The sequence below is a fragment of the Solanum dulcamara genome, chromosome 11, assembly GCF_947179165.1.
Source record: "Solanum dulcamara chromosome 11, daSolDulc1.2, whole genome shotgun sequence".
In the NCBI taxonomy this organism is placed as follows: Eukaryota; Viridiplantae; Streptophyta; class Magnoliopsida; order Solanales; family Solanaceae; genus Solanum; species Solanum dulcamara.
Window position 1 is genome coordinate 40,033,294 of NC_077247.1, and position 112,936 is coordinate 40,146,229.

The window sequence follows — 112,936 nt, forward strand, 5'->3', positions numbered from 1 at the left end:
TTGTAACTTTTTCAAAAAATTGTGACCTCTCCGATAAGGCACAATAAACACATGTTCATACTACCATTTATTGTCTATAAATAGAGGGTTTTCTCATTTCTAACAACGAATTTTCTCAACTTTTTCTTCTACACAAAAAAATTCTAGTGAACCTTACTATTGTTGAGTGGTTCGTTGACACCGTAGTTTTAAAATCGTTCTATCGTGGGAGAATATATTCCATTAACCTCGAGTGCTTGAGAGTAATAATTTTTCTAAGGACATATTGTGCATTCAGTGGGCTCGATTTTCTTCTTTGAGAAAAAATTTTTCTATATTATTTCTGATTTGTTTTAAATTCTATTTTCTTTACTGGTTTTAAATGTTTTGTTTTGAAAATATTTTTAAACTTTGTTGTTTCTTACCAAATTCTCCAAAATTATTATTCTAAAATATCTTAATAATACTAATTACTAACAAGACGTTTTCCATCCAAACAACTCTGATAACTAAATTGAAAAGCATAATCCTACAAATATTCTTGTATTTTATTTGTTCCGACTTTGTTATCAATTAATCATAAAAATTATCATATAACTAAAAGAACAGTTCATTATAATTCATAAAGCATGACTTGTTTAATCGTCCAAGTTGGACTTAGTCTATTTTGAGTTTTTGACCCTCTTTTTTTTTTTACCCTATTTAAAAATTGAATTGATATGTAGTCTAGATTGACCCTAGAGAAATTTTAATATTTTCAAAAAGATATTAGTTTTAGTTTTTTTGACATATTATATATAGCCATAGTAAATTAAAAATATCATTACATAAAATAACATATTATGAAGGAATTAATTAAAATTTTGAGTAAATTAAGTTATGATTCACTTTTTAGCTTTATTCATTTCGATCTAAATAACTTTTTGACGAGTCATTTACTAACTCAACTCAATTCAACTCATTTTGACCGGCGTTAAGGTTGAGTTTTTGGCTCGAGATTTGATGTCCAATACGTGATGTTTAAAGAAGGGTTTAAAACCATGTGATGCGTAATTTAAAGCAAAGGGAAAAGAGTATAGAAAGAGCAAATTGTGAACTTTTTTGCATGCAAATTTGTTGACCGGCAAAACGTTGCAGGCTTTTAGTAAAGTTGAAGTTGGTTCATTTGCATGTTCATATTCAAGGCCACATACAATGGCGTTTAAGATTTTTTAAGTGTTAGTTTTTTAAAAGGATATCTAGTTTTTTGAAAGTTATTTTCAACCAAACACATTGCAACAAATCCAAATTCTCAACACAAATATTCAAGTATTATATACTCATTGATAGGCAAATTACAAAGACAACACTTAAACTATTGAATTACAATGGAAAATGCTGAATTAACAAATAACAAAGAATAGAGATTAGAATGAGAATGAAAAAATTAGACTCCAGAAAAAATGAGAGGAACAAAAGTTTCTTAATGACAATATGCATAATTTTCCAAAACGGCAGATGACAACCATTTAAACTCTACTCAACCTGGATCCCAAGTGGTGGCGAAGCTAGGATTTTGATTAAGCGGGTTTAAAATTTTAAAAAATAGACATATGAATAAGCCGAAGGGGTTCGACATCTACTAAAAATACATAAAAAATTATTTTAATCATGTATAAATAATATAATTTCCCGCTGAAGGGGATTCGCCTTATCCCGTAAATACAAGGAAAAATTACCCTTTTACACATATTATAATATCATATTTACTTGTATTCCCTATTATATCAAAAAATATCCAAAATCCCTCTCTTTCCTTTAACTCTCTCTCCCTCACTGATACATCACTCTTCCTCCCTAAATCCTCGCTTAAATTCACTCTTCTTCATCAGTTTTTAAGATTTTGAATTTCTGAGTACATCTGTTACTCAATTTCAAGGTTCTAACTAAGGTATATTTAAGTTTTTCCTTATCTGGAATCTCACTTCATCCTCATTCAATCTGATTTCTCCTAAAATTTGTATCGTTTGATTTCTTCTGTAAATCTTTAAAAAATCTTCTAAAATTGGTATCCTTTGTTTTCTTCTGTAAATTTGAGACCTTCATGTCTACCATCTTATCACGACCCAATTCCTTAGGTCATGATGGCACCTACTATAACCCTCTAGTAGGTAAGCCAATCCGTCAACCCGGAACTTTAAGTAATGGGTTTGAAGGCAGAAATTAAATAAGAGTATCGCATTATAAAAGTAAACAGAATGAATAAGCGAAAGTAAACCAAAATATGTTTTAAACAACTAAAGATCCCTCCCAGAACCTGGAAGTCACAAGTACAAAGCTGCTAAAAAATGAAATACGAGTACAAGTATCGAAAGTGGATCGAAAATATATATAACAACTGGCTAGTCTCAGAAGGAAAAAGACGGGCCATCCATGATGAAGGAGACAGGAATGATCCAAAAACGCCAAGTACTCACTCTAGTCTCCGAAGTTGACTGCAACAGGCTCGATCTATCCACGTCGATAGCTGGTGCTCGGTCTTGCATCACGAAAGTAGATGCAGAGTGTAGTATGAGTACCAAGACAATAGGTACCCAGTAGGCATCATAGGCCGACTGAGCAGAAAAGGTAAAAATAATATGAAACAGAGGAATAACCTAAATAGGAGTCAACATAAGCATAAAAGGGGGAAATAGTACTACCTATGAGAACTACAGCTAACTATACCCAACTGGGCCCCCATAAGCCCAGCGGGACACTCGTGCGCAAGTTAAATAAAAACCCGAACGAACCCCCATAAGCCCGCCGAGTACACAGAATAGCTACAACTACCAAGGCTAGGAACCAAGAATCTGAGATGTTAGGAGCTGAAGTACTATATCATTTCCACACCCAAAATCTCTAAGAGTCAATCAATCTAGTGGTGACTTAGGGGTCGAGGCCGGGACTGAGACCCAGATGCTCACCCGAATATTCAAAGTGGCCAAGACCGGAACTGGGTACCCGGATGCTTGCCATAATACATAAGTGCGATCGAGGCAGAGACTGGGTACCCGGATGCTCGCCGTATTACATCGGTATAGTAGAGGCCTAGACTGGTACCAAGATGCTCGCTGTAACATATCGATATGATCGAGGCTAGGACTGGATACCCGGATGCTCGTCATACTAGCAAGTCGACGGAGGCCAGGGCTGGATACCCGAATGCTCCCCGATAATTCAAAATGGAGGCCGGTACTGGGTACCCAGATGCTCATAGATATTTTATCCTATGGTGCCGAATATTCTCCTTTCCAACTAAACAATAATAGTACCAAGAATTTCCTTCCCAATGAGTCAACCAATATGCCGCCAAAACTAAAATCGGAGCCAAAGTCAACGATCACGAAATTTAGTATTGCCGACACATCATGAAAGTCACAATTATACCGAGTTAGGGATGATGGTATTTTTAAGAGCAAGAGTAATGCCTAGTTAAGGCCAAACTGCCAGGCACTAGCCCGCTACACTATTCTACAAGGATCTAAGTCTACTGGAGCGATGCCGGGACATCTAAAGCAAGTTTAAATCCTATACTAAGGCCAACATACCCCACCGTATCAACAACATGCTCATTCAACTCTCCTTATAATACTAACAAATAACGACAAGATACATATGCTTCTAAATATCCGAAAACCCAATAATATTCCTAAAGCATGATTTCTAACACCTAAGATATACAATCAAACTACCCAACCCAAATTCCAACTACTTTAACATGCTTTCACACATTCTAGCTCAATCTAAAGAAAGGTAAACCGTAGCCTACCTGTAGGCTAAACACGCGACTCCAAATCACTATGTTAGAGCTTTTTTCTTCCGAACTACCTCAAAATGTTTCCAAGCTGTCAAAAATAGAAACACGATGTCAATACGGTCATTTAGATACTAATTTCATAATTTTTGGAGACGGACCAATTTTGGGGTCGAAAACGGGAATTGTGGGACCCACATATGAAATTCCGGATTTGACCCCCAAAACACGTTCTAAACGTCACCCCAAGCTCACAAATTAGATTTATAACACAATTCGGGGTGGAAAATTACGTAAGACGATCAAAAATCAATTCCCACATGTTCAAACTAAGAAAATGATATAAGGCAGCCTCTTTACACGTTGATTTCTCAAAATTGAAAATCTTTCAATCAAAACAAATTACACCATGACGTTCCTTGCGAAAACCCCCACAATCTAGCCTTAAGAATCACTCAAAAAGGAGTTATATTGACCAAGATACACTCTTCCAAAATTCCACAAAATTTCATTTCGAAAATAACTAAATCAGTAACTTAAAATGCATTTTTACCTCAAACGAAGCTTCTTCTAGCATTTCTGAGATTACCACGAGATTCCTCATGAAATTCTCTTGAATTTAGACTCTTGAATCACCAAAATCAGGTTTATATAGATCAAGAAACAATTACTCAAAGTTCTTCAAAAACCCAATCCAAAAATGGACACAGCTGCAATTAAAATCGCGATTCTTACCTGAATCGAATGCTCCAAATCAGTTTTCAATCTCTCCAATGCGTTTTCCACAAAAAACTCACAATTTTGCCTTTTGAATCACCCAATTTGGAGTCCTAATGTTCAAGTTATGGAATTATAAAGTTGGAGAGAAACCCAAAATAATTGCACAATCTGTTGTAATTTTTCTGCAGATTTTCTGATTTTTGGAAAATCCAAAAATCTCCGATGTGTGCTCGGAATTCGTTCGGAATCCGATAAAAATAAATCAAATATGTTACCCCACTAAATTCAACGTTCTGGACTCAATGGAGTATTTAAAATTCCCATACGATATCATTTTAATAAAAAGTGGGTCCCACATCCAAGTGTCATTTTCCACAACGGGCCTCGATATTAGCTCGAGAGCCTCAGGAAGCGAACAAAAGGTCGCTCCTGATCAAAATAGACATTCTGGAACTAACCGCGCTGTCAGAATTTTCATTCGAGCGCGTTTTCCAAGAATGTTGACCAAAGTCAACCATAAGCTAAATTTCAAAGTCAAAAGCGTCAAATGGCCCCAAACTCGTATCGATTGCCTCTATAGTCATTCCAATAGTGCTACCAGCCTAATTTGGTCATTCCGAAGCTCATGGAACTATCAGAATTTGATTTGAAGATTTCGTTGACCCAAAATTCAAAAAGTCACAACTAAACCAACTTAGGCCTTCAAAATACCAAAACGGACTTGGGACCTCTAAAAATTCAACCAATACTTCTTCTAGACCAAAAACCATCTCCAGAATCAAACAGAGTTGACAGAATTTCATTCTGAGCATCGGAACTCCAAAAGTTGATCAAAGTCAAACCTTGGCTTAAAGTCCTCAAATTCTAAACTCAAGGCCTCAAATCTTCGTTACAACTCCAAATCTGATTCCGTGAAGTCTCATAAGTCTATTTTGACATTTCAAAGCTGCTGGAATCGACGAAATTCCATTCCGAGATCCGTAGCTCCAATTGACCCCAAATACCACTTTTTAATACTTAAAGCTTATGAAAACTCAAAGTTTCCAAGGACTTAACTTTTAATGGGATTTTCTAAAAATCAATACCCAGTAATAATTAGAAACGACTCGGGTCATCTAAAGGGAAGGGGTAAAATGGTCATTTTACAAACATTTCAAAAAATGACCTTTAGGGTCATTACAACATCCACTACTAAAAGAACTTTCGTCCGCGAAAGTAAGGACAAGAGTATACCTGGAGGGTCAAATAAGCTGGAGAACTGCTCCCGCATCTCCTACTCGGTCTCCCATGTAGCCTCCTCAATCGGACGATGGCGCCACTGGACCTTAATCACAAGGATAGACTTAGAACGAAGTTGGCGAACATCTCTGGCTAGAATAGCAATTGGCTCCTCAACAAAACTCAGGCGATCATCCAACTCAACAGAGTCATACTTAAGCACATTAGACTCATCTGGAATGTACTGGCGCAGCATAGAAATGTGAAAAACAGGGTGTATAGCTGAAAATGCTGGTGGCAAAGCCAACTCATAAGAAACCTCTCCAACTCTCCTCAGAATCTCAAACGGCCCGATATACCTAGGGCTAAGCTTACCCCGCCTGCCGAATCGCATCACGCCCTTCAAGGGTGATACCCGTAAGAACACTCGATCTCCCATCTCGAAGTGCAAGGGCCGAGTTCTGCGATCAGCATAACTCTGGTGCCCACTCTGAGCTGTCCTCAACCTCTCCTGAATAACCCGAACTCTGGCTATGGCATCCCAAAGTAAATCGGTACTGTGTGGCCTAGGTTCTGAAGACTCAAACCAACTAATCGGAGTACGACAACGCCTACCATATAAAGCTTCAAACGGGGCCATCTGAATACTAGAGTGGTAGCTGTTGTTGTACGCAAACTCTGCCAAAGATAAGTACTGCTCCCAATGACCCTTGAACTCTAATACACAAGCTCGCAACATATCCTCTAAAACCTGAATAGTATGCTCTGACTGACCATCGGCTTGTGGATGAAATGTCGTACTAAGATCAACCCGGATGCCCAATTCTCTCTGAAAGGCCCTCCAAAAAGTGGAAGTAAATTGAGACCCCCTATCTGATATAATGGATATCGGTACCCTCTGTAGACGGACCACCTCCTGAATATATATTCGAGCTAGACGATCTGCAGTAAAAGTGGACCGTACTAGCAAGAAATGCGCTGACTTGGTCAATCGATCAACGATGACCCAAATACCATACCTCTGGATGATCGAGGCAATCCCATCACAAAGTCCATGGTAATTCGTTCCCATTTCCTCTCGGGAATGGGTAATCTCTGAAAGACTCCACCAGGCCTCTGATGCTCCGCCTTAACCTGCTGGCAACTTAAACAATGGGATACATACTCCGCTATATCTTTCTTCATACCTCTCCACCAGTAATGTTGTCTCAAATCCCGATATATCTTCGCGGTGCCCGGATGGATAGAATATTTAGAATCGTGGGCCTCATGAAAGATCAACTGAATCAAATCTCCAACTCTGGGAACACAAAGGCGATCATCGAACTGTAGTATGCCATCTGAATCTATAGAAGCCTGGCCACCCTCGCCTCGCAATACTAACTCTCGAAGCTTTACCAATTCTCCATCCTCAAACTGTCGGCCACGAATCTGGTCTAGTAGAGATAATTGAGCTCCCATAAAAGCCAAAATTGGTCCGGAATCTGAGATTTCCAACCTGATCATCCAATTAGCCAAATACTGGATGTCCAAGGCTAGGGGTCGCTTCGCAGCAGACAAGTAAGATAAACTACCGATACTCTCCGTCTTCTGGCTCAAGGCGTCTGCTACTACATTCACCTTCCCCGGGTGGTAAAGAACAGAGATGTCATAATCGGCCAGTAGCTCAATCCAACGCCGCTGTCTAGAATTAAGATCTTTTTGACTCATAATGTATTGTAAGCTGCGGTGATCTGTATATATCTCGCAATGGACTTCATATAAGTAGTGCCTCCACATCTTGAGCGCGAAAACTACCACTGCCAGTTCTAAGTCATGGGTGGGGTAGTTGCGCTCGTGCACTCTCAATTGTCTGGAAGCATAAGAAATAACCCGGCCACGCTACATCAGTACACACCCAAGACCTACACCAAAAGCATCACAATATACCAAAAAGATCTCTCCCTTAACTGGTAGAGTTAGAACAGGAGCTGTGGTAAGCAACTCCTTAAGCTTTCGAAAGCTCAACTCACACTCCTCGGACCACACAAAGGGAACATCTTGGCGGGTCAAACGGGTCAATGAGGCTGCAATGGTAGAGAAACCCTCAATGAATCGTCTATAATACCCAGCTAATCCAATGAAACTCCAAATCTCCGTAACAGATGTGAGCCTAGCCTAATCACGAATAACCTCAATCTTCGTCGGATCCACTCTGATACCCTCTCTAGACACCATATATCCCAAAAATACCACAGACTCCAACCAAAACTCGCATTTTGAGAATTTAGCCTAAAGCTGCTGATCTCTCAAAGTCTGGAGCACAACCCTCAAGTGGTGCTCGTGCTCCTTCCTACTCCGCGAGTATACCAGTATGTCATCGATGAATACAATCACGAAGGAGTCAAGATAAGGTCTAAATACTCGAGTCATAAGGTCCATAAAAGCTGCAGGGGCATTAGTAAGCCTAAAAGACATCACAAGAAACTCATAGTGGTCATAGCGAGTCCGAAAAGCAGTCTTAGGAATGTCGGATGCTCTAATCCGCAACTGATGGTAGCCAGACCTCAAGTAAATCTTAGAAAATACGATCGCACCCTGAAGCTGATCAAATAGATCAATGACACGGGGCATGGGGTAATGATTTTTCACCGTCACCTTGTTCAACTGCTTGTAATCAACACACATCCGCATAGTCCCTTCTTTCTTCTTAACAAATAAGACAGGCGCACCCCATGGTGACACACTCAGGCGAATAAATCCCTTACCTAGAAAATCCTCAAGTTGCACGCTGAGCTCCTTGAGCTCTGCAGGGGCCATATGATAAGGTGGTATAGAAATAGGCTTAGTTCCCGGCTCCAAATCTATGGCAAAGTCAATATCTCTCTCTAGGGGTAGACCAGGTAGGTCAGTAGGGAAGACATCAGTATACTCCCTAACCACAGGAACTGAATCAATAGTAGGGGCCTCGCTGGACACATCACGAACATAAGCTAAGTACGCTAAGCACCTGGATGCAACTAGACATCGGGACCGCATAAAGGATATGATCTCAGTCGGTGAGCAACTATAAATACCCTGCCACAAGACCAGGGAAATACCAGGCATGGCTAATGTAATGGTCTTGGCATAACAGTCTAAAATCGCATGATGAGGGGATAGTCAATCCATGCCTAGAATAACATCGAAGTCCAGCATATCAAGTAAAATAAGATTTGCCTGAGTCTCATGCCCCTGAATAGTCACCGCACAGGATCTACTAACCTGATCCACTACTAAAGAATCCCCTACCGAGGTCGAAACATGTAACGGGACCTCAAGTGACTCATAAGGAATACCTAATCGTAGAGAAAAATATATAGACACATAGGAATACGTGGAACCTGGATCAAATAAAGCTGAAGCAGTCTGCTGACAAATAAGGATAGTACATATGATAACATCATCTGATGCCTCAGCCTCTGCCCTCACCGGAGCAGAATAGAAGTGGCCCTATCGGCCTCCCCCACAAACATTCACCCTACCACCTGACCTGCCTCCTCGGGAACCTCCCAGAATACCCTGCTGACCATCGCCATGGCCGTGACCCCGATCTATACCTCCTGGTGGAGGTGGTGCTACTACCAACGGTCTAGCCTGGCCGGAATACTCCCTAGCCCAATTCTCCAGTGAGCCACAATCAAAATATCCTAAAGCTGAGCGACTCGTGATAACTCGTCTGCGGTAGGAAAAAAGCGGACCTAATCCCCTCGAGCTCTGCCCTGTGATGGAACTTCCCAAACGGGGTTGACTACCCTCAACTACTGGCAGGGCGGCCTGAATCGGCTGGCTGGACTGACCCTGCTGGTACCTATCCTGCTGAAATCGCTGGCGGGGCCTGTCATAACTATCATGGCCTCTAGAATGGGACCCACTAAAGCTACCCTAATGCTTGGGTCTCTTATCGCTACCCCCTTGGTCTTGGCGATGAATAATTTTGATCGTGCGGGCATGATCCACCACATCCAGAAAAGAGTGGCCCGCAAAAACTAGGTGTTCAGTCCCCAACCTCAGGTAAAGTCTCAATCCGCGCACAAAACATCGTACCTGCTCCTCCTCAGTGGGTAGAATCATAGTGGCATATCGGGAAAGCTGATGAAATTTAGCCTCATACTCTGCAATCGTCATGTGACCTTGCTCTAACTGAGTAAACTGATCCCGAAGTTAGTCCCGAACACTCCTATGGATGTATCGAGCCAAGTAAGCCTCTGAGAACTGGGCCCATGTCAATGGTGGTGACCCAGCTGGTCTGGACTGCAAATAAGAGCGCCACCACTATCTGGCTGCCCTTCTGAACTGGTGAGCAGTGAAGTCGGCACCTCTAGACTTCTCAAGACCCAAGGAATGAAGTTGCTCTTGACAGGTAGTCAAGAACTCCATGGCATCCTCGCTAGTGGCTCTAGAAAATATCAGAGGCGATAGCCTCTGAAATACCCCTAACATCTTTTGATCCTGTAATGACATCATACCCCCTAGGACTGCTGGCGGGGGTGCAACAACTAGTGGAGGCAGTTGAACCTCAGGTGTCAGCTGAACGGGCGAATCTCACGGTGCTGGTATGCCCGATACTGGGGTCGGGGCTTGAGGTACAACTCCAATAGCTGTGAGGAGCTGCACAATCGCTGCCTGTAGTGCTGGGGTCATAACTGGTGCAGTTGGAGGCTGTGCTGGTGGTGGTGGTCCCTCTGGCTGAGTAGGAATAAGAGCGTCCTGATGCTCCTCTACTAGCTCCGGCCCTATCTCCGGGTTGGGAGCTGGTGCTTCTCCCCTACCTATCCCACAAGGACGACCTCTAGGGATGCCAGGCCTTGGTTGGTGTGTTATCACGACCAGCGGTACCGCGCGTACGAACCATTCTTGCGAAAGACTGGAACACATTAGATTTCACAAAATCAATAAGACACAACACTGCACAAAATGATACAACATAGAGAATGTTCCTAATGACATTATGTATCCTCCCAAAGATAAGTTACGGACGAATCCGTACCCACCCTCTAGTAGGTAAGCCAATCCGTCAACCCGGAACTTTAAGTAATGGGTTTGAAGGCAGAAATTAAATAAGAGTATCGCATTATAAAAGTAAACAGAATGAATAAGCGAAAGTAAACCAAAATATGTTTTAAACAACTAAAGATCCCTCCCAGAACCTGGAAGTCACAAGTACAAAGCTGCTAAAAAATGAAATACGAGTACAAGTATCGAAAGTGGATCGAAAATATATATAACAACTGGCTAGTCTCAGAAGGAAAAAGACGGGCCATCCATGATGAAGGAGACAGGAATGATCCAAAAACGCCAAGTACTCACTCTAGTCTCCGAAGTTGACTGCAACAGGCTCGATCTATCCACGTCGATAGCTGGTGCTCGGTCTTGCATCATGAAAGTAGATGCAGAGTGTAGTATGAGTACCAAGACAATAGGTACCCAGTAGGCATCATAGGCCGACTGAGCAGAAAAGGTAAAAATAATATGAAACAGAGGAATAGCCTAAATAGGAGTCAACATAAGCATAAAAGGGGAAAATAATACTACCTATGAGAACTACAGCTAACTATACCCAACTGGGCCCCCATAAGCCCAGCGGGACACTCGTGCGCAAGTTAAATAAAAACCCGAACGAACCCCCATAAGCCCGCCGAGTACACAGAATAGCAACAACTACCAAGGCTAGGAACCAAGAATCTGAGATGTTAGAAGTTGAAGTACTATATCATTTCCAAACCCAAAATCTCTAAGAGTCAATCAATCTAGTGGTGACTTAGGGGTCAAGGCCGGGACTGGGACCCAAATGCTCACCCGAATATTCAAAGTGGCCAAGGCCGGAACTGGGTACCCGGATGCTTGCCATAATACATAAGTGCGATCGAGGCAGGGACTGGATACCCGGATGCTTGTCGTATTACATCGGTGCGGTCGAGGCCTGGACTGGTACCAGGATGCTCGCTGTAACACATCGATATGATCGAGGCCAGGACTAGATACCCGGATGCTCGTCATACTAGCAAGTCGACGGAGGCCGGGGCTGGATACCCCGGATGCTCCCCGATAATTCAGAATAGAGGTCGGTACTGAGTTCCCGGATGCTCACAGATATTTTATCCTATGGTGCCGAATATTCTCCTTTCCAACTAAACAATAATAGTATCGGGAATTTCCTTCCCAATGAGTCAACCAATATGCCGCCAAAACTAAAACCGGAGCCAAAGTCAATAATCGCGAAATTTAGTGTTGCCGATGCATCATGAAAGTCACGATTATACCGAGTTAGGGATGACTGTATTTTTAAGAGCAAGAGTAACGCCTAGTTAAGGCCAAACTGCCAGGAACTAGCCCGCTACACCATTCTACAAGGATCTAAGTCTACTGGAGCGATGCCGGGACATCTAAAGCAAGTTTATATCCGATACTAAGGCCAACATACCCCACTGTATCAACAACATGCTCATTCAACTCTTCTTATAATACTAACAAATAACAACAAGATACATATGCTTCTAAATATCCGAAAACCCGATAATATTCCTAAAGCATGATTTCTAACACCTAAGATATACAATCAAACTACCCAACCCAAATTCCAACTATTTTAACATGCTTTCACACATTCTAGCTCAATCTAAAGAAAGGTAAACCGTAGCCTACCTGTAGGCTAAACACGCGACTCCAAATCACTGTGTTAGAGCTTTTTCCTGCCGAACTACCTCAAAATGTTTCCAAGCTGTCAAAAATAGAACCACGATGTCAATACGGTCATTTAGATACTAATTTCATTCCGTAAATGACTAAATTAGTAATTTAAAATGCATTTTTACCTCGAACGAAGCTTCTTCTAGCGTTTCTGAGATTACCACGAGATGCCTCACGAAATTCTCTTGAATTTGGACCCTTGAATCACCAAAATCCGGTTTATATAGATCAAGAAACAATTACTCAAAGTTCTTCAAAAACTCAATCCGAAAATGGACACAGCTGCAATTAAAATCGCGATTTTTATCTGAATCGAATGCTCCAAATCAGTTTTCAATCTCTCCAATGCGTTCTCCACGAAAAACTCACAATTTTGCCTTTTGAATCACCCAATTTGGAGTTCTAATGCTCAAGTTATGGAGTTATAAAGTTGGAGAGAAACCCAAAATAATTGCACAATCTGCTGTAATTTTGCTGCAGATTTTCTGATTTTTGGAAAATCCAAAAATCTCCGATGTGTGCTCGGAATTCGTTCGGAATCCGATAAAAATAAATCAAATATGTTACCCCACTAAATTCAATGTTCTGGACTCAATGGAGCATTCAAAATTCCCATACAATATCATTTTAATAAAAAGTGGGTCGCACAACCAAGTGACATTTTCCACAACGGGCCTCGATATTAGGTCGGGAGCCTCAGAAAGCGAACGAAAGGTCGCTCCTGATCAAAATCGACATTCCGGAACTAATCGCGCTGTCAGAATTTTCATTCGAGTGTGTTTTTCAAGAATGTTGACCAAAGTCAACCATAGGCTAAGTTTCAAAGTCTAAAGCGTCAAATGGCCCCAAACTCGTATCGATTGCCTCGATAGTCATTCCAGCAGTGCTACCAGCCTTATTTGGTCATTCCGGAGCTGATGGAACCATCAGAATTTGATTTCGAGATTTTGTTGACCCAAAATTTGAAAAGTCGCAACTAAACCAACTTAGGTCTTCAAAATATCAAAACGGACTCGGGACCTCTAAAAATTCAACCAACACTTCTTCTTCATCATCAGTTTTTGAGATTTTAAATTTCTGAGTACATCCTATACTCAATTTCAAGGTTCTAACTAAGGTATATTTAAGTTTTTCCTTATCTGGAATCTCACTTCATTCTCATTCAATCTGATTTCTCCTAAAATTTGTATCGTTTGATTTCTTCTGTAAATCTTTAAAAAATCTTCTAAAATTGGTATCCTTTGCTTTCTTCTATAAATTTGAGACCTTCATGTCTACCATCTTTAGTGAGGTACATGCATTGAAGATTATTCGTTTATGCACCAATTCATTATACATAACATCTAAGATACATTCTATATTTGTGACCTTGATACATTATAATTTGATTCATAAAGTAGATGTATCAGGTGCTATATTTATGTATCAGGTTATAAATGCATCAAGATATAATGCATCTGATACATCTACTTTATGTATCAAATGAAAATGTATCAAGCTATAACCTTTCTGATACATATAAATGTATGTATCAGAAATTCATTTATCAGTCTTTACAGCTCCTGAAAACTTTACCTTATGTATCAAATTATAATGTATCAAGAATTACATCTCATGATACATCTGCATTTATGTATCAGATTCTACTACTTCAGATAATATTGTTTTTCTATTAGTTTCTCATTTATCAAGGATTAATGTTTCTGATACATCATGTTTATGTACCAGAATTATAAATAGTTGATATGCATTAACTATTCTACAGCTAAAGATGATATATCAGATACATAACTAATGTATCAGCAAAACTGAAAAAAAATTAAAATCGACTTTGGTTTGAATTGATGCTCTGTTTTTTGGCTTGAATCTTCATGTAGACAACCGTTGCTTTTTTAAACCAATTAATCTCATTAATTAGATCAGTAATTGATTTAAAAAACCAATCATACCTTATATTAAGATACTATCCATAAATAAATGATCTGCATTAACTATTCTACGGCTAAAATAATGTAGTTGAATTTAGGAGGAATTGCATAAGAGTATACTTATTTTTTCATCTGTGTAATCGTTATTTTAAGTTTTTATTTTGTGTAGCTTATGAAACAATGGAGTTCATATGTTTTTTTTAAGATTGCTAGTCCTGACAATTATTTGATGCATTTTTACATTGCATAAACAGCCCAAAAAAAGCTACATTTAGTACATTACTCTAGTCTTTAATTAGCCGACCTGGCTAAAAGTATTAACATTCCTTGGTGGTAATAAGCATTTAATTAGGGGATAATTAGTGTGATTACTCAATGTAAGATGGACTCTCTTTTCTTGACATAGAAAAAGAGGAGATAACCTTTCGTTTTCTTAATATGAAATTGAAGATCGAGAAAAGTGAGTTATAAGGGCTATTTCAATTTTTTTTTTCTTTTTTTGGTATATGAATTGAAGCTTGAAGATGAAGAAAGTGAGGTTCTTTTTGTAGGTATGAAATTATTAAAGATTAAATTTCATTAGAATTCACTTTTTCTAGGTGTAAAATTAAAGCTTGAATCATCCGTATATCTACGTGTATCATTGTGTATAACAACCTAGATACAATATGATATATATATATATATATATATAATGTATAATAATGTATAAGAGTGTATATATAATGTCTATGTGATATATAATAATATTGCATAAAAGTATATGAGCACCACATATAGAGATATAGAGATAATTTAAAAAAATCCCAACCATGAGTTTGTTGTATTCCACTTAATTCTACTATATTAGAAGAGTCAGTTATTCACGGTATTAACATGGCTACTTCATGTCATTTAATTTATTTGTAAGGGTAGTTTTGTCCCGTAAATTTAGAATTGAAAGCCACTACATTAACCTGATTATTGTCCCGTTCAAAGTGCTAATTATTATCAACCAAGTAAAATGGTTGTCCACTTAAAATGGTGGATAGTCCATTTACTTTTTAAGTGGATAAATTGCCACTAATATTTTCCTCCACTTGTAAATATGGCTATAAATATAGCCTTAAACTTCAATGTAAAAATACACAAAACATATAAAAGAAGAGAATTACTATTACTCTCTCTATATTACTACTCTCTCTATTAATACTTTCTATATTACTCTCTTGTTCTTCTTCCTTTACAAAATTATCAAGTAAGTTAATTTATAACACGTTATCAGCACGAAGCTCTAATTTTTCAGAAAATTAACTTCTATATCAGGTATATCTACTAAAGAAATTTAATTTTTAAGTTATCTTTGTTACTTTCAAATTAATTTTCATCATGTCAAACTTGTCAAAATTGGAATTTGTGGCACTTCATATTTCTGGTAAAAATTATTTGTCATGGGTACTTGATGCTGAAATTCACCTTACCGCTAAGGGTTTTGGTGATGCTATAATTGAAGGAAATACAGCATCAAGTCAGGATAAAGCAAAGGCTATGATTTTCCTTCGTCATCATCTAGATGAAAGCCTAAAAATGGAATACTTGACAGTGAAAGATCCACTTGAATTGTGGAAAGACTTAAAAGGGAGGTATGACCACCTCAGGGCAACGGTTTTGCCAAGGGCTCGTTATGAGTGGATGCACTTACGGTTTCAAGATTTTAAAACCGTAATTGAGTATAATTCTGCTGTATTTAGAATAACTTCCCAATTAAAATTATGTGGGGAAAATATAAATGATGAGGACATGTTAGAAAAGACACTAACTACTTTTCATGCCTCTAATGTAATATTACAGCAGCAATACCGTGAAAAGAGTTTTAAAAAATACTCTGAATTGATATCATGCCTTCTGGTGGCTGAACAACATAATGCCCTTTTAATGAAAAATCATGAAGCCCGTCCCACTGGAACTGCTCCGTTACCGGAGGCAAATATGGTAAAAGCACATGGCCAGTCTGAAAGAAGACATAATAAATATCAAGGTCACAATAATGTGCGTGGGCGTGGCAATGGCAGAGGACGATATAATAATCGTCGTGGTGGTGGTCAACATAAAAGGGAGAACAATATCAGTTCTCAAAATGGCCCTTCAAAAAGTAACTGTCATCGTTGTGGCATGAAAGGCCACTGGAAAAATGAATGTCGGACGCCTGAGCATTTTGTAAGACTTTATCAAAATTCTTTTAAAAGAAAGGCAAATAGAGGTGGTGCCTCTTCTTCTAATGCTCGGATAGAGTCACACTTGGCGTTCGAAAATAATGTTGAGGCAAGGCCTTTGAATAATGATAATATTGAAACAAATCTGACCTTAAGGGATGATGATTTTAATGACCTCAATGATATTACTCATTTGGAGGTTGAAGATTTTTTTAAGGATCTTAATTGATGTTTAATTTCATGTTTTTCAATATGTTATCATGTACTTCGAATTATTGTGTTTTTACGTTTATGTATTTGAAGAAAAAAAATAATAATCAAGGTCACATTTTTATGATAATTGTATATTGTTTATTAAATTGTGCTATTTTACAATGTTATAATTAATTACTATTAGTGTGCTATTATTTAATCTTAATATCATATTGTTACTAAAAATAATATTCGCCTTATTTAATGTCATTATACTAACTGTTTATTCTTGTTAATGTTTTAGACATTAATAATATATAATGATTGTATTATTTTTGTCAATAAACAAATTATCTATACATGATGAATATTATATTAATGTTTTATAATATATTTATTTTTAATACTTGTGTATAATATTTATTTAAGGTTAATAAGTATATAATTCCATAAACTAAATTATTGTAACATTCATCATAATTGAATCATATAATTTTTTTAAATTCTAAATTACCATAATTTAACTTTTAAAAAAAATGGACTTATGTTTTTCTAGCAAAATTGTTATTTATTTTATTTCTTACAATGCATTTTTATTTTATGAAGATAAATAAATTTATCAGTCTTCAATTGGATTCAAGATGAATAATGGAGATATGTGCATTTTGGATAGTGCCACAACTCATACGATATTAAAAGAAAAGAAATATTTTTGTCATTTGATTATGAAAAAAGCCTATGTCAATACAATATCTGGTAGTACAAAATTAATTGAAGGCTCTGGAAAAGCAGCCTTATTACTATCTGGAGGAACGATATTGGTAATTGATAATGCATTATATTGTAGTAAGTCTCAAAGAAACTTGTTAAGTTTCAAGGTTATTCGCCAAAATGGCTATCATATTGAGACTGCAAATGAAGGAAATGTTGAATACCTTTATATTACTACAATAAATATGGAGAAGAAAATTGTGCACGAAAAATTATCTGCACTTTCTTCTGGATTGTACCATACAAATATTGGTACTGTTGAATCACATGCCATTGTAAACAAAAGGTTTACTGATTCTAATGATTTTATCATTTGGCATGACCGGTTGGGCCATCCCGGTTATAATATGATGCGCAGAATTATTAAGAATTCACATGGACACACTTTGAAGAATCAGAAAATTCTTCAATCTAAGGAATTCTCTTGTGTTGCTTGTTCCCAAGGAAAACTGATTATCAAACCATCAGCAACTAAGGTTGGGATTGAATCCCCTGCGTTTCTGGAACGTATACAGGGTGATATATGTGGGCCAATTCACCCTTCATGTGGACCATTTAAATATTATATGGTCTTGATAGATGCATCTACAAGATGGTCACATGTGTGCTTATTATCAACTCGCAACATGGCTTTTGCGAGATTGTTAGCTCAAATTATAAGGTTAAGAGCACAATTTCCAGATTATGCAATAAAGACAATTCGTCTTGATAATGCTGGTGAATTCACATCTCAATCATTTAATGATTATTGTATGTCGATTGGAATAAAAGTTGAGCATCCGGTCGCTCATGTACATACTCAAAATGGTCTAGCAGAATCATTGATTAAACGCCTCCAATGGATAGCTAGACCATTGCTAATGAGGACAAAACTTCCTATTTCAGTATGGGGGCATGCTATTTTGCATGCAGCAGCACTTGTGCGCGTAAGGCCAACAAATTATCATGAATTTTCCCCATTACAGTTGGCATTTGGAAGGGAGCCAAATATATCCCATCTTAGAATATTTGGATGTGCGGTATATGTCCCAATTGCTCCACCGCACCGCACAAAGATGGGTCCCCAAAGAAGGTTGGGAATATATGTTGGGTATGAATCTCCTTCTATTATAAAATATCTGGAACCTATGACTGGAGATTTATTTATGGCAAGATTCGCTGATTGTCATTTTGATGAATCAGTATACCCAACATTAGGGGGAGAACATAAGCAGTTGAAAAATGAGATAGATTGGAATTCATTGTCACTATCTCATTTAGATCCTCGAACAAATCAATGTGAGCAAGAAATTCAAAAGATGATTTATTTGCAGAATATTGCAAATCAACTGCCGGATGCATTTACTAACCTTCCACGGGTTACTAAATCGCATATCCCAGCTGCTAATGCTCAAGTTCGAGTTGATGTCCTGGTAGGACAACTTATTCAGGCAAATGAGTCTAGACCACGCTTAAAACGTGGAAGACCATTTGGTTCCAAAGATAAAAATCCTCGAAAAAGGAAAGGAATAAATTATCAAGATGATCATAATTTGGAGGCGAGTGCTCAAGAAGAGCTTAGAGACACAACAAATGGTGATACCACTGAGGAGGTCCAAGTACCTGAAAATAATGAGAATGAAGAAATCTCAATAAGTTATGTCTCGACAGGAAAACGGTGGAACCGAAATGATATTGTGGTCGATAATATTTTTGCTTATAATGTTGCCATTGAAATAATGCAACAAGATAAGGATCTTGAACCAAAATCTGTCGATGAATGCAGACAGAGAAATGATTGGCCAAGATGGAAAGATGCAATTCAAGCAGAGTTAACTTCACTTGAAAAACGTGAAGTTTTCGGATCAATAGTTCGAACACCTGAAGGTGTCAAGCCAGTAGGGCACAAATGGGTTTTTGTGCGTAAACGAAATGAAAAGGGTGAAGTCGTAAGATATAAAGCACGACTTGTAGCCCAAGGTTTTTCGCAAAGACCTGGCATTGACTATATGGAAACATATTCTCCTGTGGTGGATGCAATTACTTTCAGGTATCTAATGAATTTGGCAGTTCATGAAAAGCTTGAAATGCACTTAATGGATGTGGTCACTGCCTATTTATATGGCTCATTGGACCACGACATTTTTATGAAAATTCCCGAAGGGTTCAAAGTGCCTGAAGCATACAAGGATTCTCGAGAAAATTGTTCAATAAAGCTTCAGAAATCCTTGTACGGGTTGAAACAATCAGGGCGAATGTGGTACAATCGTCTTAGCGAATATTTGCTAAAAGAAGGATATAAAAATGATCCAATTTGCCCTTGTGTCTTTATGAGAAGGTCTAAATCTGAATTTGTCATAATAGCAGTATATGTTGATGATTTGAATATTATTGGAACTCCGGAAGAACTTTCAAAGGCAGTAAAATGCCTGAAAAAGGAGTTTGAAATGAAAGACTTTGGAAAGACAAAATTTTGTCTTGGTCTACAAATTGAACATTTTATAAATGGGATATTTGTCCATCAGTCAACATATACTGAAAATATTTTAAAGAGATTTTATATGGATAAAGCACACCAATTGAGTACTCCAATGGTTGTGAGATCTCTTGATATTAATACAGATCCGTTTCGGCCTTATGAAAATGATGAAGAACTTATTGGTGCTGAAATACCATACCTTAGTGCAATTGGTGCATTAATGTATCTTGCCAACAATTCTAGACCAGATATAGCTTTCTCAGTAAACTTGTTAGCAAGATTTAGTTCTTCACCAACACGCAGACACTGGAATGAAATTAAGCATATATTCAGATACCTTCGAGGTACCATTGATATGGGATTGTTTTACTCAAATGATTTCATGTCACAATTGATCGGTTATGCAGATGCGGGATATTTATCTGATCCCCATAAAGGTCGATCGCAAACAAGCTATTTATTTACATGTGGTGGTACAGCTATATCATGGCGTTCAACAAAGCAAACTATGGTTGCCACTTCCTCAAATCATGCAGAGATAATAGCCATTCATGAAGCAAGTCGAGAATGTGTTTGGTTAAGATCAATAACTGAACACATTCAAGAAACATGTGGTCTTTCTTTGACAAAAGACGCTCCAACAATATTGTATGAAGACAATGCTGCATGTATAGCTCAACTGAATGGAGGATACATCAAAGGAGACAGAACAAAATATATTTCACCAAAATTCTTTTTCACTCATGATCTTCAAAAGAAGGGTGAAATAGATGTCCAACAAATTCGTTCAAGTGACAATTTGGCGGATATGTTCACCAAAGCATTGCCAACTTCAACCTTTGAGAAAATGAGATACAAAATTGAAATGCGTCGTCTTCGAGATATTAAGTGATATTTTCATCAGGGGGAGCAAAATACGTGCTGTACTCTTTTTCCCTTAGTCAAGGTTTTGTCCCACTGGGTTTTCCTGATAAGGTTTTTAATGAGGCAGCACTCAAGGCGTATTATCAGATATGTGTACTCTTTTTCCTTCATTAGGCTTTTTCCCACTGGGTTTTTCCTAATAAGGTTTTAACGAGGCACATTTCTCGTGGACATCCAAGGGGGAGTATTATCAACCAAGTAAAATGGTTGTCCACTTAAAATGGTGGATAGTCCATTTACTTTTTAAGTGGTAAATTGTCACTAATATTTTCCTCCACTTGTAAATATGGCTATAAATATAGCCTTAAACTTCAATGTAAAAATACACAAAACATATAAAAGAAGAGAATTACTATTACTCTCTCTATATTACTACTCTCTCTATTAATACTTTCTATATTACTCTCTTGTTCTTCTTCCTTTACAAAATTGTCAAGTAAGTTAATTTATAACACTAATCATGTATTCAATGAAACATTTGTAATTATTCCCTCTGTTCACATTCAGCCTTGACATATTCATTAAAAAAAATTGATATAATTATTTTATCATACTATTCCTAATAATTGATGTTTAGTATTAAATCTTAGAAAATAATTTGAAAAATAAGTAATTAATGTTAAAGGTAAAACATTTTCTTTTCTTGTACTTATTTCATTGCCCTTTTTCCTCTCTAGCAGTTCTTTCATTCATCTGTCGGTATGATTTTCTCGCTTTCTCAATGTATTTTTTTTACGGAAAAGGGCCAAAATTATCCCTGAACTTTGAAAAATAGTTTATTTATGCCCTTCGTTCTACTTTAGGGCCAATTATACCCCTACCGTTATACTTTGGGCCAAATATGCCCTTGAGATTAAATCTGTGTTTATCTATTTTTTAAAATCAATTTTTTTTATTTTATTTTAAATTTGTTTTTAAAATCTGTTTTTTATATGTTTTTTAAATCCATTTTTAAATCTATTTTTAAATCTGCTTTTAAAATTATTTTTTAAAAAAATCTGTGAATGCAAATTTATTTTAAAAACAAATTTAAAATAAAATAAAATAAACATATTTTAAAAAATACATTAAAAAGCAGATTTAAAATTTTTTATTTTAAATTTGTTTTTAAAATCTGTTTTATATGTTTTTTAAACCCATTTTTAATCTATTTTTAAATCTGCTTTTTAAATAATTTTTTTTAAAATTTGTGAATGCAAATTTATTTTAAAAACAAATTTAAAATAAAATAAAATAAACATATTGTAAAAAATACATTAAAAAACAGATTTTAAAAAAATAAATTAAAAAGCAGATTTAAAAATAGATAAAAAAACGAAATAGATTTTTTTAAAAAAAATATGTTAAAATATGGTTTTAAAAACAGATTTAAAAAAAATTAAAAAAAACATATTTAAAAGGGGAAATAAGTTGACCACTGAGAAACTGACACGTGGCATTCTGTTATACTCAAGGGCATATTTGGCCCAAAGTATAACGGTAGGGATATAATTGGCCCTAAAATAAAACGAAGGGCATAAATAAACTATTTTTCAAAGTTCAAGGGTAATTTTGGCCCTTTTCTTTTTTTTATCACTCGATTTCTTTTTGTCAATTATAACTTGCAATTAAATATCAGAAAACAGCTACAAACCAACAAATCTATGTAAATGACAGAAGTTAGGTCCTGATTACATTGCAATTATATATCTCATCACACATTCCCTGCTCCTTTCATGTCAAGGAAGAAGTCTTAACTCAAAAATGCATATAGATAAATATTAGGTCCGTCCACGCACGGACATTATCCATCTAGTACAGAGATAAAAAGAAGACAGCAGCTTTATTAGGGAACACATAGGTTTGGTCAATTTGATGGTTAGTAAGTTGAAACTTTAATCCATAGGCCATTTGGTGCTTCAACTCTGGGAAATTTCATCAGTTTATTTCCTCCCACCTCTTCCCATCTGTGCACCATAACATTAATAGTGTTATAATTCAAATAAGAATTTCAAATTTTTATAATATACTTGTGAAGCATGTATGTATACATTGTATATTACCTGTATCTCGTTACGAAGTAATGAAAAAATGTAGAAATTTCTGCGATACCTAGTTCCTTTCCAGGACAAAGTCTGGTACCTCCCCCAAACATCAAGAACGAACTTTGGTACTCCAAGCTCTTTTCCTATCGTATATAATGTAGTGCTCAATATTATTTATGTATAAACTACTTTTCCTACATAGTATATATGTTTATTGTGTGCGGAAACGTATAAAATAATTTAAAATTATGATTAAGGACGAATGAATTGCCTCCGTAATTATAATTAAGAACTAATTATTACTAACCAGCCATCTCCATGGGTTAAAGGAATACGGATCGGGATAAATAAGTGGATCATAATTAAGCTCTCTTGTATACACATATATCCTCCATCCTTTGGGAATCATGTATCCTGCAAAACAAGGAAATGAAGGCTTAATTAAAAAACTTATTCATGAACTATGCCAAACAAATTTGTCCTTACTGGATGGGTTGGGTTATGACTCGATTTTTAGCTCATTTCAGCCAATCCACTTCAACCAAGTAACATTTAAGTGGGTCAATGACTCACTCACTTATTTACTCAATCATTTTAACATTCTTAATTTGAGCTCAACCCACCCATTTGACATCACTTAAACAATTATCAAGATAACAATATAATTAGAATTTTTAATTGTATCATTTAAGTTTATATTCTAGTGGTCATAAGAGGTTATTTTCCTTGGAAATTTGTCTGAGATTGATAGACTTACCATTTAATTCCATATCCTGTGTGGTTTTCCTAAGCACGCCATTTACAATTGTTGCTAACCTGGAGGTCTCAAATATCACCTGCACCACCAAAAAAATAAAAAAAAATTAATAGATTTCAATTTGCTAACATGCATTAATTTCACAAACAATTTTATGTAAAATGTGATACTTACGGCCCTTGTAAATCTCATAGCCTTATAATCATTGTAATCAATAGGATCCTCCGGACTTAATTTCTTTTCTCTGATTGCCAAATGTTCTTTCTACAAAATTGCAACAACAATAACGTATTCAGTGGAGTTCCACACAACGGGGTCTGAGAGGATAGAATTTACGCAGACTAACTTACATTTTACCTCAGAGGTAAGGTAGAGAGGTTGTTTCTGATAAATCAATTTAAATAAGATGATTAATTAACCAAGCAATGTCTATTAATTATTAAATACTTACTCTAAGTTGTTCCAGAGCTGTTGGATGATCATGAAGATACTTGACTGCCATCATAGAAGTAGTGGAGACAGTTTCAAATCCAGAGTACAATATTGTTATTATTTGATCAATTATCTCTTCATCTGTTAATTTGTATCTATTTTTTGATTCTTCATTCATCATGAAACCAAGCATGTCTTGTTGAATTTCCTTGCTAGCTCTTCTATCTTCTATTATTTTCCTTAGTAATTTGACAATGTTTTTCCGCGCCTGGAGGGACATATTCATATTGTAATTAAAATTTGTTACATATATTATCAGTGTATATAAATTAAATAGCGTCCATTATTTACCTGGAATCCACGATGATAGTTTGTGGTGGGAAAGTTGATAGGCAAAGAAATAGTCCCCAGTACAAGATTGAAGAATTCAGCCTTTAATTCTTGAGCTATTATTGTGCAAGATGCAAACCCACCAATTTGTTTCAATGATGAGAAAAATGCCATCTGCAAGAGAACAATTTGTTAACACTTTATAAGATTTAGGGTGTTTTTGGTACGAAAGAAATGACTTTTTATATAATTTGGTAAGAAAGAGAAAATATAATCTCAAAAGTGTTTATATAAAATAGAGAGCAAACCACCCTGCTGAAGTGGGGCATACGAGTGATTGGGTATTTTGGAAGATGGAGAGGAATAAATGTCTATTATGGAACTTGTTTTTCCATTTTCATCAGGAAAGTCAGTTTTTTTTTTTAAGAAACTTATTTTGCTAAAAAAAATACGTTATTATTAGATTTGTGAGCTCACCTCTTTGGTCTTTTGTTGAATATCAACGACATTGTAATTATCCCAATTGCTCAAATGGGATCTCATGAATTCATCAATTTTGGGCAAAACATGGTCTTTGATCATTGTGGGGCTAATTAGAGATAAAAGTGCTCCTCTCAGGTGCTTGTGAGCAGCACCATGAACAGCTGCAATATTGCATTTTCCTAAAATGTCTAACATGGACTGTGGGTAGCCTGGGATTAGTCCCTTTGCTTCATTATTCAAAATATATCCATTTAACTCTGCATCCATTGAAACAATAGTAGGGCTACCAAGTATTTGGGATTTGAAGAAATTTCCATACCTATTACAAGAAAAGAAAAAAAAAACATCACTAATTAAGTAAGAATTTCAATATTAGAAATAGGAAAAACACTAGTAAATACACAGAGAGTTTGAATTAAAGTTATTGAATTTAACTGAACCAGTAATCAATGTTATACATTTGGCACTGCATGAACACCATGAGAAAAAATGTGAAAGATATGATGAATTCATCACAATATGCTTACAAATTTGTGTCACAATTTACTTACAAACTTGTGACGGAAATGATGAGTACGTTGTTATAATCTAGCACAAATTTATAATGAAAATAAGAATTTCGTAATAAAATTGTGGCTGACGTATTGATCTTGTCACAAATTTGGATAGAGTTGTGATTCCATCACATTATTTTTAACAAGACAAACTTTAATTAAAAATAATTTAATTTTGTAACGGAATATTCTATCGCACTAATTAGCAACAGAATTGTGATGGATCTTTCCGTCACAAATTTGACAAAACAAATCTCACGTCGAAAAACAATGAAACTTGTAGTGTAAGTGGTTATTGGTTAGTATAAAAAGGTGAAAGGACAACCTTTTGGAGCTATGATTTTATAATTAAATTTTTAATGATTTAATTATTATTTAATACGAAATAATTGATAAATAAGTATTTATTATTAATAAACTATTAAATATTTTTGGAAAAATTATTATTTATATGTTTTTAAAAAATAAAATTTTGTGACAAATTTATCTATTCATGGCGAGTAATTTTAAATATAATCTATTTCTAAAAGAAGGTTCAAAAATACACATTTCAATTAATTGAACGTTATATATTGAGTCATTTACTCGGATTAATATTCTCTTATCATTTTTTAAAACTCAAAACAAAACAATATTGTTCTTCTTTTGTTTTGAGATTAGTTTTAATTTACTGTTTGTTTTTTCTTTTTTTCTTTCTTTTGCTTGCTCTGCTTTTGTTTTGAAGTTAGTTTTCATTTACTGTTTTTTTCTTCTTTTTCTTTTTTTGCCTGCTCTTCTTTTGTTTTGAGGTTAGTTTTTTATTTTTTTTATTTTTTTGCCATTATTTTGCTTTTCACAATAACTTTCTTTGTCGTACTTCTGCTACATCATTAAACTGAAGTTTTTTTGTTTCTTTTACTTCCTCCTAAATCTTATTTATAGATTTTCTTTATTTATTTATTTATTTATTTTTGTAATGAGATTTTATCTACATATATTTGTAATCATATCAAATTTTTTGGTCAATTCACAAACAACGAATGTGATTTTCGTTAGTTTATATGACACTGTTGAGTTTCATAATATTTTTCTTTATTTTTAAATTGTTGGATTGTATTTGACCAAATCGAGTGCGTAAGTTTAATTAGGCATTTATCATATCATCATTCATAAATATATTTTAAAAATATTTTTTAAAGACCCCCCAAAAAATGTAAGAAGTAAAATAGAAAAAGGGGGGAAAAAAGACCGGAAGAAAGATTAAAATGGTTATATGAGTTTTTATTTACTGTTTTTTTTTCTTTTCTTCATTTGTATGGATAATTTATATGAGTGAATTGCAATTCAATCTATTTTAGCTCAATCTTTTATCAATCCCCTCAAATTTGATTAAATTTATCCATTTGCCACTCCAACTGAAGAACAAGAATCTATCACAAATCTGTGACAAAATTAAATTTGTGATAAAATTGTTATAGATTCTTTTTTTTTTCTTGTAGTGAAAGCATCACCAAAAACTCTAGTCTTAATACTAGTGAATAAAACATTTAATGGAGGAGTCAGAAACTTTAAAAGAAATTTTGAAAAACATGTTAAAGTCTACAAAAAAAGATTAGACATATACATAAAAAAAAATATTCTCTATGTTATCATAGAAAATTCAATTAATCCCCCTTCATTCATTGCAACTCAACTCTTGAAGAAATGTGAAAGAGTGGAAAAAAATATGTTACCTGATTCTTTGATTTTTCATGAAGCTTGGACCTTGTTTTAGAAATTGTCTAGTCTCACCAAAAATTGGCCAACCCATAATTCCAGGAGGCAAACTTTTCTTGTTGTACAAAATGTCAATCCATCTAAATAAAGCAATACTCAACATGCACAATCCAAAAATCACAATAAAAACAATTAAGAAGAAGGCCATTGATGCTCCTAATAATTAAGAAATTCAAAACCACCTTACACACAAAGGCTAATTGATAGTCTAGACTGTTTCTGATTCTAACTTTTTAAGTCACAATAACTTGCTAAGCATGTGATAAGCTTATATTGACTCACAACTAATATATTAAATTCTATTTATAGAAAAAATAAAATTATAATAAATGCATTGAATTCTCATTATACATTTATAAATAAGTCTCAAATCAAATAAATTTGTAATCTTATAAGATTGCATGCAGTTTGATAAGTTTGCACAAAAGATTTGATTTTTCTATAAATAGAACAAATTAATTTTCATTTTTACAAAAATAGAATTAATAATAAATACATTGTATTATGGACACTCATTAGTCATTATACAGTCTTCTATAGGGTATGTGCAAAAATCAAATCGACCAATAAACCAAACTGGAAAAAAAAATGTTATTAGTTATTGTTATTGGGTTATTGGATTAATGTGTTTTTAATGGTTTTATAAAAAAAATTATCGGGTTATTGGTTCGATATTGATTTTTACCCAATAACCCAATAAGACAATAGTAATTTACTACTTTACCCCTAACTATATACTCCCTGTATTCCATATTAACTGGATTTCTAGAGTTTTTTTCATTATTCAAAATAGTTGAATTGTTTAAAGTTCAAGAGAAATGTTTAAAACTTTTTCCATGTTTACCTTTTCCATTAATAAAGTTTTGTAATTTTCTAGGAGTTAAACTACATTACTTACAAAGTTATACTCCAATAAAGGACTATTTGTATTTATGATAGTCGGGGATGGTTATAACAATGTATGATTCTCGTGAATAGTTGAAAGAATTCAAGTCATAAGAGACAATCCCCCAAAAGAGCACAATAACAAGAGATTCATGCAGGAAATTGAAAGAACACACCAATGTATAATCTCGAAGGAATATTTAAAAAATAATACAACGATAGGTGTCCTCACCGATGGTTGAGAGGACACGAAACGTATTGGTGCAAATAAGCAAAAGACACTCCCCAACTGAAGATGTCAACTAGCACTGGACTTAAGTGACGTCACTCTGACTTTGTCTAAATCTTTAAATTATTTTATATATCATATCTACAAGAACTACGCATACCTGATTCTCATCTCGATGAGATACGTAGGCTGCTCTTCTTGGATTCAGTATTTCCTTTTTCAATAAAAAAAATTAAAAAAATAGAAAATAAATAAAATAATAAATTGTGTACATATTTTAAGAGTCACATCTTCTTAATTGGGACGAGTACAGTTAGGAGCATGCAAAATATTTGGTATGATGAAAATGATTGGCTTTGTGGTAAACCATAGCTTCTGTTGATATCTTTCATTTGTACTTTTGTGATGCTTGAAAATTCTCTTGCGGGCATTCAAGGTAAGAATAAAAACCAACCTCATGGCTTCATGTGCATTGTGTGGTGAGTTTTAGATTACAATTCAATTGCATCGCACTGTTGATCTATAACTTGGCATGATATGTTTGTTGAGGCAAAATCTTGAGTTATGTTTGGTTTGAGAAAGGATTCTAGGCCTTTTTGACCCGATTGTGCCTTTCAAAGCCTTCCAAATAATATTAATATTTAGTTTTCCCACTTTGAGCCTAAAGCCTTTTCTTTGGATAACCACATCTTAGCCTTTTCCCTTCTGAGTGCTTACATGCACTATCCCTCTCTTGACCCAACCTCTTTGAGCACACCAAAGACGTGCAAATTATAGAAGAAGATCCAATTTTGAAATTGTCAAAGGCAAAATACGTAAAGTCTCCAAAGTCAAGAAAGCAAAGACGACTTTTTCAAAAAAAACACTCCTACAAGGTCGATGTAAGATAAAAAAGGAAACTATTCCAACAAAAAATGAGAAACCTCAAAAAGAAGAAGCGAAAAGAGAAAAGCTCTAACAAATAAGGACTCGAAGAAGTCAAGACAAAAGAAAGAGGTGAAAAGAGGAAAAACTCTATCAAATAAGGATTCGAAGAAGTCGATACAAAAGAAAGAGGATCAGACATCAAAGGCGTATCAATCATCAAAAGCACATATTCAGTGTGACACTTAAGGAGGAATTACGTCACTTTTATCATAAATAAATATGCTACCTGCTCCCAAACCCACATTGCAACCCAATGACAAGCCCTACATGATCTCATTCCAAATATTCTCATATTAGTAGAGACTTACATGCAGGCCAAGCATATGGTATCACAGTTATGCATTGAACATTCTTGAGAGTGTGTGTCACGCCCCGAGAGGGTACCCTAGACGTGGCTGGCACTCGAAAACTATTTCTGGCCTTCAAGCAAACCACTTGATCTAATCACACTTTCATTCAGTTACACTCTATTAGCGGAAGACTCAAATCATAAGAATACTATTCATAATAACGCCAAAGGCCAACCACATCTCCATTCAACAACTAAAAAAAAAACTAGTCACAACGAAACAATTCAGCATCATTCACACTCTAGTCTATGAAGCCTCTATCAACAATATAAGAGGTGCCAATGACATATTTATAGCTACCACAAATCAAAATAAAGGAAAACTAACTCAAAGCTGAAAAGATAACTGCGGTATCCTCCGAAAACAAGGAGGACTCACCAACTAGCTGGAAGTGAATAGATCTTCAACGATGCGCATGTTGATGATCTCTAGTACCTGTCTCTGCATCATGAAATGATGCAGGCCAAATGGCGTCAGTACGTGGAATGTACGAGTATGTAAAATGGTCGAATGAAACATACATCAAGGTGGGATCAAATAAACTCAGAATCTTAACTTAGAAGAAGGTACAACTCAATCAAGATGTTCTGAGTCTAAACAAAATATAATTTAGACAGGACCAATCACATACAATCCAGCCCAATCCATCCCAATCCGACTCAGAGTATTATCAAGACCTGTATGGAGTTTATCTTATCCGACAACCATCACTTAGGAAATAAATGATAAAGTTAGCTTTTTCTATATTATTAGAATATATCAAAGTGGAAGTATTATATGAATATACTAATAGGAATATAACTTTTTCTTAAATATAATTTAATTTCATGATGCTAATGGAATTCCATTGAGGCATCAACTCACAAAAATTGGATTCATGCTAACTAAAAGGTTAATCAAATATTGTCCCCATCTTATTTCTAGCAATTTGGATCTGTGAATGTGTTAAAGTAATGAAAACATCCTAACCAATATTTTAGTATTCTTTCTATGTTCCATCATTTGGTAATTGAATTAAACTGTAACGTACCAACGGATTTCAAGTTACTGTAAGTTAATTATCTATTGTTAATATAACAAAAATATGTTTAACAACTCATATCAATCAACTCTTAGACATAACAAAATATGTATAACAACTCATATCAATCAACTCTTACACATAACAAAATATGTATAACAATTCATATCAATCAACTCTTAGACATAACAAAATATGTATAACAACTCATATCAATCATGAAACATTTATCAATTTCTCAACTTATCAATATCAACATAACAAAATCAAGTTAATAGATGTATGAACTCATTAGGACATAAATCTATCAAAAAAATCCAATTCTTATGAAAATTCAATCTCAAAGAAGATGTAGGGCACATGGTGAATTTAATCCATGTTTTTAGTAGCCTTACATACCTTAGTGTAGATTTTGAAGAAACCTTGATGTTAGGTCTTCAAAGGGAAACTTGAAACCTTGAGTTTGAGAGGATTTTATTGGAGATAATTTGAGAGAGAAGGGGATGAAGATTTGGGTTGTTTGGAGAGGAAAAAGACTGAAATTATGATCCAAAATGCGTCCAGTTATGTATATAGATATTAGGTAATTTTACCAAAATATCCCTACAAAATCTGGAAAATCGGCCAAAATTCATTGCAGGTCTTCTCTGTTCGATCAAGCATAACCTTTGACTCCGAACTTGGAAAAATACAATCTTGGTGGAGTTGGGAAGAAGACTCAAAGACCTTTAATTTGATAGGTTATGGGATACCCAGTTCGTTATATTTTAGGAGATATGGTCATTTGAAGTTGACCCTTATACTAACTCATTCGGAAACTTAGTCGAAATAAATTCTTTGGACTTGGCTTGATTTTTTTGGGATCCCTTATGACCCTAAATCACATCTAATATATTTTAAATACTTATGAATCAATCATATATCATATATACAATTTGAAGCCTTCGAGTTCGATCTTATACGTATATGAAGAATGGTCCGAATCTTAGTGGGGAAAAAAATTGGGGTGTTATAGTGTGAGTGCACTTTGAAAAATGTCCTCAAATCAAACACTTTAAATATATGTGAAATAGGACTTTCTTTATTGTGAATGAAATTGAAACATGAGGATTGGTATAATTCTAAACCTTTGTTTGAAGAAAGATGAAAAAATCTTATTGACACTTAAGTATATTTGAGGTACTACTTGAAGCTATAGGAATTACCTTGAAGTCAATCTCAGTTATAAGAAAGGAAATGAGAAATATTTTTGTGCAATCCTAACTGTTGGCACCAATGGTAGTCAAAATTTTACTATCTCTTTACATTCTCTAAAAAAATTGCATTTGTCCTTTAAAATTGGATGGTTTGCTAAATAATGTGACATTAGGCTAATTCTATCGGTGTGAGATGCCTATTTTACTTCATTAGATCATCCATATCAAAAGGGTGGCATATCTCGTGTTTGTAAGCTGAAAACATTGCAAGGAAAATATTTTTCTATTTCATTATGCTCATATTACACATGTGTCTATTGATGGTCTTATCTCAGATTTTGTAGTATTCATCACCAACAGGATATGTAGGCGCCACAATGGCTCGGTCATGTTCCCCATCAAATTTTCATTTCTCCCTTACAATGAAAACTGGGACAGAATTTTTGAGAAGATCTCAAAAATTCACAAGAAGATACTATCTCCAGCAAGTCAAGATTGGAGATCATGTTAATATATGCAATTGGAACAGAATTTTTGAGAAGATCTCAAAAATTTCACAAGATTATCAAAATCCTTTTTCAGCAGCTTGACACTTTTCAAGAGATCTAACTGGGATAAAATTTTTGAGGAAGATCTCAAAAATTTCGTCAAGAATTGTCAGAAGTTCGAAGTCAACTTCAAGTGATCTCCAACATTGCTAGAATGGAGCGAACATAAATTCAAGATGCGAGCCACAGAGGCCTCGTATAAATTTTTATCAAAGACATGAGTCCCAACGAACACAAATTATTCAAAACAAAAAAGAGAACATGTCAAATCATCCAATAGGATGACATTTGCATTTTCATTTGCCAAAAGGGTCATTGCATATTTATTTGCCAAGAGGGTCATTAGATATTCATTTGCCAAGAGTGACATTGCATTTTCATTTGCCAAGAGAGCCATTGCATTCTCATTTGTCAAGAGGGTCATTGCATATTCATTTGCTAAGAGGGTCATTGCATATTCATTTGCCAAGAGGGCCATCGAATTTTCATTTGTCAAGAGGGCCATTGCACATTCATTTGCCAAGAGAGACATTGCATATTTATTTTCCAAGAGGGTCATTGCATATTTATTTGCCAAGAGGGCCATTGCATATTTATTTACCAAGAGGGCATTGAATATTCATTTGCCAAGAGGTTCATTGCATATTCATTTGCCAAGAGGCCCATTGCATATTTATTTGCCAAGAGAGCCATTGCATATTCATTTGCCAAGAGGGTCATTGCATATTTATTTGCCAAGAGGGTCATTGCATATTTATTTGTCAAGAGGGCTATTGCATATTTATTTATCAAAAGGGCTATTGCATTTTCATTTGCCAAGAGGGCCATTGCATTTTCATTTGCCAAGAGAGGGCCATTGCATATTCATTTGCCAAGAGGGCCATTCCATTTTCATTTGCCAAGAGGGTCATTCCATTTTCATTTGCCAAGAGGGCTATTGCATATTCATTGCTAAGAGGGCCATTGTATTTTCATTTGCCAAGAGGACCATTAAATTTTCATTTGCCAAGAGGGCTATTGCATATTCATTTGCCAAGAGGGCCATTACATTTTCATTTGTCAAGAGGGCCATTGCATTTTTATTTGCCAAGAGGGCCATTGCATATTCATTAGCCAAGAGGGCCATTGCATATTTATTTGCCAAGAAGGCCATTGCATTTTCATTTGTCAAGACCGATATTTCATATTCATTTGCCAAGAGAGTCATTGCATATTCATTTGTCAAGAGGGTCATTGCATATTCATTTGCCAAGAGGGTCATTGCATATTTATTTGGCAAGAGGGCCATTCATTTTCAATTGCCAAGAGGGCCATTGCATATTCATTTGCCAAGAGGGTCATTGCATAGTTTTTTGTCAAGAGGGTCATTGCATTTTTATTTTCCAAGAGAGCCATTGCATATTCATTTGTCAAGAGGGCCATTGCATATTCATTTGCCAAGAGGGCCATTGCATTTTCATTTGCCAAGAGGGCCATTGCATTTTCATTTGTCAAGAGGGCCATTGCATAATCATTTACCAAGAGAGCCATTGCATTTACATTTGTCAAGAGAGTCATGCATCATTTAAATCATCCAAGAGAATGACATTACATATTATTGCCAAGAGAGACATTTTATTTTCATTACATTGCCAAGAGTGTCATTGCATATGATGTCACATACAAGGACTACTTGTATTTATGATTTCACATTTAATCATATTTATGAGGTTGATTAAACAAAAGGGTAATAGAGGAAAATATAGTTCAAATTGGAAATTCAGTTGATATGAAATAATGAGAGTATTAAATATTAATATCAATATCTTATTAGTTACTACATTTACCCTTTAGCATTCAATTCGCATAATTGTCCTAGTTTTTTTATTTTTGTTGCACTTGTAGAGTTCTTTTCATGTTAGTCACTATTGTCTCTATTTTATGAGCATTCTGTAAAGTTATATTATTGTCTTGTCGAGCCAAATTATTGAAGTCATATAATTATTTTATGAGTATTTTCTTATTGGTTAAATCAAAAATAGTATTGTTAAAGACCAAAATCCATAAATCGAAAACTGATAAAAAATATTCTATTGATTTGTTATTGATTTAGCATATTTCAAAATTAAAAACCGATAAACCGAACGAATAATACATAAAACCGAACCGAAACATGTGATTGACACCCCTAATCTTCAAAATAAGTCTGCAATCGCATAAACTTGTAAGTTATAATTGGATATGATTGCAATTTGATTAGTTTGCGATTGGATAAATTTGCAACTGGATAGCCTTGCACAACAATTTTGATTCGGGGTCAGAGACATAATTAAAAGAAGAGATCTAATCACAATGATCGTCTAGCACTAAATAATATTTTTCATCACCGGACATAAAAAAAAAAAGACAAAAGACATAAAAGCGGTGCAAAAGAGAAATTTAGAATGTAAATGCTACCAATACGAAGAAAAAGGGTATTAGGGCACGTGTTTGTCGTACCTCAAGGCATCTGATTGAGCTTTATTAAGCCTTCCTAAAGAAGAGAGAAAAAATATTGAAACAAATTTTATTTTTTGAAGATAATATTAATGGCTTTATGCATTTGAATGTAGCAAATTTTTTTGTACTATCAAAAATAATTATTGTGATCGATATTAAATATGTTGAAACTAAAATATTTTAATTCGTGTTGCTTGTCTCAGCTAATATAGTCATGAACATAAAAAAAAAGTGTTTTAGGAATTTGAGAAAGCTAACGGCTGCATAAAAATAAAAGCTCTTTTATTTAAAATCTCGCCAATTAGTGATTCAAAAATATAAGATTTGGATACATTAATTTTTTAGGCAAAAAAAATTTTGACTTAGGATTACTAAGTGTTATTTTCCTAAAAATTTAGTCGGATGGCCAGTTTTGAATATTTAGCCACTGTTTGAAAAAATAACAACAAAATAGTAATACTTTAATGCAAAAATAAGATTTGGACAAAAATGACCCTACTTAATATGAAAAAACTTATAAAAGTTTGAATCTATGAATCGTTCTTTAATTTAAATTTTTTAAAGATTAAACTTCCTGAATCGTTCAGAGTTTGCAACTGTAATAAATTTTTGAACTACATGAATCATTTGTTGATTTTGAACTTATAATAATTTGAACCTCATGAATTCTTCATGATTTTTAAATTCTAACAAATTTTTAAACTCCATAAATTATTACATAGGTTCCGCTAGTTAATCCTACAAATTTCAGAAGCAGTTCTTAGAGTTATCTAGTGTTTTAATTGCGGATATTTTTATTCAAAACTTTTTTTGTGTCAAAAAATAATTAAATGTGAATAACTTTTAAAATAATAGCCAATATGTAATAGTAAATGTTAAAAATATATTTCCCACTTCTCCGGTTCTTTTTCTTGTTCACGGGACAAAGGTCATGCACCAGCCCAATGAATTTGGACCTAGTTCACTATCCAACGAATAGTGAACAAGTATAGGAGTTTTAGAGATATACGAAAGAACTATACAAATTTCATAGTGTTAAAAGTTAATTATATTTTTTTGTATTCTTTTTCATATTAGAAAAATCCTTTAAATTTGGTGGAATTTGGGTACAGCCCAAAACGTCATGATACATCGTGTAAAGTGATGTATTCAACCGATACATCGCGAAAGTCATCACGAAAAGTAATGTATCCGACGTCCCGCCAACCGATACATCGTGGAAAGTGATTTATCTGAGAATAGGAGAGAGTAGGGATTTTGTAACTTTTTCAAATGATAGAAAATTTTAGAGAATATGGTAAAATAAGTTATGTATTTAAATAATTTTTTCAAAATAAATTCATATTTTGTCATAATCAATAACATTATTTTACTTTCAAAAAATAAAAATAATAACTTTACAAAACATCGACAACCTCTAACAAATCCAACAAATTAGGAATTTCGTCTTCTCTTTTACACAAATCCTAAACATTGTTGTCCCCATCCCACCACCCACTTCTCCGGTGTCGACCATCGTTGCTTTGCCAAAAAATCATCAGAGTTCCACAAAAAAATCAAATGACTCTTCCGTTGTGTTTTCCTTAATTTGAGTTTTTTTCTTTTTCGTGAGAGTTGTTTTCCATCACTTCCACAGCAATCTCCATGTACACTTGTATATCATTATATGTCAATATATACACTTGACATATAGCGATATATATTGACACACAAGACATACACATAACGTACAATGGTATATAGACTTGTAACCAACATGGGTTGTGGTGCAGTGGTGGGACTGTTTCACCCTTAACCAGAGGTCACAGGTTTGAGCCCTGCGAATGGAAAAAATTATATTGGGAGAGCCACTCCAAATGGGTCTTGCAGTGCGTGATCCGAATTTAATCGGAGTTCCAAGGACTCTTTACACCGAGTGGAAAATAAAATAAAAAAAGACATATAGACTTGTATACTGTTGTATAGATTCTTGTATGTCATGTGTATATCACTGTATCAACAATGGGATGCATAGAATATACAGTAACATGCACCAAACATACAATGAGATAAAGATTTGTTAAGAGCGGCATTTGCACTGTTTTCATTATTCTTAGTTCTCAAATTGTTCACCACCTCTAACACAGCTTGCATGTTACAAAGAAGTGGCTGGACAAGAAACATAGATGTGTTTTTCCAGTGGCTATCAGCTCTAACATAATCTGGCGATATACCTGCAGGTGCTTTAGAAGGCAAAATATCGTTAACAAATTGCTCTGATGTCGCGTGTAATCTTCTTTAAACATGGGCGGGGGAGGGGGGGGGGGGGTGTTCTGTTGAGATGTTATACTCAATTCTCAAGGAATCCTTGCTTCAAGATTCAGAAAGGCCAATGACATAAACACATTATCTTCCTCTTTTTGTTATATACCATCAACCAGTTGGTAAGAAACAACCTCAAATATCTCATCAACTAATTAATAATTTCAAATGGTACCACCTGACATATTTCTTTTCTTTCTGAAGCAAATTCTGTTAGATTTTGATGTATCTATCTTATTAATTGTATATCTCCTGGAAGTTGTGAACCAATTTACATATGATGATCATACAGACTAATTCTCTAAGAAAAATGTGGACTTTGCAGTTCTTTCCTTGTGCAGGTGAAGTTTTTCAGTTTCAAAGAAGTTTTACATTTAATTTTCTTGCTTGTTTTGTTTCACTTTGTTTATTTCAAGCAAATATTTGTGATTTGCAGCTTGATTTGTTGTCAGTTTCAATTATGAATTCTTCTGGGGTTAACTTTCACAGAATGTACTTTGTTAGACTGTTGGGTATGCCCATAGCGCCTCACCTGACCTCCTCCATCAGTCCGTTCTGTTCGCATTTACCGTCTTAACAAGAATATTATTTTATTCAAAGCCTTTGGGCTTGGATCCTGACAAGATTATTATTTTTCAGTCCTAAACAAGTTGGGGCGTCTGCCATTTTGCTCTTGAGAGGTAGGTTCCTCGAGTTTATTACTCATTGCTTTCTCTATAGGCAAATGGAGGAATTAGAAACACGGCAAATCAATTGACTCAGAATTGATAAATCTTGCTCACTATTAATCCCATAATTATCCGAATCTGATATTCACAGAAAAACACAAGCCAGACTAGGCTCAGTTCATCTAACAAACAGGTAACTCCAAATCTATGTTTACTTTCAACTACAAGCATTTTTTCATTTACTATCCTTTTCCTCATTTCTGGTGCTGATTTCGATACTCTATTTGTTAAAACTTTTCTATAACTAGTAACTCTCACACTCTAAATTGTCATGTCAAAACCTCATACTTTGTTTGAAATATAATTGTTTGTGAGCAACAAATATTTTGATCCTTTTGAAGTTTCATGGGAAAATACTATTGGATCCAAAGGGCGGATATAGAGTATTGGCATCAAATTCATCTGAATCCAATACTTACTATGTAAAACATAAATTTAAGTATTAAATACTCATAAAAAATTTGGGAGGAAAAAAAAAAAGAGGTTATTTTGATTGGAGTTCCTCTCAGACAAATGCCTCGTTTTGTCTTCATACTTTTTAAAAGAATGGATATCAGACTCGTCATCTGGTTGTTCATCACTGAGGAACTCCGAAATCACCACAAAAGAGAGAACGACAAAATCAAAAGTACTAAAAAAAAAAAAGTGAAACGTAGAAAGAAAATATGACAAAATAATGCAATAATCAAATAACGAAAAACACAGCATAATATAGACTAGAAGTAAAAATTGGATCCTAAATAATGCGATAATCGAATCAAGAAAATATAATATAGACTAGAAGTAAAAATCCGATCCTAAATAATGCAATAATCGAATCACGAAAGTATAATATAGACTAGAAGTAAAAATTCGATCCTAAATAATGCAATAATCAAATCACGAAAGTATAATATAGAGTAGAGGTAACAATTGGATACTCGGCAGGTGTAGTAGATGAAAGATGCAACAATAGCTTACTAATGAGTGTACTTATAGGCCGTGCGAGGTTTAGCTTTAGGGTTTCGACAACCAAAAGGGCTTCAAAAATTCATCTGGGCCGGGATTGAGTAGCTGAACTCCCAACTTGTGGCCCTTTCTGATTCAACTTGGAGGAAATTTGAGAAAAATGACAAATAGGTCCCTTATGTTTCATGGTAGGTTCCAAAAATAGTTCTTTTAAGTATATGTATTTAGTTTTAGTCCTTTTATGTTTATCACAAATTAACAAAAAGTTTCTTTTAAGTATGCACTTAAAAGTTTTGATCCTTTAAATTTGTGAAAAATTAAACATTTTTAATCACTGTAAAATATTTATCAAACTCCATATGTTAATTTTACGATACTAAAAAGGAAAGAAATAGTTATAAACGTCAAGAATTCACGTCAAATTCTAAATTATACAAAAAAAAATCTACACAAACTTTAGAAATAGCATAAACTATAAATGTTCGCTAGTAAAAATAAGAGAAAAAATCACACGCAAATCGAGGGACACTATTGGAAAGCCAATGATTATTTTTAATTTTATTTTATGAAAATCAATGAATGGATCTGTCTGTTATTTTCATACAAAAATGTGCAAGAACTATGTTTGTCTTTTTATTTTTTAAAAAAGAAGATAGAGGGATATGAAAATCAACAAAGGGATGTCAACTTTTAAAGTGGAAACTGCGGTTGAAAAGTATGAATAAAAATATTAAAATAATTTATTTTACAATGGGTTCTCAATAAAAATCAATAGTAATGTATTTTACCAAGCCAATGTACTCTCGATTTTTTATAGAAGCACGAGTAGTTGCCTTTTTTTAATAGTGCGTACCTCTAAACGTGAGTTTTCGACCCGCTTAAATTATTTTAAACTGGAATATATACACCTTACAATGCAACACCCATGTATTCTGAAATTTCAATTCAAAATTCTTAGTTCATATATCAATTCTGATGTTTTCTAAGCAAAATTCAAGCTATCAAATTATAAATACTTTATTTGCTTAAATTTTATCGATTATTCTCTTTACTATACTGAATATAACAGCTGATAATAACGGCAGACTCTGCGCAAATTTACAGAGAGAATGAACCTGCTTGAACAAATGCAACTGTATTGCAAGGAATCCTTTTTAAAAAAAATATAATTGGTGATCAATAAGAGAACTAAAGAATATCATATAATTAACTCTATTTGTTTCTGAATAGTCTTTATTCTCATACAACCCTGAGATCACTATGAACTTAAGAAATCTACATAACAAAAATGAATTTACCACAGTAGAAAAACATTTGATACAACTGCTGAATGAAAATTATGGCACCATTTCCACCAGCCCTTCAAACAGCATACAGAGGAAATTAAAATTCATCTTGAACAAGCATATACCCAAATCCATAAGGATGGTCAGCATTACTCTGCTCTGACATACGACTCTCCAATCAGTTTCCTCGGCTGTGCAAGTGAATCAACCCAAATATAACATACTGAGACAGGCATTTAGCGTTTAGCCAATGAGAGGTTTCTAGACAAATGCAAAGAAGAATGCTGTAGAGAGCATCAGTGTCACAACTAGCTTTAGCGAAGAAACCTTCCATACGGTACCAGCATTAGGCATATACGGATATGAATCAGGTTGTGGCATGACACAGTTATCACCATTGAAATAAACTCTGCGTGGAAAAGCCCACCCCTTCTCAAAAGTGAAAGTCGATGAATCCTTGCGGAATAGTAGCTCGGACTGGACATTTCCTAATGGACCAGCTTGCATGAGCAGATCATTGTAGAATTTCATACCCCAGAGCATAGCGGTGTCATCTGTAAAAATTCCAAGGGATTAGCCATATCCTTCAATCTCTCAATTGATAGAGAAATCATAGTTTTCCAACCAAACGTATGAAATCAAATTATTTAAAGTATAGCAAAGATACTGCTGGAAATCCATTGAATGTATTTTACACTAAAAGTAGTAGCAACTAGATCACAGATGAAATGGCAGCAACTGCTCATGAGAGATTTAATTAGAACAATAGATAGAAAGCTTACTTATTGCTCCATAAGGAGTTAATGACTTGTAATGAAAACTGAATAGCTGAGTGAGATTGTCAAAGTTGGGATGCTGGACAACTAAGTTCCATTGCGTATAGTTCATATTGTAATTGAAGTTAGTTATAGTGACCTTCACCCTCCAATACTCCTTATAGTTGAGTTTCACATGCCAGTGAATTCTAATAGGACACATATGACTCGTGCACTGTACCAAAGGAGAATAGTTGTTTTTTCCAAGGCCTGAAACAACTGAAGCTAGGTGTGGTTCGTCTTGACTGCAAGAAGCAAAGGAAGAAGGATCAGGAAGTAAATAACCAAAGTTTTTAAAACAGAAACTGCGGCAAAAATTGAAAGAAAAAAAGACATGTTTTGCAGGACTTACTCTACACAATGTCCATGCTGAGTGCCATTCTTCTGGCAGCCACAAGTGCATGTTGGGCACGGTACAATGGTGTCATTGTAGAAGGATGACAGGGAGACGCAGCATGTAGGAGTTTTTTGAGCTAGGAACTGTGAGTATGTACATGTGACATTCCAAGTCACTGTCATCAACAACATAAATAGTTAGAAACTAATGCCCGTGAATTATAAAAACCTTAATGACAGATAGTGTAGTTAAGGTGTTTGCGAAAATAAAGCAAATTCTTTGCAAGGAAAATAATAGCCTTTAAAGAGGAAGGTATTCTAGAATTCTCAACAACTGGACTTAGATGAATCATTGACCATAAGAATGACGAGTGCATGCATTTGAGCCAAGTAACTTACTCATGGCCTGTGTTACTCGTCTCCCATCAGTACTAACGAACTTAGTGGGTTTAACAATTTTAGCGGGGCCACAAGTATAACCAGGCCCTGGTGCCTTTAAGGTGAAGTTCTTAGGAACTCTAACTGTTTTATTCGTTGTTCCCGCAGAACCAACACTGACTTGGAATGAGCTAACAGCAGTTTCAGGATCTTGTCCCCATGAGTTGATCACTCCTCCCTTGCAGCAATTTGAAATCTGCTGATTGTAAGGAGTTCCGGGCAACAAATCAACAACAGTTGGATCCTTCTTGCAGCAATGGGGAATGTTTCCTTTAAATTTAGAACAATCTCCTTGCTCTGTTGTTTGAGCTCCCATCATGCCCCATATCACCTCCTTCTTTGCCCATGTCCATCCTAGTGTCCATCCTGGTGCTTGAATATGCCTATATTGCTGGAAGTTGAACATAGTCACAACAGCCTGTCCATTGGCAATCAAAATGATCAGAAATTTCCAATTTGTTGGTACTTATAAAGAGTATAAAAGAGAAAGAGTTATATGCAGACTAGACACTAAAGTGCTATGTTCGGTAGGCTGAAGCCAAGAGCACTTTTGATAATAGTTAGCTCCATCCAGAAAAGTAGAAAACTGTTGCTAAAGAACAAAACTTTTTTGTATGCACTAATTTTACATGCAATAACACTTGAAACAACTAATGAATGGAAAGGCAATTGTCAAACAAACTCAAAAAACTGCAGGGCAATAGATGCAAACTGGTTTAAGTCCACATTAGTTTTGACAGAAAAAGTAGGACGGGGAGAGGGAGGAGAGAGATTACTACTTACAACATATCCATCAGGTGTCCAGTTGATGACATCCCATTTAATTGTGATGTTCCCATTAGGATCAAGCGCATCGAAGGCATCTAAAAGAAAATCAGAAATGGAAATGTTAAAATTGTAAAAAGCGAACATGCACAGAAAAACAGATCTTTAAGGAGTTAAATCCCTTTTGACTGGGTTTACAGTTCTAAATGCTTTCCCTAGGCTCATATTCAACCAGCCATCAGAATTGACATATTTATACAAGTACCCAGCCAAACTTAAACGATCTTCTTGGATCTCGTCTTTAGAAGAATGCAGAAGCATTGGATTCTTATTATTCATGACACCATTGTGATCAGACAATTCAATTATCATAGCACATTGACTTAAGAAAACAGTAAGCTTCCTGTATAATCGTGAAGCATAAACGGGATTGATCTGACATCCTTTTCAGTGAGTTTTATCACTATCCACAAGTGTATCTTTATAGGAAGGATCAATCAGTAGAAACATTAAAGATCTAACTTTTAAGTTCAATTGTCCCTGCAAAATCCCAAATCAAGTTTAATTTTTCCTGCAAAATCCTAAATCAAGAAGCTCCTGTAGATTTTGATTAGCTAGAAGCAGATCAATCTTTTGGTCCAGCATGATTTCAGTTCATCAAATCCAACAACAGAAATATGATGTAATTTAACACATAGAAATCAAATCTTTATGCTTAAAATCATAGGAAAACATTCTAATACTCCAAGAAAAGCCATCAAGAAATTTCACCATTACCAAATACTTCAAATTCAAGCAAGCAAATCAAGAACTAACAAACACCCACATCCCAATTTCACAAAAAAATGAAAACTTGATTACAGAAAGAGGGTATAGTCATGAGCAAACCTGTTGATGAAAAGCTGAAGCATGACAACAAGAAGACTAATAATATGGTAGATCTGAAGAACTCCATAGTCCTCTTTGTAGCTGCTGCAGATTTTCTTGAGGTTTTTCTAGCTAATCTTTGTTCAAGATCTGCAAAAATGCTACTGAAAATGAAAGTAAAAAAAGGGGAGAAAAATCTTGGCGGTGAGTGGCAGCTGGAAGTGAGCTCACATGGCAAGTTAGTCTATTGAAGCTAAAGTGGACATTAATAAAGTCTTTTAAGACAATAACCACCTACTGACTACTGCAATAAAATTAAGATTAGAAAGAAAAAAAAAATTATAAAATGCAAACCAAGAGTCTTCTTGAATTGTTAAATGTTAAATTTAGCACTTCCCCTCCCCCCCCCCCCCCCCCCCCCGGGAATCTCTATTTGTCTTCGCAGCCAAGCACTCATATACTCCTTCGGTCGCTTTTGTTGTTATATTTGAAGTTGGCATATTTTTTTTAAAAAATTAATATAATTATTTTATCACATATTTTTATTAATCAATGTTTAATAGTATTAATCTTTAAAAAGTAAGTTGAGAAAATAAGTAATTAACGTTAAGAATAAAATATGAAAAAAAATGTTTTTTGTATGTTAAAAATAACAAATAAAAATAAAAATTTATTTTTAAAATAGTGGACAAGTAAAAATTAACTACGAAAATAGCAGAAAGAATGCATTTAATTTGTTCTCTAAAAATTGAAGAATCGCTCATCTTTTTCAATTCGTGATTGTGGCTGGTAATTTGCTAGCAAATACTAGGAATTAAAAACATACAAGGACTTTTTAACCGTAACAAAGAAATTAAAATAAACTACTTAATACATATATATATAAATTAGTAACAATTAAATATACAAAACATCTTTAGACTGATGCAAGAATGATGAGGTAGCTAGTAAATACTTGAATACAAACATTTGAATGCAGAGTTTAATTTTTACACCGTTTGTAGATAACTAACTGTTTGCGATAACTTGGCCATGCATAAAGTAAATAATTTAAATTAGGTACACTGATAATGTATAAGTTCTTTCATATAAGTAAAGATGATACAAGTAACAATAAGTCTAACGTTGTATTTTTTTAAAAAATTAAGTGAAAAGTTGTTATAATCAATTAAATTATGTTAATAATATAGAATTTATTTATAATAACAGTATGTTGGTGAAATTATAAGATTACAAATTACAATTGAAAAATAAAATGAAGAAATTAACTTCACTTCTTGGCTGAGGCGCGGATATCTCGCTCTCTTTAAGGAGATTCAAGCCCACTGCAGTAAATCGTTTCACTGGTCCAGCAGTAGTCCTCTTGACTTGTCCCCTCCAGGATACAACAGTCTTATCACAAAAATGTAACTCAACAAACTCTGGACAAGAGTTGAGTTTAAAGCTCTACACAAAGAACACCTCCCTTCAACTAATAAGAACTCTCTTTTTTATATAAACTTAACTCTCTCAATTTTTTCTTCTCATATCTTTTTTTCAAAACAAAGAAGACCTCTCTATTTATAGGAGAGAAAATCATATAAAGATGAAAAATTAATAGAATGTCATCATTATCATCATTTAGTGTACCATTATGATTTAGTGCACCATTATAATTTAGTGCACCACTTATTAGTGATAATTAGATTAAAAATACATAATAATATGATTTAGTGCACCACTTATTAGTGATAATTAGATTAAAAATACATAATGGAATGATTTAGTCTTGCACTAAATAAAGATGATAATGAAAGACATTTTTATGCACTAAAGAAAGAATAATAAAGATGACATTAAATGTCATCAATGGACAATTGCTAAAATTGCAATTTAATAAAATGTTAAAATGTTCACACACTAACAATCCCCACTCATTTTAATATTGTATAAGAGAGTTTATCAGCTGAAGGAAGATTACTATACATAATGAAGGTGTGCTCTGCATTGAACCTCCACTTAGTGAAACAATAACGTTTACTCCAGAGTCGTAGTGGTCTCAGACTTGAACTATGACTGCTTAAGGGACATAAAATATTACTGCTCACACATAGTAATCAAGGTATTGTCACGAGCTTTATAAGCCAGCACATTACGGCCTTGTGCTATCCCGGTTTTATGAGTGCTTTTGAGAATAAGCTTAATTCTCATAGGAAGCGGCCTACTTCCATACTCACATAGGTGAAATCTATCAAGAGTGCTCCTGTAAATTTAACACTCCACCCATACGGGCTACAGATTTTCATTAAGAGTTATTTAAACTCAACCTCCTCAATTCACTACAGGAAACAATGCACTCACATCATAGGAAGGGAATAAAAATAGTGCATTTTTTTTCCACAACAAGTCATCATATGATTCGTTTTTCCCATTGAACCTGGTTATAGGATCTCTAGTCTCCAAGTTGGGTTTCCTCATATATGACTCATGGATTTATAGGCTTCAATCCCATCCCCCTCGATGTGCTCCAGATCTTTTCTCTTGTTAAGGCCTTAGTAAGAGGATCTGCAAGATTTTCACAAGATTTGACATAATCAACATTAATGGTACCACTTGTCAAATATGATCTTACATTACTCTGTTTCCTCCTTATAGGTCTGGATTTACCGTTGTAATAACGATTTTGAACTCTACCAATTGCTGCAGTGCTATCACAATGAATTAAAATTGGAGGAATTGGTTTTTCAAAATAAGGTATTTGAAATAATAAATTTCTTAACTAATTCGCTTCCTCACTAGCTGAAACTAAAGCAATTAGTTCAGCCTCCATGGTAGAGTCAGCAATTATAGTTTGTTTTTTTGATTTCCAACAAACAGCACCACCACCCAATGTAAAAATGTAACCAGTGGTAGAACAGGAATCACCTGCTAGAGTGTTCCAATCTGCATCAGAAAAGCCTTCAAGTACAGCAGGATATTTTTTATAGAACAAACCACAAGTTTTTGTTCCAATTAAATATCTCATAACTCTTGTTATAGCATGCCAATGTTCATTACCTGCCTTGCTAGTAAACCTGCTAAGTACTCCTACTGCATATGCAATATCAGGCCTAGTGCAATCAGTCACATATCTCAAACTTCCAATTACGCTAGCATATTCCTTTTGATTTATCACATCAATTTCACTTTGAACAGGAAACAAGTGTACACTTGAATCAAAAGGAGTTAAAACATGCTTGCAATCAAGAAAGTGATATTTTTTTAAAATTTTCTCAACATAATGTGACTGGTCAAGGAAAATTCCATCACATATTCTAGTAATTTTTATTCCTAGAATAAAATTTGCCTCACCAAAATCTTTCATATCAAAATGGCTTCTAAGAATGTTCTTAGTATCATCAATAACATTCATATTCGAGCCAAAGATCAATAAATCATCAACATATAGGCAAATAATAACATGTGTATTATTCCAAGACTTATGATATATGCACTTATCACACTCATTTGTTTTAAAATCATTTTCAATCATGCAGGAATCAAACTTTTCATGCCATTGCTTTGGTGCCTGTTTCAAGCCATATAGGGATTTAGTAAGTTTACATACTTTGCTTTCTTGGCCTGCTTCAACAAAATCTTCAGGTTGTTCCATATAAATTTCTTCATTAAGTTCTCCATTTAAAAAAGCAGTTTTTACATCCATTTGATGAATATGCAAATCAAAAATTGCAGCCATAGTAATTAAAAGTCTAATGGATGTAATTCTTGTAACCGGAGAAAAAGTATCAAAAAACTCTAGGCCTTCTAGTTGCTTAAACCCTTTAGCAACTAGTCTAGCCTTATATTTATCGATTGATCCATCTGGTTTTAACTTTTTTCGTAAGACCCATTTGCAACCAATTGTTTTACAACCTGGTGGTAAATCAACTAACTTCCAAGTTTTATTAGAAATTAGTGATTCCATTTCATCATTTACAGCCTCTTTCCAAAAAATAGAATCATACGAAGATAAAGCTTCTTGTAAAGTGAAAGGGTCATCTCCAACATTAAAAACATAAAAATCAGGCCCAAAATCTTTTTCTACTCTAGCTCTTTTACTTCTTCTTAACTCAAAATCATCAATTTCTTTATTTTTTAAAATGGAAGAAGAAGAACTAGGTAGTGATAAAATATTTTGTTCAATTCTTTGACCCCCACTATTTTTAGATTCAAAAGGAAATTTATTTTCATGAAAAATAGCATCACCTGATTCTATTACAATATTATCTTCAAGATTAAAAAATCTATAGGCTGTACTATTTGAAGCATAACCAAGAAAAGCACAAGTAGTAACTTTCTTACCCAATTTTGTAACTTTGGGATCCATTAGCCTCACAAAGGCTAGACAACCCCAAACTCTTAGATATTCCAAATTTGACTTATGACCTTTCCACAACTCAAAAGGTGTTAGTTTAGTCTTTTTATGAGTCACTCGATTTAACACATAACACGCAGTCAAAATAGCTTCACCCCAAAAATTCAAAGGTGCATTTGACTCAATAAGCATGGCATTAGTCAATTCAACCAAAGTTCTATTTTTCCTTTCCGCTACACCATTAGATGAAGGTGAATAAGGAGGAGTAGTTTCATGAATTATTCCCAATGATCTAACAAAAGAATTAAACTCATTTGACTCATATTCACGGCCTCTATCACTTCTAATTTTTTTTATTTTCTTCCCAAACTGATTTTCAACCTCATGGAGAAAAAATTTAAAATTTTCAAAAGCATCACTTTTATTTTTCATTAAGTAAACATATGTAAACTTAGAAAAATCATCAATGAAAGTGATAAAATATCTATTTCCTCCACGAGTTAAAATTCCTCCAAGTTCACAAATATCAGTGTGAACTAATTCTAATAAATCAGTTTTTCTTTCAACTTTAAAATGAGGCCTTTTAGTGATTTTTGCTTTACTACAAGCTTCACACTTTTCAAAATTCTTTTTAATCACTGTGATTAATCCTAAATTACTCATGATTCCAACATAACGATCATTAATATGACACAAACGAGCATGCCAAAAAATTAGTAGAAGAAAGCATGTAAACAGAAGTAGAAATTTTATTCATTTCAACATTCAGTTTAAACATCTCATCACAAGCATACCCCTATCCCACAAAAATACCTTTTTTCACAATTACATATTGATCAGATTCAATAATTTATTTAAAGCCTGCTTTATTAAGAAGAAAACTAGACATTAAGTTTTTTCTCATGGAAGGAGTATAAAATACATCTTTCAAAGTTAATATCCTTCCAGAGGTAAAACACAATTCGACATCTCCCATTTCAAGCACTTGAGTAGTATGAGAATCACCGAGCATGATGGTTTTGGGCTCTCCAAAAGGAGTATATTTTTTAAACCAATCTTTGTCATAACAGACATGACGGTTTGCACCAGAATCAGCCCACCATCCATCAACATTCTCAACCATGTTTATGTCTGTAATCATTGCCACAAAAGGCTCTTCGGTAACGTTTGCCTGAGGTATAGGACCACGTTTCCGGTATCTGCAAAATCGAGCAATATGCCCACTCTTGCCACAGACAAAGCACGGACCTTTATCATAAACTTGTTGATTTTGTGCTTGGCTATTTTCACCATTATTTTTCTTGGGAAGTCTACCATTATTTTTCTTGAACTTTTTCTTCTTAGGCTTCAAAGATGTATTTTTGTTAGATTCAGGAGTAACATATTTTGAAGTAACTAAATTTACCTTCGTTGTGATGTTGCTCTCTTCATTTTGTAAAAGTGCATCTTGGCCCCTTGCCTCCTCTTCCATGCGGATTTTCATGATCAAAGTCTCAAGAGAGGTTTCCTTTTGTTTGTGGCGCATAGTTTTTTGAAACTCCTTCCATGAAGGTGGAAGTTTGTCTATTATGCCACAAACAATAAGGTTGTCTCCAATTTTGACTTCCTTGGACCTGAGCTCTCCAACGATCATTATAAAATCTTGAGCTTGGTCTATCACTGATTTATCATCCACTATTTGGAAACGAAAAAATCGACTAGCAGCATATTTTTTCGCTCCAGCTTTTTCGGTATCATATTTACTCTGCAATGCTTTCCATATTTTCTTTGCACTAGAGTAAGTTCTATCATAATAATCATAAAAATTATCAGATAGACAATTCAGAATATAATATCGACACTTGTAGGAATCATTATTGTACTTTTCCACTTTCTCTTGATGAGAAATAAGTTCATCATTATCCATGGAGAGGATGTCAACTTTATTAGGATTTTTTTGAGTTAACACATATGAAACATTGAGAAGACTTAAGTAGAAAAGTACTTTACCCTTCCATCTTTTGAAATGATTACCATTAAACCGAAATGGTTTGTTTAGATCTCCCATCTTGATATCCGCGGATTTTTCAATTGTAGCCATATTGAATCTCCTTAAAATTGTTGGTCAAATTATAAGATTACAAATTACAATTGAAAAATAAAATGAAGAAATTAACTTCACTTCTTGGCTGAGGCGCGGATATCTCGCTCTCTTTAAGGAGATTCAAGCCCACTGCAGTAAATCGTTTCACTGGTCCAGCAGTAGTCCTCTTGACTTGTCCCCTCCAGGATACAACAGCCTTATTACAAAAATGTAACTCAACAAACTCTGGACAAGAGTTGAGTTTAAAGCTCTACACAAAGAACACCTCCCTTCAACTAATAAGAACTCTCTTTTTTATATAAACTTAACTCTCTCAATTTTTTCTTGTCTTATACTTTTTTCAAAACAAAAAAGACCTATCTATTTATAAGAGAGAAAATCATATAAAGATGAAAAATTAATAGAATGTCATCATTATCATCATTTAGTGTACCATTATGATTTAGTGCACCATTATAATTTAGTGCACCACTTATTAGTGATAATTAGATTAAAAATACATAATAATATGATTTAGTGCACCACTTATTAGTGATAATTAGATTAAAAATACATAATGGAATGATTTAGTCTTGCACTAAATAAAGATGATAATGAAAGACATTTTTATGCACTAAAGAAAGAATAATAAAGATGACATTAAATGTCATCAATGGACAATTGCTAAAATTGTAATTTAATAAAATATTAAAATGTTCACACACTAACACAGTATATATAATTCAATTTATCTGTCATAATATACTAAACTATCTTAATGATATACAAATATTTTACAAATCAGTAGGTTAAGTTAATTTAGATTATTATAATACTCATTAATGTATTAATTTATCTCTCAACAGCTGCCGACAGTGGGGAAAGAGAAAGACAATCCAACTAACCAAAGATGTGTGTGTCTGTCATTCTATTTTGTTTTGTGTTATAACAAGTTTGTGGAATAACATGGATTGCGGTATAGTTATGTGATTATTTTATTTTTAATTAAAGATCTCGAGTTTAAGTTCTTGGTATGAAGAAAATTCCGTGAAAACGTTACTCTTAAATAAGTCATATATTACACGATTTAAATTTAATCGAAACTTTAATTATGAACTCCGGATGAAAAATTCAAAAAAATAAAAGTTGTGGACTAAAGAAAACCAGACCTACTACTAGAATTTGTGAATTGCGAGTGTCGGTGAGAGCACAAATGCCACGCAATAATGCACAGACAAGCAAATTATAGAGTCCTCCTCAAGTTTCATCAATTAAAGTACTTCCTCACGTTAAAAATAATATTTAATATGAATATTTTTATTCTAATATTTATATTAATTGATATTTAATATTAAATTTTAGAAATATAATCATACTAAGAGTAAAACTGAAATAAAAATATTTTGTTTTGATATATCTATTTTGAAATAGGGGACGTAAAAGTGAATTGAGGGAGTAATTGCTAGTACTAATAAAGTAAATTCTTCTCACCAACAAAGGTTCTGATAGATTGGTAAGTACTCCTTCATTATTAATTAAGAGGTTTTGGATTCGAGCTCCTTTAGATTTGAAGTAGCCTTTGTTAGGAAGCACTTTACTCCCCAATGTGAAATTTTTCGGCGTGAATCCGAATTTAGTTAGGCTCCATTTGGGTACCAGACACCAAATAGAAAAAAAAAAGTAAACTCCCCTTGTCCATTTTTATTTATTCAATATTAATTTTGCACACCCCTTATTCAAAATATAACCATATTAAAAGTAAAACCGAAAAAAATAATTATTATTTTCTTGATATATCTATTTTGAAATAATGGACGTAAAAGTGAACTCAGGGAGTAATTGTTGGTACTGATAAAGTAAACGAAAAAGGGTTAAATATACTCTTGTATTATTGGAAATGGTTTAAATATATCATTCGTTATACTTTGGGGCTAAATATATCCCTCCTATTGTACTTTCGGTTCAAATATACCCCTCTTATTATACTTTGGTACAAATTCGCTCTTAATTTCAATGAAATAACACTTGAAAAGCTCAAAATTAAATAATTCATTCTCAATTTTAAATATCCGATTTTTGGGGGGAATAAATAAAATTTTCAAGTACTAATTTGAGTTTTTTTTCTTAGAAATGACAATACAAAATGCATTGCATAATTTTAAGTACTAATACATGAAATTTCTAAATACTAATTTGAGTCTTCTTTTTCTCACAAAATGATAAGACAAAAAATGTTGCATTTTCCTCGATCCGGACTTACTACCGCTATCGATCCGGCTTTGCTTGCGCGTTTTGCACTTCTGATTGGTTCCAACCATCTCCAATCTTAATGAATGGACATTTTTTGTCTTATCATTCTGTAAGAAAAAAAAGACTCAAATTAGTATTTAGAAATTTCATGTATTAGTATTGTATCATCATTTCTAAGAAAAAAACTCAAATTAGTACTTGAAAATTTTATTTATTCCTAAAAAAATAGATATTTTAAATTGTGAATGAGTTATTTAATTTTGAGCTTTTCAAGTGTTCTTTCGTTAAAATTAAGGGCGGATTTATACCAAAGTATGATGAGAGGAGTATATTTGAACCGAAAGTATAACAAGAGGGTATATTTAGCCCTAAAGTATAATGAGGGGTACATTCAAACTAGTGTCAATAGTACAAGGATATTTTTGACCATTTTCCGTAAAGTAAACTCCCCTTGTCCTGTTTTATTTACTTAATATTAATTTTGCAGACTACTTAATAAGTAATAATATTATTTTTTAAATATAATAATTTCATTGTTCTAGAAAATGATTATAGTTAGAAATTAAACGATAAATTATTTCTTAATTTTTTAAATTAAATAAATAAAAAATAAATATTTATTTTAAAATAATGAATAATAAAAATGAACGAAAAGAGTATAATTTTAGAAAATCATTGTGCAAGAAAAGTTCATTTTATCTTTTCTTTCGGTAAGGCAAAAGAATATTCCCATCCTTCAAGTATGTGTTCTTCACCCACATAAAAATATATATTTTTATGAGAAATAATTTATTTTCTAATATTTAGCAATGGAGTAAATTATATATTTCAAAAACATTTATATATAATTTATTTATAAGGATAGAGATCAAGGTGAGGAGTGGGAAGAAGACAATTAGTTATTGAACTTATTTTCTCTATTTTTACCATAAATATTTTCCTTGAATTTTTAAAAAATTAGTTAAATATTCTCAGTGCCAAATACTTGGTTATTCCCATTTTATGCTTAGACGAAGTGCATCAATTTATTATCTCTTTATTTATATAAATCTTGATTTTTCTCGAAATAAAAAGACACGAAGTTGCATATTTTTTGTATTATCTTTTGCATAGTTTTTAAATTTTTACATTTTTCATAACTTTTAAATATGTAAACATTTTTCTAGAGACTATTTTTTATATTAATACTCACTCCGTTAAACAATGCGTGTTCACTATTGACTTTGAACAATTCTGAAGAAACTATAAATAGAAGAGTAATTTTATCATTACACCTTTTAAATATAATAAATACTATATCTTTAAAAATATAATAGAGAAATGACTATTAACTAATGATAAGGACAAATTAAAAACTAAATTAAAATTATCTCTTGATTTCATAAATTGATAATTATCTTTCGATTTTACCAAAAATTATCAACCCTGTCCATGGTTTAACGGGCCACCACAAAGGAAGCCCATTAATTGTTTGGACTTAATGGGTAGATAGCGGCCCATGACATCTGAGACAATGATTGTAAAAGGAAATGAAGGAAAAATTATTTAAATACACAACTTATTTTATCATATTTTTTAAAATTTCTATTCTTTTCTATTGTTTGATACATCACTGTACGTGATGCATCAGTTGGATACATCACTTTACGTGATGTATGGGAAGTCGGATACATCACTTTATGTGATGTATCGATTGGATACATCACGTGTATCAGGTACGTCATATAAATGTCGGATACATCACCTTACGTGATTATCAAGACGTACGTGATGTATCCGAAAGTGACTAAAAAGAAGAAATTTCGGGTAATTTTTAAAAGAGTAGGGATAGAGTGTAATTGAGAAAAATCACTATGGGATTTAGGTAAAATTTAAAAAATGAAGGACTAGTTTCAAATATATAGTTAAAAATCATGGAAAATATACATTGATTATACAATATAACTTGTCAAAATTCATAGAAAGTATACACTAATTATACTATATAGCTTACCTATACATGAGCTATATTATGATACACTCAAAAATTTAAAATATAAATTAACTATACATGAAATATACACTAACTATACATGAAGTATACACTGACTATTCAATTTCGATCAACTCAAAATCACTTCTAAATAGTTCCAAATTTTAGATATGAAATTATCTCAACGTTTCGAGTCTTTTGATATATAATTAGTTTGAAACAATTTATATTTTTGGTACATCAATTTTTTTTTAAAAAAGATAAGAAGCAGACAATGATGACGAAGAAGAAGAAGGAGGCAGAGGAGGAAGGAAGAAAAATGGGGAAAAAGTCATTAATGGCAAAATTGAAAAGAAGAAAAAGCGCGGTCTGGTCAATGTTCAATTCAGTTATTATTTTTTTCAGAATAAAGTGACCAACGGGCCCTTTTTTATAATTCCCCCCCCCCCTCCAAAAAAAAAAATGGCCAAAATGTTTTTTCGCTATATGGCTGAGTATGCAGATAATCTCTTAAATCTGTCAATAATTTTTATTTACATTTGAACTATAATATATTTTGACGTAGCACTTAAACACATAATAAATTATTCTGTTAGATAATTTCTACTCAATTTTTTTGGAAAAATTGTTGCACGTGTTTTCAAGCATTAAATTAATCACATAAATTATATATGTCACATTCTTTAATTATACATGTAGCTTCAATAAGCCATAAAATTTCCACGTATATTTCAATTAACGTTGATGTGCACAATTAAAAAGATGAGGTTATTTTATGTGATTAACTTATCTATTAAATGAATGCTTGAGGACACGTCCAAAAACTGTTCTAAAATATGAGTCCAATAAAAATCGTGTATCATGTGCTCAGTTGCTCAATTAAAACATAACATAATTGAAATGTCTAATTAAAATTTACTAACAAGTTTAAATAGCTATCAATGCATTTAGCTTAATTATATATTTGGAGAAATTATGTCCTCCGTTTACTTTTTTGACATAAAATTATCCTTGACAATGAAGCAAATATGTCCTTCAGATATTGAAAATAGAGCAATTATATTCTTCGTTTGCTTTTTGTCACAATAATGCACTTTCATTAGCCAAGCAAAGCATATATGTTCTCTTCACTAATTAACGTTCAATATTTTTTTGTATGCTCCAAATCAATATTAGCCATATATAGCTGCATAATGAAGAACATAGGTTATATTTGGAAGACACAACCCAACACAGGTTCTAATTTTGAATCCTTAAATCTTGTTTTTTCGTCCAATATTAGCACTAGGGTAGTAGCTAGAGCGTATCGTTTTGTAGGCACACTGATTTCAAATATTTTTCATTTTATTTGAAATTTGTTGAGTTGGTGTTGAAGATTGATTTGTTTTATTATAATTTTGGCAAAAAATATTTGAAATACTTTTCATACATGAATGTAATTAAATACGAACTTTCAAAGTGAAAAATGTGTTACAAAACAGATTATTGGTTGTTTTCCAATTTTGAAGCATTACTTCAAGTTGAATTTGAAATTTTCATGGCCAATACTCTGAGTTACAAATAGAGTGGAAAACTATTTCAAAAAAAGAAAGAAAGAATAATTCTCATGGTCGAATAGGTCTTTAAATTTCAAATATGATAGTATATCTGTGTTAACTCTTAATTTTTCTTGCCTTCTTGTTTTTATATACTTTTGAATTACTTTCTGACAAATGGGGACAGGTCTAATAATCCGTATATGAGTTTGGTCGAATCTAATAAGTTTTGTTCAAACAATATCTTTGTGTTAATAAATTCACTAAATATGTACAAATACATACTTTAGAACCTAGTTACTGTCACTTAAAATCGTCATTGTAAAATTCAGAATCCATAAAATTGAAATTCTAATTTTGCTTATACGCACGGGCAATAATTCTCGTGTTTTTACTTCATTTTCATTGCCTTTTTTCTTTGTTCTCGAAACGATTTTATACTATTCTATATTACATTAAAGTCCATATGAAAGAATACTGCCCGAATAAGATTTTTGTGGTCTCTATTAACTTAGCCAATACGATCTTAGTTGTTATCTTTTGCCTTTAATTGTGAAAGCTCACTAAACTCCATGTTACATCATTGTTACAGTGTACCACATTAATTAAAAAGAACCAAGTGTATTACTTTTATATAATTTTGAATAATTCTCGACAGATGAATTATATATTTTGAATTAGAGTTATAGTTAATGTCAATTTGTTTAACACTTGAAAAAAGACAGAAGGACCTACTTTATTTAGTTTTTAAAAGAGGACATAGACTATATTCTTTTAGACTAGCTCACTAGGAAGGGAGAAGTACTCAAAAGAGACCAAGGATAAAATTAGAGAAGGGGAACTGAAGAGAGAAAGAAACAAATACTCCATTCTTCGTTTCAATTTATATGACATCTGTCAGATCTTAAAATTCAAACAAGTCATTTTTTAGCATAATTTTTTCAATATGCAACATAATTTGGGACAAAGGAAAGATTAGAAAAAAAAATGACCATATCAAAATCTTGCCATTTTGGAAGTGTACATACATTTACATAGCTTTAATTTATTTTGTAATCATCCAAGTACATCAGAAATCAAGAAAGTGGCTGTAGTTTAGTCCCAGCAGCCACACCACACACTTTTCTTTTTTGGCCACTATAAGAAAAGGTAAAAGAGAAAAAAAACTGGTAACAGAAATCAACAATATTTCACTTAAACTTCATTGGTGAATACTCTTGAGCATATATACACCAACGAATCAAATGTGGCTTCGGTCGCATCTATCGTATTTTTTACATTGCCGTCCCACAGACTTCTTTTCCCCTATGCAATTCCCGTAGATCTCCTCGTGGCAGATCGGTGGCGGCTGAAGACTATTGTAAGGGAAGTTATTTCCACGAGTTGCAAGACTAACCTGCCAATTAATACCATCCATTTCTCCGGTGCCGTTCCACAGCCTATCAACGTTCACCGAAGAAGCAGAGAGCAAAATCCCCGCTGTCATCACCACGGACAGGCAAAACAAAGTGCAGCTCCTCATCTTACAAATCTCACACTATTATTGCCTTTTTCCTATGGCTGTGAGTCATGAATATTATCAAGGTCTTCACAAAGGGGTCTTTTTTGTATTGTTGGGGGAGGGGTCCCACCTAATAATGCATTATTAGTGGAGAAGATACAAACTTTCTACCGGTTCATCCTTTTTGTCCCTTTTTGCGTTTTATATAACTAGTAGTCAAGTAGTGTTTCAAAATGTATTTATCGCGTTAATTAATAATAAATATATAAAAATAAATTATTATATTTATATTATATTATTAAGTATAAAATTTTATAGGTATTTGTTATGAATATTTTCATTCAGAAGATATGAGATGTCAATCTTCTCAATGTTGATGAATGAGCAGATCGACGTCTAAGCAAAATCGTAGCCACTATAACAACTTAGTGTTGAGTTTAATTGATAGGTTGAATGGAAATGAAGGAAAAATAAGTGGAGGAAAAAATGATTTGTTCTCTCTTGTTTTATGAAATAAGCATTTGTCTCACATAGGTGGTGGAAAGAAAAAGTTTCCTACTTAAAAGTAGAAGCACACCTTCATGTTGCTAAAGGGTCAAAAAGAGGGTCTCCTCTCTTACATAATTTTTCCAGACACTGTTCTTATTTTGAGTTTCTGTTCTGATTCTGTCTTTTATTTTAGAATTTATTGTTGTTGTTTCATCATTTGTTTTCAATACAGTTTACTAATACTTAGAAGCACATATAATATTTGCAACAACAACAATAACATACGTATATGTATAACTTATACATAATTTACTGTTGGTATTTTTGTGGAATAGAAGGTTGTTTTCGATTGATAATAATCAAATGAAAGGATTACCGGGAAAAAAAACTTACCAAAATTCATACGTGTTTGAGTTGAGTATATGCTGCAAAAACAAAAGCAATAAATTAGATTTGGTCTACACAAAAACAAGAACCCTTGATTATTATATCATGAAATCAGAGAGAAAAATAATAATTTTTCAATTGCGGTTTAAAAAATTTACATGAAATTTTATAAGTAAGTTTGACATGGGCTGAAACTAAATCTACCTCAGTTTTACTATCCTAGCCAAGTCAAAATTCCTAAACAAAGAAGAAGTTGAAGAATTCTAAACCTAAATGACAATTCAAGAAGATATAAATATTTATCATGAGATATAAATTAAAATTTCTTACATTTTCTAAATAAAAAAAGAAAGATTTAAATGTTAGGACTATTAATATAGTTTAAAAAGATATAAGAAGTATAATTTTAATCAATTTTTAAGTACTAAATATTAGGAGTAGAAAATTATTGCCATTTTAAAAGATTTTTTTGGCTATATTTGTTTTGACGTTCTTCTTTTTTTTTAACCTTTTTTTGCTGGCCTATTCTTTTGTACCTTTGCGGCAATTTAAAAAAAAAATCTTTATTACCTATTATTTTGGAAAAATTTTGACTGTTTCTTTTTTAAATCTAAATCTATTTTAGTTGGAAAAAAATTCTTTGTATAGAAATTTAACCATGATAAGAAAATCTTTTTTATTTAATTATATGCTCCTTCTAGCAACTTAGATGAGATAATCACATATTTCAATATTGAAAACATATAAAAGTTACAAATTCAAGTTTCAATTCCACTTCTTATCAAAATAAATTAGCATGTGAAAAGACGCAAGTAATAAAAATATAATCAACTAAATAAAAGTAGTTCTCCTTGACAACTGAGATGGTCCACACTTCAACTATTACTGTGACATAGTTCATTTGAAAAGTCTGCAAAGACTGCTAACAAGCAATGTCAATGCTGGTCCTACCCATCTCCAATTCTCCAAGTGAACCCAAAAGCAAGTCTGGCCAATAGCAAAACTAGACCACCTTCCTGATTTTAACAAGGTGAAAACGATAGGGGCGGCTTCATCTCCACAAATAAAATATAATATATTTCTTAGTTATGTTCCACCGATGCCTAAAAAATTGAACTGCTCGACATTGAAATAATGGAATCAACTGGAAATTATAATTGAACACTGTCATCTCATGAAATTACAACTGTAAACTTGCCAGGAAAAGAAAGCAAATACAGCTTTAACAAACTCAAAAGAAAATTTGGCGCAGCGAGAATAATGTCAAAATTTCTGCTTGAAAGAAATGGCTCTATATATGGGCACTAATTAATCCCGTCTCCAAAATTTTAAAGTAGATCATTTCCGCAAATAACTAACAAAAACAACCTTCAGCGGATCGCTAATCCTTGCATTGTTTGTGTGCTATCTTCAATTATCTTGTTAGCATGAATTTTACTAATAACCCCTGAAATATTTCCCTGCAAACAGTTTATACTCATCAACATTAATCATATACGGATAGCACAATAATCATTATAAATAAGAATGGGAGGTTAAGGACATCTAACAAGATGATGTAGGAGGCTAACAGAAATATGCTGCATCACTGTTTAAATCCCAATTAAAAAATTTCTTTTATTAACCCAAGGCATAGAAGAAATTTTTTAATTGTGTGTCTAGAGGCTCCAGCAGAGCAGCAGCAATAATTATGTCAACTAGCCACACCCGCTCTCAGAACCCAAATTGACTTTAAGAAGAATGTGACTTACTCTCCAGGTCACAAGCTTTGCTCGAAGCAATTGCCACTGATTTGGCCCAAATACACGCTCTGTACATCGGCTGCACAACATCCATACAAAGGAAAAGAAAAAAGTTGTGAATAACGAACAATAAAAGCTTAACTCACCAGAGGTAAATTCTACAACCAAAGCAGAGGCAGTGATTATAAAGGATGGCCACCATAAGAAGCACACCTAACAATTATTACTTGGTTCATTTGATCTATCTTGCAGATGAGTAACTTAGCTGAAATCGCCTTAACAACCCACGATTCCACATCAATATCATTAATCTGCAAAGAGCAAAAGACCAATGGAACGACCAAACTGTGGAGCACGAATACAAACTACAAGACAGAGACAATAAATGTACCTTCAATGTGTCTTTGATGATGGAATAAGGAATTTGACCGGTTTCCGTCATGCCAAGATCTACCAAGGTCAATAATCTCATTTTTTCTACACAATCTTCATGGAGAAGTCCTGCATATTAACTAGAAGAATAAGGCCAAGGACAGCATCTCAAAACTCAAAGGGTTCACCCATAAAATACACCAAAGCTCCATTTAGCAGAAAAGCAAGTACTAACCATAGGTTTTTAAAAATTCTAAATTTGACTTTTGGAAATTCAAGTAATCATCTAGCCTCCCAGTGAGAAAGATCTTCAGAAGCTGATATGCTAGAGCATATTTAGCATCTTTCTCCAATTGGACTATAGCAGGCATGTATAGCAAGCCACCCTGCCATATTAAAAGCCAAGAGTAAATATGGCAAGAAAGAACTGCAGATTTGGTACGTCACTCTCCTCAATTATTTCCTTGTTTATTAATTTTGATAGGTCTTAGATATGATCATGTTAGTGGACTACTCCATAACATTGTTCGCCAAGAACTTTGATACAGGCTTTTATTAGCTCCTAATAGCTGAGACTTAGCAAAATTCAAAGTAATTTACCCAGAATAGTAAAAATCAAACCACATCATGTATGATGTTGGTTGCTTAGATCCAGATAGTGCTACCTAGTATATCACTCAGATCAACAGTGACGAGGGAGACAATCATGCCGTACAATACTAGAGCCTATTTTCTTTTTGGATAACCGTAGTGTCCGGGGCCAGCTCTTATGCACTTCGACTAATTCCACAAGATACATATCACATCCCAAATACAAGAGTCTATATTGATGCACCTAAATCATTACATGCTAGCAATAGAATGTATCCAATGCACCAAAAAATACAAGATACCAACATAGCATGGGAAAAGAAAGCATTGAGCAATTCGGAATCTAAAATAAAGACAGCAGATAGTTTATATTAGAAAAGGGTCTCCTTTCTACCCAAGCAATTCAACTTCAGAATTCTGTTGAACATAGATATACCTGAAACATGTCAGGTGCCTTGACAAAGGCAATAATTGCGTGGAGAGCTTCTTCCTTTGCCTCATTCATGGCCTGAGCATCTTCATCCGAGAAAGTTTCCAAATACTTTATAAGAAACTTGAAAGACTCTTTTGCAGAGCTGCAAATACGAATAGGAGTCAGAGAAGAATACGAAAATTGTAAGTGCAGGTTGCCCCAGAAAATAAAAGTCCTTCACTATTACCTCTTGGTTTCCTTCAGAATGTTTGAGATCTTAAGGAAGAGCTCCCGCTGATCTTTGACTCCACGATTCCACTCTTTCAAGAAGCTATCTATCTTTTTGAAAGATGGCAAGATATGTTCAGCGACCTTTCCATTTATGGCCAAATTAAGGGCCTTCATGTACACAAAGAAACGGCTATAAGGATTCTCCAACAGGTTGTAGAGATTGAACAAGCTGAAAAGAGAGGAGGAACAAAACCCAATGTGACACCAGAAACATAAACTCCCAGTATTAAAGTGATTAATTTCAAGACATGATACATTTTTAAGCGCAATGCAGGCTTATCACTTGGTAGTTGAGAGAGTTTAGTGGATATGAGCTCTGCCATCTCATGTACTTGGTCCAAACTCTCAGGTTTCTTGACAAGGTTGCAGATTATTGTGAAAATGCACTCGAGATCTGAGGTAGAAACCAATTAAAGCAGATTACATAACTCAGAAAACAAACAAAATGCAGAAAACCTAACATGTGAAAGGATGGTTTCAATGTGCCAGACAATCAGAGATTGCTTCACATTGATGAAGAAAGAAGAGCTGCCTCTAAACCATTTGCTTAAAAATAGAAGTCAATAGAAATAGTTGCTTCTCGTGGGTTCTATCCATCACATTCTCCCGTATGTGCTAGATAATAACTAATTTGACTCAAGAATTTATTAAAATATCATGCACACTTGTCTTCTAGAAATTTATGTATAATTATATGAAGAAATTTCTGGATTATATATTTTGTTGTTCTTAGTGACAATGGTGTTGGGCGAGCTTGTCTGCACATTGACTAATCCAACTGCAGCTTGTTACATCACACAAGCACGCGTATCGTGTAAAGGCACCCACTAAGATTGGAATAAATAGGCTCACACTGAGTGAAGTAGCGGAGATTTTCGCTTCGGATCTCCAGGCTGTTACTCCTAAGCCATAACCAGGGGCGGACCCACGTGCAAGTGAGGGGGTTCATCCGAACCCCCTTCGTTAAAAAATTACACTGTATATATAAGATAAATTTTTTAATTTATGTGTATATATTTAACATTGAACCCCCTGAGCATAAGCCAAAGGACTAGCTCAGTGGCAAATGAGGTTCAATATTTCGCCTTAGTTTGTCTCAGCTCGCGGCTTCGAATCCTAATAAGCACATTTTTTTATCTGATTTGCGTGTTTAATTTTTTTTGAACCCTCTTCATAAAATTCCTGGTTCCGCCACTGGCCATAACCACTCAGCCATTCCCTTGGAGTCTATTCTGGATCATATCAATCAACTGAAATGTGAATTTTACCTTTCTCGGAAGCTTTAGAAAATATCAAATCCGCAGAAGTGACCATCAATGAAGCCAAATCTAGCCATCTTCCTTTAATTATGCATTCCTGTGTCTCGGCGCACAGCCTATTCACATGAGGCTCTGCAACCTAAGGACATGTTAAATCCATTCAGAACAAATACAAATACTACAGCCACAGTATTACAGTCTAAAATTAACTCACAGAATCTGTCCTTAAGAAATTCCATACAGCAATTTACTAAACTACCCGCATTTCAAATCCAGATAGTTTAAAACGCCAGTTTTTTTGAAATAGGTAATAAAACTAGATTACACAGCGTGATTAGTTAAAAGAGAATCCTGTCAAAGCTAAATAATTTGTAAACATGCAATAAATAGGTAAATAAAAATCGACGCATACACACACAGAGTTCGAGTAGTAGATGATTGTCGAGCAGGATATAAATTACCTCTTGGCCAGCGTCAGCCCATGACATCTGAGCGGTGAACAGAACGACGGAAAGCGACGGATCTTCCTCCGAAGTCGGAACGACGGTGGTCATTTTCCCTCTGGGTTTCCGTCGATAGCAAATTCGAAACTCCGAGAAAGTGAACGAGGAAGGGAGATGCCGCGGGGGTGGGGGAGTAAACCCTGGCTTGATGAAGTGGACTGCAGTGAGATAGAGGGGTATTCACGTGTTAATTTTGATTTATTATTCCAGCAGATATGTCTTTTGTTAATATTTTTAGGTCATATTATTTCACTAAACTTAATTGACTCGTTTATATTTGAATATACATTTAAACATTAAAATACACATTAAAGTTTAAATGTTAAATATGAATATATTTGAATACAATATAATTAAGATTATTCATTTTTCTCAACAGCTAAATGAATAAAAAATGTTTGCATTAGAAAATTAATCAACAAAATATTTATAAAATTATACAATGATTGGCAATAGTAATGACTATTATAATTGTGGATTATGATTTGAGATAATATTTACTAATAATCGAGTGTGTGATAGCTAATGATGATCATAGTGGTTAGTGATAGAAGTTGATGGAGATTGATTATTATTATAAATGATAGTAATAATTAACAATACTGATAAATAATAATAGTGATTAGCAAAATATAACGAATTTTAAAAGAAATCATGTTGGTGAATTTGTGATCCGCAATTCACAAATGTGATTGCATCTCATTGCAACTTCTCAATAGAAGCTTGGTAAGAGATTGATAATTTGCGGTGGATGATGCGGCCGTATGTTCCGACGCATTACTTAGACATAATGTTTATTAAAATTAATGGTTTGTGGTGCGATATGAGGTTTGCATGAGCGCATGGGGTCGCATTACTGATAATTTAACCGCATGAATTCATTGGGTATGCTATTGTTGTTGTTTTTCAAATGATGTATAGTCCAATCCTTAGTCTGAAGGTACGAAGTGTTACATCCAAAACGTAAGTTGAGAGAAATGAGATCGGTAATAGAATTATGCCTTAGGGCAAAGTTCTCTAAAAAAGTTTTGCCCTGCTAATCAGATAATAAAAATTGTATGCACGCGACAAGCACTATATGAGATGTTTAGCTTTGCGAAATTAGGTCATAGTTAAAAGTACTTTGACTCATAATTTTTTTATTACATGAGCAATAGGAATAAAAATTGAACATCAAAGGACAACAAACAAAGGGAAAACTACACAACATAGCAGACATGTGTTGTGTATTTAGGTATATAGCTAGTTATAAGAAAAATTATCATTCGCCACTATATTATTTAATTTGTAGCAAATTCATTGTTTATGTGCAATATATGTATAATACGACGAAACTCTTGCTATCTCAATTTCACTTTATTTCTTCCATTTCGTTTCTATCTCCTTTATACTAAAATCAATTCAAAACGTGTATTTTCTTTACAAATCGAACCTCGTTCTTAATGTAAATCTCCAACAAATTCAGAATCCGCTCTGATCGGGTAACTTCCTTTGGGGTTTGTACTTTTTGAGTTAATTTTGTTATTTATTAGTTTCGTATTTGTATTTTTTTGGTATTAATTCCTATTTATTTTGTATTTGGGTCAATCAATTTTTTTCAATTCGGATTTAGCAAAAGGAACTCCTAAAACTCATATTTTATTATTATTATTATTATTATTATTATTATTATTATTATTATTATTATTATTATTATTTATTAATTAATTTATTTATTTATTTTACATTTGTATCATTTAATTTCTCTAATTTCAATTAGAGTTAACTAAAAGGAACACATCGATTTTTGTACAAAGAATAAAGTGTAGCTGAAGATTTGAAGTAACAACAACAATAACATATCCAATAAAATTCCACAAGTAGGATTTGAGGAGGGTATGATGTACGCAAATCTTACCACTACCTCATGGAGATAAAGAGACAGTTTCCAAAAGACCCTTTGCTCAAAAGTCGCAAACTCAAGTAAGAGAGAAAAATAATATATATAGGTAACAAAAAAATTGTGTGTTTTTTGGTGCTCGTATATAATGCCGCTAAAAGATTTTGGTATTTATCCTCTATTTCTCTTTTATTGTATTCACTGTATTTATATTTTATCTCAAGTTTCAATATATATTTGTATTCATACTATTATTCTATTGACTAACATGCTTTGTGGTGCAGTGGTGGATTGTTTCATTCTTAATCAGATGTCTCGAATTTGAGTCTGGGAGATGGAGAAAATTATGTTGGGAGCGCCACCACTGAATGGGCTTGCAGTGCGCGATTTGAATTTAGTCAGTGCTTCAATGTGGACTCCGCACACCAAGTGGAAAATCAAAAAAAATCTATTGAATGAGCTATTTCCATCTGGTGGCTCTAGTGGATCCTGTGGTCCAGTGGGTGGCAAGGTTGTTGGTTGGTAGGGGGGTGGTCATTCTCTGGATTATCCTTTTTCTAATTGGCTTGGTTAATGTGTTATACTTTTGTTATGAACTTTTATTTATTTGATAAGATTGTATAAATAATTGAAGAATTTTGATAGTATTCACAACTTATGATTTATTTTATGTTTATAGCAAAAAATACAACTTAAAATTCAAATCGCATATTTGCGTTCTTAATATATTGTACTTGATTGAAATGATCCTTAATATATAACAAGTCACGCTTCACAAATCACTCAAATGAACACCTTTTTGAGGATAGTAAATTTTGTTAGAGAAAGGAGAGACAAATGTGTTAGATTTCACATAGTTTTGTCTTTGGAGCTAACAAAGAAGAAAATAATGTTAGATTTTCTTAGCCACATGGGGCCTACAATTAAAATTAATTTTTTTATTTAAATTTGTTAGTTTTAGGATAAAAGATCAAAATGAAAATATTTTGTTATACATTAAGGCCCATATGCCACGACCCAACCCTGTAGGCCGTGACGTGTGTCCGAACTGGGCACTCGCGTATATCCCTGCTATCTGTAAGTAAATATGTCCCCTATTTACGTTATAGCATATCAACAGGCAGGATAACATATAAGCCGGCGAGGCTTATCATAGGCACCACTGTACATACGTGCATATACAAACCATACACAAACCACATACATGTCCACAGACCTCTAAGAGTAAGAACAGTAACATATGGCGGGACAGGGCCCCCGCCGTACCCGTGAAAAAATAAATATATATATCGAGGGTTAATACCAAAACTAGGCTCCGACACAATAGAGCGCTTCTGAAATGCTGAGTGGAATTTCTACGCTGACGGATCCCCAAAGTGTGTATCTGTATCTGCGGGCATGAATGCAACCCCCTCGAGAAAGGGAGGGTCAGTACGACATATGTACTGAGTATGTAAAGCATAGACATCATAAGGAAATTACAATTGGCGTAGGGATGCAGGGGGCAAGTATAACATTTAACCATTTACTGTACTCGCATCGTATAAAAAAAAGTCATACATATTACCATCACGTACTGTGCCCGGCCCATTTTGGGGACTCGGTGTACCATCTACATCATTCTGTCATCATATTCACATATATATTATTAGCGCTGTGGAACGTACAGCCCGATCCGTGTATATAGTAATCAGGTTTGGTTTCCCCCCTTTAGATGTTTTGAAATTTATTGATAATTGTCATAAAGAGTTTGATGAGTTGAGGAAGTTTGATAATGTGATATTTGGGTTGTTGATGGATAAGTATAGGGAGAAAGGGTACTTGTTTGAAGCTACTACTGTTGTTTTTGCTCATACTAAAGAACTTGATTGTGTTCCTAGTTTGTTGTATTGTAATCGTTTGTTGACGGATTTGTTGAAAGGTAGTAACTTTAAATTGTTTTGGTGAGTTTGTGATGCAATGCGTGAAGCAAATGTTATGTTCAATGCCCTTATGTATACCAGTATGGTGGATGCTCATTGTAGTGAAGGGAATGTTAGTGATGCCAAGAAAGTATTTACTGAGATGAAAGAGATGGCATTTGTTCATATATGTTTGCCTAAAAGTTTTTGATGAAAGGGTGAAGTACCAAATACACTTCAACAATTATAAAGCCCTTAAACAGTTGGGCATTTGTATTTTGCACCAAATTTTTATATTTTGTATTCCTATGTATTTGTATTGAAAGATAAGTACCAAAATATGTATTTTGAATCTTTTGTATTTTATACCAATATGCATTTGTATTCATATGCTTTTGAATTAAATGGTAAGTATCAAATACATTCCGCATCAACAGTTAGAACTTCTGTGTTCACTTGTATTTGGATTCAACTATTAGATAATTCATATGCATTTTGTATTCAGATTTAAACCAATATAATATAATTGAAGAAGAACATAGTAAATCTAATGATTTTGCATTTTGTATTTGAATTTGCTCGGATCTTCGATTTTGAATTTGATTTTGTAACAGCCACTTAAAAGTTCAATTTGTAACATGAAGATTTTTAGGGAGTGCTTTAGCTAATTTATCGTAACAGAAAAGATTTGTTCCATGTTTTAAGCAAATTAGTTAATTTGTATTTGTATCTTTTTTATGAAAAACTTACCTAATATACCATATTTAGAAAATATTTACTATTTATAGTTATATATTTTTAATACATCTATATTGCATGTATAATTAACTTTTAATACATAATGCAATTGTTTTACCAAAATAAGCCTAATATGTTTTAAGATACTTATAATACAAATATATTGCATGTGAAATTACTTTTATACATAGTAAAATAGATCTATGCTAAATGCATAATTCGCTTTTAATACATGATGCAATTTTTTTTTATCAAAAACAAGTATAATACATTTTAATACATATATATTACATATCACTTTTAATACATAATACATTTGCTATAGATGATAAATATTTTCTAAATATGGTATATCTAGGTAACAAATAAAAAATATTTTTAAAAACAATAAATATTTTATAGAAGGAACTCAAAAAGGTAATTACCCCTCTCATTGAAAAATACAATAGATACAACGTTTAGGAAACCCAAAATTTAATTATGCATTATAAATATTGCAACTATAGCTAAGAATCCCTAATTAAGGCCTAATGTTAGCTGTTTCTAAAATTTTCCCAAAATTAAAAGTATGGATTACACAAATTCCATAGTGTTAAGAGTTAATTACATTCTATTCCTACTCTTTTTCAAATTATAAAAATTCCTTAAATTTAGTGGAGTTCGAATACAACCCAAAACGTCATGATACACCACGTAAAGTGATGTATCCTACCGATATATCGCGTAAAGTGATGTATCCAACACCCGATTCATCACGTAAAGTTATGTACCCGACTGATAAATCGCGAAAAGTGATGTATCCGAGAATATGAGAGAATAGAGATTTTTGTAATTTATTCAAATGATATTTTTTTTTTAGAGAATATGGTAAAATAAGTTGTTTATTTATGTAATTTTTCAAAATTAAAATCACCTCGAAACCAAAAACTTTATAAATATATTCCACTTTTTAAGTAGATTTCAAATATGGGCCTGAAAACATACCATTGACAAAGAGCCCAGAATCCCAGCCCAGATATTTTCTAGCAGTTAGGACTTGGGGCGCACGACAAATGGATATTCCTAACTTGGACCCAAAATTCCGAATCCAGCCCGCGAATTTAAAAAGACTACAGAGTCGATCGAATGACCACCACTTCCCATCGGCGGCGACCTTCCGCGATCTCCTTCTCCGACGAAATTTTTGCGATCTCCGACGAAATGTTTGTATGTTCCTCTGTTTTCTATGCTCTCTATCTATCTCAACCTTCTCTAGTCTTCCACATAAATGTTACCAACAAACCCTATTTTCTATTTTCACATGATTTGTAATCGTAGAATAGGAATTTTATGGTTTGAAATGCTTTCTGTCTGCTTCTGCTGTACTAAGAAAGTCTCAAAATTTGATCTTTGTAGTTCTTTGTTTTGCTTGCAAGTTAATTTGCATTCTTATTTGCTTTCGTGTGACAAACTTGTGGCCTTTTATTGATCCACTCTGAAGTATTACTACTCAATTTTATGAATGTTTGAATTTATACTTCTAACTTTATCCCATTTTGTGTCTATATATGACGTGTTTAAATTGTTGGTCTGGAACTTAAAAATCTGCAGTTTGGGTAAATTGGAAAGCAAGGTAAATGTTCCTCCAAAGCCTCAACTTCAAGACACAACAAAATTAGTCATCGAATAATCATGCCTCAATTCCATTTATGTCATAAATTATGGGAAATTATTAATTTAGACAATTCTGTAAAATTTAAAATTTAACCGGACAGAACTCTGTGATAGGGTAAAAAAGAGTAGTTTTGATTATTTTAATTGCCTACATTAAATGGCTAAGAATAGAAATCTGTCAAATCATTAGAAGTTTGCATATGTTGGAGAAGGGTAGAGAGTCAGGCCCATTATCTGCTTAGTTTCGAACCTTGCACCATTGACCTTGATTATAAAAAAAAATTAAAAGTTAGTAAATGTCCATTTAGTAAGACGGAAATAGACCTCAGACTTTACAATAAGAAAAGTTGCTTGTCCCATAACTAATATACCAGTATATGTATCACCTGGTTGAATATACTGGACTGATTCAGATATTAGGGCATTTAAAAGTAATGATTTCAATAACTTAAATTATATATGGTTGGTAATAATTCCCTATGTCCAAATTTTATGATACTCTTTCCATCTTGTGAGGTCCCTGAATGTATGCCATTCCATTGGCATACCATTGTCACAACCATCAAGTACTGAAATTCAAAAATATTATGTGATGTTTACTCCATCAACCTATTTTTTTTGACCAATACTTTAATATTTTTCCATTATCACTACAACAAAAACAACAATAACATACCCAGTGAAATCCCACAAGTGAGGTCTGGAGAGGGTAGAATGTACGCAGACCTTACCACTACCTCATGGAGGTAGAGAGATTGTTTTCGAAAGACCCTCAGTTCAAGTGCAACAAATCTCTATAGAAAGAAGGAGACAATGAAGAGAATGTAGCAAATAACAAGGAAATGGTGCAAAAGTCTACTAGAGAGGAGACAAAACAACAATAAAATCATGTGATAATCGAAACACCATAAAACATACTAGGATAGATTATTAAAAAACAATAACAAACAATGATAAAATTAAACAAACAATAACTACAATAATACAACTAATACCATCGCAAACACCAACCACCCTAAGCAAGACAACATTACACTACCTATTAACCTTCTACCCTAATACGTGCCTTCCACACTCCCCTATCTAGGCGTATATCCTTGGTAACTTGAAGTTGCGTCATATCCTGCCGTATCACTTCTCCCCAATACTTTTTCGGCCTACCTCTGCCTCTTCTCATGCTCTCTATAACCAACCTCTCGCACCTCTTCACGTGTCCACTGGCACTAATATAATAGATAGACAAGCCAGCCTTTTCATATTTAAGTGATCGAGATCAGTTTGTATTTAAGTGATCAAGATCAGATGATGTTCCCGACGGAGGCAAAAACACTAGGTGATTCTTCATCTGTCTAGGCCTCGGTGGAGTTACCCCGTACCCAGTGGAACTAGACAAGGTGCGTGGGCAAGCTAGTAAGGACACCACAGTTATTAAAAAAATAGATCAACTGATCTTAGATACCACTTAAATCTGGCTGATCAAAATGGGCGCTTAAGATAATAGTTCATGAAATTAGTGCACAAAGAGTTACAATTCCCTTTTTCTCAAGCTCAAGGTCAAATATATGCAGCCGTGCAGGGTTTACTGTTTGTTAATTTTCCATTCCAAAATTTACATCTCTCCTTTTTTTTTTAAATAATTGTTTTCTTCATAACTCGTGGTTTGTGGATCTGGATAATTTTTAAAATCTAATTAATCAATTGCTGTCATTGTTAATCCACCTTATGGATAGAACAGTGCTTGAGTTAAAGTTGGAGGTCCTTACATAACTGACAAACTCTGTCTTGTTGTTGTAAGTGATCCATCAGGTGCCCTCCTTTAAAGTTCTGCGTATCTAAATGGACGCACTTTCAACTGAAGATTCTATTATGAAGAGTACAGAATTGATATCCAAGAAGAAAAGAAAAAGGGCGAGGCAGAGGGCTAACAGAAAGGTAAGACAGCAAAGGTTGGGTCAAATGCTGAAAAATGTGGCGGCTCCTAAAAGTGAAGAAAGTTCCGTTGAAGATGCTGCTAATTTAGAGAATTATGAAGCTCAATTGCTTCCTCTAGGACATCTGGAAATACAAACAGAATCGACCACAACTCTTTTGGAAAAGAGTCCTGTTAAGAAAAAAAGAAGAAAGAAAAGAAGTGGGATGAAGGCGTTGAACAAAAAAGTTGACCTTTGTAGCATGGATCAGAACAATGTTCCCTCAAATCCAAGTATGCTGGATAGTAAGCATGGAGAAGTAGAAAATGGTCTACTCAATCCAAATATTTCCATTGAAGACGTGGCTAGTTTAGAGAGTTCTGATGCACAATTGCTTCCTCTAGGACATCTAGATATACAAACAGAAGCGACCACAACTCTTTTGGAAAAGAGTCCTGTTAAGAAAAAGAGAAGGAAGAAAAGAAGTGTGATGAAGGCGTTGAAAAATTCAGAGTTAATCATGCAAGTTCATTCAGCTCCTATAAGCCCAGGTGATTTCTGCATGACAAGGGGACTTCGTTTGAAGAGAAAACTTCTCATCCTTGATGTTAATGGGCTACTTGCTGATGTAGTCAATCCACCGCCAAAAGATTGTAAGCCCAACGCATGTTTCGCAAGACGGGCAAGTGAGAATGAATGATTTAGTTTTGATTTAATTGCTTAAATAACCTTTTGAGTTTCATTCACATGATAAAGAAACATATGGTTCTTATACAAAAATACTTGTCACTTTGTTTGCAGTATTTAAGAGACCCTACTGTAATGATTTTCTGAAATTTTGCTTTGAGAGATTTGACGTGGGCATCTGGTCTTCTAGATCCAAGTAATCCTTGATTTTGAATTGCTTCTTGAGTTTGTCACTTGGATCTTTTATGTTTACCCCAGTTAATGATTTAAGTTCCTTTAATGCATTTTATGGTTTAATTTTGCATAAACATTTAGTGGAATATATGTTTGTGCAGGAAGATCATTGTTAAAGTGGTTGATTATTTATTGGGAAACACGAAGAACAAGTTGTTATTTTGTTGGGTAAGCTTTCTTCCTTCCAAAAATAGTTCCATATCGCTCCTTCTAGTTGGACCCTTAAATTCGTCTTCCAGACAGCAGAAAAGTGACAAAAATAAAAGCAAAGAAAAAGGAGTATGACTCCCCATCATTATTTCTTTGCTTGGGGAAAGATTCAATTTCCTTTGTGGTCTTTTGGCTATGATCTACGCTGATGCTTAAGGAACTCTTGTGCTCTGCCTGATTGTCAGGTCTCTGATAGATCATTGTGATTTTACAATTCCTTCCCGAGCATGAGACTAATATTACCAAATGCATGAACACATGGGCTGTTTTTCCCCTTTTGGATTTAGGGTTTAGAATATATTACCAACTGCATGAACACATTGGTTGTTTTCGTCTCTTGGAATGTAAAGGGATGAAAAGTTATATTTGACTTCTTTCTTGTAACTATTCTGGCCCTAGTTCATTTATATTGTTTGTCTTTGCATTTTATCCGTTATGTTGCTTGACCATGCCCTTGAGGACTGCGAATTGTGATAGAAACCACCTTTGTTGTAAGGTGGGAGAGGAGGTAACTGGTGAATTTTTACCTCCTTGTGTTTCCCCACCAGAACTTTCTTAACCAAAGGGTAGTTCATTTTTTTCCTCTCTCTCAGCCCAACCATTAGTAAAATGGAAAGGAAAAGAAAAAGAATAATGAGCCAGCAGTCACAGCATGACACTTCTATGTGACCATTGATTTGTGGATGTGTGTGTGTTTATAGATAGTTTGGTTTTTCATTTATTGTTGGGCACTTCTCTCTTAGAGGAATAATCAGTTTCTATTTACTAAATATCGCAGGATATGTCGCATAGTACTCAGACAATGTTCAAGACACTTGAGAACAAGCATAAGCCCTTGGTTTGCAAGGAGCTGAGCAAGGTGTGGGACAGATATGATCCCAATCTACCCTGGGAAAGAGGTGATTATGATGAATCAAATACTTTACTATTGGATGATTCTCCTTACAAGGCCTTGCTAAATCCGGTAAGCTTTACACCACCCTCTTTTTGGTTCCAAGACTACCCCTAAAGGGGATTCTGACTTGGTATTTCTTTTCGTGATTGTAACTACATTATGCACGACCTTGTTCCTCAGGTGCACACTGCAATATTTCCTCATTCTTACAACTTCAAGGCCGAGAATGATAATTCACTAGGTGAGACCCTTTTGTCTGGTACATTTGTATACTATTGTTTCCCCTTCTTTTTTAAAAAAAATAAATTTTAAGCCATCACCCAAGTTGTGATCCTTGAGGTGTTGTGGGGAAGCGGGCTTGACACCTACCCTGTAAATTAATTGGCAAAAGAATACAAATAGAAAAAAAAAAAAAGAGGAAGGGGGGGGGGGGATATTTCTATGTACATGAGACTCTATACAGTCTTTGCTAAAAAGATGTAGTAAGGAGGAATTTTATACATCCTGTTCTTGCTAATCTATCGTACCCTGAATTCAGTGAGCTTACAAAAAATTTAGCTTTGTCATACCTCAGTCTAAACCTTGGGCGTTTGATCTTGTCTAACTGAAAAGGGCCCTTAATGTCTTTGTGTAGACTTTGGAAGGTATAGTAGTATGCTCTGCTTCCCATGATTGTGGCTCTCTTAGCAATAGGTCTGCCACAAGATTGGCTTCTCTAAAGCAGTGAGTTATTTGCACTTCAGCTTGGTCCAGAATCTGATTTGTGGAGTTTATAACCTGCTTCAACTTGAGTTTTTTTGAATTGCATGTTGTCAGCATGCTGGTCACTATTTCCGAGTCCAGTTCCAACCAAATATTGTTCTATACCTGCTTTACATACCAGTTGATCCCCTCCTTGGCTACAAAAGCTTCTGCAAAGTTGTTGCTGCTACATTGTAAAGAAAGAGATAAAGAAAGAGAGAAAGCCATAATTAGAGCACCATTATAGTTCCTAATTGCTCCTCCAATACCTGCTTTGCCTGTGGCCTGAAAGAAGCTACCATCTGTATTAATTTTAACACAGCCAGGACTTGGTTGACATAACAGCCTTCCAATTCACAGTTGCGACTTTTCCACTTCCTCACAGATTCTAGGCCAAGGCCAAGTTAACTTGTATTTGGGATAGGCGTTGTTCGTAGCTGCGTGAATGATCCAGTTGATCTGGATCGTCATATTGGTGAAATTCAACTTCTTGTCTCCAAATTTGATAGCACACCAATTCCTCCAAATCTCCCAACAAATTATAATTGGGGTAATCAGCAGCAATGTTGTTTTCCTTTTCATGTTTAATGTGGCCCCTTTTAGTGGTTATTAGAACTGATTCCGACCATCTGACTAGTGTGAACTGCAGTGGGCTTAGACACTCTTGCCGCTTGATTTCTTTCCTTGCTTAATGATGTTAGATGTGATGCATATGAGAAACATGCAAAGTTAGATTAACATACACGGACTATGCAAGCAGCAATCTGCTAGTGGTGATTGATTGACCCACTATTAAGCAGGGGCGGCTTAATGGAATATGTGGCAATTTTTTATTTTTCATATTTTGTTCTTTTCACTTCAAATAAAGGGGCATATTTTGCTTCCCACTCTTAAAGCTTCATGGACATTTTCTGCGCTTTTTGCGTTAAAAAATACTGATGATTATTGAATCAAGCTTTTCTTGGAAATTTCTAATTTATGTTGGTATAAAATGAACCATGTTATAGGCCCTGGAGGTGATTTGCGAATATATTTGGAAGAAATATTAAAAGCCGAACATGTACAGAAATATGTAGAGCAACATCCATTTGGTCAGCAGCCAATTGATCAGACAAGCTCAGACTGGAACTTCTACTCTGATGTTCTTTGTAGTCTGCTTGGTCCGCGGACAATTGATCTGACAAGCTCAGAAGAGTTATTAAAATCTTAAATTCTTGGTCTGCACTTGTATAAATTACATGTGATAGTGACTTGCTGCTAACATGTTGGGATGATCTCGTTTGTGGAGCTGAGATTGGTTTCACACTTTTGGGAATTTAAAGCAGATGACTGGTCTGAGCTGTGTAACAATCACCACCAATGTGGACTGCTGCAGCTAGAATTTTTTTGAGCTATAGGCGGTCTTATCCGTAAGAGGGTCTTCATTAATTGTTTCGACATGTTATCTTGCAACATTATCCAGTTAATGTTGTTGATTTATTTCCTCTCCCTCTTTATTTTTCTTGGGGAACATTGCTTTTTGTAGCCTAGACTATTGTTCCGCCTGTTGATTTTGTAGTATTATATGCTTATTCTCGTGATAATACTCTCCCTTTGTCTATATGTGGCAATGGTGATTTTGTAGCTTCGGATGGGAGAATGAATGCATTTTTTTTTTTGCAAGAAAATAAAGTTCTTGCTCATGTTACTGTAGCTAGTTTTATAGATTAGAAGCAGCTCTGATACAAGTTTCATGAAAGGAAATAGAGGCTAGCATAACCAGCAAACTCAGCTTTATACATTCTTACTCTATTATTCACATATATTCATAATCTGCGTGGAGGTTATCACTAGCATAACACAACTGCTAGCATCTGTCTTTAACTTCAAAAAGAAAGTGCATTTAGAACACTGGAAAGGCTTTAATGACTCAACTGATGCTATCTATGTTTGTAGCAACAGGTATTATCACCTACTTACAAAACTAGTGGTTATTGTTATAGTCAATGCTCCATGGACAAGAAGTAGAATTGAACACACAAAGTCACAAGAACATTTTGGATTTGAATTGTTGGGGATACCAAGCCTGGGTAGTAGTGCAAAGCCTAGGCGACACTCGAGAGCCCAGGTAGCAAGCTACCATAGTGAACTCTACCCCGAATCGACGATCCAAATATAGATATTAAACTGATAAAGAACAGATACGATCTTAGCAAAAGGCCGAGAAAAGTTTACTTTACAAAGTTCTCAGCCCAGGGCTTTATTTGCAGCTGGTTTTCGTACTTCCTAATGCGCCAGCGATGTGAGAAGTATTTTTTTTTCACTCCAACTAATTAGAATGAATATTTTCTTGAGCTTATACAAAAAATTAAAGATTTTGAAATTTACGTGAAACTACATAATAAATCATCTGATTTTGCAAATACCTTTTTACTAAATTAAAAAAAATAATCACATTACAAATGAAGTTGTCTCCGTGTGACTGTTAAACTATTAATATTTGCATTAGGTAGATTGTCTACGTTATACTCCAAAGGAGTACGATCCTTATCCGATATCTCAAACTCAAGTACTAGGCTACAAATAAATAGTGGCGGAGCCAGGAAATTTATTAAGGGGTGTCAAAATATAAAGTAAAAAAATAAATGATGCTAGCAAGGGTAGAGAACACACAACTTCAAGCAAATTTTGCAACTCCTTAACCACTACACTAAATCTTCAACTTGTGTTAAGAGGTGTCAATACTTATATATATATTTATTAAACCAAATTTTGACCTATATATACAGTGTAATTTTCCTACGAAGGGGTGTCGCTTGACAGGTAAGTAGCTCCGCCCATGGCTACAATTAATTTGACTAGACTCCATTTGGGGCCAGCCAATGGAATGTATGCAAGTGGTCCTGTTTCTTACATACACAGGTAAACAGAATATAAGATTTTCAAATTAAATCCCTAACTATCTTTTATACCACTTCCACTTTTTGTTCTTCTTAATTACTATATCTCATTTTCATGGACCACAAACTATCTTTTCATTTGTTGCCACTTTGAGATTAAAGTCTAACATTACTCCTTCAAGGTGTATTTTGTTACTCCCAAGCAAAATTCCAAATTGCTACAAATCTATCACACATCTTTTAGAGACTCCATCAAGCTAGCCTTATGCCAATTTGTTATATCTATAGCTTGAGATTAACCATATTGCAATGTGAAATGAGCAAATATAAAGCTTTTTCATGACCCTTTTATTGTTCCCACCCTGTGTTCAGTATTTGCATTGGGTTCGATCAAATTTGAATTTGCACCGAAAAGTTAACAAAGGTGATTACGTATCCAAAAGGCCACGTTAACCCCAGATCTCTAATTAAAAATGAAGAGTACTTATCAGCCCCTTCACCACAATCCTTGGTGGTGTAATGATCGACCTGGTTTGGTTATATGTAAATAGTATCTTAAGAAGCAAAAAAGAAAAAAATGCAATGTGCAAATAATAAAAGGATGCCAATTGCCAAAAGATATTGCCACGTATATATATGTAGAGTACTATAAATTACCACCCAATAATTAACATTAGCTTATCAACCTTGTGTGCAATGTACACATACATACATTACAAGAAATGATCACAACTTGGTAGTTTAATTTCCGATCATTATTTAGCCTATGGTTTCATAATATAGGAAACAAATGTTGCTTATATCATACATATACCTTCTTCTTTTTTTTTCTAATTAAAATTCATCAATGAGATTAATTGGAGTAAACTGGAACTCCATACCCTTGTTGGTCTTCTTTTGTATCAAATATTTTAACAAATTATTGTGGATTGAAAAAATATTGTGGTAATCCTGCAGGTGGATACACAAGAACTTGTGAACTTGATGGTATATTATACATTGTTGAAGGCAAAGGCCGGCATAGCATTGAAGTTTTGAATTTCTTCGAGTTGTGGTATTGATAATCCATGATGACTTCCCAAATGAAGCAGAGACACTACGAGAAAAAAAGGCTTATTAGTGATCAAGATTTAGTGATGGGTTAAAAAACTGGATATCAACCCTAAGAACATACTTAATTACAAGAACAAGAATTAATTATTTTTTGTTCCCTAATTCTCGTTGTCAATAAATTAATATGAAAGATCCCATGTCAAGAGAGACTTATAGGCAAAAATCTTTATAATACAACAACAACGTACCTAGTGAAATCCCAGTAAGTGGGGTATGGGGAGGGTAGAGTGTGCGCAGACCTTACCACTACCTCGAGAAGGAAGAGAGGTTGTTTTCGAAAGACCCTCGACTCAAGTGCCTCAAACCCAAGTAAAAGAAGAAGAAGAAACAATAAAGAAAGCATAACAATTAATAAGAAAGACAAATGTGAAGTCTATAATAAAAAAACAACAATAATAACAGCAAAATAGTGTGATAATAGAGACGTACAATACACAACAAAATATGGTAATCCTCCACTAACCTTCATCCCTACTAACCTTTTACCTTAATACGTGTCCTCCACTCCTTCTTATCTAGGGTCATGTCCTCGGTAATATGGAGCTGTGCCAAATTTTATCCAAGCACCTCTCCCCAATATTTTTTCAGCCTATCTCTACCCCTCCGATTTCCCCCTACAACCAGCCTCTCATACCTCCTTACTGGGGCATCAACGCACCTCCTTTGCACATGTCCAAACCATCTCAGTCTCGCTTCCCTCATCTTGTCCGATTACCCCTACACCTTTTTATAATAACGACACCATTTGTCTTAACATATAATATAAATAACATGAAAGATCGATTTTATAGGGAAAAAAAGCATGGTTGTTAGGATAAAATGTTGGTCACAGAGAGGTGGTACAACATTAATATTGAAAATACCTGATTGAGAGGAGTAATTATTCTGATAAAGGCCAAAATTGAAGCTGTTGCTATTTCCCTTAAGAAGATTAGTTAGGTCAAGATTTCGAGAATCTAGTTTCACTTTATCTTCATCAGACACCACCATCTTCTCCTCGTCCTTCCTTGCATTAGTAGGACTCTTGAGCTTCAACAACTCGGTTAGAGGCAACCCGGTCCCTCCTATTGAAGGCATTTGAAGTGGAGATAATTCGTCGATTTCATGCTTAGCTTCATTAAGCAACCAATCAACAACTTTGCTTGGTTGATCAAGCCCTAATTTGTCTTGAAGATCATATAGTTGAAGGGCTGTGGGAACGGAGAGCCTAACTCTCCGATCCCTCAGCCCTTTCAACGTAAGAACTTTAGTATGGCGATCTTTCCCTCTAAATGCTCGTGGCACACGAACGATCCTTGGATCTTTAAATCTTGTCCATGATGTTGAATTTGGCCTTTTTGGAATCTTAGTAACGTTATCATTTGGATCTACTTCTCTAGTATTCATCTTTTGTGTATCATTCCTAATAAAATGTCTTTTTTGCAATTTTCTGTTTGATGGCCCAAAGAAGTATTAGTGTGAATTTAAGAAGAGTATACACATATACGTGCAATAAGATCTAACTTCTCTGCTGTTCATAATTAAAAGTAAGCCCTAAGTTTGAAATTAAAAAGTGGATAAGGTAATGAAAATTAATCACAAGCATTATAAGGACTTAAAGATAGAAATTAAATTGATCAAAGAAATGATAATACAAGGTAAATGGAAGAAACCTATAGTTCTTTTTTGCTTATCGAAAATAATGAGTAATAATTAATATCTGCTTATATAAAACGTAGGTATATGAAAGAAACATGGATATTATAAACTAATTTGCCCTAGCAATAGCAGATATATATAGAGAATATATGAAAGAAATGGAAAAAACCATGAGCCAGAGTATATATATAATTAATGAAGATTTTAAAGAGTTTTAATATAGTACGCAACATTTTTATTTTTTTAGAGAATATAAGTAATGAAGAATGTTCAATTTGAGAGAAGAAGATGCTTCAGTCCAACCGACCATGCTCTAATAGCAATAAGCATACCAAAACAATGGTTAATAGTGCGAGTGTGTGACACGTGTCCTTCACATCTCATTAGCTTTACGATATAAAATTATGTGTATTTGAAAATTTGTAATCGCAAACGTACATTTATTAATTTATAATAAAGAAAATATAAATATATGCGATATATCAATGTAACGCTTTAGAATATTTCGATATCTTAATTATGAACTATGATTTGCTTGTAAATTGGTATAACAATTGTGAAAATTTTGATAATTTTTAAAACTTGTGGATTTCATATTTATTAAGAAAAAAAAATACAACTTAAGAAATTCAAATTACATGTTCAAACAAAACTTCAACTTTCATATTAATCTAATTTCAAATTATACTTTAATATCACATCTCCAAACGGGTGAAGAACTGAAATGAATGGTCTTCACCCTTTGCTGAAAAGAGTAAAAATGTAATCCTGATGTCCTTAGCTACAATAAGGGGAAGGAGAAGAAGTTGATTATTTAACCCTTAATTAATTAATGAGAGGGACCAAACTGATATATCATCCCACCCCTTACATATATATTTGATACATAATTATATAATATTTAATTATTTATACAATATCAATATATTATTTATGTTGAGTTTTAAAGATGTAAATGAAAAATAAAAGGTTGTGACCTTTACGAAAGGTTGTGCCTTTTCTAAAGGATTGTGACCGTTCCGAAAGGTTGTGCCTTTTCTAAAGGGTTGTAACCGTTCCGAAATGTTATGACTTACTGAAAAGTTGTGACTTTTTTGAAAAATTACGACTTTTCTGAAAGGTTGTGACTTTTATGAAGGGTTGTGACTTTTTCGATAAGCCACAATAAACACTCGTTCACACTATCCTTTATTGTCTATAAATAAAGAATTTTCCTTTTATTTTTAAAACATCAAATTTCTCTCTCTTCTGCATATATTTTCTTACAAACAAAGTAGAGTCTTTGTGATTTTGTTGCTGACTTTTGAGTTTGCTGAAATTATTGAAGTTTGAGGTACCGCTAATTCTTTAATAGTTTATCTGTTCTATCTTGACAGAAAATAATCCGTAACCTCAGGTACATTGAAGGGATTAAATTCTTTAAGGACATATAGTGAATTCTCTAGATTCAAATACTGTTTTTATTGTTCTTTTTATTATTTCTGATTTGATAACTTTATTACAGAAATAACAATATATACATATAATCATTTTTGTTAAAATTCTTTCTTTTATCGCTTGTACATTTATAAGAAGCCCGTTATATTTTTTACACTGCATATAGTGGTTAAAGTAGATTCTATATTATCACAGATTGGAATATATTGATCGATAAGGTAAAAAGTGTTCACAAAATCAGTATATATAGGTAAGGTTCCCATTATTAAATATTCTTCCGGCAGTCCCACAGTCCACAGCCGCAATTCCCACCGACCCATGACTAAAAAGAAACATTCTTTCGTAAATTTTATAATGTTAAATAATTAATAACTTGTTTTGTTTTTTTTAAATTACAATTTTTTTAAAAAATTTATTAATTTCAAATACATCAATAAACCTCCAGATATATCATCAGATATTCTAATACATAAAAGAGGAATGAATGGAATAAAGAGGTATTAAAGAGGGAATAAGATATCTGAATACATAGGAGAAGAATGTATCCGAAAGAGAGGAATGTATCAGCGAAAAGGGAGTGACGTATTAGAGAGGGAATTTTTGAAATACTTTTAAATTGTAAAATTTTTTAGAAATTATGATAAAATAAGATGTGTATTTAGATAATTTTTCATAAAATAATATAGAGCTATAAGAAAATCTTTTATCTTAGACTTTTTCATCTCTTTTCTTTCAATGATATTTATGCGCATTTATCAGATGATGGTTAGTGAATTCCGTGTACAAATTCTCCTTTTTCATTTCCCTTTATTTCTTCTGAAGTTAGTTTACTTCTTGTTCAAACATCTACTTCACCCTTTTCATGTCAGTAGAGAAAAGAAGAAAAGAATTCTTGGCCCAAAACACAACGTAGAGATTTGATCTGCACGCCAAAGCATATATAGGAAGGTTGTGCCTAATTGAAGTGGTGGGACTTTGGGAATGTTAAAAGGTACGGAATGATAAAGACGACTACTACGTATTTATAAGATTTAAGCACGACGTGTTCCTACCCGAGCATAAATAGATAAATGAATAAGCACGACGAGTTCATAAGGGTTATTCATAATTACATTTCTACAACGTAAAGGAATTCCCACCAAAGAAGGATCACAAGTTATTTACATGCATCTTGAATAGCAGGAGATAATATCTCATGTCGTCATTCAACAAAGGATATTTCTCTTACAAAGACACTTTTCTTTGTTTTATAACTCAAAAGTCACTCAACTATTGGTATTTCACCTTCAAAGTCACCCAATCAATATAAATTATTTTTTTGTTAAATAAATTTGCTGACATGGAGTTTTAGAGTCACCTGGACACAGATCCTTTCTCTTTGGTACAACTTCCTTTGCGTGTTCTCGGTGAGGTCCTTTCTTCTGCTTCCGAGGACACTCCTTCGGGAGCAGGGGCGAAACCATGATTTCAACTTTATGGGTTTTGGAATCTAAACGATGACTTCAAGTATTATTAATTGAGTTCTAAACTTAATATTTGTACATATTTAATTAATTTCTCTACATAAATATACTATTTGAGCAAAAATTACTGGATTCTGAACCAGTATCCGGGCGCCTAGCTCCACCCTTGTTATCCTTGACAACTCCTCTCTTCCCTAGATCCTTCCACCAAATGTCCTTTTCTACAAGCGCCATGCACTCTAGACAAATTTTTATTTTTTGAGAAGGACGCTCTAGCCAATTTTACCCAATACAACTTTACTAGCTAGGTGCAGTTGTAATGTGATTCAAGTTTCTTGCCTATAATCCCCCTCCATTCTTTCTTAAATAACCTTTTCGAACTTTACCAAATGAAAGTTTTTTTTTTCTCCCTTGCCTTTTCTTTCTTAAATAATCTTTTCGAACCTTACCAAATGAAAGGTTTTTTTCTCCCTTGCCTTCTCATAGAGAGCCCCTCCTAATTTCAACTCTGCAACCAAGAATCTTTGTCAGTCATTGAATGCTTAGAACTTCATTGACTGCGTATAGAAACTTTTTTGGTAAATTATATGCAATACAAAAGCAGCCGGAAAAAAACAACAGAATGAGTCTCAGATACTTCAGTTATGTCTCCACTGCATCTCAAAAAATTAATGTGTCATCAGCAATTCAGTATAAAAAATGTGTGACATGTCTTCTTGATCGCCGTCTATGTCCAAACTCTTATATCATCACTCCATCACCAAAACAGTTTACAAGGAGTCCAAACCTTGCCTGGTCTCAATTCTTTTCAGGCATTTGTTGACAATTGAAACAGCATTAATTAGTGATTTGTAATTAGCAGTTTTCTAATGATTTCCCATAGGTTGGTCTCCACTTAACAATAAAGTATATGCTTCTCTCAAGGATAATGTTCTGAAATCCCTCAATTCTTCTATACCACATATCTTTGGTGTCAAAGCAATAAAGGAAGCATTGAAGCCCTTTTGGAAGTCTTGAACAGAACAAAAATGAAAATGACTTGCAGCATTACGTATATATCCTATGACAATTTGCCAACATTTTCTCGGAAAAAGGCCATGGTGAAACATTAAGTAACCTTAATTCCTTCATAACGCTTAGTAATATTACCTACCTCCTCCTCCAGGAATGGTCCATGCAGCCAATCCCTTTCTTTTTCAATGAAGACATACATATTCTCATATATAAAAGAGAGTCTCAAGAGTTCCCTGTAAAGATTCTAGTAAAATTTCAATTCCATTTTGATTTCTTCTAGATCCTTTATCACTTTGCAGTTTTAGCTAGCTAGTTGATGTTATCAAATTCTGTTAGATTTGTCATCTTTGAAAATTATGGTGTTGTCGTCTTTTTAAGCAACCATAGACAGATAAATTTTCACCTTCATGTTCTTTCCTCATCTCTGGTAGCTTCCTTGAAATCCTTTGATCAGTAGTTTTCTGTGCAAACTCTTCATCCTCTTTAAGATCTGATTTATACTGTTAATTTTCTCCATAATCTGGTACTTCATTCTATTCTGCGAAAAATATTCAAGTTCCATTCTCTTCTTCTCAAGTTTTAACTTTTGAGCCAATAAGAAGCTTGGTTGCCTTCTACTTCAAAAACAAGGATCCTTCCTTTTAACTTTGGTGAAACCATCTACCACTAACTACATGTTTTTGAATTTAAAGTAGCTGCCTTTTTCCCACTGTCCAAATGAGATCACAGTAGATTTGTCATCTGTGGAAATTTTAAGCAAGATGTTTCTGGTTAAGTTCAAAAATTGTATGTATAGACGGATTGGTTGATACTTCTTAAAACATCATCTCATTCAGTAGAGTATAGGAAGCCATCAATTCTAGATGTTACAACAAAGTCTTAACTCCTTTAATGTAAAGTTCTCACCGTGAATGAAATATATACAATGACTTTGTCTTGTATACCGAATACTATTTTAGATATAGGAAATTGTAGTGTTGGTCTTCTTTCTTCCTAGAATTTGGTCATATAAAAACTTCCTCTGTGACCCATGGGAATCCCCAAAGTTCCCTCACTGCTAGAAGTTCAAACCACAGTCCTCCCTTTCCCAGATTGCACATACGTAAGCAAACAAACAGTAAACAATTGTGATATGACTCATTATGTTAACTGGTAAATAATGGTTACTAAGTTACAGATTTTGCAAGTACACATCATCTACCTTAGAGTCAAAATCATAATGTGAAAGAGTAAAACCACGGAGTACAATCTAACTAGGGTGCCGCTTAAGCTCCTAACACTATTTACCCCAACGGTAAAATTTTGACTTCAAGGGCTACCTTAGGATAACCAGGAAAAATCCAACATCACGAGCCAACCGTAGATGTTTTGATGGAATCTCAACCCCAACACATATTTTGTAAGCTAGATGTCTAGTTAGTCTTTTCAGTTGGAACTTTCTAACCCCTGTAAATTGCCCAGAGAAGTTTTTGGAATTTTTTATCTTCCTAGTTATAGCATAGTCTTTTATTTTTTGTTTATGGAGCTAGCAAAATTAAATCCCCCTCTTTTGTACTATGTTCTATTTGCATTTTCTTGATGCCTTAGTTCATTAAAAAAGATAAGGTACCCCTTGAAGGCTATGTAATACATAAAAAAAAATTGGGATATATTCTGCTATCTCAATTGCTCTAAAAGCATCCCTTTTTCACTAGAATTGCATTCGTGGACGTCTAACATTTTTAGCTTTTGTACTCTTCAGTGTAATGTTTGTACAATTTTATATGATAGACTTTCTCTATAACAGTTTACCAAATTCTTTCTTTGAAGTATTTCATTTGCAATTTATTTTTTATGATTTGCACCGGGTGTCCGAGTCTCTTAGAGAGCCGACTAATCCCGAGGGTGCACAGGCCCTCGGCAAGGATTTTCCCGCAAGTGCACCCCGATTAATTCAGGTTTTTACCCAGTCCGATGGCCCTCATAAATTGTTTGCACCCAGTGGGTTTCGAACTTGAGACCTTGAAAGGGAGAAAACCCCAAGGCTCAAGTCAATTGCCACCAGGCCAATCCCTGAGGGTTATCTCATTTGCAATTTAAAGATTAAATCCGAAACAGATTATATTCCTTAAATTGGTGAACTCATGCTTCATCCTTCAACGAAGGATATGATAGAGAACCTAGCTTTTTTTATCCTATCACAATATCAATCAATATCATGTATCTGTCTCCACTCCTTATTCAAAGCTAACCATGCATTGACTAATCGCTCTAACAAGAAGTTCTAACTTCATGAAATGAAAACACAGATTGAAAACCAACGCCTAATCATTTCATTGTGCATTTGGCATGGCAAGACTCGTTTGTTTTTCCGGAATTTTTCCCGTATTTAGTTACTCCCCTAAACTTCCATCACATATGAGCAGATGTCATTTTCCTTTATATCTATATACCAACTCCTATATATTGCACATTACTTGCTTCAATCAACCAGTTATACATTGCTATATATCCACTCTTAATATCAAAATTATCACCAAAACGTCATCCTCATATATACCTTATTCTACAACTTGTAGGATTACTATATATCACCCACTTTTATATGCAACCAGCCACTGTTCTCCCACTGAATATACTTTCATGAAGAATATTTTTCCAAAGAAAGCATACCTAACAGAATAAATCGATAATTGCACTAGAACTAATACTCCCTCCACCCAGTTAAGTGTTTTAATTTGGTTGGATATGAAGTTTAAGAAATAAAAAGGAGAACATATGTATAATCCTTCTTTTAAATCTTGTAGTATTAAACTTGCTAGTTAGAATGTTGAAATTGAAAAACTCAATATAAATATATATAAAAAGAGACACTCTTTCTCTTTTTGAGACAGATAAAAAAAGAAAAGTAAAACATTAAAGTTAAGACAGAGAGTTACACCTTGTTTGGATGGTTGTTACTCGTTGTATTATATTGTTAATTTAAATATTATATTTATTTTGATTATTACTTAAATTTTATTATATCATTTCATTTAAATATATAGTTAGATAACGATAAAAAGTTTCATTTTGTGTAACGACCAATTTGGTGTTATCATATGGTGATCTTCATATCTTCTTATGATTTTGTCCTTACTTATTATTTAATAATCCAATTTTATTTTTTAACATATCTTTTTATAATAGCTCTACTCGTATCGTGCTTTTCTTATAGTTTTATCATTCAAATTATAAATATATATATAATGACATAGAACATACAATTTATTCAAACGTTATCCTAATACAACACAATACAATATTATCAATACAATATAATATAATATGGTATGATATATGAAACAAAAAGTTAACAACCATCCAAACAAAGTGTTGCCAAAAGCTCGAAAATTAGAGAGGAAAAATAAGCAATATCGGATATAGGTACCTTCATTTCTGGTATCCACCACCAATAACATTATAATCTTCTTCAACTTTAGCAGTCAAGTACGGCTTCGGAAAATCATTAACATCAAATGTCTTCTCCTTCATCATTTTCTCAACATCAGCTTTTTTAAGAACAGTTCGCCTTATAGGAGGACGATTACGCCGCTGATCACGAGAGAAGTACTTGATATCGTATACGGTATCGGGATTTGACGAAGGGATTATAGCTTGAGCTTGTGCTGTAGCAGGGGAGAAAACTCTGTACTCTGTAGCTTTTGGTAAGGCGGATACATATTCTGGACTCGATTGTGGTCCTGTTATCTCCCATGGCTTTTTCAAGTACCGTTTTAGAGTTTGGATCAGTGATTTTCCTGCCGACGCCATTGTTACAAGTTTTTTTTTTTTTTTTGTGATTCGATTCTCTGCGAATTGCGATTTTGTATTGGGGAGGAGCAAAGGTAGGTGTGCAGTTCTAGAAATGGAAGTTCTTTCTAGAATTCTCTTCTTTTTTTAAAAAAAAAAGGAAAAGAAAAAGAAAAAGAAAAAAGAAATTCGTATTAATAGAAATTTACGGGTGTTTATGAATGAAAATTTCAAATTCTAACTAATAATTGGAAATGCCTACATATTCAAATATATTTATTTGTTTTTATGAGTAAAGTAATTCATATTTTATATTCACTCTATTTTAATTTGTTTATCTTACATTTATTTTTTAGTCACTTTATAAAAAGAATATCTCTTTTCTTTATTTGATCATTTTTTAATTTTACTTTCCACATAATATGTTTGCAAAAAAATTAAAGATATTTTAATATATTCTACTTATTTTTAATTTAAGACTATAAAATTTATTAGACTTATTTACTTTTTTAAACTCTGTCTCAAATCTAAATAAGACAGACTATTGAAACGGAGAAAGTATTTGCCTGTATTTATAAAAGTCTATTCTTTTTTAATTTTTTTATTCAATAATAACAACATAATTAATGTAATCTTATTAATGGAGTATGATAAAGATAATATGTACGGAAGCCTTATCATCACATGGCGGTAGAAAAGTTATTTCGATGAATACATGAGGGAAGAAAACCATGATAAAATATCAAATAAGGCATGACAAAACACACTACTACACACTACTACAAATTGAGTCAAAACCGACAGAAAGGATCAATTTTCTTAAGGAAAATCAACAGAGTAAGTCGTTTTTTAAGAAATATACATAAAAATATAGCTATTTGGAATTAAATCCGAGTATTTTCTATGGCTTTGGATAATCTACTACTCGACCATCCATACTTTTTAATTAAATATTTTCATCATTTTTATTTATACTCTTCAATTATAAATTTACACTTTAAAAATTAATAGTCCCACAATTTTTGTAAAAAATGAAGAGACTGCATCGATTTTCTTTAAAAACATATTTTTAAAAAAATTGTATTTTTTGCGCAAAAAAAACGTCCATCGATCAGTCTTCTATTAAAAAAACAAAAAGATGGACTAGATAATCTTTTCCTTGCTTTTTTAGATTGATCTTGTCCGACAATTTTTTATCCCTTGATTTTTGCATTGTTTTTAATAGTGGCATTCTTAAAAAAAATAATAATCATATCAAAATAATACGATAATCAAAGTAAAAATAAATAGTAACTGAAATCGAAGAAACAAGAAACTACAAAAGTAATACTACGATTATTAGTATAGAAGAATAAGTGATACAACACAAATTACATACCAATCTTCTATCGTAATATGTTTCCTCCACAATCTTCTATCTAAGACCATGTCTTTGGTAAGCTGAAGTTGTATAATCATGTTTTGTTTAATTATCTCTTTTCAATACTTTTTCATCATATCTCTACCTCTCCTGAAACCATTTATAGCCAACCACTTACACCTCTGCACTAGGATATTTGTGCATCTCATTTTTACATGTTCGAAACCACTTAATCTCATATCCCGTATTTTATCCTCCACCAAGTCCACTTGCATCTTATCTGATATCTTAATTTTTAGTCTTATCTTTCTTACTATGTCTATTCATCTATCTCGATATCCTCCTTCCATAATTTTTATTTTTTGAACGTGAGAGTTTGATTGGCCTTTAAATTTTGGTGGCACCTTCTTGTCACGCAAGACTTTGGATGCTATCCTCCATTTCATTCATCCTATACCAATACAATCTCCCCATTACCTTGGATAATAGAACCAAGATATTTAAAACTTTATTTATTTCAAATACCCCCTGAACTATGACCGAAATTTCAGTCACACCTTAATTTAACTAAGGTCCTATTACCTCCCCCCCTTTGACTCTTTTTTTTTGCATTTTCGTGCACCTTTTGTGTTGGCGTTACACCTTCAACCAAGTAAGTTGGTTGTGTTTGTACACACTCACCGTCACGTCAGTAATTATTTTTATTTTTAAAATAAAATAAATTTTATTTTTTTAAGTTTTTAGTTCTTTTTAAATCTTTTTATTTTCTTTATCTTGTACTTAAATTAAGTTAATACACATACTTTTTATTTTAATAAAAAAATCTTGTATGTAAACTTTTTAAAATTGTTTTTTACCTTCATTCATTATATTTTCTCTTTTATTTTTCTATTAATTTTATTTACTCTTGTTATTTTCTTTGTCTTTCTTTTTTGATCCAATTTTAAATTTAATTCCAAATGCTTGTATTACAAATTATTTAATTTCGAATGGCTATCAAAATAATTTTAAAAAATCAAATAAAACATAAAAAAATTAAAACGCTAAAATTAAAGAATACTTTTTTAATTTTTTTTTTAAAGAATCCACATAATGTTTTAAAAATAATTAAAAGTGAAAAGATAAGAAATTAATGAAAGAAAAAAATTAAAAAATTTAAAGTGAGGAAGAAATTAAAATAAATATTTTGCATAGAAACAAATGATAATAATTAAATATATATGTAGGTTTTAATATCAATAATTATTTATACTAACTAATTATAAAGTTACCAATTAAAAAAAGACATGTGTCCAATTTTTTCAACCATCACTTGCCTTCAAGAGATTGTGCACACTCTCTGTGCCGCATCAGCTTTTAGGATGTATTTATTCTATTTTAAAATAATTCAGGGAAATAATAAGACCCTAATAAAGTTAAAGCGTGTCTCAGAAATTTCGATCATAATTGAGAATGATATTTATGCATTATCCCTTCAACCGAAAAATAGCTAAAAATGTACATTTTTTTCTTAAATTATTATCACCAGTTGCTCTAAAACAAAGAAGAATCATCCCATATTGCTCTTGAACTATTTGAAATAGCACAACTTTTTTCTTTCATTTAAAGTTGGGTCAAGTGTTTATGGAATGAATTTGACTGTTTTAAATGACAAAGTTTACCTAATGTAATTTTATATAAACCGTAATTATTTGTATTATTTTTTTAACTAAATATTTTTTCTACTACTTCCTTTTAAAACTATTATACCAGCGGATCTCTATTGAAACTTTTGATAACTTAAAGTTGCGGTAAGTAATATAACATATCAAGATATAATAATATAACATACCAAGATATAAATGAAGTTTATTATATCATTCTTAGAGCTAGTAAAATAAATTCATTATTAATGCAAAAAAATAATTTTTAAATATTCATATAAGAAAAGATGCGCGCATGATATATTATATAAAGAAGATAAGAAGTGTTTACACTACTTATTTTCTTATATGCTATTTTATATGTCTTGCACATTCACCCCCAACCCAACCTCCCAAAAAAAAAATACAAAAGAACGAAAGGCAAAACTATCCTATTTTGAATAGTTCAAGGACAAAATTGACTTATTTTTCTTATTTTGAAATAATTGTTAGTCAGAAAAAAGTATTTTTTGAGCTTAAAAACATAACATAAAATATTATTGAGTCAAAAATATAATATAAAATATAATTGGCCTATTTTGAGTAATTCAGAAGTATATTTAATTCTTTCTCCCTTTAAGATATATACATCAAATGTTTTTATATATTCAAATAAACACCTTTAACAATGTAAACGGTTTTAGCATTCTTAATGTAATTAGCTCATTATAGCGTAATACTATTTAGTAAAATGATAGTAATATAGTATGGTTGTAGATTTAATGCATAAAGTATAAAAATGATAGATAGCGATGGTGGACATCATAGAATATATTTTATGAGATTAATGTTTGCATAGATATAATACACGAATACAATGATTAGTATTATACATAAAGGCATGCTTTGTTAGGTGTATAAAACAAAATAATCATGGTATAAAATGTACATTGTTTATCCAATGTTTTGTAGAAATTATCAATTTCAATAAAATTAATATATGTTTAGTTTATACTACAATTTCGTAGGAGTATTAATTTATACTAAGATTAATGTGGTCTAAGTAATACCACAACTTTTTTTTTCTTTTGGTAGAAAAGATAAATTTATATTAAGTGTTCATCAATAACGTATTCAAAATTCTATAAAACTACCCATGAAGGTCTACTTAAATCATTATATAATTTATATTAAATAAAAGTTTAAGTTATACATTGTATATTCAAGTTTTAATACATGTTCGAATAAAATAAATCCTAATATTATACTTTACTAAATCACTAAGACTCGCATGTATATTCAAGTTTTACTTAAATCATTATATAATTTATATTAAATAAAAGTTTAAGTTATACATTGTATATTCAAGTTTTAATACATGTTCGAATAAAATAAATCCTAATATTATACTTTACTAAATCACTAAGACTCGCATTATTAATCTCTACGTTATAATGCCTTCTTAGCTTGTTCTGAGACAGATGATTCAGAATTGTAATAACGGGATTATCTTTGTCATTTTAAATTTTTAATCCATGTATAACTGAAAGAGTGAAAAAAAAGAGTTGAGGGGTTAAGTTGTATGAACTAAGAAATATGAGGGAGTTAGTTGCAATTGAAATAGGGGTAGTCTGTACTTATGGAATCAAGCCCCTTAGCCGTTCCCGAGCTCCCGTCAGTTCGCAGGTAGCTTTCCCTCAAAATATTCTTTCCTTCTTTCTCTTCCTAAACCAAAGTATCAAACAAATCCCTCCACTCTCTCTCACGAAGGTACTGATTACTGAATCTCTCCGCTGTCATCTTCTACAACTTCCATTTCAGGTACTTCATATTCGCTTTTTTAGTTAATGATCTGTTTAATTATTGTAACTGTTTGAGTTGGTCACTTGTTTTTCGACATTAACTTCAATAATTCATACAAACAACTGTTTTTTTGTTATTTTTTTCTTTTTTTTTAATAATGTATTTGCACTGCTAACGTTCTCCCTGATCAACAATTATTTGTAAATATGATGAATGTTCCTAAGTTTCTATTTTGGAAATGTCCATTGATTGAATGCTTTGGTTTCTGGTTTGGATGAAGGGCTTTATGTGATGAAAATTGAGAACAGATCTGTGGTTGTGTGCTATGTATCTCACTTTATAGTTCTACTAGTTATTAGAGTTGCATTTGTGAATGAAACCTAAACCTGTTCTGTCCCAAAAAAATGTTTTGAATTTGTTAGGGTTTTTCTAGTCGAAAAATGTTGTGAATTTGTTAGGGTTTTTCTAATCACAGCTAGTGGTTTAACCCGGGTCGGCTCAAGCAGATAAGTGACCTAATGGAGGTGGAGTACTATAGTTTAATTGTACAAAAACAAGGGTGATATCCAAAACTGTAATAAATACATGGGTATCAATTTGCTAAGTCACACTATGAAGTTTTGGGAAAGAGTGGTGGAGATGAGGGTGAGGAAATGAGTGTCTATTTTTGAGAATCAATTTGGATTCATGCTAGAACGGTCGACTATTGAAGCCATCCACCTTATGCGGAGATTGATGGAGAAGTATTGGGAAAGGAAGATGGATCTTTATATGGTGTTCATTGACCTTGAAAAAGCTTATGACAAAGTCCCGAGGGATGTTCTCTGGAGGTGTTTGGAGGCTAAAAGTGTTCCGATGGTGTATATTAGGGCGATATAGGACATATACTATGGAGCTGAGACTCGGGTTAGAACGGTGGGAGGAGACTCAGAGCACTTTCTAGTGAGATGGGGCTACATCAGGGATCAGTTCTTAATCCTTTCCTATTCGCCTTCTTGATGTATGAGTTGACGCGGTCTATTCAGGAGGAGGTTCCTTGATGTATGTTATTTGTAGACGACATAATATTGGTTGATGAGACACAGGACAAAGTTAATGTAGGTTGGAGGCTTAGAGACAGACTCCGGAGTCCAAAGAGTTCAGGTTGAGCAAGACCAAAATAGAGTATTTGGAGTGCAAATTCGGTGGTGTGGTAGATGAAGCAGACAAGTTGAGCAGGACCAAAACAAAGTATTTGGAGTGCAAATTCAATGGTTTGGTAGATGAAGCAGACGCGGAAGTGAGGCTTGCCACACAACCTATTTCGAAGAGAGAAAGTTTTATGTATCTTGGGTCCGTACTCTAGGGTAGTGGGGACGTCGACAGTGACGTCACACATCGCATTGGAGTGGAATTGATAAAATGAAGGCTTGCTTCTGGAGTCCTATGCGATAAGAAAGTACCACCCAAACTTAAAGGAAGTTTTACAAAGTGGCAGTTAGACTGTCCCTGTTGTATAGGGTGGAGTGCGGACCAATCAAGAACTCTCATGTTCAAAAATGCATGTTGTGGAGATGAGGATGTTGTGATGGATGTGTGCTCATACTAGGAGCGACAAGATTAGGAATAAGGTTATTCGGGAGAAGTTAGGAGTGGTCTCTGTGGCAGACAAAATGAGGAAAGTGAGACTGAGATGGTTTAGACATGTGCAAAGAAGGTGTGACGCTCTAATGAGGAGGTGCGAGAGGCTGGTTGTAGGGGGAAATCAGAGGGATAGAGGTAGGCCGAAGAAGTATTGGGGAGAGGTGATTAGACAAGATTTGATGCAGCTTCATATTATCTAGGACATGACCCTAAATAGGAAGGTGTGAAGAATGCGTATTAGGGTAGAAGGTTAGTAGGGGCGAAGGATTAGTGGAGGATCTGCATATTTTATTGTGTATCGTGTTTCTATTACACACTATTTTGCTGTTATTGTTATTTCTTTATTGTAGACAAATGTAGACCTTACATTTACCTTTTTTATTAATTGCTATGATGTCTTCATTGTTTCTTGTTCTTCTTTTTACTTGGGTTTGAGGCACTTCAGCTGAGGGTCTTTCGAAAATAACCTATCTATCTCCTCGAGGTAGTGGTAAGGTCTGCATACACTTTACCCTCCTCAAATCTCTCTTAGTGGGATTTCACTAGGTATGTTGTTGTTGTTGTTAATTTCTTCTAATAATACTTTATCAATTGACTGTATAGCCAACCCATTTAATCTTTCTTAAGACATTGTTAATCTTAGCTAAGATGTTATCAATTTTAATTTTTAATTTTTTTCCTGCTAAGGCAACAGTTACAAGGACTGTTAACATTGTTCTATAAGCATCATAAGCATTTAAGAAAGAATCAAATCTTTTTATTTGATTCATTATATTGATTTGAGTATTTTCTTCTACTTGTACTATTTTTCTCAACACTTTTAATTCAGAAATGTGTGTAGACATCAATATCAAAACAACTATTATATTTCAAGGTTAAATCAATGTTCTTTCAAATTCTCGTCATCTAATGATCTCAATTTTACTACTTAATAGAAAACCAAAAATATTATCTTATGCTTCAAATTGTTCAAATCTATTTTGAAGTGAAAAAATGGTTTGGTCAAGAATAATCAACTCTAAAATTTTTGACCAAATTATAGTACTGTATAATTTTTTATATTTTTGTTCAAAACTTAATACTATAATTTCTCTTCGTTTATACAGATTTTTTTTATAATTTCTCTTCTTGACACATTTTTTTTTACTTTCTACTAAAAGTACTCTTCAAAAGGAAATCTATAAGCCTATTATTAAAAAATGCACCCCCCACCAATAGAGGGTCTAAAGAACAAGAACTGCTCATTAGTCTTGATCATTTACTAGAACTGCTCTTTTGTTATATTGGTCGTTTTGTAAGTTACTAATGGAGGATGCACTTGTGTCAATATTTGTTATTTAGGGCTTAATATATAGTATATTATGGGTGTGTTCAATACAGAGGAAAATAAATGAACAAAAAAATCCTTCAAATATTCAAAACTTTGCAACTTTCATCCTTTATTTTGACTCTGTTAAGAAACTATCCATGTGCAAGTCACATACACCAAAAAGCTCCCATTAAAATTGCTCTTAAAAGGAACGTTCACCCTTCCCCACTACTCCAACGAAAGATTTTCCTTCCATGCATAGACCTTCCTCACATATCTCCATTACTTTATTCAGAGGTTGCCACTTCAAGTTTCTCAACTCTTAAGCTAATACTAATAAACTCTCTCCTCATGAAACTCCAAGCCGTTCTCATAATTTTTAGTATTTCATAAGTAGTTCTTTCACCCCATACTTATTGGCTAGGGCCTAGGAGGAATTGAATGAATATAGAGAGGCTCCATGGTGTATGCTCTTTGCAGATGACATAGTGTTAATTGATGAGATACGTGATGGGGTTAATCCTGGAGTCTAAAGGGTTCATGTTGAGTAGGACTAAGACAAATTACTTGGAGTGCAAGTTTAGTGACGTAACTCACGTTGTAGATATGGAAGTAATTAAGGTTTGGAACATAAGTCATCCTCAAGAAAGAAAGTTTCAAGTATCTAGGGTCCATATGCAATGAAATGGGATGATTGGTGGTGATATTACACATCGCATTGGAGAGGGGTGGATGAAATGAAAGCTCGCATCTGGTGTTTTGTGTGATAAAAATGTGCCACCAAGTCTTAAAGGTATGTTTTATATAGTGGTGATCCGACTAACTATGTTGTATGGATGGAGTATGGATCGATCAAGAACTCGCATATTCAGAAGATGAGAGTAGTGGTATTAAGGATGTTGAGATGAGTGTGTGGTACACTAGGAGTGATATGATCATGAATGAAGCTATTTGGGACAAGGTGGAAGTGACCTCCAGGTGGACAAGATGAGGGAGGTGGGACTGAGATGGTTCGAACATGTGAAGAGAAGATGCACAAATGCCCCAGTGAGGAGTGAGAGGCTGGCTACAACTAGACCGAAGAAGTCTTGGGGAGCGGTGATTAGCCAGTACATGACTCACCTGCAGTTACCGAGGACATGACCCTATTAGAGTAGAAGGTTAGTAGATTAATAGGTTAACTTCTATTTTTAGTAGTATTATTAGTAATTTCTTATTATCATATTCTTTGATGTTACCATTACATGATGTTGCATTTGCTTCAGTTATCTTTTTTTTTTGTGTGTGTTGCTACTATTGCACTTTTTCATTGTTACCATATTTGCTTTGCATACTTATTTTTTTAATATGCTTTACTGGAGCTGAGGGTCTATCTTAAACAACCTCTTTATGTCTATCTTAAACAACCTCTCTATGTTCACAAACTATGGGTAAGACTGCGTACACATCACCCTCTCCAGACCTCACTTGTGAGTTTACACTGAGTATGTTGTTGTTGTATAAAGGTTGGATTAATTTTGAAACATGGAATAACTTTATTTTGCATCTATTATCTATATATTTCGTTGTCTTAGATATTAAAGTTTTTATGGACAGCTATCAATATGGATTGATAATTACAGTACTCCATTAAGAACTACGTACATATTTGTTTCTCCATTGAAATATTGTCTATGCACTCTTGGTAATTGTTCATAAGTGTACACGCCTTCAAAGCGCCAAAAAACTCTTGTGGGTGAGAAACAAGAGACCGCCTTCTAACTAAAGCCCTAAAAGAGAGAAGACAATATGTGACTTGGGAGAAGCTATGGCAGAAGAAGAGTGAGAGAAGACTATGTGATGGGGTTGATGATCATTTCTAAAGACTAAAAATTTTCAATGATAAAGCTCGAAGAATTTTTTTTGCTTGGTCTTGTAGAAAATGGAGTGAAGCTGCAAAAATCCATTTTGAATATTGGTTTGGGCCTATTGATGTAATAATGTGATTTGCACATGGGTGATTTCGTTAGTTTTCTAATAGTGTCAACCAAAAAGATGAAAGTTGATAAGTATTAAATACTTCAAGGATGTATTTTGTTAATTATGATAGTTAAGGATGTACCTAAAGTTTTGAGTATAGTTGGAGGATGTTTTTGGCCAAAAACTCCAACATATTCATTCCTTCTCTCCAAAACCAAAGTAACAAATAAATCCTTCACTCACTCACTAGGGTACTGATTACTGAATCTCTTTGCTCTCTCCGCCGTCATCTTCTACAACATCCATTTCGGGTACTTCATCTTCACTTTTTTCCCCCAACAGTTAATGATCTGCTTAATTAATGTAACTGTTTGAGTTGCTCAGTTACTTTTCTCTATTCGGATTGGCGTGAACTTCAATAAATTCCTAGAAACAACTTTTTTTCTTTTTTAATATGCATTTGCACCGCCGCATTCCTCATGATCAACAGTTTTGTAATTATGATAAATGATCCCAAGTTTCTACTTCGGAAATGTTGATTGATTGAATGCTATTTTTTAAATGTTTTTATGTTGTTTTTCTGAAGTGTTTGGTTTCTGGTTTGGATGAGGGGCTTTGTATGATGAAAATTGAGAACAGATCTGTGGTTGCGTGTTATATATCTCACTTGTAATTATTACTTGTTCTCAAATTTAGTTCCACTAGTCATTTGAGTTGCATTTGTGAAATGAAACCTAAACCTGCTCCCTCCGGATAAAATGTTGTGAATTTGTTAGGGGTTTTCTAGCCACCGCTGGTGCTTTAACTAGGGGCAGCTCAAGCAGATGAGTGACCTAAAGCGAAAGTTCAATTGAGGTCTAATTTTTTTTAAAAAACCATAACATATATGGTATATTTTATTTGAAGTCTATTTTTCTAGGTTTTTGAGATGCAAAGTTGTTAATAATTTTTTATAATTGATTTTTTCTAATAATTCTTTATTAATTGATTGTATAACCAAGCCATTTGATCTTTCTTGAGACATTATTGATCTTTGATAAGATTTTATCAATTCTAATTTTGAAAAACCTCTTTCCGCTGAGGCAATGTTTACAAGGACTTTTAACATTGTTCTATAAGCAATATAAGCATTAAAGATTGATTCTTTTTTTTTTACAAAGGTCATTAAAGATTGATTCTTCCCATCTATCCTACCCTTGGTTGACATAGTTTCCTAGTAGCTGTTGCTGGTGGGAGGTGTTAGGTATCCCGTGGAGTTATTCGAGGTGTGCGAAAGCTGACCCGGATACCGCGGTCATAAAATAAAATAAAATATATATATATATATATATATATAAGCATTTAAGAAAGAATCAAATCTTTCCATTTGATTCATTATATCTATTAGAGTATTATCTTCTACTTGTACTGTTTTTCCTTTAACACTATTAATTCAGAAAATGAGTGTAGACGTCAACATAACAAGGACCATTGTGTTTCAAGGAACATTCTAGGTTAAATCATTGTTCATTCAAATTCTCGTCATCTAATGATCTCAATTTTTATTACTAAATAGAAAACCAAAAATATTATCTTATGCTTCAAATTGTTCAAATCTATTTTGAAATAAAAAATGGTTTGGTCAAGAGTAATCAACTCCAAATTTTTTGAAACCCCACCCCACCCCACCCACTAAAAAAAATGGGGACTAAAGAACAAGGCTTACTAGCTTTACCTTGGAGCCGGTCCTGACTTTACCCATTAGTCTTGTTCATCTCCCAGAACTGGTCTTTTGTTATTTTGGTCGACTTGTAAGTCACTAATGAAGGATGCACTTGTGTCAATATTTGTTATTTAGGGCTTAATATATATGTATATTATGGGTGTGTTTGTTACGGAGGAAAATGAAAAATGTTTGCCAATTGTCCCATATTAATTTTTTCATAATTTTTGGAAAATATTTTCTTTAGGAACACAAGTTCCTTAGAAATGAGGAGAATGACTTCCCTAGTGGAAGTAGGGAAAACATGTCCCACAAGTGGCATTCCACATTGATTGTCCTCCTCACTCCAACACACTGCACCTTCAGTCCCACCCCTGTAGCCCCCATCCCCATAACCCTACCTCACTCCCACCTCCATAGTATTTGTCTAGATTATATACAAATATTTTTAGGATAATATTTTTTGCTTATGTGCCGAACACAAAAACATAAGTAAGAAACCCACTTATTTTCCTGGAAACATTTTGCTTTATACTGAGGATACCCTATATTTTGATTAGTGATCTTAATAAGGCTATATTAGGACTTAACCTTTTCTTTTGCAAGTACGTGGCTTTTGCCAACTACTGGAGACTACCAAATGAAAATCCTCAATATGTAGGTTGTACAAAGATTAATTTTGTATACCTTGTTTGTGGTATCCTAGCATCTAGCATCATAGTCATACAACTGACAAAGGTATCCTGGGGAGGTTTCATGTTTGATTTCCATACCCATAGCAATGTTGCCCATATGTTCAGATTCTGACCATCTTCAGTTTCCTTTTTCCTTTGCTCCATGGAGTAACATGTATTCTTGTACTTTCTGTTTGAACTATACTGATATTTGCAGCTGATGTCTTTTTCTTGCACAAATAATGACAACATGGACGTTTCTTAGTGATAATCATCTTGTTGAATTTCTACAGAATGGCCATGCAAACCGTAGCTCCACCTTCTGCACAAGTCGTTGGAAATGCTTTTGTTGAGCAGTATTATCAAATTCAGCATCACTCCCCAGAGTCAGTGTACCGATTCTACCAGGATTCGAGTGTCTTAAGTCGCCCAGATGCTAATGGCGTGATGACATCAGTGACAACAATGAAAGTGAGTATAAGTACTATTGATTTGTTTACTTTTATGATATGTAATGTGTTGGAAGGTTTTTTGCAAGCGGAAATATCAACTAAGTCTAATGATCTGTCATTGATCCCAAAGACAAAAACTCTAGAAGTTATTGACGACCAAGTTTTTGACTTCTGATTTCTGTTATTTCTGTTATTATTTATTACTTTCTATGCTTTGATTACTCTATTTTATCTGTGACGCTTTCATTATTTATTTATTCGTTATTTGTTATTTGTATTTATTTATTTGTATTTATTTGTTATCTATTCGTTATTTGTTTGTTGTTTTTCTCATAAAACTTTTAATTTCCTATTCTTATCTAACATTTTTTATGCGTTTATGCTTTTACTGAGCCGAGGGTCTTCAGGAAACAGCCGTCCTACCTTGGTAGGAGTAAGGTCTGCGTACATTCTAACCCCAGACCCCATGTTGTGGGATTTCACTGGGTTGTTGTTGTTGGTGTGCTGAGGAAAAGACAAATGGTATTTGGAGGAATAGACAAGACATGCTTTTCATTTTGATGAAGTGTAGAACAGGGTATCTTTCCATTGAGCCACGGAGACAATCCAAATCTTAGTTAGTGTCCGTTATTTATTGAGACGTGGTCTGCTTGTTTCGTTAACCGATCCCAAGGAGTACCATCAGCCCCCGAAAGTGCTTCCTTTATCGCACAAAAGAAAAAAGATGTTTATCTTTTTTGTATGCCTCCTTTACCTATTGAAGATTCTGTTAACATTGCAGATAACACTCTGAAGTCTGACATCTTTCACACTGCGGGTCTATTTCTTCGTCCCAGATTCTTCATGATAGATTCCATTTTCCTCCTAAAAATAACAGCAGGCTTAACCAAAAAAAAAAACAATTTTTAAGATGTTTGCAGAAGTCATGATTGTGAAGAGTTAGTGGTTGATGTTGGAGATCTGTTCTTGGAGATCCATGCAATATGCTTTTGGCAACCAACAAGCAAATATAAACAATCAGCAAAGAAATAAGAGTAGTTTAAATTGTTATCCAACTAGTCATAGATTATAGTTTTGTTTTTCACTTGGAAGCACAATGTGTGATCTGGTATTATATTTTCCTCCCTATTCAAATGAGCTTTAAAACCAGTTTCCATTTCCAAAAGTAGATTCTGCAAAATCCATACTCCATCACTATGTGAGAGACAAGTAAAAATCCTACATCTTGTGGGAGATATGATTTTAAGAAAAAAAATATGGTTTTAAGAACTGGCACTGTGCAGTGCACAGTAAGAAGAGTCTATTAATGTGTTTGCTGGATTTGCTTGGTATTCATTTCATTTCTTTCTCAATTTTTTTTCCCCATATACTGGTTCTTGACAAAGAGCCCTTTTGAATATTTCTTCCACTTACCCTAGATCTCCTCCAGTAATAGCAGCAATACAGATATTTGAAAGACCGGACACTTTTGGCCCCTGAAATTCAGCTGTGGTTACTGAAGCTGATATGTAGATTTTAGATTTTGATGCTTAACTGCATGCTCCTGAGTCTTCTATTCTTCTATTCTTTTCCCTTGACTTGAGGTGGATACTTTTGTCATACCAGCAAAAAATTTACTAATTTTGTGGTGTTGATTGGAAAGGTTGAAAGCTTGTGGTTATTCCCATTTTTTTTTTAATTTGGGAAACTCTGAGTGATTGTTGGTTTGTTGTCAACAGATAGCTTTCTTCTGTATGTGAAAATAGATAGCACCAATTGTTTACCTAGCAGCATAAAAGAAGATAATACCAATTGTTTTCCTAAAGCATCTTTTACTTCCTTTTTGAGAAAATTGAAATGGGTACCTGACATTGTAGGTATACTTGTTCAAAATGGGCACTTAGTTGATGTTGTAAAGGAGATGTGCTTACTAACACCAAAAAATACTTTTGATTTGACAAAGTCATGGAGCATTTGGTTCATGAACTTGAAAGTGAGGTTGAAGACTTGAAGTAACAACTTGATGGGGTCCTAGAAAGCAGTGTAGAGTTGGTCTCTAAATTAATTTTAGGTTGCGCTTTCAGAACATATTTGTGGTTGGTAGTATTGGAAAAGTTGGTTTTGAGAACTGGCCCTCAATGCCTTTGGTATAATGGCAAAGGTAGTACAACATGGAGATGAGGTGCATGCATGTCATGAGTTCAAATTCTGTGGTGAATCGGTTTTGGTAATTAAGTAAAGAAGGGCGGAAGGTGACCCATTATCCATTGAGTTTTGTAGACAGAAACAACATATTTAGTGGTCATAAAAAAGGGGTTTCGAAGCTATGACTTCTATTCATGCTGTCCACTCTGTAATATGACAGAATATGACCGAGAGGAACTGTTGCTATCCCGAAGTTAGAAGTCCCAGTCAGCGTTTAAGAAATGTCGTAAAACCTGTTCGTCTTTCAACATATAGAAGTTCCAAGGTCCTTGGTATCTTCTTTTGATAAGTAGATCATTGGGTGTTAAGAGCATGCAATGAGTTTATTTGAGACTTGGTGAATTCCCTTGGTCTAGAAAATGGCTTCCTCGTATCTGTTGCCTTAAATCAACTCATTGTGTACTTAACGTGTTGCTAAGTTTACATGAGTAGTAGCATGAAAAAAGTGTATTTCTTGTATTGTTCTTTGTTGCACCTTTTTTTAAATTTTGTTTAGAGAGATTAATTGAAGAAGCATTAGCAAGAATTGCATAATAAGGTGATGAATTGAATACTATCTTTAATATTTAAAACGTTATCGCTTTTCTTGATTTTTGAGCAGAATATCAATACTTTGATATGTTCATTGGACTACAAGAACTACAAGGCCGAAATAAAGACTGCAGATGCACAGGATTCCTTTAAGGATGGGGTGACTGTTTTGGTAACTGGATGCTTAACCGGAAGGGATAAGTTGAGAAGGAAATTTGCCCAGACATTTTTCCTTGCTCCACAGGACAAGGGTTATTTTGTTTTGAATGATGTTTTTAGGTATGTAGAAGATAATGAGACTGATACCGCTCCAGAAATGATTAATGGAACTGAGGATGTGCAGTCGGAGGTTTTGACCCCTGATCCAGGTTGGATCTCTTTTCTAATTCAATAACTGTACTTGTTCTTGTATTCTCTTAAAATCTTTAACTGTTTTCATTTTGAATCCAGAACCTACTCATGTGGTTGATCCTCCAAATCTCGACCAAGCTGGCTCATATGCAGAAGAAGTTCAACATGTTGAGGAAAAAGCCAATGACTCTTTGGAAGATGGGAGACAAATTGGTGATGAAAGAGAGATTGTTGTGGAAACTGAATCCCATCTCGACGAGGACCAGAACCCTGCAAAGACAGAATCAGCTAATTCTGTTGCCCAAGAGGATGCTCCAAAGAAGTCCTATGCATCAATTGTCAGTTCACAAACAAAGAAAGGGCCAACCAAAATCTATGTACCCACTAATACTTCCAGAATGGCTCCTCCCAAGGCTGTAAAGCAGCCAGTTGCTGCAGTAGCACAAACTGCAGCTCCTGAAGCATCAAATCCTACTGCACCTAGTGGAATTAATATACCTGAAACTAATGATACTGAAGATGAAGGTATAATTTCTTGGAACTTGCCTGAAATATACTCATTACTTCAGTCTAGGAAAAATCTTGTGATGGACACATCTATCTTTGACAAAAAATGGAATAGGGATGTTCATATTTAAATTTTGAGCAATGAAGGAGCATGATAAGTAGATGTGTTTTGAGTTTGATTGAGATGATGGGTTATTTAATCTACTTGCATTGTTATGCTTATTCTGCTTTTGACTTTCTCATTGTTTACAGTCCCATTAAGAGTACATTGTCATCTAATTTACTTTAATTTTAATTCTTGCAGCTGAGGGATACTCCATTTATGTCCGCAATTTGCCTCTAGATGTTACTGTAGCCCAACTTGAAGCTGAATTTAAGAGATGTGGGCCTATTAAGCAAGGAGGTGTACAAGTTAGAAGTAATAGGGTTGGTTCAGCATACATTATATTCATCTTGGTTCACTGACACCTACAGATTGTTAATATGTGTCCACTTATTCCCTTTTCTGCAGAATCAAGGATTCTGCTTTGGCTTTGTTGAATTTGAAGATGTGAGCTCCATGCACAGTGCCATACAGGTTTGTGCTCCCTGAAATATCATTGCACAGGCTATCTTTTTCTAGAATTTAGAATGTGTTAACTTCCTAGACTTGTTAGTATATGATATGTTGCCTCATTAGTTTCTCCAAGAAGATGCATCATGGACCCTTGATCACCTTATAGAGTGAATGTACATGGTCAATGACATGCCAGATTTTGATGTTAGTTCTATTTGGCATATAATGGTTAATGATGTTCCAGATTTTGATATGGGTGCTGTTCAGCATATAATTGTTATTCGTCGAAATAACAACTGCTTACTTAGAGAAGTAAAGAACCTATCGCTTCAAGCTGTCTGACAAGGCGAGCCATGTCACACACCACAACATCTTCCACTCATGGGTGCTACATTGATATAATACAACAACATACCCAGTGTAATCCCACAAGTGGGGTCTGGGGCAGAAGCGAATCTAGGATTTCTAGAACACGGGTGCACTACTAAAAAAAATTAAAAAAAATGTATCAAGTGAGAATTGATCCCATGTCCTCTAGGTAAATAACTCAACATTCAACCAAGTGCCCCATAGTCTTGTTTTAGCATGGGTGTCAACAAATTATAGTATACCAATTTTAGAAAATATGTACATAAAATACCTATTGTTACGGTGGTGTGTATGCAACCTTACCCTAATCTTTTGAAGATGGAGAGGCTATTTTCGATCCCTCGGCTCAAGTATAAAAAAAAGTATGTAAAACAAATACAATAGCGAAGAAATCATGCTGAAAACAATTAAGAAGAGAACAAATGGCAACAACAAATAATATGATAATGGAAACAACAAGTAATACTAAAAAATTTAATTTTTTTTTGTAGAAAAGTAATAATAACTGTACTGATAAGGGAACTAGACAATGTTCGATCACCTGCTAACCTTCTACCCTAATCCTTGACCTCCCTATCTTCCTATTGAGGGTCATGTCCTCGGTGAGCTGCATGAGTGTCGTGTCCTGTATAATCATATCTCTCGAAGACGTCTTCAGCTTGCCTCTACCTCTCCGTATACCTACTATAGCCAACCTCTCATACCTCTTAGTGTTCTCAAAGGCGGGCTTAAAGCTCGCTTAAGCCCTAAAGCGAGGCTCAAAACGTGTTGAGCGCTTCGCCTCGCTTAATATGCGCTTCAGTGTCTTCATCAAGGTTCTAAGGCATACTTCCCTTGCCAATGAACCTTTTCTGAAGAGACGACACCACTAAACAATTGATACTTCACTTTATCGTAATTGTTTATCAATTTCTTTGTATATACATTTGCCATTCATGTTTGTAAATTATTAGTCTTGGACTAAACATATATATTTGTGTTTTTTCTCCCGTTGCGCCTTTTTTTATTAAAGCCCACGCTTTATCTGCGCTTTGCGCTTAGAGCCCCAACGGACCTTAGAGCTTTTTTGCTTTTGATAACACTAATACCTCCTCACTGGGGCATATATGCTTCTTCTCTTGACATGCCCGAACCATCTCAGACTCGCTTTCCTCATCTTGTCCACCACAAAGGTTACTCCACCTTGTCTCGAATAGCTTCGTTCCTATCCTATCTTTCATAGTATACCCACACATCCATCTCAACATTCTTATTTCCGCTATTCTCATCTTCTGGATGTATAGTTCTTGACCGGCCAATGCCCCTACAACCTAGCTAATCTAACCACCACTCTATAAAATTTGCTTTAAAGGTGTGATGACACATTCTTATCACACAAGACACCTGATGCAATCTTCGATTTCATGCACCCCACTTTTATATGATATGTAACATCATCGTCAATCTCTCCATTTCCTTGGATTATTGACCCTAGATACTTGAAACTTCCTTTTTTGGAGATGACTTGTGTTTCAATCCTTACTTCCACATCTGCCACGTGGGTTTACGTCACTGAACTTGCACTCTAAGTATTCTGTCATGTAGGTTACATTGATATAATGCAGGCTTAAAATTATTCTTTTAAGTTGAAAATTGTTGATTGAATGCGAAGGGAAGAAAATAATATGGGAAGATAGACTTGTTATATTCTTGACTAGATAATTATTCTTTATTAAAGTTAGTACCTAGGAGGTACTGCAGTACAAAAGAAGAGAAATTACAGCCTTAACAAAATTATCTTCACCTCATTCCCCAACCATCTGTTCCTTGCACCAACAATATAAATTCTATAAACATCTATAATTTATAAAATAAATATGCTGCTTTCCCCCACTAAAATTTCTCCTACTTGTTTCAAATCAAGAACTCCAAATGATATGCATACAGGGACAGCTTTGCGGATGTTCTTAAATCTGCCATCAACTTTCTGCCATACCACCTAAGAAGTAAATTCTTCATATCATATGGCATGACCCATTGTACTCCAAAAAACTGTTTTAAAAAGTCCAAATCTGCAAGGTAAATTCACAGTGCAAAAGTGAGTGATTAGGAGTCTTTCCTGCCATTTCACATAGAAAACACCTACAACACCGGATCCTATCAGACTTGTAATATTAACAGACACTACAAACATTTGTTCCCGTTGAAGACTGCAAAGCCCTTAATTGCTCCGGCGTGCTACTTGCCCCTTTTTACTGCTTTCACTTGTGCCCAGCTTTCGGGACTCCATGTAATTCCTACAATTTCTCATGCTCCTCAAAAGCTCACAAGAACAGAATTGATTCTCCTACATCCATAACATGAGTATTTAAAGCAAGTGATATCTGTGTGTGTGTGTGTACACATACATTTTGTGTATTTCTAAAAAAAAGTTGTGTTTTGATGAACCATTGAGAATCGTGGTACTGCTACAGAACAAAAAAAATGTTCGGTTTTTCCAGATTCCCTAATTTTCTGTTTTCAGTAGGGGTGCACATATTATGTTCATAATGTTTCTAAAGGGTGAAACCTACATTTACAGATGGAGCATAATGTGCATGCTACACCATATCAATAAAGTCACCTACACTGTATCAATAAAATCGCTACAATCTAAGGAAATGGTGTTTTTTTAAGGCTAAAGCATGTACAGACCTTGATTTAGTGTGCATTTCTGCTATCATCGCTGCGATAGAGCCACAATTAGTTCAGTTAGTGCTCTACCAAGTCTAGGGTTCCAGTACAGTTCTATTTGTAACTCGCCAACCATAAGAAGTGCTCAGATGTCAGCTTGTTGAATCATAAATGATCTTGTATTATAACCATGCGGTGTTAGTTTTTCTTGCTCGTGTTCTCGGGACTTTGGACTTCGAGGCGATGTTGACAACTTAAGCCTATTATCTGTTGCTTATGCGTGTTCCTGACTTACAATAACTAAATCTTCACCCAATATAGTAGTAACAATTACATATTGATGTATTTTATGAGGAATTATTTAATTGCTAGCTGATGAGTTTGGTATCATTGGGGTCGACATGCATTAATTAATCCTGGTTCCGAGTCCATGGACTTCATTCAGGAATGTGCAAATTTCGTGCATAATGTGTGTGAAAATTAATTCTTCTCTCTCTTCCATGCTTTTAGTTATTTTTATACTCAGGGTATTAGATGATTCTTCTATGTTTTCTAGTACTTGAAACATGTTATGGTTTAAAACTGTTGAATTCTTGGATCCATTGTTTTACCGTGGCAATTCTTTTTTTTTTCAGGCTTCACCGACTACCATTGGGGCTCGTCAAGTTGTTGTTGAGATGAAGAGAACTACAACTAGAGGTAAGTTAAAGATTGTATTATATTTGAAGGTTTTGGATGTTGAGTTCACATTAAAAAAACCAGACATCAAATTTGCCAATCTATTCATACCATCAAACTGTAAGAGTTAATTGGACTATGACTTTTTCATATAAAATTATAAACCTGTTGTATCAATATGATGTTACAGTTGGTAGCGCGAGAGGCCGTTTCTCTCCTGGAAGAGGAGGATTCCGAAATGACAATTTCAGAATCCGCGGAAACTTTGGTGGAGGTCGGAGCTACGGGAGAAATGAATTTGGAGGACGTGATTTTTCAGGGCGTGGTAGGATTCAAGGTGGACGCGGTGGTGATGTCTATCAAGTAAGAGGGAGAGGGGGACGGAGAGGTGAACCTAGTCAGAGTTCTACTACAGCATAGTTTGTGTGGGCTGGTTAAATTTTTTGGTGGTAAATTTTGATCTAGTTTATTTGTTTGCCAGTGTGCAAACAGCGGAACAGTTTTAGCTGTGTAGTGAACTAGTGATATCAACTTGATCAAAGTTGACATTGACTTTAATTTTTATTCTACTCCCCCCCACCCCCTTCTTTTTACCTACCTAAGTATTGGGCATTTTTATTTTTTTCACCCTTTTCTTTTTGTTTATTTCCTACTCATGTTTGATGGAGTGTCTAAATTATAATATAGAATTTCTCAATTATGATTATTATAAGATCAATTCAGTCAACTCATTATAATAATTAAATGGATGTGTTCCGGGACTATGACATGTAAGAAAGAACATGAAGTTGAGTACAATCATACAACATCAAACGAATCCGCAATTATTTCGAGTATTATTTTGTTTGAATAAACGACAGGGAGAACACTTATATACCAAAAGGAAAAATATTTATCATTAAATGTTTCATTATTTTCATATTCTTTTTTATTTTTAAATGACATAAATTTATTTTAAAATTCGCACTCTGACGCCAGCAAGCGCCTATCCTATATGATATAGATATCAAGATATCAGTATACCGACAGAGTATTACAGAAGATTAAACTCAGTCCTATATGATATCAGTATGGTATCAATATATCGACGGAGTATCACAAAGAATATATTTTCTACTAATTTAGAGTTTAATAAATAAAATTGTAACTTAAATAATTTTCTCTTAATTGTTAAATTTTTATGTCTTAAAAAATGAATCTAATCCTATATGATACTGATAGAGTATCACAGAGAATTAAGCTCGGGCCTATATGATATCGATATGGTATCAATATATCGAACGGAGTATCATAGAAGATTAATCCATAACAATGATGCTGACGTCATGCGTGAAATAAGAAAGTAAACAGTTTGGATCATGAGTCTATTAAGGATAAATAATTTAAGTTGAGTTTAATTTAAATAAATATTTTCACAATTAAATCTATTTTGTGCAGTTTTCCCTAAACTAAATGTCCCTGGGTTTGTTACTTCTATATATCATGTTTTTTTGTTGTTGTCCTTTTCTCCTTATTCAAATATCAAAACAAAAGAGTAAAGAAACAAAGTTACTAGTATCAATATTTGCAAATTGCATTAAAACTGTATTGAATAAAGAGCAAGTTGTATGAAAAAAATAGTATTTACAAAGTCAAAAAATGTAGGTCAAGTTGGAATAAAACATTTATATTGGTGATAATGTGATGCTGATAAATCCGAGATTGCTTGTATAAATAATCGTAAAATGGGTCATGGGATATATAAAGCAACTACTTCCTCCCATAAAAATAGGCAAAACTACTTAATTAGACATAAATTCATACTATATTTATTAATTTAATAATTTATATTTTTAAATAATTATTTATTATCTCATTATTTATTAATTATGTATCACATTAGGAGTGAGATACATCAGTTATTAAATATAGCCAAAATAGATTCCTTCCAATTATCTCCCTAATTTACTCTTTTACTCCAAATTAACTGTCTCTCTCCTGATTCTTCCCCTCCCACATTTATCACAGAGATTGTCCACCAAAGTTTTGCATCGCCGATGTCCAGGTGAACCCCATCGGCAACGGCTTGGTCATTGCATTTCCAGCAGATCTTATAAGCAACTATTTTGGCTAGTAAAACGCTTTTCACTGGTTTGGTGGGGTTCCCGTCGGAGACAGCAGATCGCTGATCGGAGAAGAGAGAGATGAAAAGGATAGGAGGAGAGATAATGGTGAAAATATACTATGAGCCCGTTTGGATTGACTTAAAAAAAGTAACTTTTATGTATGAAGTGCTTTGAGAACTTTGAAGTGGTGAAAGTTATTTTTATAAATAAGCAGTTGAGTGTTTGGATAAATGAATTTTAGGGTTAAAAGAATAAAAAAAAGGTAGTTTGGGAATTTAGTTAAAATACAAAGGATATAAAAGTAATTTCCATGGGCAAAGAAAATGACTTTAAGCACTTTGGAAAAAAAAGTTAGGAATTCTAACTTTTCATTTTTAACTGACTTTAAGAACTTTATGGCTTAAAGTCAGCATTAGGCAAACACGTCTAAAAGCTAAAAAGGGGCTTTAAGTTGGTTTTGACCAACTTAAAGTCAATCCAAACGGGCTCTATATATCTAATTAAGAGTTTGTTTATCTGATAAAGTGTAGATGTATCTAAATTAAAATTAAATGTATCTATGGGTAAAGACTTTTGATGCTTGAAAAAAATGAAAAGAAATTTAAAAGTTTTGATTTTTTTTTAAAGAAGAAATTCAAAAATATGAAGAAAGAACGCCTGATTAAAATGTGAAGAAAGAACGCCTGATTTGCTCCTAAATTAATGCATTTCAACGACATTTTATATTTAGATGTATTTGTTATCATGTATCTGAAATACATGTATCTGGATGTGCGAGATACATGTATTTGGGACCAAAATATGATAGGATTTGTAATATACAAAACTCACGGAAAGACAAGTAATTAGCCCCTAAATTAGTGAGATTTATGTTGTTTGCCCATCAAAATATAATTGATATTTAGGTTTGGACACATGTTTGAAATATATTTTTTTAATTGAAAGTTTATGAAAAACAACTTCTCTAACACACAAAAATAAAAGTAAGTTATTTGAGCATTTTATCTTCTCATATCATATTTATAAAAATTACACTCAATGTGTTGTTGTTTAGATTTGGCCATATGAATTCTGGAACCAAAAAACTACGTTTTTTAATAAAAATATATAAAGGTTCACTCATTTTTTGAAATAATTTTTTAATACATCATTGCTAGTGCAGCGATTTTGAACCAAACGTTAGTTTAATTTTTTTTAAATACATCGCTGCAAATGCAACTATTTTTAACTAGTTTTTTTTCAAACCATACTGTATTTTAAAATTACACTCAATGTATTGTTGTTTAGATTTGGCCGTATGAATTTTGGAGCCAAAAGAACTATTTTTTTTAATAAAAATATATAAAGGTTCACTCCTTTATCGAAATAACCAAAATAGATAAATCGCTGACACAACAACAATTTCATAAAAAAAAATTAACGCTGTTAATTTTTTTTTACAAAATCGCTGCTGTAGTAGCGATTTGTCCCTTTTGATTTTTTCGGAAAAAAGAGGAACTCTTTATGTATTTTTATAGAAAAAAATAGTCATTTTGGCTCCGGACTCTTTAAAATGAGAAGAATGCAAGTTTACACTTGTACTCTCCTAACCACATTTTCGCACTAATACCATGACTGTTATTTTAATTAAAAATTTCGGTAGATAAATATGCAGCCTTCAACATATGAATGCTGCTTAATTTTTCTTTTGAGTCATTTTTTCTTAAAGTTAAATCATAACAATTCCATAGTAAATATAAGTTTGTGTATTTACTATTATTATATGCATCGATCATATTATAAAAATTAAAAGATCAAAATCATAACAGTTTTATTTATATTTTAGCTTTAATTTCTAGAATATAGAAGGTTTGATTCCCTTATTCAATCATTACCACAGTGAAAAATCAAATCAACCTTAACCATCCTATATAATCTTCAATAAGAAAATCAACATACAAAAAGAGTGATTAATATAAAATCAATAAAATAAACTAGCAACTTAACAAAGAAAGTAATTAAATATAGTGATGTATACAATTCAGAAGCACATAATAAAATGAAAATAGAAGAAAATTAAACAGCAAACAATAAATGAAGCCTAATTAATAACATTAGAGATTTCTAGAACAGAAGAAAGAAAAGCTTTTTAAAAAAATAGACAATACACAAATTAGAAAAGAAGCTTTAATTAAACCTAATACAATTAGTGATTTTCAGAAAAGAAGAACGAAAACCTTGAAAAATAGACAACACATAAATCAGCAAAGAAGCTTTAATTAGACCTAATATCATCAGTTACTTTCAGAAAAGAAGAAAGAAAAATTAAAAATGACAGGAACACACAAATCAGTTTTTTTTTTTAAAAAATTAAACCTAATACCATCAGTGATTTTCAAAAAAATAAAATAAAAAATTGTAAGCACACAAAGCCATAAAAGAATAATAAAAACAGAAAAGAATCAACTTTTCCCCTGCTTTTATGATTATAAACAAACAAGGGATCCCAACAAACAAATGTGTCAGTAATGTATTATTACTTTTTCTTTAAAGAAGAAAAAATTAAAGTTTCACTTCTTCATAATTTTTAAAGCACAAAAATATAAAATTGAAGCCATATTTCAAAATGTTTTAGGGCATGATCACAATTGAAATTAGTTTTTTCGAATAAGGAATCAAAATCTATATCACAATAAATGAAAAATAATAATAATCTAATATCATAATTAGTCGGTCCATATTTGAACCCTAAGCCACACTTATATACGTAGAATACTAATCTTAAACTCTATCAGCTTAATACATCTTAGTCACTCTGCATCAAATTGAAATTAGGAGATTTCGAAGCCACTAACTTCGATTTGGAAGAAGAAGCTGGTCCATCTTCTCTTCTTTTTTTCCATATACGACAGAATTATTGTACTCTACCTTTTTTCATCGAATATTTTTGACATCATAAAAATAACATTAAAAAATCCAGTCAACCATTTCATACCTGCTCTCTTTCAGAATTCCACTGAAATTTGTCGGCCGCCCTCATTCTTCTCATTCCACAATAGCATATTTAACTTCCTCAAACTTGATATATTCCTACAATATTCAAAATCTTGACGGCTCCTAAAGTACTCTAAATCATTCAATATAATATTTTTATTCGTCTCTTCATTCAAGAGTTTGTGAAAGTAAGTCTGCTATCTTCATCAATTGTGTGTCTCTTCCATCAATAAGTCTTCTATCTTCATCTATTGTGTGCCTCTTCCATCAAAAAGTCTGCTATCTTCATCTATTTTGTGTGCCTCTTTCATCAATACCTTGCCTTCTTTATTTTTAAGAGACCAGC

At 33.7% G+C, this 112,936-nt stretch overlaps 6 protein-coding genes, 1 non-coding gene and 1 pseudogene across 16 annotated transcripts; 2 read left to right on the forward strand and 6 right to left on the reverse strand.

Moving 5' to 3' along the window:
- Positions 1–22,723: 22,723 nt before the first annotated feature.
- On the reverse strand, positions 22,724–27,348 carry LOC129874522 (cytochrome P450 85A3). Its single transcript, XM_055949812.1, has 9 exons — positions 27,158–27,348; positions 24,886–25,210; positions 24,430–24,582; positions 24,098–24,346; positions 23,821–23,910; positions 23,647–23,725; positions 23,197–23,303; positions 22,908–23,032; positions 22,724–22,811 (listed from the first exon to the last, which is right to left on the reverse strand). The coding sequence occupies exons 1-9, from the start codon at positions 27,346–27,348 to the stop codon at positions 22,724–22,726; spliced, it is 1,407 nt and encodes a 468-aa protein (XP_055805787.1).
- Positions 27,349–38,363: 11,015 nt separating this feature from the next.
- Positions 38,364–38,449, reverse strand: LOC129875412 (small nucleolar RNA SNOR75). The gene has a single exon (XR_008763198.1). It is a non-coding gene; the product is annotated as a small nucleolar RNA SNOR75 (small nucleolar RNA).
- Positions 38,450–39,980: 1,531 nt separating this feature from the next.
- On the reverse strand, positions 39,981–43,635 carry LOC129872237 (protein COBRA-like). The gene is made up of 6 exons (XM_055947148.1): positions 43,340–43,635; positions 42,470–42,549; positions 41,648–42,104; positions 41,265–41,424; positions 40,880–41,157; positions 39,981–40,651 (listed from the first exon to the last, which is right to left on the reverse strand). Exons 1-6 carry the CDS (start codon positions 43,404–43,406, stop codon positions 40,359–40,361), a joined length of 1,335 nt encoding a protein of 444 aa, XP_055803123.1. The 5' UTR covers positions 43,407–43,635; the 3' UTR covers positions 39,981–40,358.
- Positions 43,636–58,973: 15,338 nt separating this feature from the next.
- On the reverse strand, positions 58,974–63,185 carry LOC129874837 (uncharacterized). 2 transcript variants are annotated; one of them, XM_055950210.1, is made up of 10 exons: positions 62,976–63,185; positions 62,524–62,653; positions 61,511–61,649; positions 61,212–61,424; positions 60,989–61,127; positions 60,197–60,347; positions 59,981–60,090; positions 59,803–59,900; positions 59,599–59,668; positions 58,974–59,307 (listed from the first exon to the last, which is right to left on the reverse strand). In XM_055950210.1, the coding sequence occupies exons 1-10, from the start codon at positions 63,066–63,068 to the stop codon at positions 59,218–59,220; spliced, it is 1,233 nt and encodes a 410-aa protein (XP_055806185.1). In that variant the 5' UTR covers positions 63,069–63,185; the 3' UTR covers positions 58,974–59,217. The 2 variants fall into 2 exon arrangements, with proteins under 2 accessions (XP_055806185.1, XP_055806186.1); XM_055950211.1 differs by having other exon boundaries at positions 62,524–62,646; positions 62,976–63,183.
- Positions 63,186–68,586: 5,401 nt separating this feature from the next.
- On the forward strand, positions 68,587–75,465 carry LOC129873910 (uncharacterized). 2 transcript variants are annotated; one of them, XM_055949099.1, is made up of 7 exons: positions 68,587–68,741; positions 70,984–71,784; positions 71,900–71,981; positions 72,121–72,187; positions 73,008–73,193; positions 73,305–73,365; positions 74,873–75,465. In XM_055949099.1, the coding sequence occupies exons 2-7, from the start codon at positions 71,025–71,027 to the stop codon at positions 75,073–75,075; spliced, it is 1,359 nt and encodes a 452-aa protein (XP_055805074.1). In that variant the 5' UTR covers positions 68,587–68,741; positions 70,984–71,024; the 3' UTR covers positions 75,076–75,465. The 2 variants fall into 2 exon arrangements, with proteins under 2 accessions (XP_055805074.1, XP_055805075.1); XM_055949100.1 differs by having other exon boundaries at positions 70,995–71,784.
- A 449-nt stretch (positions 75,466–75,914) lies between these two features.
- On the reverse strand, positions 75,915–76,076 carry LOC129875349 (U2 spliceosomal RNA; annotated as a pseudogene).
- A 1,321-nt stretch (positions 76,077–77,397) lies between these two features.
- Positions 77,398–87,315, reverse strand: LOC129874919 (transcription factor TCP17-like). 5 transcript variants are annotated; one of them, XM_055950306.1, is made up of 3 exons: positions 86,819–86,898; positions 78,721–79,286; positions 77,398–77,840 (listed from the first exon to the last, which is right to left on the reverse strand). In XM_055950306.1, the coding sequence occupies exons 2-3, from the start codon at positions 79,241–79,243 to the stop codon at positions 77,737–77,739; spliced, it is 627 nt and encodes a 208-aa protein (XP_055806281.1). In that variant the 5' UTR covers positions 79,244–79,286; positions 86,819–86,898; the 3' UTR covers positions 77,398–77,736. The 5 variants fall into 5 exon arrangements, 4 of the variants coding, with proteins under 4 accessions (XP_055806281.1, XP_055806282.1, XP_055806285.1 ...); XM_055950307.1 differs by lacking the exon at positions 78,721–79,286 and having other exon boundaries at positions 77,726–77,840; positions 86,819–87,315; XR_008763034.1 differs by lacking the exons at positions 78,721–79,286; positions 86,819–86,898 and adding an exon at positions 78,046–78,710 and having other exon boundaries at positions 77,758–77,840.
- Positions 87,316–91,821: 4,506 nt separating this feature from the next.
- On the forward strand, positions 91,822–108,110 carry LOC129874191 (nuclear transport factor 2-like). Of its 4 annotated transcripts, none has more exons than XM_055949436.1 (8): positions 91,822–91,983; positions 99,526–99,703; positions 102,470–102,767; positions 102,850–103,275; positions 103,562–103,683; positions 103,769–103,834; positions 107,470–107,533; positions 107,703–108,110. In XM_055949436.1, the coding sequence occupies exons 2-8, from the start codon at positions 99,527–99,529 to the stop codon at positions 107,930–107,932; spliced, it is 1,383 nt and encodes a 460-aa protein (XP_055805411.1). In that variant the 5' UTR covers positions 91,822–91,983; position 99,526; the 3' UTR covers positions 107,933–108,110. The 4 variants fall into 4 exon arrangements, with proteins under 4 accessions (XP_055805411.1, XP_055805413.1, XP_055805412.1 ...); XM_055949438.1 differs by having other exon boundaries at positions 91,823–91,932; XM_055949437.1 differs by lacking the exon at positions 91,822–91,983 and adding an exon at positions 94,025–94,134.
- Positions 108,111–112,936: the final 4,826 nt, after the last annotated feature.

Excerpts from the sequence above, each read along its gene's own strand:
- LOC129874522 (XM_055949812.1), bottom strand. The coding sequence starts at position 27,348 with ATGGCCTTCTTCTTAATTGTTTTTATTGTGATTTTTGGATTGTGCATG. Across the intron at positions 23,911-24,097 it reads CAGCTCTGGAACAACTTAGA|AAAGAACATTTGGCAATCAG; the intron begins GTAAGTATTTAA and ends GCAATTTTGTAG. Across the intron at positions 22,812-22,907 it reads TACTTCGTAACGAGATACAG|ATGGGAAGAGGTGGGAGGAA; the intron begins GTAATATACAAT and ends TATGGTGCACAG.
- LOC129872237 (XM_055947148.1), bottom strand. The coding sequence starts at position 43,406 with ATGGAGTTCTTCAGATCTACCATATTATTAGTCTTCTTGTTGTCATGC. Across the intron at positions 42,550-43,339 it reads CTTCAGCTTTTCATCAACAG|ATGCCTTCGATGCGCTTGAT; the intron begins GTTTGCTCATGA and ends ATTTTCTTTTAG. Across the intron at positions 42,105-42,469 it reads GGACACCTGATGGATATGTT|GCTGTTGTGACTATGTTCAA; the intron begins GTAAGTAGTAAT and ends GCCAATGGACAG.
- LOC129874837 (XM_055950210.1), bottom strand. The coding sequence starts at position 63,068 with ATGACCACCGTCGTTCCGACTTCGGAGGAAGATCCGTCGCTTTCCGTC. Across the intron at positions 62,654-62,975 it reads GGGCTGACGCTGGCCAAGAG|GTTGCAGAGCCTCATGTGAA; the intron begins GTAATTTATATC and ends ACATGTCCTTAG. Across the intron at positions 60,091-60,196 it reads AGAATTTTTAAAAACCTATG|GACTTCTCCATGAAGATTGT; the intron begins GTTAGTACTTGC and ends GTTAATATGCAG.
- LOC129873910 (XM_055949099.1), top strand. The coding sequence starts at position 71,025 with ATGGACGCACTTTCAACTGAAGATTCTATTATGAAGAGTACAGAATTG. Across the intron at positions 71,982-72,120 it reads ATCTGGTCTTCTAGATCCAA|GAAGATCATTGTTAAAGTGG; the intron begins GTAATCCTTGAT and ends ATGTTTGTGCAG. Across the intron at positions 72,188-73,007 it reads ACAAGTTGTTATTTTGTTGG|GATATGTCGCATAGTACTCA; the intron begins GTAAGCTTTCTT and ends TAAATATCGCAG.
- LOC129874919 (XM_055950306.1), bottom strand. The coding sequence starts at position 79,243 with ATGAATACTAGAGAAGTAGATCCAAATGATAACGTTACTAAGATTCCA. Across the intron at positions 77,841-78,720 it reads TAATTACTCCTCTCAATCAG|TGTCTCTGCTTCATTTGGGA; the intron begins GTATTTTCAATA and ends TTTTTCTCGTAG.
- LOC129874191 (XM_055949436.1), top strand. The coding sequence starts at position 99,527 with ATGGCCATGCAAACCGTAGCTCCACCTTCTGCACAAGTCGTTGGAAAT. Across the intron at positions 102,768-102,849 it reads GGTTTTGACCCCTGATCCAG|AACCTACTCATGTGGTTGAT; the intron begins GTTGGATCTCTT and ends TTTTGAATCCAG. Across the intron at positions 103,276-103,561 it reads TAATGATACTGAAGATGAAG|CTGAGGGATACTCCATTTAT; the intron begins GTATAATTTCTT and ends TAATTCTTGCAG.